This window comes from Macaca nemestrina, chromosome X (genome assembly GCF_043159975.1).
Source record: "Macaca nemestrina isolate mMacNem1 chromosome X, mMacNem.hap1, whole genome shotgun sequence".
Lineage (NCBI taxonomy): Eukaryota > Metazoa > Chordata > Mammalia > Primates > Cercopithecidae > Macaca > Macaca nemestrina.
The window spans coordinates 95,365,463-95,509,641 of NC_092145.1; positions in this window are offsets into that span (position 1 = coordinate 95,365,463).

The following is a 144,179-nucleotide window of genomic DNA, read 5'->3' on the forward strand; positions in this document are numbered from 1 at the left end:
TTCGTGGATCTCTTTACTAGAATTTTTTCTGTGGAATCTGAGAACAGATATTTCGGATCCCTTTGAAGACTATGGGGCCAAAGGAAATATCCTCCGATAACAAAGAGAAAGAAGCTTTCTGCGAAACTTCTTTATGTTCTGTGAAATCATCTCACAGAGTTACAGCTTTCCCCTCCAGAAGCCTTTCGCTAAGACAGTTTTTGTGGAATTGGCAAAGTGATATTTGGAAGCCCATAGAGGGCTATGGTGAAAAAGGAAATATCCTCAGATGAAATCTGAAAAGAAGCTTTCTGAGAAACTGCTTAGTGTTCTGTTAATTCATCTCACAGAGTTACATCTGTATTTCGTGGATCTCTTGCTAGCCTTATTTCTTTGGAATCTGAGAACAGATATTTCGGATCCCTTTGAAGACTATAGGGCCAAAGGAAATATCCTCCGATAACTAAGAGAAAGAAGCTTTCTGACAAACTTCTTTGTGTTCTCTGAAATCATCTCACAGAGTTACAGCTTTCCCCTCAAGAAGCCTTTCGCTAAGACAGTTCTTGTGGAATTGGCAAAGTGATATTTGGAAGCCCATAGAGGGCTATGGTGAAAAAGGAAATATCCTCAGATGAAATCTGGAAAGAAGCTTTCTGAGAAACTGCTTAGTGTTCTGTTAATTCATCTCACAGAGTTACATCTGTATTTCGTGGATCTCTTTGCTAGCCTTATTTCTGTGGAATCTGAGAACAGATATTTCGGATCCCTTTGAAGACTATAGGGCCAAAGGAAATATCCTCCGATAACAAAGAGAAAGAAGCTTTCTGAGATACTTCTTTGTGTTCCGTGAAATGATCTCACGGAGATACAGCTTTCCACTCAAGAAGCCTTTCGCTAAGACAGTTCTTGTGGAATTGGCAAAGTGATATTTGGAAGCCCATAGAGGGCTATGGTGAAAAAGGAAATATCCTCAGATGAAATCTGGAAAGAAGCTTTCTGAGAAACTGCTCTGTGATGTGTGACTTCCACTCACAGAGTTACATCTGTATTTCGTGGATCTCTTTGCTAGACTTATTTCTGTGGAATCTGAGAACAGATATTTCGGATCCCTTTGAAGACTATAGGGCCAAAGGAAATATCCTCCGATAACAAATAGAAAGAAACTTTCTGAGAAACTTCTTTGTGATCTGTGAAATCATCTCACAGAGTTACAGCTTTCCCCTCAAGAAGCCTTTCGCTAAAACAGTTCTTGTGGAATTGGCAAAGTGATAATTGGAAGCCCATAGAGGGCTATGGTGAAAAAGGAAATATCCTCAGATGAAATCTGGAAAGAAGCTTTCTGAGAAACTGCTTAGTGTTCTGTTAATTCATCTCACAGAGTTACATCTGTATTTCGTGCATCTCTTTGCTAGCCTTATTTCTGTGGAATCTGTGAACAGATATTTCGGATCCCTTTGAAGACTATGGGGCCAAAGGAAATATCCTCCGTTAACAAACAGAAAGAAGCTTTCTGAGAAACTTCTTTGTGTTCTGTGAAATCATCTCACAGAGTTACAGCTTTCCCCTACAGAAGCCTTTCGCTAAGACAGTTCTTGTGGAATTGGCAAAGTGATATTTGGAAGCCCATAGAGGGCTATGGTGAAAAAGGAAATATCAGATGAAATCTGAAAAGAAGCTTTCTGAGAAACTGCTTAGTGTTCTGTTAATTCATCTCACAGAGTTACATCTGTATTTCGTGGATCTCTTTGCTAGCCTTATTTCTGTGGAATCTGAGAACAGATATTTCGGATCCCTTTGAAGACTATAGGGCCAAAGGAAATATCCTCCGATAAGAAAGAGAAAGAAGCTTTCTGAGATACTTCTTTGTGTTCCGTGAAATCATCTCACAGAGTTACAGCTTTCCACTCAAGAAGCCTTTCGCTAAGACAGTTCTTGTGGAATTGGCAAAGTGATATTTGGAAGCCCATAGAGGGCTATGGTGAAAAAGGAAATATCCTCAGATGAAATCCGGAAAGAAGCTTTCTGAGAAACTGCTTAGTGTTGTGTTAATTCATCTCACAGAGTTACATCTGTATTTCGTGGACTTCTTTGCAAGCCTTATTTCTGTGGAATCTGAGAACAGATATTTCGGATCCCTTTGAAGACTATAGGGCCAAAGGAAATATCCTCCGATAACAAAGAGAAAGAAGCTTACTGAGAAACTTCTTTGTGTTCTGTGAAATCATCTCACAGAGTTACAGCTTTCCACTCAAGAAACCTTTCGCTAAGACAGTTCTTGTGGAATTGGCAACGTGATATTTGGAAGCCCATAGAGGGCTATGGTGAAAAAGGAAATGTCCTCAGCTGTAATCTGGAAAGAAGATTTCTGAGAAACTGCTCTGTGATGTCTGTCTTCCACTCACAGAGTTACATCTGTATTTCGTGGATCTCTTTGCTAGCCTTATTTCTGTGGAATCTGAGAACAGATATTTCGGATCCCTTTGAAGACTATAGGGCCAAAGGAAATATCCTCCGATAACAAAGAGAAAGAAGCTTTCTGGGAAACTTCTTTGTGTTCTGTGAAATCATCTCACAGAGTTACAGCTTTCCCCTCAAGAAGCCTTTCGCTAAGACAGTTCTTCTGGCATTGGCAAAGTGATATTTGGAAGCCCATAGAGGGCTATGGTGAAAAAGGAAATATCCTCAGATGAAATCTGGAAAGAAGCTTTCTGAGAAACTGCTTAGTGTTCTGTTAATTCATCTCACAGAGTTACATCTGTATTTCGTGGATCTCTTTGCTAGCCTTATTTCTGTGGAATCTGAGAACAGATATTTCGGATCCCTTTGAAGACTTTGGGGCCAAAGGAAATATCCTCCGTTAACAAACAGAAAGAAGCTTTCTGAGAAACTTCTTTGTGTTCTGTGAAATCATCTCACAGAGTTACAGATTTCCCCTACAGAAGCCTTTCGCTAAGACAGTTCTTGTGGAATTGGCACAGTGATATTTGGAAGCCCATAGAGGGCTATGCTGAAAAAGGAAATATCCTCAGATGAAATCTGGAAAGAAGCTTTCTGAGAAAGTGCTCTGTGATGTGTGACTTCCACTCACAGAGTTACATCTGTTTTTCGTGGATCTCTTTGCTAGCCTTATTTCTGTGGAATCTGAGAACAGATATTTCGGTTCCTTTTGAAGACTATAGGGCCGAAGGAAATATCCTCCGATAACAAAGAGAAAGAAGCTTTCTGAGAAACTTCTTTGTGTTCCGTGAAATCATCTCACAGAGTTACACCATTCCACTAAAGAAGCCTTTCGCTAAGACAGTTCTTGTGGAATTGGCAAAGTGATATTTGGGAGCCCATAGAGGGCTATGGTGAAAAAGGAAATATCGTCAGATGAAATCTGGAAAGAAGCTTTCTGAGAAACTGCTTAGTGTTCTGTTAATTCAACTCACGGAGTTACATCTGTATTTCGTGGATCTCTTTGCTAGCCGTATTTCTGTGGAATCTGAGAACAGATATTTCGGATCCCTTTGAAGAATATGGGGCCAAAGGAAATATCCTCCGATAACAAAGAGAAAGAAGCTTTCTGAGAAACTTCTTTGTGTTCTGTGAAATCATCTCACAGAGTTACAGCATTCCCCTCCAGAAGCCTTTCGCTAAGACAGTTCTTGTGGAATTTGCAAAGTGATATTTGGAAGCCCATAGAGAGCTATGGTGAAAAAGGAAATATCCTCAGATGAAATCTGAAAAGAAGCTTTGTGAGAAACTGCTTAGTGTTCTGTTAATTCATCTCACAGAGTTACATCTGTATTTCGTGGATCTCTTTGCTAGCCTTATTTCTTTGGAATCTGAGAACAGATATTTCGGATCCCTTTGAAGACTATAGGGCCAAAGGAAATATCCTCCGATAACAGAGAAAGAAGCTTTCTGAGAAAATTCTTTGTGTTCTCTGAAATCATCTCACAGAGATACAGCTTTCCCCTCAAGAAGCCTTTCGCTAAGACAGTTCTTGTGGAATTGGCAAAGTGATATTTGGAAGCCCATAGAGGGCTATGGTGAAAAAGGAAATATCCTCAGATGAAATCTGGAAAGAAGCTTTCTGAGAAACTGCTTAGTGTTCTGTTAATTCATCTCACAGAGTTACATCTGTATTTCGTGCATCTCTTTGCTAGCCTTATTTCTGTGGAATCTGAGAACAGATATTTCGGATCCCTTTTAAGACTATAGGGCCAAAGGAAGTATCCTCCGATAACAAAGAGAAAGATGCTTATTGAGAAACTTCTTTGTGTTCTGTGAAATCACCTAACAGAGTTACAGCTTTCCCCTCAAGAAGCCTTTCGCTAAGACAGTTTTTCTGGAATTGGCAAAGTGACTTTTGGAAGTCCATAGAGGGCTATGGTGAAAAAGGAAATATCCTCAGATGAAATCTGGAAAGAAGCTTTCTGAGAAACTGCTCTGTGATGTGTGACTTCCACTCACAGAGTTACATCTGTATTTCGTGGATCTCTTTGCTAGCCTTATTTCTGTGGAATCTGAGAACAGATATTTCGGATCCCTTTGAAGACTATAGGGCCAAAGGAAATATCCTCCGATAACAAATAGAAAGAAGCTTTCTGAGAAACTTCTTTGTGATCTGTGAAATCATCTCACAGAGTTACAGCTTTCCCCTCAAGAAGCCTTTCGCTAAAACAGTTCTTGTGGAATCGGCAAAGTGATATATGGAAGCCCATAGAGGACTATGGTGAAAAAGGAAATATCCTGAGATGAAATCTGGAAAGAAGCTTTCTGAGAAACTGCTTCTTGTTCTGTTAATTCATCTCACAGAGTTACATGTGTATTTCGTGGATCTCTTTGCTAGCCTTATTTCTGTGGAATCTGAGAACAGATATTTCGGATCCCTTTGAAGACTATAGGGCCAAAGGAAATATCCTCCGATAACAAAGAGAAAGAAGCTTTCTGAGATACTTCTTTGTGTTCCGTGAAATGATCTCACAGAGTTACAGCTTTCCCCTCAAGAAGCCTTTCGCTAAGACAGTTCTTGTGGAATTGGCAAAGTGATATTTGGAAGCCCATAGAGGGCTATGGTGAAAAAGGAAATATCCTCAGATGAAATCTGGAAAGAAGCTTTCTGAGAAACTGCTCTGTGATGTGTGACTTCCACTCCCAGAGTTACATCTCTTTTTCCTGGATCTCTTTGCTAGCCTTATTTCTGTGGAATCTGAGAACAGATATTTCGGTTCCTTTTGAAGACTATAGGGCCAAAGGAAATATCCTCCGATAACAAAGAGAAAGAAGCTTTCTGAGAAACTTCTTTGTGTTCTGTGAAATCATCTCACAGAGTTACACCATTCCACTAAAAAGGCTTTCGCTAAGACAGTTCTTGTGGAATTGGCAAAGTGATATTTGGGAGCCCATAGAGGGCTATGGTGAAAAAGGAAATATCGTCAGATGAAATCTGGAAAGAAGCTTTCTGAGAAACTGCTTAGTGTTCTGTTAATTCAACTCACGGAGTTACATCTGTATTTCGTGGATCTCTTTGCTAGCCTTATTTCTGTGGAATCTGAGAACAGATATTTCGGATCCCTTTGAAGACTATGGGGCCAAAGGAAATATCCTCCGATAACAAAGAGAAAGAAGCTTTCTGAGAAACTTCTTTATGTTCTGTGAAATCATCTCACAGAGTTACAGCTTTCCCCTCCAGAAGCCTTTCGCTACGACAGTTCTTGTGGAATTGGCAAAGTGATGTTTGGAAGCCCATAGAGGGCTATGGTGAAAAAGGAAATATCCTTAGATGAAATCTGAAAAGAAGCTTTCTGAGAAACTGCTTAGTGTTCTGTTAATTCATCTCACAGAGTTACATCTGTATTTCGTGGATCTCTTGCTAGCCTTATTTCTTTGGAATCTGAGAACAGATATTTCGGATCCCTTTGAAGACTATAGGGCCAAAGGAAATATCCTCCGATAACAGAGAAAGAAGCTTTCTGAGAAACTTCTTTGTGTTCTGTGAAATCATCTCACAGAGTTACAGCTTTCCCCTCAAGAAGCCTTTCGCTAAGACAGTTCTTGTGGAATTGGCAAAGTGATATTTGGAAGCCCATAGAGGGCTATGGTGAAAAAGGAAATATCCTCAGATGAAATCTGGAAAGAAGCTTTCTGAGAAACTGCTTAGTGTTCTGTTAATTCATCTCACAGAGTTACATCTGTATTTCGTGGATCTCTTTGCTAGCCTTATTTCTGTGGAATCTGAGAACAGATATTTCGGATCCCTTTGAAGACTGTAGGGCCAAAGGAAATATCCTCCGATAACAAAGAGAAAGAAGCTTTCTGAGATACTTCTTTGTGTTCCGTGAAATGATCTCACAGAGATGCAGCTTTCCACTCAAGAAGACTTTCGCTAAGACAGTTCTTGTGGAATTGGCAAAGTGATATTTGGAAGCCCATAGAGGGCTATGGTGAAAAAGGAAATATCCTCAGATGAAATCTGGAAAGAAGCTTTCTGAGAAACTGCTCTGTGATGTGTGACTTCCACTCACAGAGTTACATCTGTATTTCGTGGATCTCTTTGCTAGACTTATTTCTGTGGAATCTGAGAACAGATATTTCGGATCCCTTTGAAGACTATAGGGCCAAAGGAAATATCCTCCGATAACAAAGAGAAAGAAGCTTTCTGAGAAACTTCTTTGTGATCTGTGAAATCATCTCACAGAGTTACAGCTTTCCCCTCAAGAAGCCTTTCGCTAAAACAGTTCTTGTGGAATTGGCAAAGTGATAATTGGAAGCCCATAGAGGGCTATGGTGAAAAAGGAAATATCCTCAGATGAAATCTGGAAAGAAGCTTTCTGAGAAACTGCTTAGTGTTCTGTTAATTCATCTCACAGAGTTACATCTGTATTTCGTGCATCTCTTTGCTAGCCTTATTTCTGTGGAATCTGTGAACAGATATTTCGGATCCCTTTGAAGACTATGGGGCCAAAGGAAATATCCTCCGTTAACAAACAGAAAGAAGCTTTCTGAGAAACTTCTTTGTGTTCTGTGAAATCATCTCACAGAGTTACAGCTTTCCCCTCAAGAAGCCTTTCGCTAAGACAGTTCTTGTGGAATTGGCAAAGTGATATTTGGAAGCCCATAGAGGGCTATGGTGAAAAAGGAAATATCAGATGAAATCTGAAAAGAAGCTGTCTGAGAAACTGCTTAGTGTTCTGTTAATTCATCTCACAGAGTTACATCTGTATTTCGTGGATCTCTTTGCTAGCCTTATTTCTGTGGAATCTGAGAACAGATATTTCGGATCCCTTTGAAGACTATGGGGCCAAAGGAAATATCCTCCGATAACAAAGAGAAAGAAGCTTTCTGAGAAACTTCTTTGTGTTCTGTGAAATCATCTCACAGAGTTACAGCTTTCCCCTCCAGAAGCCTTTCGCTAAGACAGTTCTTGTGGAATTGGCAAAGTGATATTTGGAAGCCCATAGAGGGCTATGGTGAAAAAGGAAATATCCTCAGATGAAATCTGAAAAGAAGCTTTCTGAGAAACTGCTTAGTGTTCTGTTAATTCATCTCACAGAGTTACATCTGTATTTCGTGGATCTCTTTGCTAGCCTTATTTCTTTGGAATCTGAGAACAGATATTTCGGATCCCTTTGAAGACTATGGGGCCAAAGGAAATATCCTCCGATAACAAAGAGAAAGAAGCTTTCTGAGAAACTTCTTTGTGTTCTGTGAAATCATCTCACAGAGTTACAGCTTTCCCCTCAAGAAGCCTTTCGCTAAGACAGTTCTTGTGGAATTGGCAAAGTGATATTTGGAAGCCCATAGATGGCTATGGTGAAAAAGGAAATATCCTGAGATGAAATCTGGAAAGAAGCTTTCTGAGAAACTGCTTAGTGTTCTGTTAATTCATCTCACAGAGTTACATCTGTATTTCGTGCATCTCTTCGCTAGCCTTATTTCTGTGGAATCTGAGAACAGATATTTCGGATCCCTTTGAAGACTATAGGGCCAAAGGAAATATCCTCCGATAACAAAGAGAAAGAAGCTTTCAGAGAAACTTCTTTGTGATCTGTGAAATCATCTCACAGAGTTACAACTTTGCCCTCAAGAAGCCTTTCGCTAAGACAGTTCTTGTGGAATTCGCAAAGTGATATTTGGAAGACCATAGAGGGCTATGGTGAAAAAGGAAATATCCTCAGATGAAATCTGGAAAGAAGCTTTCTGAGAAACTGCTTAGTGTTCTGTTAATTCATCTCAGAGAGTTACATCTGTATTTCGTGCATTTCTTTGCTAGCCTTATTTCTGTGGAATCTGAGAAGAGATATTTCGGATCCCTTTGAAGACTATAGGGCCAAAGGAGATATCCTCCGATAACAAAGAGAAAGAAGCTTTCTGAGAAACTTCTTTGTGTTCTGTGAAATCATCTCACAGAGTTACAGCTTTCCCCTCAAGAAGCCTTTCGCTAAGACAGTTCGTGTGGAATTTGCAAAGAGATATTTGGAAGCCAATAGAGGGCTATGGTGAAAAAGGAAATATCCTCAGATGAAATCTGGAAAGAAGCTTTCTGAGAAACTGCTTAGTGTTCTGTTAATTCATCTCACAGAGTTACATCTGTATTTCGTGCATCTCTTTGCTGGCCTTATTTCTGTGGAATCTGAGAACAGATATTTCGGATCCCTTTGAAGACTATAGGGCCAAAGGAAATATCCTCCGATAACAAAGAGAAAGAAGCTTACTGAGAAACTTCTCTGTGTTCTGTGAAATCATCTCACAGAGTTACAGCTTTCCACTCAAGAAACCTTTCGCTAAGACAGTTCTTGTGGAATTGTCAAAGTGATATTGGGAAGCTCATAGAGGGCTATGGTGAAAAAGGAAATATCCTCAGATGAAATCTGGAAAGAAGCTTTCTGAGAAACTGCTCTGTGATGTGTGACTTCCACTAACAGAGTTACATCTGTTTTTCGTGGATCTCTTTGCTAGCCTTATTTCTGTGGAATCTGAGAACAGATATTTCGGTTCCCTTTGAAGACAATAGGGCCAAAGGAAATATCCTCCGATAACAAAGAGAAAGAAGCTTTCTGAGAAACTTCTTTGTGTTCCGTGAAATCATCTCACAGAGTTACACCTTTCCACTAAAGAAGCCTTTCGCTAAGATAGTTCTTGTGGAATTGGCAAAGTGATATTTGGAAGCCCATAGAGGGCTATGGTGAAAAAGGAAATATCCTCAGATGAAATCTGGAAAGAAGCTTTCTGAGAAACTGCTTAGTGTTCTGTTAATTCATCTCACGGAGTTACATCTGTATTTCGTGGATCTCTTTACTAGCCTTATTTCTGTGGAATCTGAGAACAGATATTTCGGATCCCTTTGAAGACTATGGGGCCAAAGGAAATATCTTCCGATAACAAAGAGAAAGAAGCTTTCTGAGAAACTTCTTTGTGTTCTGTGAAATCAGCTCACAGAGGTACAGCTTTCACCTCCAGAAGCCTTTCGCTAAGACAGTTCTTGTGGAATTGGCAAAGTGATATTTGGAAGCCCATAGAGGGCTATGGTGAAAAAGGAAATATCCTCAGATGAAATCTGAAAAGAAGCTTTCTGAGAAACTGCTTAGTGTTCTGTTAATTCATCTCACAGAGTTACATCTGTATTTCGTGGATCTCTTTGCTAGCCTTATTTCTTTGGAATCTGAGAACAGATATTTCGGATCCCTTTGAAGACTATGGGGCCAAAGGAAATATCCTCCGATAACAATGAGAAAGAAGCTTTCTGAGAAACTTCTTTGTGTTCTGTGAAATCATCTCACAGAGTTACAGCTTTCCCCTCAAGAAGCCTTTCTCTAAGACAGTTCTTGTGGAATTGGCAAAGTGATATTTGGAAGCCCATAGAGGGCTATGTTGAAAAAGGAAATGTCCTCAGATGAAATCTGGAAAGAAGCTTTCTGAGAAACTGCTTAGTGTTCTGTTAATTCATCTCACAGAGTTACGTCTGTATTTCGTGCATCTCTTCGCTAGCCTTATTTCTGTGGAATCTGAGAACAGATATTTCGGATCCCTTTGAAGACTATAGGGCCAAAGGAAATATCCTCCGATAACAAAGAGAAAGAAGCTTTCAGAGAAACTTCTTTGTGATCTGTGAAATCATCTCACAGAGTTACAGCTTTTCCCTCAAGAAGCCTTTCGCTAAGACAGTTCTTGTGGAATTCTCAAAGTGATATTTGGAAGACCATAGAGGGCTATGGTGAAAAAGGAAATATCCTCAGATGAAATCTGGAAAGAAGCTTTCTGAGAAACTGCTTAGTGTTCTGTTAATTCATCTCACAGAGTTACATCTGTATTTCGTGCATTTCTTTGCTAGCCTTATTTCTGTGGAATCTGAGAAGAGATATTTCGGATCCCTTTGAAGACTATAGGGCCAAAGGAAATATCCTCCGATAACAAAGAGAAAGAAGCTTTCTGAGAAACTTCTTTGTGTTCTGTGAAATCATCTCACAGAGTTACAGCTTTCCCCTCAAGAAGCCTTTCGCTAAGACAGTTCTTGTGGAATTGGCAATGTGATATTTGGAAGCCCATAGAGGGCTATGGTGAAAAAGGAAATATCATAAGATGAAATCTGGAAAGAAGCTTTCTGAGAAACTGCTCTGTGATGTGTGACTTCCACTCACAGAGTTACATCTGTTTTTCGTGGATCTCATTGCTAGCCTTATTTCTGTGGAATCTGAGAACAGATATTTCGGTTCCCTTTGAAGACTATAAGGCCAAAGGAAATATCCTCCGATAACAAAGAGAAAGAAGCTTTCTGAGAAACTTCTTTGTGTTCCGTGAAATCATCTCACAGAGTTACACCTTTCCACTAAAGAAGCCTTTCGCTAAGACAGTTCTTGTGGAATTGGCAAAGTGATATTTGGAAGCCCATTGAGGGCTATGGTGAAAAAGGAAATATCCTCAGATGAAATCTGGAAAGAAGCTTTCTGAGAAACTGCTTAGTGTTCTGTTAATTCATCTCACGGAGTTACATCTGTATTTCGTGGATCTCTTTACTAGCCTTATTTCTGTGGAATCTGAGAACAGATATTTCGGATCCCTTTGAAGACTATGGGGCCAAAGGAAATATCCTCCGATAACAAAGAGAAAGAAGCTTTCTGAGAAACTTCTTTATGTTCTGTGAAATCATCTCACAGAGTTACAGCTTTCCCCTCCAGAAGCCTTTCGCTATGACAGTTCTTGTGGAATTGGCAAAGTGATATTTGGAAGCCCATAGAGGGCTATGGTGAAAAAGGAAATATCCTCAGATGAAATCTGAAAAGAAGCTTTCTGAGAAACTGCTTAGTGTTCTGTTAATTCATCTCACAGAGTTACATCTGTATTTCGTGGATCTCTTGCTAGCCTTATTTCTTTGGAATCTGAGAACAGATATTTCGGATCCCTTTGAAGACTATAGGGCCAAAGGAAATATCCTCCGATAACAGAGAAAGAAGCTTTCTGAGAAACTTCTTTGTGTTCTCTGAAATCATCTCACAGAGTTACAGCTTTCCCCTCAAGAAGCCTTTCGCTAAGACAGTTCTTGTGGAATTGGCAAAGTGATATTTGGAAGCCCATAGAGGGCTATGGTGAAAAAGGAAATATCCTCAGATGAAATCTGGAAAGAAGCTTTCTGAGAAACTGCTTAGTGTTCTGTTAATTCATCTCACAGAGTTACATCTGTATTTCGTGGATCTCTTTGCTAGCCTTATTTCTGTGGAATCTGAGAACAGATATTTCGGATCCCTTTGAAGATTATAGGGCCAAAGGAAATATCCTCCGATAACAAAGAGAAAGAAGCTTTCTGAGATACTTCTTTGTGTTCCGTGAAATGATCTCACAGAGATACAGCTTTCCACTCAAGAAGACTTTCGCTAAGACAGTTCTTGTGGAATTGGCAAAGTGATATTTGGAAGCCCATAGAGGGCTATGGTGAAAAAGGAAATATCCTCAGATGAAATCTGGAAAGAAGCTTTCTGAGAAACTGCTCTGTGATGTGTGACTTCCACTCACAGAGTTACATCTGTATTTCGTGGATCTCTTTGCTAGACTTATTTCTGTGGAATCTGAGAACAGATATTTCGGATCCCTTTGAAGACTATAGGGCCAAAGGAAATATCCTCCGATAACAAATAGAAAGAAGCTTTCTGAGAAACTTCTTTGTGATCTGTGAAATCATCTCACAGAGTTACAGCTTTCCCCTCAAGAAGCCTTTCGCTAAAAGAGTTCTTGTGGAATTGGCAAAGTGATAATTGGAAGCCCATAGAGGGCTATGGTGAAAAAGGAAATATCCTCAGATGAAATCTGGAAAGAAGCTTTCTGAGAAACTGCTTAGTGTTCTGTTAATTCATCTCACAGAGTTACATCTGTATTTCGTGCATCTCTTTGTAGCCTTATTTCTGTGGAATTTGTGAACAGATATTTCGGATCCCTTTGAAGACTATGGGGCCAAAGGAAATATCCTCAGTTAACAAACAGAAAGAAGCTTTCTGAGAAACTTCTTTGTGTTCTGTTAAATAATCTCACAGAGTTACAGCTTTCCCCTACAGAAGCCTTTCGCTAAGACAGTTCGTGTGGAATTTGCAAAGTGATATTTGGAAGCCCATAGAGGGCTATGGTGAAAAAGGAAATATCCTCAGATGAAATCTGGAAAGAAGCTTTCTGAGAAACTGCTTAGTGTTCTGTTAATTCATCTCACAGAGTTACATCTGTATTTCGTGGATCTCTTTGCTAGCCTTATTTCTTTGGAATCTGAAAACAGATATTTCGAATCCCTTTGAAGACTATAGGGCCAAAGGGAATATCCTCCGATAACAAAGAGAAAGAAGCTTTCTGAGAAACTTCTTTGTGTTCGGTGAAATCATCTCACAGAGTTACAGCTTTCCCCTCAAGAAACCTTTCGCTAAGACAGTTCTTGTGGAATTGGAAAAGTGATATTTGGAAGCCCCTAGAGGGCTATGGTGAAAAAGGAAATATCCTGAGATGAAATCTGGAAAGAAGCTTTCTGAGAAACTGTTTAGTGTTCTTTTAATTCATCTCACAGAGTTACATCTGTATTTCGTGCACCTCTTTGCTAGCCTTATTTCTGTGGAATCTGTTAACAGATATTTCGGATCCCTTTGAAGACTACAGGGCCAAAGGAAATATCCTCTGATAACAAAGAGAAAGAAGCTTACTGAGAAACTTCTTTGTGTTCTGTGAAATCATCTCACAGAGTTACAGCTTTCCGCTCAAGAAGACTTTCTCTAAGACAGTTCTTGTGGAATTGGCAAAGTGATATTTGGAAGCCCATAGAGGGCTATGGTGAAAAAGGAAATATCCTCAGATGAAATCTGGAAAGAAGCTTTCTGAGAAACTGCTTAGTGTTCTGTTAATTCATCTCACAGAGTTACATCTGTATTTCGTGCATCTCTTTGCTAGCCTTATTTCTGTGGAATCTGAGAACAGATATTTCGGATCCCTTTGAAGACTATAGGGCCAAAGGAAATATGCTCCGATAACAAAGAGAAAGAAGCTTACTGAGAAACTTCTTTGTGTTCTGTGAAATCATCTCACAGAGTTACAGCTTTCCCCTCAAGAAGCCTTTCGCTAAGACAGTTCTTGTGGAATTGGCAAAGTGATATTTGGAAGCCCATAGAGGGCTATGGTGAAAAAGGAAATATCATCAGATGAAATCTGGAAAGAAGCTTTCTGAGAAACTGCTCTGTGATGTGTGACTTCCACTCACAGAGTTACATCAGTTTTTCGTGGATCTCATTGCTAGCCTTATTTCTGTGGAATCTGAGAACAGATATTTCGGTTCCCTTTGAAGACTATAAGGCCAAAGGAAATATCCTCCGATAACAAAGAGAAAGAAGCTTTCTGAGAAACTTCTTTGTGTTCGGTGAAATCATCTCACAGAGTTACACCTTTCCACTAAAGAAGACTTTCGCTAAGACAGTTCTTGTGGAATTGGCAAAGTGATATTTGGAAGCCCATTGAGGGCTATGGTGAAAAAGGAAATATCCTCAGATGAAATCTGGAAAGACGCTTTCTGAGAAACTGCTTAGTGTTCTGTTAATTCATCTCACGGAGTTACATCTGTATTTCGTGGATCTCTTTACTAGCCTTATTTCTGTGGAATCTGAGAACAGATATTTCGGATCCCTTTGAAGACTATGGGGCCAAAGGAAATATCCTCCGATAACAAAGAGAAAGAAGCTTTCTGAGAAACTTCTTTATGTTCTGTGAAATCATCTCACAGAGTTACAGCTTTCCCCTCCAGAAGCCTTTCGCTAAGACAGTTCTTGTGGAATTGGCAAAGTGATATTTGGAAGCCCATAGAGGGCTATTGTGAAAAAGGAAATATCCTCAGATGAAATCTGAAAAGAAGCTTTCTGAGAAACTGCTTAGTGTTCTGTTAATTCATCTCACAGAGTTACATCTGTATTTCGTGGATCTCTTGCTAGCCTTATTTCTTTGGAATCTGAGAACAGATATTTCGAATCCCTTTGAAGACTATAGGGCCAAAGGAAATATCCTCCGATAACAGAGAAAGAAGCTTTCTGAGAAACTTCTTTGTGTTCTCTGAAATCATCTCACAGAGTTACAGCTTTCCCCTCAAGAAGCCTTTCGCTAAGACAGTTCTTGTGGAATTGGCAAAGTGATATTTGGAAGCCCATAGACGGCTATGGTGAAAAAGGAAATATCCTCAGATGAAATCTGGAAAGAAGCTTTCTGAGAAACTGCTTAGTGTTCTGTTAATTCATCTCACAGAGTTACATCTGTATTTCGTGGATCTCTTTGCTAGCCTTATTTCTGTGGAATCTGAGAACAGATATTTCGGATCCCTTTGAAGATTACAGGGCCAAAGGAAATATCCTCCGATAACAAAGAGAAAGAAGCTTTCTGAGATACTTCTTTGTGTTCCGTGAAATGATCTCACAGAGATACAGCTTTCCACTCAAGAAGACTTTCGCTAAGACAGTTCTTGTGGAATTGGCAAAGTGATATTTGGAAGCCCATAGAGGGCTATGGTGAAAAAGGAAATATCCTCAGATGAAATCTGGAAAGAAGCTTTCTGAGAAACTGCTCTGTGATGTGTGACTTCCACTCACAGAGTTACATCTGTATTTCGTGGATCTCTTTGCTAGACTTATTTCTGTGGAATCTGAGAACAGATATTTCGGATCCCTTTGAAGACTATAGGGCCAAAGGAAATATCCTCCGATAACAAATAGAAAGAAGCTTTCTGAGAAACTTCTTTGTGATCTGTGAAATCATCTCACAGAGTTACAGCTTTCCCCTCAAGAAGCCTTTCGCTAAAACAGTTCTTGTGGAATTGGCAAAGTGATAATTTGAAGCCCATAGAGGGCTATGGTGAAAAAGGAAATATCCTCAGATGAAATCTGGAAAGAAGCTTTCTGAGAAACTGCTTAGTGTTCTGTTAATTCATCTCACAGAGTTACATCTGTATTTCGTGCATCTCTTTGTAGCCTTATTTCTGTGGAATCTGTGAACAGATATTTCGGATCCCTTTGAAGACTATGGGGCCAAAGGAAATATCCTCAGTTAACAAACAGAAAGAAGCTTTCTGAGAAACTTCTTTGTGTTCTGTTAAATAATCTCACAGAGTTACAGCTTTCCCCTCAAGAAGCCTTTCGCTAAGACAGTTCTTGTGGAATTGGCAAAGTGATATTTGGAAGCCCATAGAGGGCTATGGTGAAAAAGGAAATATCAGATGAAATCTGAAAAGAAGCTTTCTGAGAAACTGCTTAGTGTTCTGTTAATTCATCTCACAGTGTTACATCTGTATTTCGTGGATCTCTTTGCTAGCCTTATTTCTGTGGAATCTGAGAACAGATATTTCGGATCCCTTTGACGACTATAGGGCCAAAGGAAATATCCTCCGATAAGAAAGAGAAAGAAGCTTTCTGAGATACTTCTTTGTGTTCCGTGAAATCATCTCACAGAGTTACAGCTTTCCACTCAAGAAGCCTTTCGCTAAGACAGTTCTTGAGGAATTGGCAAAGTGATATTTGGAAGCCCATAGAGGGCTATGGTGAAAAAGGAAATATCCTCAGATGAAATCTGGAAAGAAGCTTTCTGAGAAACTGCTTAGTGTTCTGTTAATTCATCTCACAGAGTTACATCTGTATTTCGTGGACTTCTTTGCAAGCCTTATTTCTGTGGAATCTGAGAACAGATATTTCGGATCCCTTTGAAAACTATAGGGCCAAAGGAAATATCCTCCGATAACAAAGAGAAAGAAGCTTACTGAGAAACTTCTTTGTGTTCTGTGAAATCATCTCACAGAGTTACAGCTTTCCACTCAAGAAACCTTTCGCTAAGACAGTTCTTGTGGAATTGGCAAAGTGATATTTGGAAGCCCATAGAGGGCTATGGTGAAAAAGGAAATGTCCTCAGCTGTAATCTGGAAAGAAGATTTCTGAGAAACTGCTCTGTGATGTCTGTCTTCCACTCACAGAGTTACATCTGTATTTCGTGGATCTCTTTGCTAGCCTTATTTCTGTGGAATCTGAGAACAGATATTTCGGATCCCTTTGAAGACTATAGGGCCAAAGGAAATATCCTCTGATAACAAAGAGAAAGAAGATTTCTGAGAAACTTCTTTGTGTTCTGTGAAATCATCTCACAGAGTTACAGCTTTCCCCTCAAGAAGCCTTTCGCTAAGACAGTTCTTCTGGCATTGGCAAAGTGATATTTGGAAGCCCAAAGAGGACTATGGTGAAAAAGGAAATATCCTCAGATGAAATCTGGAAAGAAGCTTTCTGAGAAACTGCTTAGTGTTCTGTTAATTCATCTCACAGAGTTACATCTGTATTTCGTGCATCTCTTTGCTAGCCTTATTTCTGTGGAATCTGAGAACAGATATTTCGGATCCCTTTTAAGACTATAGGGCCAAAGGAAGTATGCTCCGATAACAAAGAGAAAGATGCTTACTGAGAAACTTCTTTGTGTTCTGTGAAATCATCTCACAGAGTTACAGCTTTCCCCTCAAGAAGCCTTTCGCTAAGACAGTTCTTCTGGAATTGGCAAAGTGACATTTGGAAGTCCATAGAGGGCTATGGTGAAAAAGGAAATATCCTCAGATGAAATCTGGAAAGAAGCTTTCTCAGAAACTGCTTAGTGTTCTGTTAATTCATCTCACGGAGTTACATCTGTATTTCGTGGATCTCTTTGCTAGCCTTATTTCTGTGGAATCTGAGAACAGATATTTCGGATCCTTTGAAGACTACAGGGCCAAAGGAAATATCCTCCGATAACAAAGAGAAAGAAGCTTTCTGAGAAACTCCTTTGTGTTCTGTGAAATCATCTCACAGAGTTACAGCTTTCCCCTCAAGAAGCCTTTCGCTAAGACAGTTCTTGTGGAATTGGCAAAGTGACATTTGGAAGCCCATAGAGGGCTATGGTGAAAAAGGAAATATCCTCAGATGAAATCTGGAAAGAAGCTTTCTGAGAAACTGCTCTGTGATGTGTGACTTCCACTCACAGAGTTACATCTGTTTTTCCTGGATCTCTTTGCTAGCCTTATTTCTGTGGAATCTGAGAACAGATATTTCGGATCCCTTTGAAGACTATAGGGCCAAAGGAAATATCCTCCGATAACAAAGAGAAAGAAGCTTTCTGAGAAACTTCTTTGCGTTCCGTGAAATCATCTCACAGAGTTACACCATTCCACTTAAGAAGGCTTTCGCTAAGACAGTTCTTGTGGAATTGGCAAAGTGATATTTGGGAGCCCATAGAGGGCTATGGTGAAAAAGGAAATATCCTCAGATGAAATCTGGAAAGACGCTTTCTCAGAAACTGCTTAGTGTTCTGTTAATTCAACTCACGGAGTTACATCTGTATTTCGTGGATCTCTTTGCTAGCCTTATTTCTGTGGAATCTGAGAACAGATATTTCGGATCCCTTTGAAGACTATGGGGCCAAAGGAAATATCCTCCGATAACAAAGAGAAAGAAGCTTTCTGAGAAACTTCTTTGTGTTCTGTGAAATCATCTCACAGAGTTACAGCTTTCCCCTCCAGAAGCCTTTCGCTAAGACAGTTCTTGTGGAATTGGCAAAGTGATATTTGGAAGCCCATAGAGGGCTATGGTGAAAAAGGAAATATCCTCAGATGAAATCTGAAAAGAAGCTTTCTGAGAAACTGCTTAGTGTTCTGTTAATTCATCTCACAGAGTTACATCTGTATTTCGTGGATCTCTTGCTAGCCTGATTTCTGTGGAATCTGAGAACAGATATTTCGGATCCCTTTGAAGACTATAGGGCCAAAGGAAGTATCCTCCGATAACAAAGAGAAAGATGCTTACTGAGAAACTTCTTTGTGTTCTGTGAAATCATCTCACAGAGTTACACCTTTCCCCTCAAGAAGCCTTTCGCTAAGACAGTTCTTCTGGAATTGGTAAAGTGACATTTGGATGTCCATAGAGGGCTATGGTGAAAAAGGAAATATCCTCAGATGAAATCTGGAAAGAAGCTTTCTGAGAAACTGCTTTGTGATGTGTGACTTCCACTCACAGCGTTACATCTGTATTTCGTGGATCTCTTTGCTAGCCTTATTTCTGTGGAATCTGAGAACAGATATTTCGGATCCCTTTGAAGACTATAGGGCCAAAGGAAATATCCTCCGATAACAAATAGAAAGAAGCTTTCTGAGAAACTTCTTTGTGATCTGTGAAATCATCTCACAGAGTTACAGCTTTCCCCTCAAGAAGCCTTTCGCTAAAACAGTTCTTGTGGAATTGGCAAAGTGATATATGGAAGCCCATAGAGGGCTATGGTGAAAAAGGAAATATCCTGAGATGAAATCTGGAAAGAAGCTTTCTGAGAAACTGCTTAGTATTCTGTTAATTCATCTCACAGAGTTACATGTGTATTTCGTGGATCTCTTTGCTAGCCTTATTTCTGAGGAATCTGAGAACAGATATTTCGGATCCCTTTGAAGACTATAGGGCCAAAGGAAATATTCTCCGATAACAAAGAGAAAGAAGCTTTCTGAGATACTTCTTTGTGTTCCGTGAAATGATCTCACAGAGTTACAGCTTTCCACTCAAGAAGACTTTCGCAAAGACAGTTCTTGTGGAATTGGCAAAGTGTTATTTGGAAGCCCCTAGAGGGCTATGGTGAAAAAGGAAATATCCTGAGATGAAATCTGGAAAGAAGCTTTCTGAGAAACTGCTTAGTGTTCTGTTAATTCATCTCACAGAGTTACATCTGTATTTCGTGGATCTCTTTGCTAGCCTTATTTCTGTGGAATCTGAGAACAGATATTTCGGATCCCTTGAAGGCTATAGGGCCAAAGGAAATATCCTCCGATAACAAAGAGAAAGAAGCTTTCTGAGAAACTTCTTTGTGTTCTGTGAAATCATCTCACAGAGTTACAGCTTTCCCCTCAAGAAGCCTTTCGCTAAGACACTTCTTGTGGAATTGGCAAAGTGATATTTGGAAGCCCATAGAGGGCTATGGTGAAAAAGGAAATATCCTCAGATGAAATCTGGAAAGAAGCTTTCTGAGAAACTGCTTAGTGTTCTGTTAATTCATCTCACAGAGTTACATCCGTATTTCGTGGATCTCTTTGCTAGCCTTATTTCTGTGGAATCTGAGAACAGATATTTCGGATCCCTTTGAAGACTATAGGGCCAAAGGAAATATCCTCCGATAAGAAAGAGAAAGAAGCTTTCTGAGATACTTCTTTGTGTTCCGTGAAATCATCTCACAGAGTTACAGCTTTCCACTCAAGAAGCCTTTCGCTAAGACAGTTCTTGTGGAATTGGCAACGTGATATTTGGAAGCCCATAGAGGGCTATGGTGAAAAAGGAAATATCCTCAGATGAAATCTGGAAAGAAGCTTTCTGAGAAACTGCTCTGTGATTTGTGACTTCCACTCACAGAGTTACATCTGTATTTCGTGGATCTCTTTGCTAGCCTTATTTCTTTGGAATCTGAGAACAGATATTTCGGATCCCTTTGAAGACTATAGGGCCAAAGGAAATATCCTCCGATAACAAAGAGAAAGAAGCTTTCTGAGAAACTTCTTTGTGATCTGTGAAATCATCTCACAGAGTTACAGCTTTCCCCTCAAGAAGCCTTTCGCTAAGACAGTTCTTGTGGAATTGGCAAAGTGATATTTGGAAGCCCATAGAGGGCTATGGTGAAAAAGGAAATATCCTCATATGAAATCTGGAAAGAAGCTTTCTGGAAACTGCTTAGTGTTCTGTTAATTCATCTCACAGAGTTACATCTGTATTTCGTGGATCTCTTTGCTAGCCTTATTTCTGTGGAATCTGAGAACAGATATTTCGGATCCCTTTGAAGACTATAGGGCCAAAGGAAATATCCTCTGATAACAAAGAGAAAGAATCTTACTGAGAAACTTCTTTGTGTTCTGTGAAATCATCTCACAGAGTTACAGCTTTCCCCTCAAGAAGCCTTTCTCTAAGACAGTTCTTGTGGAATTGGCAAAGTGATATTTGGAAGACCATAGAGGGCTATGGTGAAAAAGGAAATATCCTCAGATGAAATCTGGAAAGAAGCTTTCTGAGAAACTGCTTAGTGTTCTGTTAATTCATCTCACAGAGTTACATCTGTATTTCGTGGATCTCTTTGCTAGCCTTATTTCTGTGGAATCTGAGAACAGATATTTCGGATCCCTTTGAAGACTATAGGGCAAAGGAAATATTCGCCGATAACAAAGTGAAAGAAGCTTACTGAGAAACTTCTATGTGTTCTGTGAAATCTTCTCAAAGAATTACAGCTTTCCCCTCAAGAAGCCTTTCGCTAAGACAGTTCTTGTGGAATTGGCAAAGTGATATTTGGAAGCCCATAGCGTACTATGGTGAAAAAAGAAATATCCTCCGATGAAATCTGGAAAGAAGCTTTCTGAGAAACTGCTCTGTGATGTGTGACTTCCACTCACAGAGTTACATCTGTATTTCGTGGATCTCTTTGCTAGCCTTATTTCTGTGGAATTTGAGAACAGATATTTCGGATCCCTTTGAAGACTATAGGGCCAAAGGAAATATCCTCCGATAACAAAGAGAAAGAAGCTTTCTGAGATACTTCTTTGTGTTCCGTGAAATCATCTCACAGAGTTACAGCTTTCCACTCAAGAAGCCTTTCGCTAAGACAGTTCTTGTGGAATTGGCAAAGTGATATTGGGAAACCCAGAGAGGGCTATGGTGAAAAAGTAAATATCCTCAGATGAAATCTGGAAAGAAACTTTCTGAGACACTGCTTAGGGTTCTGTTAATTCATCTCACAGAGTTACATCTGTATTTCGTGGATCTCTTTGCAAGCCTTATTTCTGTGAAATCTGAGAACAGATATTTCGGATCCCTTTGAAGACTATAGGGCCAAAGGAAATATCCTCCGATAACAAAGAGAAAGAAGCTTTCTGAGAAACTTCTTAGTGTTCCCTGAAATCATCTCACAGAGTTACAGCTTCCCCTCAAGAAGCCTTTCGCTAAGACAGTTCTTGTGGAATTGGCAAAGTGATAATTGGAAGCCCATAGAGGGCTATGGTGAAAAAGGAAATATCCTCAGATGAAATCTGGAAAGAAGCTTTCTGAGAAACTGCTTAGTGTTCTGTTAATTCATCTCACAGAGTTACATCTGTATTTCGTGCATCTCTTTGTAGCCTTATTTCTGTGGAATCTGTGAACAGATATTTCGGATCCCTTTGAAGACTATGGGGCCAAAGGAAATATCCTCAGTTAACAAACAGAAAGAAGCTTTCTGAGAAACTTCTTTGTGTTCTGTTAAATAATCTCACAGAGTTACAGCTTTCCCCTACAGAAGCCTTTCGCTAAGACAGTTCTTGTGGAATTGGCAAAGTGATATTTGGAAGCCCATAGAGGGCTATGGTGAAAAAGGAAATATCAGATGAAATCTGAAAAGAAGCTTTCTGAGAAACTGCTTAGTGTTCTGTTAATTCATCTCACAGTGTTACATCTGTATTTCGTGGATCTCTTTGCTAGCCTTATTTCTGTGGAATCTGAGAACAGATATTTCGGATCCCTTTGAAGACTATAGGGCCAAAGGAAATATCCTCCGATAAGAAAGAGAAAGAAGCTTTCTGAGATACTTCTTTGTGTTCCGTGAAATCATCTCACAGAGTTACAGCTTTCCACTCAAGAAGCCTTTCGCTAAGACAGTTCTTGAGGAATTGGCAAAGTGATATTTGGAAGCCCATAGAGGGCTATGGTGAAAAAGGAAATATCCTCAGATGAAATCTGGAAAGAAGCTTTCTGAGAAACTGCTTAGTGTTCTGTTAATTCATCTCACAGAGTTACATCTGTATTTCGTGGACTTCTTTGCAAGCCTTATTTCTGTGGAATCTGAGAACAGATATTTCGGATCCCTTTGAAAACTATAGGGCCAAAGGAAATATCCTCCGATAACAAAGAGAAAGAAGCTTACTGAGAAACTTCTTTGTGTTCTGTGAAATCATCTCACAGAGTTACAGCTTTCCACTCAAGAAACCTTTCGCTAAGACAGTTCTTGTGGAATTGGCAAAGTGATATTTGGAAGCCCATAGAGGGCTATGGTGAAAAAGGAAATGTCCTCAGCTGTAATCTGGAAAGAAGATTTCTGAGAAACTGCTCTGTGATGTCTGTCTTCCACTCACAGAGTTACATCTGTATTTCGTGGATCTCTTTGCTAGCCTTATTTCTGTGGAATCTGAGAACAGATATTTCGGATCCCTTTGAAGACTATAGGGCCAAAGGAAATATCCTCTGATAACAAAGAGAAAGAAGATTTCTGAGAAACTTCTTTGTGTTCTGTGAAATCATCTCACAGAGTTACAGCTTTCCCCTCAAGAAGCCTTTCGCTAAGACAGTTCTTCTGGCATTGGCAAAGTGATATTTGGAAGCCCATAGAGGGCTATGGTGAAAAAGGAAATATCCTCAGATGAAATCTGGAAAGAAGCTTTCTGAGAAACTGCTTAGTGTTCTGTTAATTCACCTCACGGAGTTACATCTGTATTTCGTGGATCTCTTTGCTAGCCTTATTTCTGTGGAATCTGAGAACAGATATTTCGGATCCCTTTGAAGACTATGGGGCCAAAGGAAATATCCTCCGATAACAAAGAGAAAGAAGCTTTCTGAGAAACTTCTTTGTGTTCTGTGAAATCATCTCACAGAGTTACAGCATTCCCCACCAGAAGCCTTTCGCTAAGACAGTTCTTGTGGAATTGGCAAAGTGATATTTGGAAGCCCATAGAGGGCTATGGTGAAAAAGGAAATATCCTCAGATGAAATCTGGAAAGAAGCTTTCTGAGAAACTGCTTAGTGTTCTGTTAATTCAACTCACGGAGTTACATCTGTATTTCGTGGATCTCTTTGCTAGCTTTATTTCTTTGGAATCTGAGAACAGATATTTCGAATCCCTTTGAAGACTATAAGGCCAAAGGAAATATCCTCCTATAACAGAGAAAGAAGCTTTCTGAGAAAATTCTTTGTGTTCTCTGAAATCATCTCACAGAGTTACAGCTTTCCCCTCAAGAAGCCTTTCGCTAAGACTGTTCTTGTGGAATTGGCAAAGTGATATTTGGAAGCCCAAAGAGGACTATGGTGAAAAAGGAAATATCCTCAGATGAAATCTGGAAAGAAGCTTTCTGAGAAACTGCTTAGTGTTCTATTAATTCATCTCACAGAGTTACATCTGTATTTCGTGCATCTCTTTGCTAGCCTTATTTCTGTGGAATCTGAGAACAGATATTTCGGATCCCTTTTAAGACTATAGGGCCAAAGGAAGTATCCTCCGATAACAAAGAGAAAGATGCTTACTGAGAAACTTCTTTGTGTTCTGTGAAATCATCTCACAGAGTTACACCTTTCCCCTCAAGAAGCCTTTCGCTAAGACAGTTCTTCTGGAATTGGTAAAGTGACATTTGGAAGTCCATAGAGGGCTATGGTGAAAAAGGAAATATCCTCAGATGAAATCTGGAAAGAAGCTTTCTGAGAAACTGCTTTGTGATGTGTGACTTCCACTCACAGAGTTACATCTGTTTTTCCTGGATCTCTTTGCTAGCCTTATTTCTGTGGAATCTGAGAACAGATATTTCGGATCACTTGAAGACTATAGGGCCAAAGGAAATATCCTCCGATAACAAAGAGAAAGAAGCTTTCTGAGAAACTTCTTTGTGTTCTGTGAAATCATCTCACAGAGTTACAGCTTTCCCCTCAAGAAGCCTTTCGCTAAGACAGTTCTTGTGGAATTGGCAAAGTGATATTTGGAAGCCCATAGAGGGCTATGGTGAAAAAGGAAATATCCTCAGATGAAATCTGGAAAGAAGCTTTCTGAGAAACTGCTTAGTGTTCTGTTAATTCATCTCACAGAGTTACATCCGTATTTCGTGGATCTCTTTGCTAGCCTTATTTCTGTGGAATCTGAGAACAGATATTTCGGATCCCTTTGAAGACTATAGGGCCAAAGGAAATATCCTCCGATAAGAAAGAGAAAGAAGCTTTCTGAGATACTTCTTTGTGTTCCGTGAAATCATCTAACAGAGTTACAGCTTTCCCCTCAAGAAGCCTTTCGCTAAGACAGTTCTTGTGGAATTGGCAAAGTGATATTTGGAAGCCCATAGAGGGCTATGGTGAAAAAGGAAATATCCTCAGATGAAATCTGGAAAGAAGCTTTCTGAGAAACTGCTTAGTGTTCTGTTAATACATCTCACAGAGTTACATCTGTATTTCGTGGACTTCTTTGCAAGCCTTATTTCTGTGGAATCTGAGAACAGATATTTTGGATCCCTTTGAAGACTATAGGGCCAAAGGAAATATCCTCAGATAACAAAGAGAAAGAAGCTTACTGAGAAACTTCTTTGTGTTCTGTGAAATCATCTCCCAGAGTTACAGCTTTCCACTCAAGAAACCTTTCGCTAAGACAGTTCTTGTGGAATTGGCAACGTGATATTTGGAAGCCCATAGAGGGCTATGGTGAAAAAGGAAATATCCTCAGATGAAATCTGGAAAGAAGCTTTCTGAGAAACTGCTCTGTGATTTGTGACTTCCACTCACAGAGTTACATCTGTATTTCGTGGATATCTTTGCTAGCCTTATTTCTTTGGAATCTGAGAACAGATATTTCGGATCCCTTTGAAGACTATAGGGCCAAAGGAAATATCCTCCGATAACAAAGAGAAAGAAGCTTTCTGAGAAACTTCTTTGTGATCTGTGAAATCATCTAACAGAGTTACAGTTTTCCCCTCAAGAAGCCTTTCGCTAAGACAGTTCTTGTGGAATTGGCAAAGTGATATTTGGAAGCCCATAGAGGGCTATGGTGAAAAAGGAAATATCCTCATATGAAATCTGGAAAGAAGCTTTCTGAGAAACTGCTTAGTGTTCTGTTAATTCATCTCACAGAGTTACATCTGTATTTCGTGGATCTCTTTGCTAGCCTTATTTCTGTGGAATCTGAGAACAGATATTTCCGATCCCTTTGAAGACTATAGGGCCAAAGGAAATATCCTCTGATAACAAAGAGAAAGAAGCTTACTGAGAAACTTCTTTGTGTTCTGTGAAATCATCTCACAGAGTTACAGCTTTCCCCTCAAGAAGCCTTTCTCTAAGACAGTTCTTGTGGAATTGGCAAAGTGATATTTGGAAGACCATAGAGGGCTATGGTGAAAAAGGAAATATCCTCAGATGAAATCTGGAAAGAAGCTTTCTGAGAAACTGCTTAGTGTTCTGTTAATTCATCTCACAGAGTTACATCTGTATTTCGTGGATCTCTTTGCTAGCCTTATTTCTGTGGAATCTGAGAACAGATATTTCGGATCCCTTTGAAGACTATAGGGCAAAGGAAATATTCGCCGATAACAAAGTGAAAGAAGCTTACTGAGAAACTTCTATGTGTTCTGTGAAATCTTCTCAAAGAATTACAGCTTTCCCCTCAAGAAGCCTTTCGCTAAGACAGTTCTTGTGGAATTGGCAAAGTGATATTTGGAAGCCCATAGCGTACTATGGTGAAAAAAGAAATATCCTCCGATGAAATCTGGAAAGAAGCTTTCTGAGAAACTCCTCTGTGATGTGTGACTTCCACTCACAGAGTTACATCTGTATTTCGTGGATCTCTTTGCTAGCCTTATTTCTGTGGAATTTGAGAACAGATATTTCGGATCCCTTTGAAGACTATAGGGCCAAAGGAAATATCCTCCGATAACAAAGAGAAAGAAGCTTACTCAGAAACTTCTCTGTGTTCCGTGAAATCATCTCACAGAGTTACAGCTTTCCACTCAAGAAGCCTTTCGCTAAGACAGTTCTTGTGGAATTGTCAAAGTGATATTGGGGAGCTCATAGAAGGCTATGGTGAAAAAGGAAATATCCTCAGATGAAACCTGGAAAGAAGATTTCTGAGAAACTGCTTAGTGTTCTGTTAATTCATCTCACGGAGTTACATCTGTATTTCGTGGATCTCTTTGCAAGCCTTATTTCCGTGGAATCTGAGAACAGATATTTCGGATCCCTTTGAAGACTACAGGGCCAAAGGAAATATCCTCCGATAACAAAGAGAAAGAAGCTTACTGAGAAACTTCTTTGTGTTCTGTGAAATCATCTCAGAGAGTTACAGCTTTCCACTCAAGAAACCTTTCGCTAAGACAGTTCTTGTGGAATTGGCAACGTGATATTTGGAAGCCCATAGATGGCTATGGTGAAAAAGGAAATATCCTCAGATGAAATCTGGAAAGAAGCTTTCTGAGAAACTGCTTAGTGTTCTGTTAATTCATCTCACAGAGTTACATCTGTATTTCGTGCATCTCATTGCTAGCCTTATTTCTGTGGAATCTGAGAACAGATATTTCGGATCCCTTTGAAGACTATAGGGCCAAAGGAAATATCCTCCGATAACAAAGAGAAAGAAGCTTACTGAGAACCTTCTTTGTGTTCTGTGAAATCGTCTCACAGAGTTACAGCTTTCCCCTCAAGAAGCCTTTCGCTAAGATAGTTCTTGTGGAATTGGCAAAGTGATATTTGGAAGCCCATAGAGGGCTATTGTGAAAAAGGAAATATCCTCCGATGAAATCTGCAAAGAAGCTTTCTGAGAAACTGCTCTGTGATGTGTGACTTCCACTCACAGAGCTACATCTGTATTTCGTGGATCTCTTTGCTAGCCTTATTTCTGTGGAATCTGAGAACAGATATTTCGGATCCCTTTGAAGACTATAGGGCCAAAGGAAATATTCTCCGATAACAAAGAGAAAGAAGCTTTCTGAGATACTTCTTTGTGTTCCGTGAAATGATCTCACAGAGTTACAGCTTTCCACTCAAGAAGACTTTCGCAAAGACAGTTCTTGTGGAATTGGCAAAGTGTTATTTGGAAGCCCCTAGAGGGCTATGGTGAAAAAGGAAATATCCTGAGATGAAATCTGGAAAGAAGCTTTCTGAGAAACTGCTTAGTGTTCTGTTAATTCATCTCACAGAGTTACATCTGTATTTCGTGGATCTCTTTGCTAGCCTTATTTCTGTGGAATCTGAGAACAGATATTTCGGATCCCTTGAAGGCTATAGGGCCAAAGGAAATATCCTCCGATAACAAAGAGAAAGAAGCTTTCTGAGAAACTTCTTTGTGTTCTGTGAAATCATCTCACAGAGTTACAGCTTTCCCCTCAAGAAGCCTTTCGCTAAGACACTTCTTGTGGAATTGGCAAAGTGATATTTGGAAGCCCATAGAGGGCTACGGTGAAAAAGGAAATATCCTCAGATGAAATCTGGAAAGAAGCTTTCTGAGAAACTGCTTAGTGTTCTGTTAATTCATCTCACAGAGTTACATCTGTATTTCGTGGATCTCTTTGCTAGCCTTATTTCTGTGGAATCTGAGAACAGATATTTCGGATCACTTGAAGACTATAGGGCCAAAGGAAATATCCTCCGATAACAAAGAGAAAGAAGCTTTCTGAGAAACTTCTTTGTGTTCTGTGAAATCATCTCACAGAGTTACAGCTTTCCCCTCAAGAAGCCTTTCGCTAAGACAGTTCTTGTGGAATTGGCAAAGTGATATTTGGAAGCCCATAGAGGGCTATGGTGAAAAAGGAAATATCCTCAGATGAAATCTGGAAAGAAGCTTTCTGAGAAACTGCTTAGTGTTCTGTTAATTCATCTCACAGAGTTACATCCGTAATTCGTGGATCTCTTTGCTAGCCTTATTTCTGTGGAATCTGAGAACAGATATTTCGGATCCCTTTGAAGACTATAGGGCCAAAGGAAATATCCTCCGATAAGAAAGAGAAAGAAGCTTTCTGAGATACTTCTTTGTGTTCCGTGAAATCATCTCACAGAGTTACAGCTTTCCACTCAAGAAGCCTTTCGCTAAGACAGTTCTTGTGGAATTGGCAAAGTGATATTTGGAAGCCCATAGAGGGCTATGGTGAAAAAGGAAATATCCTCAGATGAAATCTGGAAAGAAGCTTTCTGAGAAACTGCTTAGTGTTCTGTTAATTCATCTCACAGAGTTACATCTGTATTTCGTGGACTTCTTTGCAAGCCTTATTTCTGTGGAATCTGAGAACAGATATTTTGGATCCCTTTGAAGACTATAGGGCCAAAGGAAATATCCTCAGATAACAAAGAGAAAGAAGCTTACTGAGAAACTTCTTTGTGTTCTGTGAAATCATCTCCCAGAGTTACAGCTTTCCACTCAAGAAACCTTTCGCTAAGACAGTTCTTGTGGAATTGGCAACGTGATATTTGGAAGCCCATAGAGGGCTATGGTGAAAAAGGAAATATCCTCAGATGAAATCTGGAAAGAAGCTTTCTGAGAAACTGCTCTGTGATTTGTGACTTCCACTCACAGAGTTACATCTGTATTTCGTGGATCTCTTTGCTAGCCTTATTTCTTTGGAATCTGAGAACAGATATTTCGGATCCCTTTGAAGACTATAGGGCCAAAGGAAATATCCTCCGATAACAAAGAGAAAGAAGCTTTCTGAGAAACTTCTTTGTGATCTGTGAAATCATCTCACAGAGTTACAGCTTTCCCCTCAAGAAGCCTTTCGCTAAGACAGTTCTTGTGGAATTGGCAAAGTGATATTTGGAAGCCCATAGAGGGCTATGGTGAAAAAGGAAATATCCTCATATGAAATCTGGAAAGAAGCTTTCTGAGAAACTGCTTAGTGTTCTGTTAATTCATCTCACAGAGTTACATCTGTATTTCGTGGATCTCTTTGCTAGCCTTATTTCTGTGGAATCTGAGAACAGATATTTCGGATCCCTTTGAAGACTATAGGGCCAAAGGAAATATCCTCTGATAACAAAGAGAAAGAATCTTACTGAGAAACTTCTTTGTGTTCTGTGAAATCATCTCACAGAGTTACAGCTTTCCCCTCAAGAAGCCTTTCTCTAAGACAGTTCTTGTGGAATTGGCAAAGTGATATTTGGAAGACCATAGAGGGCTATGGTGAAAAAGGAAATATCCTCAGATGAAATCTGGAAAGAAGCTTTCTGAGAAACTGCTTAGTGTTCTGTTAATTCATCTCACAGAGTTACATCTGTATTTCGTGGATCTCTTTGCTAGCCTTATTTCTGTGGAATCTGAGAACAGATATTTCGGATCCCTTTGAAGACTATAGGGCAAAGGAAATATTCGCCGATAACAAAGTGAAAGAAGCTTACTGAGAAACTTCTATGTGTTCTGTGAAATCTTCTCAAAGAATTACAGCTTTCCCCTCAAGAAGCCTTTCGCTAAGACAGTTCTTGTGGAATTGGCAAAGTGATATTTGGAAGTCCATAGCGTACTATGGTGAAAAAAGAAATATCCTCCGATGAAATCTGGAAAGAAGCTTTCTGAGAAACTGCTCTGTGATGTGTGACTTCCACTCACAGAGTTACATCTGTATTTCGTGGATCTCTTTGCTAGCCTTATTTCTGTGGAATTTGAGAACAGATATTTCGGATCCCTTTGAAGACTATAGGGCCAAAGGAAATATCCTCCGATAACAAAGAGAAAGAAGCTTTCTGAGATACTTCTTTGTGTTCCGTGAAATCATCTCACAGAGTTACAGCTTTCCACTCAAGAAGCCTTTCGCTAAGACAGTTCTTGTGGAATTGGCAAAGTGATATTGGGAAACCCAGAGAGGGCTATGGTGAAAAAGTAAATATCCTCAGATGAAATCTGGAAAGAAACTTTCTGAGACACTGCTTAGTGTTCTGTTAATTCATCTCACAGAGTTACATCTGTATTTCGTGGATCTCTTTGCAAGCCTTATTTCTGTGAAATCTGAGAACAGATATTTCGGATCCCTTTGAAGACTATAGGGCCAAAGGAAATATCCTCCGATAACAAAGAGAAAGAAGCTTTCTGAGAAACTTCTTAGTGTTCCCTGAAATCATCTCACAGAGTTACAGCTTCCCCTCAAGAAGCCTTTCGCTAAGACAGTTCTTGTGGAATTGGCAAAGTGATAATTGGAAGCCCATAGAGGGCTATGGTGAAAAAGGAAATATCCTCAGATGAAATCTGGAAAGAAGCTTTCTGAGAAACTGCTTAGTGTTCTGTTAATTCATCTCACAGAGTTACATCTGTATTTCGTGCATCTCTTTGTAGCCTTATTTCTGTGGAATCTGTGAACAGATATTTCGGATCCCTTTGAAGACTATGGGGCCAAAGGAAATATCCTCAGTTAACAAACAGAAAGAAGCTTTCTGAGAAACTTCTTTGTGTTCTGTTAAATAATCTCACAGAGTTACAGCTTTCCCCTACAGAAGCCTTTCGCTAAGACAGTTCTTGTGGAATTGGCAAAGTGATATTTGGAAGCCCATAGAGGGCTATGGTGAAAAAGGAAATATCAGATGAAATCTGAAAAGAAGCTTTCTGAGAAACTGCTTAGTGTTCTGTTAATTCATCTCACAGTGTTACATCTGTATTTCGTGGATCTCTTTGCTAGCCTTATTTCTGTGGAATCTGAGAACAGATATTTCGGATCCCTTTGAAGACTATAGGGCCAAAGGAAATATCCTCCGATAAGAAAGAGAAAGAAGCTTTCTGAGATACTTCTTTGTGTTCCGTGAAATCATCTCACAGAGTTACAGCTTTCCACTCAAGAAGCCTTTCGCTAAGACAGTTCTTGAGGAATTGGCAAAGTGATATTTGGAAGCCCATAGAGGGCTATGGTGAAAAAGGAAATATCCTCAGATGAAATCTGGAAAGAAGCTTTCTGAGAAACTGCTTAGTGTTCTGTTAATTCATCTCACAGAGTTACATCTGTATTTCGTGGACTTCTTTGCAAGCCTTATTTCTGTGGAATCTGAGAACAGATATTTCGGATCCCTTTGAAAACTATAGGGCCAAAGGAAATATCCTCCGATAACAAAGAGAAAGAAGCTTACTGAGAAACTTCTTTGTGTTCTGTGAAATCATCTCACAGAGTTACAGCTTTCCACTCAAGAAACCTTTCGCTAAGACAGTTCTTGTGGAATTGGCAAAGTGATATTTGGAAGCCCATAGAGGGCTATGGTGAAAAAGGAAATGTCCTCAGCTGTAATCTGGAAAGAAGATTTCTGAGAAACTGCTCTGTGATGTCTGTCTTCCACTCACAGAGTTACATCTGTATTTCGTGGATCTCTTTGCTAGCCTTATTTCTGTGGAATCTGAGAACAGATATTTCGGATCCCTTTGAAGACTATAGGGCCAAAGGAAATATCCTCTGATAACAAAGAGAAAGAAGATTTCTGAGAAACTTCTTTGTGTTCTGTGAAATCATCTCACAGAGTTACAGCTTTCCCCTCAAGAAGCCTTTCGCTAAGACAGTTCTTCTGACATTGGCAAAGTGATATTTGGAAGCCCATAGAGGGCTATGGTGAAAAAGGAAATATCCTCAGATGAAATCTGGAAAGAAGCTTTCTGAGAAACTGCTTAGTGTTCTGTTAATTCAACTCACGGAGTTACATCTGTATTTCGTGGATCTCTTTGCTAGCCTTATTTCTGTGGAATCTGAGAACAGATATTTCGGATCCCTTTGAAGACTATGGGGCCAAAGGAAATATCCTCCGATAACAAAGAGAAAGAAGCTTTCTGAGAAACTTCTTTGTGTTCTGTGAAATCATCTCACAGAGTTACAGCATTCCCCACCAGAAGCCTTTCACTAAGACAGTTCTTGTGGAATTGGCAAAGTGATATTTGGAAGCCCATAGAGGGCTATGGTGAAAAAGGAAATATCCTCAGATGAAATCTGGAAAGAAGCTTTCTGAGAAACTGCTTAGTGTTCTGTTAATTCAACTCACGGAGTTACATCTGTATTTCGTGGATCTCTTTGCTAGCTTTATTTCTTTGGAATCTGAGAACAGATATTTCGAATCCCTTTGAAGACTATAAGGCCAAAGGAAATATCCTCCGATAACAGAGAAAGAAGCTTTCTGAGAAAATTCTTTGTGTTCTCTGAAATCATCTCACAGAGTTACAGCTTTCCCCTCAAGAAGCCTTTCGCTAAGACTGTTCTTGTGGAATTGGCAAAGTGATATTTGGAAGCCCAAAGAGGACTATGGTGAAAAAGGAAATATCCTCAGATGAAATCTGGAAAGAAGCTTTCTGAGAAACTGCTTAGTGTTCTGTTAATTCATCTCACAGAGTTACATCTGTATTTCGTGCATCTCTTTGCTAGCCTTATTTCTGTGGAATCTGAGAACAGATATTTCGGATCCCTTTTAAGACTATAGGGCCAAAGGAAGTATCCTCCGATAACAAAGAGAAAGATGCTTACTGAGAAACTTCTTTGTGTTCTGTGAAATCATCTCACAGAGTTACACCTTTCCCCTCAAGAAGCCTTTCGCTAAGACAGTTCTTCTGGAACTGGTAAAGTGACATTTGGAAGTCCATAGAGGGCTATGGTGAAAAAGGAAATATCCTCAGATGAAATCTGGAAAGAAGCTTTCTGAGAAACTGCTTTGTGATGTGTGACTTCCACTCACAGAGTTACATCTGTTTTTCCTGGATCTCTTTGCTAGCCTTATTTCTGTGGAATCTGAGAACAGATATTTCGGATCCCTTGAAGGCTATAGGGCCAAAGGAAATATCCTCCGATAACAAAGAGAAAGAAGCTTTCTGAGAAACTTCTTTGTGTTCTGTGAAATCATCTCACAGAGTTACAGCTTTCCCCTCAAGAAGCCTTTCGCTAAGACAGTTCTTGTGGAATTGGCAAAGTGATATTTGGAAGCCCATAGAGGGCTATGGTGAAAAAGGAAATATCCTCAGATGAAATCTGGAAAGAAGCTTTCTGAGAAACTGCTTAGTGTTCTGTTAATTCATCTCACAGAGTTACATCTGTATTTCGTGGATCTCTTTGCTAGCCTTATTTCTGTGGAATCTGAGAACAGATATTTCGGATCACTTGAAGACTATAGGGCCAAAGGAAATATCCTCCGATAACAAAGAGAAAGAAGCTTTCTGAGAAACTTCTTTGTGTTCTGTGAAATCATCTCACAGAGTTACAGCTTTCCCCTCAAGAAGCCTTTCGCTAAGACAGTTCTTGTGGAATTGGCAAAGTGATATTTGGAAGCCCATAGAGGGCTATGGTGAAAAAGGAAATATCCTCAGATGAAATCTGGAAAGAAGCTTTCTGAGAAACTGCTTAGTGTTCTGTTAATTCATCTCACAGAGTTACATCCGTATTTCGTGGATCTCTTTGCTAGCCTTATTTCTGTGGAATCTGAGAACAGATATTTCGGATCCCTTTGAAGACTATAGGGCCAAAGGAAATATCCTCCGATAAGAAAGAGAAAGAAGCTTTCTGAGATACTTCTTTGTGTTCCGTGAAATCATCTCACAGAGTTACAGCTTTCCACTCAAGAAGCCTTTCGCTAAGACAGTTCTTGTGGAATTGGCAAAGTGATATTTGGAAGCCCATAGAGGGCTATGGTGAAAAAGGAAATATCCTCAGATGAAATCTGGAAAGAAGCTTTCTGAGAAACTGCTTAGTGTTCTGTTAATTCATCTTACAGAGTTACATCTGTATTTCGTGGACTTCTTTGCAAGCCTTATTTCTGTGGAATCTGAGAACAGATATTTTGGATCCCTTTGAAGACTATAGGGCCAAAGGAAATATCCTCAGATAACAAAGAGAAAGAAGCTTACTGAGAAACTTCTTTGTGTTCTGTGAAATCATCTCCCAGAGTTACAGCTTTCCACTCAAGAAACCTTTCGCTAAGACAGTTCTTGTGGAATTGGCAACGTGATATTTGGAAGCCCATCGAGGGCTATGGTGAAAAAGGAAATATCCTCAGATGAAATCTGGAAAGAAGCTTTCTGAGAAACTGCTCTGTGATTTGTGACTTCCACTCACAGAGTTACATCTGTATTTCGTGGATATCTTTGCTAGCCTTATTTCTTTGGAATCTGAGAACAGATATTTCGGATCCCTTTGAAGACTATAGGGCCAAAGGAAATATCCTCCGATAACAAAGAGAAAGAAGCTTTCTGAGAAACTTCTTTGTGATCTGTGAAATCATCTCACAGAGTTACAGTTTTCCCCTCAAGAAGCCTTTCGCTAAGACAGTTCTTGTGGAATTGGCAAAGTGATATTTGGAAGCCCATAGAGGGCTATGGTGAAAAAGGAAATATCCTCATATGAAATCTGGAAAGAAGCTTTCTGAGAAACTGCTTAGTGTTCTGTTAATTCATCTCACAGAGTTACATCTGTATTTCGTGGATCTCTTTGCTAGCCTTATTTCTGTGGAATCTGAGAACAGATATTTCGGATCCCTTTGAAGACTATAGGGCCAAAGGAAATATCCTCTGATAACAAAGAGAAAGAAGCTTACTGAGAAACTTCTTTGTGTTCTGTGAAATCATCTCACAGAGTTACAGCTTTCCCCTCAAGAAGCCTTTCTCTAAGACAGTTCTTGTGGAATTGGCAAAGTGATATTAGGAAGACCATAGAGGGCTATGGTGAAAAAGGAAATCTCCTCAGATGAAATCTGGAAAGAAGCTTTCTGAGAAACTGCTTAGTGTTCTGTTAATTCATCTCACAGAGTTACATCTGTATTTCGTGGATCTCTTTGCTAGCCTTATTTCTGTGGAATCTGAGAACAGATATTTCGGATCCCTTTGAAGACTATAGGGCAAAGGAAATATTCGCCGATAACAAAGTGAAAGAAGCTTACTGAGAAACTTCTATGTGTTCTGTGAAATCTTCTCAAAGAATTACAGCTTTCCCCTCAAGAAGCCTTTCGCTAAGACAGTTCTTGTGGAATTGGCAAAGTGATATTTGGAAGCCCATAGCGTACTATGGTGAAAAAAGAAATATCCTCCGATGAAATCTGGAAAGAAGCTTTCTGAGAAACTCCTCTGTGATGTGTGACTTCCACTCACAGAGTTACATCTGTATTTCGTGGATCTCTTTGCTAGCCTTATTTCTGTGGAATTTGAGAACAGATATTTCGGATCCCTTTGAAGACTATAGGGCCAAAGGAAATATCCTCCGATAACAAAGAGAAAGAAGCTTACTCAGAAACTTCTCTGTGTTCCGTGAAATCATCTCACAGAGTTACAGCTTTCCACTCAAGAAGCCTTTCGCTAAGACAGTTCTTGTGGAATTGTCAAAGTGATATTGGGGAGCTCATAGAAGGCTATGGTGAAAAAGGAAATATCCTCAGATGAAATCTGGAAAGAAGATTTCTGAGAAACTGCTTAGTGTTCTGTTAATTCATCTCACGGAGTTACATCTGTATTTCGTGGATCTCTTTGCAAGCCTTATTTCCGTGGAATCTGAGAACAGATATTTCGGATCCCTTTGAAGACTACAGGGCCAAAGGAAATATCCTCCGATAACAAAGAGAAAGAAGCTTACTGAGAAACTTCTTTGTGTTCTGTGAAATCATCTCAGAGAGTTACAGCTTTCCACTCAAGAAACCTTTCGCTAAGACAGTTCTTGTGGAATTGGCAACGTGATATTTGGAAGCCCATAGATGGCTATGGTGAAAAAGGAAATATCCTCAGATGAAATCTGGAAAGAAGCTTTCTGAGAAACTGCTTAGTGTTCTGTTAATTCATCTCACAGAGTTACATCTGTATTTCGTGCATCTCATTGCTAGCCTTATTTCTGTGGAATCTGAGAACAGATATTTCGGATCCCTTTGAAGACTATAGGGCCAAAGGAAATATCCTCCGATAACAAAGAGAAAGAAGCTTACTGAGAACCTTCTTTGTGTTCTGTGAAATCGTCTCACAGAGTTACAGCTTTCCCCTCAAGAAGCCTTTCGCTAAGATAGTTCTTGTGGAATTGGCAAAGTGATATTTGGAAGCCCATAGAGGGCTATTGTGAAAAAGGAAATATCCTCCGATGAAATCTGCAAAGAAGCTTTCTGAGAAACTGCTCTGTGATGTGTGACTTCCACTCACAGAGCTACATCTGTATTTCGTGGATCTCTTTGCTAGCCTTATTTCTGTGGAATCTGAGAACAGATATTTCGGATCCCTTTGAAGACTATAGGGCCAAAGGAAATATCCTCCGATAACAAAGAGAAAGAAGCTTTCTGAGATACTTCTTTGTGTTCCGTGAAATCATCTCACAGAGTAACAGCTTTCCCCTCAAGAAGCCTTTCGCTAAGACAGTTCTTGTGGAATTGGCAAAGTGATATTTGGAAGCCCATAGAGGGCTATGGTGAAAAAGGAAATATCCTCAGATGAAATCTGGAAAGAAGCTTTCTGAGAAACTGCTTAGTGTTCTGTTAATTCATCTCACAGAGTTACATCTGTATTTCGTGGATCTCTTTGCAAGCCTTATTTCTGTGGAAACTGAGAACAGATATTTCTGATCCCTTTGAAGACTATAGGGCCAAAGGAAATATCCTCCGATAACAAACACAAAGAAGCTTTCTGAGAAACTTCTTTGTGTTCTGTGAAATTATCTCACAGATTTACAGCTTTCCCCTAAAGAAGCCTTTCGCTAAGACAGTTCTTGTGGAATTCGCAAAGTGATATTTGGAAGCCCTTAGAGGGCTATGGTGAAAAAGGAAATATCCTCAGATGAAATCTGGAAAGAAGCTTTCTGAGAAACTGCTTAGTGTTCTGTTAATTCATCTCTCAGAGTTACATCTGTATTTCGTGCATCTCTTTGCTAACCTTATTTCTGTGGAATCTGAGAACAGATATTTCGGATCCCTTTGAAGACTATAGGGCCAAAGGAAATATCCTCCGATAACAAAGAGAAAGAAGCTTACTGAGAAACTTCTTTGTGTTCTGTGAAATCATCTCAGAGAGTTACAGCTTTCCATTCAAGAAACCTTTCGCTAAGACAGTTCTTGTGGAATTGGCAACGTGATATTTGGAAGCCCATAGAGGGCTATGGTGAAAAAGGAAATATCCTCAGCTGAAATCTGGAAAGAAGCTTTCTGAGAAACTTCTCTGTGAAGTGTGTCTTCCACTCACAGAGTTACATCTGTATTTCGTGGATCTGTTTGCTAGCCTTATTTCTGTGGAATCTGAGAACAGATATTTCGGATCCCTCTGAAGACTATAGGGCCAAAGGAAATATCCTCTGATAACAAAGAGAAAGAAGATTTCTGAGAAACTTCTTTGTGTTCTGTGAAATCATCTCACAGAGTTACAGCTTTCCCCTCAAGAAGCCTTTCTCGAAGACAGTTCTTGTGGAATTGGCAAAGTGATATTTGGAAGCCCATAGAGGGTTATGGTGAAAAAGGAAATATCCTCAGAAGAAATCTGGAAAGAAGCTTTCTGAGAAACTGCTTGGTGTTCTGTTAATTCATCTCACAGAGTTACATCTGTATTTCGTGGATCTCTTTGCTAACCTTATTTCTGTGGAATCTGAGAACAGATATTTCGGATCCCTTTGAAGACTATAGGGCCAAAGGAAATATCCTCCAATAACAAAGAGAAAGAAGCTTACTGAGAAACTTCTCTGTGTTCCGTGAAATCATCTCACAGAGTTACAGCTTTCCCCTCCAGAAGCCTTTCGCTAAGACAGTTCTTGTGGAATTGGCAAAGTGATATTGGGAAGCCCATAGAGGGCTATGGTGAAAAAGGAAATATCCTCAGATGAAATCTGGAAAGAAGATTTCTGAGAAACTGCTTAGTGTTCTGTTAATTCATCTCACGGAGTTACATCTGTATTTCGTGGATCTCTTTGCAAGCCTTATTTCTGTGGAATCTGAGAACAGATATTTCGGATCCCTTTGAAGACTGTAGGGCCAAAGGAAATATCCTCCGATAACAAAGAGAAAGAAGCTTACTGAGAAACTTCTTTGTGTTCTGTGAAATCATCTCAGAGAGGTACAGCTTTCCACTCAAGAAACCTTTCGCTAAGACAGTTCTTGTGGAATTGGCAGCGTGATATTTGGAAGCCCATAGAGGGCTACGGTGAAAAAGGAAATATCCTCAGCTGAAATCTGGAAAGAAGCTTTCTGAGAAACTGCTCTGTGAAGTGTGTCTTCCACTCACAGAGTTACATCTGTATTTCGTGGATCTGTTTGCTAGCCTTATTTCTGTGGAATCTGAGAACAGATATTTCGGATCCCTCTGAAGACTATAGGGCCAAAGGAAATATCCTCTGATAACAAAGAGAAAGAAGATTTCTGAGAAACTTCTTTGTGTTCTGTGAAATCATCTCACAGAGTTACAGCTTTCCCCTCAAGAAGCCTTTCTCGAAGACAGTTCTTGTGGAATTGGCAAAGTGATATTTGGAAGCCCATAGAGGGCTATGGTGAAAAAGGACATATCCTCAGATGAAATCTGGAAAGAAGCTTTCTGAGAAACTGCTTGGTGTTCTGTTAATTCATCTCACAGAGTTACATTTGTATTTCGTGCATCTCTCTGCTAGCCTTATTTCTGTGGAATCTGAAAACAGGAATTTCGGATCCCTTTGAAGACTATAGGTCCAAAGGAAATATCCTCCGATAACAAAGAGAAAGAAGGTTTCTGAGAAACTTCTTTGTGTTCTGTGAAATAATCTCACAGAGTTACAGCTTTCCCCTCAAGAAGCCTTTCGCTAAGACAGTTCTTGTGGAATTGGCAAAGTGATATTTGGAAGCCCATAGAGGGCTATGGTGAAAAAGGAAATATCCTCATATGAAATCTGGAAAGAAGCTTTCTGAGAAACTGCTCTGTGATGTGTGACTTCCACTCACAGAGTTACATCTGTATTTCGTGGATCTCTTTGCTAGCCTTATTTCTGTGGAATATGAGAACAGATATTTCGGATCCCTTTGAAGACTATAGGGCCAAAGGAAATATCCTCCGATAACAAAGAGAAAGAAGCTTTCTGAGATACTTCTTTGTGTTCCGTGAAATGATCTCACAGGGTTACAGCTTTCCACTCAAGAAGCCTTTCGCTAAGACAGTTCTTGTGGAATTGGCAAAGTGATATTTGGAAGCCCATAGAGGGCTATGGTGAAAAAGGAAATATCCTCCGATGAAATCTGGAAAGAAGCTTTCTGAGAAACTGCTCTGTGATGTGTGACTTCCACTCACAGAGTTACATCTGTATTTCGTGGATCTCTTTGCTAGCCTTATTTCTGTGGAATCTGAGAACAGATATTTCGGATCCCTTTGAAGACTATAGGGCCAATGGAAATATCCTCCTATAACAAAGAGAAAGAAGCTTTCTGAGATACTTCTTGGTGTTCCGTGAAATTATCTCACAGAGTTACAGCTATCCACTCAAGAAGCCTTTCGCTAAGACAGTTCTTGTGGAATTGGCAAAGTGATATTGGGAAGCCCATAGAGGGCTATGGTGAAAAAGTAAATATCCTCAGATGAAATCTGGAAAGAAACTTTCTGAGACACTGCTTAGTGTTCTGTTAATTCATCTCACAGAGTTACATCTGTATTTCGTGGATCTCTTTGCAAGCCTTATTTCTGTGGAATCTGAGAACAGATATTTCGGATCCCTTTGAAGACTATAGGGCCAAAGGAAATATCCTCCGATAACAAAGAGAAAGAAGCTTTCTGAGAAACTTCTTAGTGTTCCATGAAATCATCTCACAGAGTTACAGCTTCCCCTCAAGACGCCTTTCGCTAAGACATTTCTTGTGGAATTGGCAAAGTGATATTTGGAAGCCCATAGAGGGCTACGTTGGAAAAGGAAATATCCTCAGATGAAATCTGGAAAGACGCTTTCTGAGAAACTGCTTAGTGTTCTGTTAATTAATCTCACGGAGTTACATCTGTATTTCGTGGATCTCTTTGCTAGCCTTCTTTCTTTGGAATCTGAGAACAGATATTTCGGATCCCTTTGAAGACTATAGGGCCAAAGGAAATATCCTCCGATAACAAAGAGAAAGAAGCTTTCTGAGAAACTTCTTTGTTTTCTGTGAAATCATCTCACAGTGTTGCAGCTTTCACCTCAAGAAGCCTGTCGCTAAGACAGTTCTTGTGGAATTGGCAATGTGATATTTGGAAGCCCATAAAGGGCTATGGTGAAAAAGGAAATATCCTCAGATGAAATCTGGAAAGAAGCTTTCTGAGAAACTGCTTAGTGTTCTATTAATTCATCTCACAGAGTTACATCTGTATTTCGTGCATCTCTTTGCTAGCCTTATTTCTGTGGAATCTGAGAACAGATATTTCGGATCCCACTGAAGACTATAGGGCCAAAGGAAATATCCTCTGATAACAAAGAGAAAAAAGATTTCTGAGAAACTTCTTTGTGTTCTGTGAAATCATCTCACAGAGTTACAGCTTTCCCCTCAAGAAGACTTTCTCGAAGACAGTTCTTGTGGAATTGGCAAAGTGATATTTGGAAGCCCATAGAGGGCTATGGTGAAAAAGGAAATATCCTCAGATGAAATCTGGAAAGAAGCTTTCTGAGAAACTGCTTAGTGTTCTGTTAATTCATCTCACAGAGTTACATTTGTATTTCGTGCATCTCTCTGCTAGCCTTATTTCTGTGGAATCTGAGAACAGATATTTCGGATCCCTTTGCAGACTATAGGGCCAAAGGAAATATCCTCCGATAACAAAGAGAAAGAAGCTCTCTGAGATACTTCTTTGTGTTCCGTGAAATGATCTCACAGAGTTACAGCTTTCCACTCAAGAAGCCTTTCGCTAAGACAGTTCTTGTGGAATTGGCAAAGTGATATTTGGAAGCCCATAGAGGGCTATGGTGAAAAAGGAAATATCCTCAGATGAAATCTGGAAAGAAGCTTTCTGAGAAACTGCTTAGTGTTCTGTTAATTCATCTCACAGACTTACATCTGTATTTCGTGGATCTCTTTGCTAGCCTTATTTCTGTGGAATCTGAGAACAGATATTTCGGATCCCTTTGAAGACTATAGGGCCAAAGGAAATATCCTCCGATAACAAAGCGAAAGAAGCTTACTGAGATACTTCTTTGTGTTCCGTGAAATGATCTCACAGAGTTACAGCTTTCCACTCAAGAAGCCTTTCGCTAAGACAGTTCTTGTGGAATTGGCAAAGTGATATTTGGAAGCCCATAGAGGGCTATGGTGAAAAAGGAAATATCCTCAGATGAAATCTGGAAAGAAGCTTTCTGAGAAACTGCTTAGTGTTCTGTTAATTCATCTCACAGAGTTACATCTGTATTTCGTGGATCTCCTTGCTAGCCTTATTTCTGTGGAATCTGAGAACAGATATTTCGGATCCCTTTGAAGACTATAGGGCCAAAGGAAATATCCTCCGATAACAAAGAGAAAGAAGCTTACTGAGAAACTTCTTTGTGTTCCGTGAAATCGTCTCACAGAGTTACAGCTTTCCCCTCAAGAAGCCTTTCGCTAAGATAGTTCTTGTGGAATTGGAAAAGTGATATTTGGAAGCCCATAGAGGGCTATTGTGAAAAAGGAAATATCCTCCGATGAAATCTGCAAAGAAGCTTTCTGAGAAACTGCTCTGTGAAGGGTGACTTCCACTCACAGAGCTACATCTGTATTTCGTGGATCTCTTTGCTAGCCTTATTTCTGTGGAATCTGAGAACAGATATTTCGGATCCCTTTGAAGACTATAGGGCCAAAGGAAATATCCTCCGATAACAAAGAGAAAGAAGCTTTCTGAGATACTACTTTGTGTTCCGTGAAATGATCTCACGGAGTTACAGCTTTCCCCTCAAGAAGCCTTTCGCTAAGATAGTTCTTGTGGAATTGGCAAAGTGATATTTGGAAGCCCATAGAGGGCTATGGTGAAAAAGGAAATATCCTCAGATGAAATCTGGAAAGAAGCTTTCTGGGAAACTGCTTAGTGTTCTGTTAATTCATCTCACAGAGTGACATCTGTATTTCGTGCATCTGTTTGCTAACCTTATTTCTGTGGAATCTGAGAACAGATATTTCGGATCCCTTTGAAGACTATAGGGCCAAAGGAAATATCCTCCGATAACAAAGAGAAAGAAGCTTACTGAGAAACTTCTTTGTGTTCTGTGAAATAATCTCACAGAGTTACAGCTTTCCCCTCAAGAAGCCTTTCTCGAAGACAGTTCTTGTGGAATTGGCAAAGTGATATTTGGAAGCCCATAGAGGGCTATGGTGAAAAAGGACATATCCTCAGATGAAATCTGGAAAGAAGCTTTCTGAGAAACTGCTTAGTGTTCTGTTAATTCATCTCACAGAGTTACATCTGTATTTCGTGCATCTCTCTGCTAGCCTTATTTCTGTGGAATCTGAAAACAGAAATTTCGGATCCCTTTGAAGACTATAGGTCCAAAGGAAATATCCTCCGATAACAAAGAGAAAGAAGGTTTCTGAGAAACTTCTTTGTGTTCTGTGAAATAATCTCACAGAGTTACAGTTTTCCCCTCAAGAAGCCTTTCGCTAAGACAGTTCTTGTGGAATTGGCAAAGTGATATTTGGAAGCCCATAGAGGGCTATGGTGAAAAAGGAAATATCCTCATATGAAATCTGGAAAGAAGCTTTCTGAGAAACTGCTCTGTGATGTGTGACTTCCACTCACAGAGTTACATCTGTATTTCGTGGATCTCTTTGCTAGCCTTATTTCTGTGGAATATGAGAACAGATATTTCGGATCCCTTTGAAGACTATAGGGCCAAAGGAAATATCCTCCGATAACAAAGAGAAAGAAGCTTTCTGAGATACTTCTTTGTGTTCCGTGAAATGATCTCACAGGGTTACAGCTTTCCACTCAAGAAGCCTTTCGCTAAGACAGTTCTTGTGGAATTGGCAAAGTGATATTTGGAAGCCCATAGAGGGCTATGGTGAAAAAGGAAATATCCTCCGATGAAATCTGGAAAGAAGCTTTCTGAGAAACTGCTCTGTGATGTGTGACTTCCACTCACAGAGTTATATCTGTATTTCGTGGATCTCTTTGCTAGCCTTATTTCTGTGGAATCTGAGAACAGATATTTCGGATCCCTTTGAAGACTATAGGGCCAAAGGAAATATCCTCCGATAACAAAGAGAAAGAAGCTTTCTGAGAAACTTCTTTGTTTTCTGTGAAATCATCTCACAGTGTTGCAGCTTTCACCTCAAGAAGCCTGTCGCTAAGACAGTTCTTGTGGAATTGGCAATGTGATATTTGGAAGCCCATAAAGGGCTATGGTGAAAAAGGAAATATCCTCAGATGAAATCTGGAAAGAAGCTTTCTGAGAAACTGCTTAGTGTTCTATTAATTCATCTCACAGAGTTACATCTGTATTTCGTGCATCTCTTTGCTAGCCTTATTTCTGTGGAATCTGAGAACAGATATTTCGGATCCCACTGAAGACTATAGGGCCAAAGGAAATATCCTCTGATAACAAAGAGAAAAAAGATTTCTGAGAAACTTCTTTGTGTTCTGTGAAATCATCTCACAGAGTTACAGCTTTCCCCTCAAGAAGACTTTCTCGAAGACAGTTCTTGTGGAATTGGCAAAGTGATATTTGGAAGCCCATAGAGGGCTATGGTGAAAAAGGAAATATCATCAGATGAAATCTGGAAAGAAGCTTTCTGAGAAACTGCTTAGTGTTCTGTTAATTCATCTCACAGAGTTACATTTGTATTTCGTGCTTCTCTCTGCTAGCCTTATTTCTGTGGAATCTGAGAACAGATATTTCGGATCCCTTTGCAGACTATAGGGCCAAAGGAAATATCCTCCGATAACAAAGAGAAAGAAGCTTTCTGAGATACTTCTTTGTGTTCCGTGAAATGATCTCACAGAGTTACAGCTTTCCACTCAAGAAGCCTTTCGCTAAGACAGTTCTTGTGGAATTGGCAAAGTGATATTTGGAAGCCCATAGAGGGCTATGGTGAAAAAGGAAATATCCTCAGATGAAATCTGGAAAGAAGCTTTCTGAGAAACTGCTTAGTGTTCTGTTAATTCACCTCACAGACTTACATCTGTATTTCGTGGATCTCTTTGCTAGCCTTATTTCTGTGGAATCTGAGAACAGATATTTCGGATCCCTTTGAAGACTATAGGGCCAAAGGAAATATCCTCCGATAACAAAGTGAAAGAAGCTTACTGAGAAACTTCTTTGTGTTCTGTGAAATCATCTCACAGAGTTACAGCTTTCCCCTCAAGAAGTCTTTCGCTAAGACAGTTCTTGTGGAATTGGCAAAGTGATATTTGGAAGCCCATAGAGGGCTATGGTGAAAAAGGAAATATCCTCAGATGAAATCTGGAAAGAAGCTTTCTGAGAAACTGCTTAGTGTTCTGTTAATTCATCTCACAGAGTTACATCTGTATTTCGTGGATCTCTTTGCTAGCCTTATTTCTGTGGAATCTGAGAACAGATATTTCGGATCCCTTTGAAGACTATAGGGCCAAAGGAAATATCCTCCGATAACAAAGAGAAAGAAGCTTACTGAGAAACTTCTTTGTGTTCCGTGAAATCGTCTCACAGAGTTACAGCTTTCCCCTCAAGAAGCCTTTCGCTAAGATAGTTCTTGTGGAATTGGAAAAGTGATATTTGGAAGCCCATAGAGGGCTATTGTGAAAAAGGAAATATTCTCCGATGAAATCTGCAAAGAAGCTTTCTGAGAAACTGCTCTGTGAAGGGTGACTTCCACTCACAGAGCTACATCTGTATTTCGTGGATCTCTTTGCTAGCCTTATTTCTGTGGAATCTGAGAACAGATATTTCGGATCCCTTTGAAGACTATAGGGCCAAAGGAAATATCCTCCGTTAACAAAGAGAAAGAAGCTTTCTGAGATACTACTTTGTGTTCCGTGAAATGATCTCACAGAGTTACAGCTTTCCCCTCAAGAAGCCTTTCGCTAAGATAGTTCTTGGGGAATTGGCAAAGTGATATTTGGAAGCCCTTAGAGGGCTATGGTGAAAAAGGAAATATCCTCAGATGAAATCTGGAAAGAAGATTTCTGAGAAACTGCTTAGTGTTCTGTTAATTCATCTCACAGAGTTAAATTTGTATTTCGTGCATCTCTCTGCTAGCCTTGTTTCTGTGGAATCTGAGAACAGATATTTCGGATCCCTTTGAAGACTATAGGGCCAAAGGAAATATCCTCCGATAACAAAGAGAAAGAAGCTTTCTGAGAAACTTCTTTGTGTTCTGTGAAATCATCTCACAGAGTTACAGCTTTCCCCTCAAGAAGCCTTTCGCTAAGACAGTTCTTGTGGAATTGGCAAAGTGATATTTGGAAGACCATAGAGGGCTATGGTGAAAAAGAAAATATCCTCAGATGAAATCTGGAAAGAAGCTTTCTCAAAAACTGCTCTGTGATGTGTGACTTCCACTCTCAGAGTTACATCTGTTTTTCGTGGATCTCTTTGCTAGCCTTATTTCTGTGGAATCTGAGAACAGATATTTCGGATCCCTTTGAAGACTATAGGGCCAAAGGAAATATCCTCCGATAACAAAGAGAAAGAAGCTTTCTGAGAAACTTCTTTGTGTTCCGTGAAATCATCTCACAGAGTTACACCTTTCCACTAAAGAAGCCTTTCTCTAAGACAGTTCTTGTGGAATTGGCAAAGTGATATTTGGAAGCCCATAGAGGGCTATGGTGAAAAAGGAAATATCGTCAGATGAAATCTGCAAAGAAGCTTTCTGAGAAACTGCTTAGTGTTCTGTTAATTCATCTCACGGAGTTACATCTGTATTTCGTGGATCTCTTTGCTAGCCTTATTTCTGTGGAATCTGAGAACAGATATTTCGGATCCCTTTGAAGACTATAGTGCCAAAGGAAATATCCTCCGATAACAAAGAGAAAGAAGGTTTCTGAGAAACTTCTTTGTGTTCTGTGAAATCATCTCACAGAGTTACAGCTTTCCCCTCAAGAAGCCTTTCTCTAAGACACTTCTTGTGGAATTGGCAAAGTGATATTTGGAAGCCCATAGAGGGCTATGGTGAAAAAGGAAATATCCTCAGATGAAATCTGGAAAGAAGCTTTCTGAGAAACTGCTTAGTGTTCTGTTAATTCATCTCACAGAGTTACATCTGTATTTCGTGGATCTCCTTGCTAGCCTTATTTCTGTGGAATCTGAGAACAGATACTTCGGATCCCTTTGAAGACTATGGGGCCAAAGAAAATATCCTCCGATAACAAACAGAAAGAAGCTTTCTGAGAAACTTCTTTGTGTTCTGTGAAATCATCTCACAGAGTTACAGCTTTCCCCTCCAGAAACCTTTCGCTAAGACAGTTCTTGTGGAATTGGCAAAGTGATATTTGGAAGCCCATAGAGGGCTATGGTGAAAAAGGAAATATCCTCAGATGAAATCTGGAAAGAAGCTTTCTGAGAAACTGCTTAGTGTTCTGTTAATTCATCTCACAGAGTTACATCTGTATTTCGTGGATCTCTTTGCTAGCCTTATTTCTTTGGAATCTGAGAACAGATATTTCGGATCCCTTTGAAGACTATAGGGCCAAAGGAAATATCCTCCGATAACAGAGAAAGAAGCTTTCTGAGAAACTTCTTTGTGTTCTCTGAAATCATCTCACAGAGTTACAGCTTTCCCCTCAAGAAGCCTTTCGCTAAGACAGTTCTTGTGGAATTGGCAAAGTGATATTTGGAATCCCATAGACGGCTATGGTGAAAATGGAAATATCCTCAGATGAAATCTGGAAAGAAGCTTTCTGAGAAACTGCTTAGTGTTCTGTTAATTCATCTCACAGAATTACATCTGTATTTCGTGCATCTCTTTGCTAGCCTTATTTCTGTGGAATCTGAGAACAGATATTTCGGATCCCTTTGAAGACTATAGGGCCAAAGGAAATATCCTCCGATAACAAAGAGAAAGAAGCTTACTGAGAAACTTCTTTGTGTTCTGTGAAATCATCTCACAGAGTTACAGCTTTCCCCTCAAGAAGCCTTTCGCTAAGACAGTTCTTGTGGAATTGGCAAAGTGATATTTGGAAGCCCCTAGAGGGCTATGGTGAGAAAGGAAATATCCTCAGATGAAATCTGGAAAGAAGCTTTCTGAGAAACTGCTCTGTGATGTGTGACTTCCACTCACAGAGTTACATCTGTATTTCGTGGATCTCTTTGCTAGCCTTATTTCTTTGGAATCTGAGAACAGATAATTCTGATCCTTTGAAGACTATAGGGCCAAAGGAAATATCCTCCGATAACAAAGAGAAAGAAGCTTTCAGAGAAACTTCTTTGTGATCTGTGAAATCATCTCACGGAGTTACAGCTTTCCCCTCAAGAAGCCTTTCGTTAAGACAGTTCTTGTGGAATTGGCAAAGTGATATTTGGAAGACCCTAAAGGGCTATGGTGAAAAAGGAAATATCCTCAGATGAAATCTGGAAAGAAGCTTTCTGAGAAACTGCTTAGTGTTCTGTTAATTCATCTCACAGAGTTACATCTGTATTTCGTGCATCTCTTTGCTAGCCTTATTTCTGTGGAATCTGAGAACAGATATTTCGGATCCCTTTGAAGACTATTGGTCCAAAGGAAATATCCTCCGATAACAAAGAGAAAGAAGCTTACTGAGAAACTTCTTTGTGTTCTGTGAAATCATCTCACAGAGTTACAGCTTTCCCCTCAAGAAGCCTTTCGCTAAGACAGTTCTTGTGGAATTGGCAAAGTGATATTTGGAAGCCCATAGAGGGCTATGGTGAAAAAGGAAATATCCTCAGATGAAATCTGGAAAGAAGCTTTCTGAGAAACTGCTCTGTGATGTGTGACTTCCACTCACAGAGTTACATCTGCATTTAGTGTATCTCTTTGCTAGTCTTATTTCTGTGGAATCTGAGAACAGATATTTCGGATCCCTTTGAAGACTATAGGGCCAAAGGAAATATCCTCCGATAACAAAGAGAAAGAAGCTTTCTGAGAAACTTCTTTGTGTTCTGTGAAATCATCTCACAGAGTTACAGCTTTCCCCTCAAGAAGCCTTTCGCTAAGACAGTTCTTGTGGAATTGGCAAAGTGATATTTGGAAGCCCATAGAGGGCTATGGTGAAAAAGGAAATATCCTCAGATGAAATCTGGAAAGAAGCTTTCTGAGAAACTGCTTAGTGTTCTGTTAATTCATCTCACAGAGTTACATCTGTATTTCGTGCATCTCTTTGCTAGCCTTATTTCTGTGGAATCTGAGAACAGATATTTCGGATACCTTTGAAGACTATAGGGCCAAAGGAAATATCCTCCGATAACAAAGAGAAAGAAGCTTACTGAGAAACTTCTTTGTGTTCTGTGAAATCATCTCACAGAGTTACAGCTTTCCCCTCAAGAAGCCATTCGCTAAGACAGTTCTTTTGGATTGGCAAAGTGATATTTGGAAGACCATAGAGGGCTATGGTGAAAAAGGAAATATCCTCAGATGAAATCTGGAAAGAAGCTTTCTGAAAAACTGCTCTGTGATGTGGACTTCCACTCACAGAGTTACATCTGTTTTTCGTGGATCTCTTTGCTAGCCTTATTTCTGTGGAATCTGAGAACAGATATTTCGGATCCCTTTGAAGACTATAGGGCCAAAGGAAATATCCTCCGATAACAAAGAGAAAGAAGCTTTCTGAGAAACTTCTTTGTGTTCCGTGAAATCATCTCACAGAGTTACACCTTTCCACTAAAGAAGCCTTTCGCTAAGACAGTTCTTGTGGAATTGGCAAAGTGATATTTGGAAGCCCATAGAGGGCTATGGTGAAAAAGGAAATACCGTCAGATGAAATCTGCAAAGAAGCTTTCTGAGAAACTGCTTGCTGTTCTGTTAATTCATCTCACGGAGTTACATCTGTATTTCGTGGATCTCTTTGCTAGCCTTATTTCTGTGGAATCTGAGAACAGATATTTCGGATCTCTTTGAAGACTATAGGGCCAAAGGAAATATCCTCCGATAACAAACAGAAAGAAGGTTTCTGAGAAACTTCTTTGTGTTCTGTGAAATCATCTCACAGAGTTACAGCTTTCCCCTCAAGAAGCCTTTCTCTAAGACACTTCTTGTGGAATTGGCAAAGTGATATTTGGAAGCCCTTAGAGGGCTACGGTGAAAAAGGAAATATCCTCAGATGGAATCTGAAAAGAAGCTTTCTGAGAAACTGCTTAGTGTTCTGTTAATTCATCTCACAGAGTTACATCTGTATTTCGTGGATCTCTTTGCTAGCCTTATTTCTTTGGAATCTGAGAACAGATATTTCGGATCCCTTTGAAGACTATAGGGCCAAAGGAAATATCCTCCGATAACAGAGAAAGAAGCTTTCTGAGAAACTTCTTTGTGTTCTCTGAAATCATCTCACAGAGTTACAGCTTTCCCCTCAAGAAGCCTTTCGCTAAGACAGTTCTTGTGGAATTGGCAAAGTGATATTTGGAAGCCCATAGAGGGCTATGGTGAAAATGGAAATATCCTCAGATGAAATCTGGAAAGAAGCTTTCTGAGAAACTGCTTAGTGTTCTGTTAATTCATCTCACAGAGTTACATCTGTATTTCGTGCATCTCTTTGCTAGCCTTATTTCTGTGGAATCTGAGAACAGATATTTCGGATCCCTTTGAAGACTATAGGGCCAAAGGAAATATCCTCCGATAACAAAGAGAAAGAAGCTTTCTGAGAAACTTCTTTGTGTTCTGTGAAATCATCTCACAGAATTACAGCATTCCCCTCAAGAAGCCTTTCGCTAAGACAGTTCTTGTGGAATTGGCAAAGTGATATTTGGAAGACCCTAGAGGGCTATGGTGAAAAAGGAAATATCCTGAGATGAAATCTGGAAAGAAGCTTTCTGAGAAACTGCTTAGTGTTCTGTTAATTCATCTCACAGAGTTACATCTGTATTTCGTGCATCTCTTTGCTAGCCTTATTTCTGTGGAATCTGAGAACAGATATTTCGGATCCCTTTGAAGACTATAGGTGCAAAGGAAATATCCTCCGATAACAAAGAGAAAGAAGCTTACTGAGAAACTTCTTTGTGTTCTGTGAAATCATCTCACAGAGTTACAGCTTTCCCCTCAAGAAGCCTTTCGCTAAGACAGTTCTTGTGGAATTGGCAAAGTGATATTTGGAAGCCCATAGAGGGCTATGGTGAAAAAGGAAATATCCTCAGATGAAATCTGGAAAGAAGCTTTCTGAAAAACTGCTCTGTGATGTGTGACTTCCACTCACAGAGTTACATCTGTTTTTCGTGGATCTCTTTGCTAGCCTTATTTCTGTGGAATCTGAGAACAGATATTTCGGATCCCTTTGAAGACTATAGTGCCAAAGGAGATATCCTCCGATAACAAAGAGAAAGAAGCTTTCTGAGAAACTTCTTTGTGTTCCGTGAAATCATCTCACAGAGTTACACCTTTCCACTAAAGAAGCCTTTCGCTAAGACAGTTCTTGTGGAATTGGCAAAGTGATATTTGGAAGCCCATAGAGGGCTATGGTGAAAAAGGAAATATCGTCAGATGAAATCTGGAAAAAAGCTTTCTGAGAAACTGCTTAGTGTTCTGTTAATTCATCTCACGGAGTTACATCTGTATTTCGTGGATCTCTTGGCTAGCCTTATTTCTGTGGAGTCTGAGAACAGATATTTCGGATCCCTTTTAAGACTATAGGGCCAAAGGAAATATCCTCCGATAACAAAGAGAAAAAAGGTTTCTGAGAAACTTCTTTGTGTTCTGTGAAATCATCTCACAGAGTTACAGCTTTCCCCTCAAGAAGCCTTTCTCTAAGACACTTCTTGTGGAATTGGCAAAGTGATATTTGGAAGCCCATAGAGGGCTATGGTGAAAAAGGAAATATCCTCAGATGAAATCTGGAAAGAAGCTTTCTGAGAAACTGCTTAGTGTTCTGTTAATTCATCTCACAGTGTTACATCTGTATTTCGTGGATCTCCTTGCTAGCCTTATTTCTGTGGAATCTGAGAACAGATACTTCGGATCCCTTTGAAGACTATGGGGCCAAAGGAAATATCCTCCGATAACAAACAGAAAGAAGCTTTCTGAGAAACTTCTTTGTGTTCTGTGAAATCATCTCACAGAGTTACAGCTTTCCCCTCCAGAAGCCTTTCGCTAAGACAGTTCTTGTGGAATTGGCAAAGTGATATTTGGAAGCCCATAGAGGGCTATGGTGAAAAAGGAAATATCCTCAGATGAAATCTGGAAAGAAGCTTTCTGAGAAACTGCTTAGTGTTCTGTTAATTCATCTCACAGAGTTACATCTGTATTTCGTGGATCTCTTTGCTAGCCTTATTTCTTTGGAATCTGAGAACAGATATTTCGGATCCCTTTGAAGACTATAGGGCCAAAGGAAATATCCTCCGATAACAGAGAAAGAAGCTTTCTGAGAAACTTCTTTGTGTTCTCTGAAATCATCTCACAGAGTTACAGCTTTCCCCTCAAGAAGCCTTTCGCTAAGACAGTTCTTGTGGAATTGGCAAAGTGATATTTGGAAGCCCATAGAGGGCTATGGTGAAAATGGAAATATCCTCAGATGAAATCTGGAAAGAAGCTTTCTGAGAAACTGCTTAGTGTTCTGTTAATTCATCTCACAGAGTTACATCTGTATTTCGTGCATCTCTTTCCTAGCCTTATTTCTGTGGAATCTGAGAACAGATATTTCGGATCCCTTTGAAGACTATAGGGCCAAAGGAAATATCCTCCGATAACAAAGAGAAAGAAGCTTAATGAGAAACTTCTTTGTGTTCTGTGAAATCATCTCACAGAGTTACAGCTTTCCCCTCAAGAAGCCTTTCGCTAAGACAGTTCTTGTGGAATTGGCAAAGTGATATTTGGAAGCCCCTAGAGGGCTATGGTGAGAAAGGAAATATCCTCAGATGAAATCTGGAAAGAAGCTTTCTGAGAAACTGCTCTGTGATGTGTGACTTCCACTCACAGAGTTACATCTGTATTTCGTGGATCTCTTTGCTAGCCTTATTTCTTTGGAATCTGAGAACAGATAATTCTGATCCTTTGAAGACTATAGGGCCAAAGGAAATATCCTCCGATAACAAAGAGAAAGAAGCTTTCAGAGAAACTTCTTTGTGATCTGTGAAATCATCTCACGGAGTTACAGCTTTCCCCTCAAGAAGCCTTTCGCTAAGACAGTTCTTGTGGAATTCGCAAAGTGATATTTGGAAGCCCATAGAGGGCTATGGTGAAAAAGGAAATATCCTCAGATGAAATCTGGAAAGAAGCTTTCTGAGAAACTGCTTAGTGTTCTGTTGATTCATCTCACAGAGTTACATCTGTATTTCGTGGATCTCTTTGCTAGCCTTATTTCTGTGGTATCTGAGAAGAGATATTTCGGATCCCTTTGAAGACTATAGGGCCAAAGGAGATATCCTCCGATAACAAAGAGAAAGAAGCTTTCTGAGAAACTTCTTTGTGTTCTGTGAAATCATCTCACAGAGTTACAGCTTTCCCCTCAAGAAGCCTTTCACTAAGACAGTTCTTGTGGAATTGGCAAAGTGATATTTGGAAGCCCATAGAGGGCTATGCTGAAAAAGGAAATATCCTCAGATGAAATCTGGAAAGAAGCTTTCTGAGAAACTGCTTAGTGTTCTGTTAATTCATCTCACGGAGTTACATCTGTATTTCGTGGATCTCTTTGCTAGCCTTATTTCTGTGGAATCTGAGAACAGATATTTCGGATCCCTTTGAAGATTATAGGGCCAAAGGAAATATCCTCCGATAACAAAGAGAAAGAAGCTTTCTGAGAAACTTCTTTGTGTTCTGTGAAATCATCTCACAGAATTACAGCTTTCCCCTCAAGAAGCCTTTCGCTAAGACAGTTCTTGTGGAATTGGCAAAGTGATATTTGGAAGACCCTAGAGGGCTATGGTGAAAAAGGAAATATCCTCAGATGAAATCTGGAAAGAAGCTTTCTGAGAAACTGCTTAGTGTTCTGTTAATTCATCTCACAGAGTTACATCTGTATTTCGTGCATCTCTTTGCTAGCCTTATTTCTGTGGAATCTGAGAACAGATATTTCGGATCCCTTTGAAGACTATAGGGCCAAAGGAAATATCCTCCGATAACAAAGAGAAAGAAGCTTACTGAGAAACTTCTTTGTGTTCTGTGAAATCATCTCACAGAGTTACAGCTTTCCCCTCAAGAAGCCTTTCGCTAAGACAGTTCTTGTGGAATTGGCAAAGTGATATTTGGAAGCCCATAGAGGGCTATGGTGAAAAAGGAAATATCCTCAGATGAAATCTGGAAAGAAGCTTTCTGAGAAACTGCTCTGTGATGTGTGACTTCCACTCACAGAGTTACATCTGTATTTAGTGTATCTCTTTGCTAGTCTTATTTCTGTGGAATCTGAGAACAGATATTTCGGATCCCTTTGAAGACTATAGGGCCAAAGGAAATATCCTCCGATAACAAAGAGAAAGAAGCTTTCTGAGAAACTTCTTTGTGTTCTGTGAAATCACCTAACAGAGTTACAGCTTTCCCCTCAAGAAGCCTTTCGCTAAGACAGTTCTTGTGGAATTGGCAAAGTGATATTTGGAAGCCCATAGAGGGCTATGGTGAAAAAGGAAATATCCTCAGATGAAATCTGGAAAGAAGCTTTCTGAGAAACTGCTTAGTGTTCTGTTAATTCATCTCACAGAGTTACATCTGTATTTCGTGCATCTCTTTGCTAGCCTTATTTCTGTGGAATCTGAGAACAGATATTTCGGATCCCTTTGAAGACTATAGGGCCAAAGGAAATATCCTCCGATAACAAAGAGAAAGAAGCTTACTGAGAAACTTCTTTGTGTTCTGTGAAATCATCTCACAGAGTTACAGCTTTCCCCTCAAGAAGCCTTTCGCTAAGACAGTTCTTGTGGAATTGGCAAAGTGATATTTGGAAGACCATAGAGGGCTATGGTGAAAAAGGAAATATCCTCAGATGAAATCTGGAAAGAAGCTTTCTCAAAAACTGCTCTGTGATGTGTGACTTCCACTCACAGAGTTACATCTGTTTTTCGTGGATCTCTTTGCTAGCCTTATTTCTGTGGAATCTGAGAACAGATATTTCGGATCCCTTTGAAGACTATAGGGCCAAAGGAAATATCCTACGATAACAAAGAGAAAGAAGCTTTCTGAGAAACTTCTTTGTGTTCCGTGAAATCATCTCACAGAGTTACACCTTTCCACTAAAGAAGCCTTTCGCTAAGACAGTTCTTGTGGAATTGGCAAAGTGATATTTGGAAGCCCATAGAGGGCTATGGTGAAAAAGGAAATATCGTCAGATGAAATCTGCAAAGAAGCTTTCTGAGAAACTGCTTACTGTTCTGTTAATTCATCTCACGGAGTTACATCTGTATTTCGTGGATCTCTTTGCTAGCCTTATTTCTGTGGAATCTGAGAACAGATATTTCGGATCTCTTTGAAGACTATAGGGCCAAAGGAAATATCCTCCGATAACAAACAGAAAGAAGGTTTCTGAGAAACTTCTTTGTGTTCTGTGAAATCATCTCACAGAGTTACAGCTTTCCCATCAAGAAGCCTTTCTCTAAGACACTTCTTGTGGAATTGGCAAAGTGATATTTGGAAGCCCATGGAGGGCTATGGTGAAAAAGGAAATATCCTCAGATGAAATCTGGAAAGAAGCTTTCTGAGAAACTGCTTAGTGTTCTGTTAATTCATCTCACAGAGTTACATCTGTATTTCGTGGATCTCCTTGCTAGCCTTATTTCTGTGGAACCTGAGAACAGATACTTCGGATCCCTTTGAAGACTATGGGGCCAAAGGAAATATCCTCCGATAACAAACAGAAAGAAGCTTTCTGAGAAACTTCTTTGTGTTCTGTGAAATCATCTCACAGAGTTACAGCTTTCCCCTCCAGAAGCCTTTCGCTAAGACAGTTCTTGTGGAATTGGCAAAGTGATATTTGGAAGCCCATAGAGGGCTATGGTGAAAAAGGAAATATCCTCAGATGGAATCTGAAAAGAAGCTTTCTGAGAAACTGCTTAGTGTTCTGTTAATTCATCTCACAGCGTTACATCTGTATTTCGTGGATCTCTTTGCTAGCCTTATTTCTTTGGAATCTGAGAACAGATATTTCGGATCCCTTTGAAGACTATAGGGCCAAAGGAAATATCCTCCGATAACAGAGAAAGAAGCTTTCTGAGAAACTTCTTTGTGTTCTCTGAAATCATCTCACAGAGTTACAGCTTTCCCCTCAAGAAGCCTTTCGCTAAGACAGTTCTTGTGGAATTGGCAAAGTGATATTTGGAAGCCCATAGAGGGCTATGGTGAAAATGGAAATATCCTCAGATGAAATCTGGAAAGAAGCTTTCTGAGAAACTGCTTAGTGTTCTGTTAATTCATCTCACAGAGTTACATCTGTATTTCGTGCATCTCTTTGCTAGCCTTCTTTCTGTGGAATCTGAGAACAGATATTTCGGATCCCTTTGAAGACTATAGGTCCAAAGGAAATATCCTCCGATAACAAAGAGAAAGAAGCTTACTGAGAAACTTCTTTGTGTTCTGTGAAATCATCTCACAGAGTTACAGCTTTCCCCTCAAGAAGCCTTTCGCTAAGACAGTTCTTGTGGAATTGGCAAAGTGATATTTGGAAGCCCATAGAGGGCTATGGTGAAAAAGGAAATATCCTCAGATGAAATCTGGAAAGAAGCTTTCTGAAAAACTGCTCTGTGATGTGTGACTTCCACTCACAGAGTTACATCTGTTTTTCGTGGATCTCTTTGCTAGCCTTATTTCTGTGGAATCTGAGAACAGATATTTCGGATCCCTTTGAAGACTATAGGGCCAAAGGAGATATCCTCCGATAACAAAGAGAAAGAAGCTTTCTGAGAAACTTCTTTGTGTTCCGTGAAATCATCTCACAGAGTTACACCTTTCCACTAAAGAAGCCTTTCGCTAAGACAGTTCTTGTGGAATTGGCAAAGTGATATTTGGAAGCCCATAGAGGGCTATGGTGAAAAAGGAAATATCCTCAGATGAAATCTGGAAAGAAGCTTTCTGAGAAACTGCTTAGTGTTCTGTTAATTCATCTCACGGAGTTACATCTGTATTTCGTGGATCGGTTTGCTAGCCTTATTTCTGTGGAGTCTGAGAACAGATATTTCGGATCCCTTTGAAGACTATAGGGCCAAAGGAAATATCCTCCGATAACAAACAGAAAGAAGGTTTCTGAGAAACTTCTTTGTGTTCTGTGAAATCATCTCACAGAGTTACAGCTTTCCCCTCAAGAAGCCTTTCTCTAAGACACTTCTTGTGGAATTGGCAAAGTGATATTTGGAAGCCCATAGAGGGCTATGGTGAAAAAGGAAATATCCTCAGATGAAATCTGGAAAGAAGCTTTCTGAGAAACTGCTTAGTGTTCTGTTAATTCATCTCACAGTGTTACATCTGTATTTCGTGGATCTCCTTGCTAGCCTTATTTCTGTGGAATCTGAGAACAGATACTTCGGATCCCTTTGAAGACCATGGGGCCAAAGGAAATATCCTCCGATAACAAACAGAAAGAAGCTTTCTGAGAAACTTCTTTGTGTTCTGTGAAATCATCTCACAGAGTTACAGCTTTCCCCTCCAGAAGCCTTTCGCTAAGACAGTTCTTGTGGAATTGGCAAAGTGATATTTGGAAGCCCATAGAGGGCTATGGTGAAAAAGGAAATATCCTCAGATGAAATCTGGAAAGAAGCTTTCTGAGAAACTGCTTAGTGTTCTGTTAATTCATCTCACAGAGTTACATCTGTATTTCGTGGATGTCTTTGCTAGCCTTATTTCTTTGGAATCTGAGAACAGATATTTCGGATCCCTTTGAAGACTATACGGCCAAAGGAAATATCCTCCGATAACAGAGAAAGAAGCTTTCTGAGAAACTTCTTTGTGTTCTCTGAAATCATCTCACAGAGTTACAGTTTTCCCCTCAAGAAGCCTTTCGCTAAGACAGTTCTTGTGGAATTGGCAAAGTGATATTTGGAATCCCATAGAGGGCTATGGTGAAAATGGAAATATCCTCAGATGAAATCTGGAAAGAAGCTTTCTGAGAAACTGCTTAGTGTTCTGTTAATTCATCTCACAGAGTTACATCTGTATTTCGTGCATCTCTTTGCTAGCCTTATTTCTGTGAAATCTGAGAACAGATATTTCGGATCCCTTTGAAGACTATAGGGCCAAAGGAAATATCCTCCGATAACAAAGAGAAAGAAGCTTACTGAGAAACTTCTTTGTGTTCTGTGAAATCATCTCACAGAGTTACAGCTTTCCCCTCAAGAAGCCTTTCGCTAAGACAGTTCTTGTGGAATTGGCAAAGTGATATTTGGAAGCCCATAGAGGGCTATGGTGAGAAAGGAAATATCCTCAGATGAAATCTGGAAAGAAGCTTTCTGAGAAACTGCTCTGTGATGTGTGACTTCCACTCACAGAGTTACATCTGTATTTCGTGGATCTCTTTGCTAGCCTTATTTCTTTGGAATCTGAGAACAGATAATTCTGATCCTTTGAAGACTATAGGGCCAAAGGAAATATCCTCCGATAACAAAGAGAAAGAAGCTTTCAGAGAAACTTCTTTGTGATCTGTGAAATCATCTCACGGAGGTACAGCTCTCCCCTCAAGACGCCTTTCGCTAAGACAGTTCTTGTGGAATTCGCAAAGTGATATTTGGAAGCCCATAGAGGGCTATGGTGAAAAAGGAAATATCCTCAGATGAAATCTGGAAAGAAGCTTTCTGAGAAACTGCTTAGTGTTCTGTTAATTCGTCTCACAGAGTTACATCTGTATTTCGTGGATCTCTTTGTTAGCCTTATTTCTGTGGAATCTGAGAACAGATATTTCGGATCCCTTTGAAGACTATAGGTCCAAAGGAAATATCCTCCGATAACAAAGAGAAAGAAGCTTACTGAGAAACTTCTTTGTGTTCTGTGAAATCATCTCACAGAGTTACAGCTTTCCCCTCAAGAAGCCTTTCGCTAAGACAGTTCTTGTGGAATTGGCAAAGTGATATTTGGAAGCCCATAGAGGGCTATGGTGAAAAAGGAAATATCCTCAGATGAAATCTGGAAAGAAGCTTTCTGAGAAACTGCTTAGTGTTCTGTTAATTCATCTCACGGAGTTACATCTGTATTTCGGGGATCTCTTTGCTAGCCTTATTTCTGTGGAATCTGAGAACAGATATTTCGGATCCCTTTGAAGACTATAGGGCCAAAGGAAATATCCTCCGATAACAAAGAGAAAGAAGCTTTCTGAGAAACTTCTTTGTGTTCTGTGAAATCATCTCACAGAATTACAGCATTCCCCTCAAGAAGCCTTTCACTAAGACAGTTCTTGTGGAATTGGCAAAGTGATATTTGGAAGACCCTAGAGGGCTATGGTGAAAAAGGAAATATCCTCAGATGAAATCTGGAAAGAAGCTTTCTGAGAAACTGCTTAGTGTTCTGTTAATTCATCTCACAGAGTTACATCTGTATTTCGTGCATCTCTTTGCTAGCCTTATTTCTGTGGAATCTGAGAACAGATATTTCGGATCCCTTTGAAGACTATAGGTCCAAAGGAAATATCCTCCGATAACAAAGAGAAAGAAGCTTACTGAGAAGCTTCTTTGTGTTCTGTGAAATCATCTCACAGAGTTACAGCTTTCCCCTCAAGAAGCCTTTCGCTAAGACAGTTCTTGTGGAATTGGCAAAGTGATATTTGGAAGCCCATAGAGGGCTATGGTGAAAAAGGAAATATCCTCAGATGAAATCTGGAAAGAAGCTTTCTGAAAAACTGCTCTGTGATGTGTGACTTCCACTCACAGAGTTACATCTGTTTTTCGTGGATCTCTTTGCTAGCCTTATTTCTGTGGAATCTGAGAACAGATATTTCGGATCCCTTTGAAGACTATAGGGCCAAAGGAAATATCCTCCGATAACAAAGAGAAAGAAGCTTTCTGAGAAACTTCTTTGTGTTCCGTGAAATCATCTCACAGAGTTACACCTTTCCACTAAAGAAGCGTTTCGCTAAGACAGTTCTTGTGGAATTGGCAAAGTGATATTTGGAAGCCCATAGAGGGCTATGGCGAAAAAGGAAATACCGTCAGATGAAATCTGGAAAGAAGCTTTCTGAGAAACTGCTTAGTGTTCTGTTAATTCATCTCACGGAGTTACATCTGTATTTCGTGGATCTGTTTGCTAGCCTTATTTCTGTGGAGTCTGAGAACAGATATTTCGGATCCCTTTGAAGACTATAGGGCCAAGGGAAATATCCTCCGATAACAAAGAGAAAGAAGGTTTCTGAGAAACTTCTTTGTGTTCTGTGAAATCATCTCACAGAGTTACAGCTTTCCCCTCAAGAAGCCTTTCTCTAAGACACTTCTTGTGGAATTGGCAAAGTGATATTTGGAAGCCCATAGAGGGCTATGGTGAAAAAGGAAATATCCTCAGATGAAATCTGGAAAGAAGCTTTCTGAGAAACTGCTTAGTGTTCTGTTAATTCATCTCACGGAGTTACATCTGTATTTCGTGGATCTCTTTGCTAGCCTTATTTCTGTGGAATCTGAGAACAGATATTTCGGATCCCTTTGAGGACTATAGGGCCAAAGGAAATATCCTCCGAAAACAAACAGAAAGAAGGTTTCTGAGAAACTTCTTTGTGTTCTGTAAAATCATCTCACAGAGTTACAGCTTTCCCCTCAAGAAGCCTTTCTCTAAGACACTTCTTGTGGAATTGGCAAAGTGATATTTGGAAGCCCATAGAGGGCTATGGTGAAAAAGGAAATATCCTCAGATGAAATCTGGAAAGAAGCTTTCTGAGAAACTGCTTAGTGTTCTGTTAATTCATCTCACAGAGTTACATCTGTATTTCGTGGATCTCTTTGCTAGCCTTATTTCTTTGGAATCTGAGAACAGATATTTCGGATCCCTTTGAAGACTATAGGGCCAAAGGAAATATCCTCCGATAACAGAGAAAGAAGCTTTCTGAGAAACTTCTTTGTGTTCTCTGAAATCATCTCACAGAGTTACAGCTTTCCCCTCAAGAAGCCTTTCGCTAAGACAGTTCTTGTGGAATTGTCAAAGTGATATTTGGAAGCCCATAGAGGGCTATGGTGAAAGAGGAAATATCCTCAGATGAAATCTGGAAAGAAGCTTTCTGAGAAACTGCTTATTGTTCTGTTAATTCATCTCACAGAGTTACATCTGTATTTCGTGGATCTCTTTGCTAGCCTTATTTCTGTGGAATCTGTGAACAGATTTTTCGGATCCCTTTGAAGACTGTAGAGCCAAAGGAAATATCCTCCGATAACAAACAGAAAGAAGCTTTCTGAGAAACTTCTTTGTGTTCTGTGAAATCATCACACAGTGTTACAGCTTTCCCCTCAAGAAGCCTTTCGCTAAGACAGTTTTTGTGGAATTGGCAAAGTGATATTTGGAAGACCCTAGAGGGCTATGGTGAAAAAGGAAATATCCTCAGATGAAATCTGGAAAGAAGCATTCTGAGAAACTGCTTAGTGTTCTGTTAATTCATCTCACAGAGTTACATCTGTATTTCGTGCATCTCTTTGCTAGCCTTATTTCTGTGGAATGTGAGAACAGATATTTCGGATCCCTTTGAAGACTATAGGTCCAAAGGAAATATCCTCCGATAACAAAGAGAAAGAAGCTTACTGAGAAACTTCTTTGTGTTCTGTGAAATCATCTCACAGAGTTACAGCTTTCCCCTCAAGAAGCCTTTCGCTAAGACAGTTCTTGTGGAATTGGCAAAGTGATATTTGGAAGCCCATAGAGGGCTATGGTGAAAAAGGAAATATCCTCAGATGAAATCTGGAAAGAAGCTTTCTGAAAAACTGCTCTGTGATGTGTGACTTCCACTCACAGAGTTACATCTGTTTTTCGTGGATCTCTTTGCTAGCCTTATTTCTGTGGAATCTGAGAACAGATATTTCGGATCCCTTTGAAGACTATAGGGCCAAAGGAGATATCCTCCGATAACAAAGAGAAAGAAGCTTTCTGAGAAACTTCTTTGTGTTCCGTGAAATCATCTCACAGAGTTACACCTTTCCACTAAAGAAGCCTTTCGCTAAGACAGTTCTTGTGGAATTGGCAAAGTGATATTTGGAAGCCCTTAGAGGGCTATGGTGAAAAAGGAAATATCCTCAGATGAAATCTGGAAAGAAGCTTTCTGAGAAACTGCTTAGTGTTCTGTTAATTCATCTCACGGAGTTACATCTGTATTTCGTGGATCGGTTTGCTAGCCTTATTTCTGTGGAGTCTGAGAACAGATATTTCGGATCCCTTTGAAGACTATAGGGCCAAAGGAAATATCCTCCGATAACAAACAGAAAGAAGGTTTCTGAGAAACTTCTTTGAGTTCTGTGAAATCATCTCACAGAGTTACAGCTTTCCCTCAAGAAGCCTTTCTCTAAGACACTTCTTGTGGAATTGGCAAAGTGATATTTGGAAGCCCATAGAGGGCTATGGTGAAAAAGGAAATATCCTCAGATGAAATCTGGAAAGAAGCTTTCTTAGAAACTGCTTAGTGTTCTGTTAATTCATCTCACAGTGTTACATCTGTATTTCGTGGATCTCCTTGCTAGCCTTATTTCTGTGGAATCTGAGAACAGATACTTCGGATCCCTTTGAAGACTATGGGGCCAAAGGAAATATCCTCCGATAACAAACAGAAAGAAGCTTTCTGAGAAACTTCTTTGTGTTCTGTGAAATCATCTCACAGAGTTACAGCTTTCCCCTCCAGAAGCCTTTCGCTAAGACAGTTCTTGTGGAATTGGCAAAATGATATTTGGAAGCCCATAGAGGGCTATGGTGAAAAAGGAAATATCCTCAGATGAAATCTGGAAAGAAGCTTTCTGAGAAACTGCTTAGTGTTCTGTTAATTCATCTCACAGAGTTACATCTGTATTTCGTGGATGTCTTTGCTAGCCTTATTTCTTTGGAATCTGAGAACAGATATTTCGGATCCCTTTGAAGACTATAGGGCCAAAGGAAATATCCTCCGATAACAGAGAAAGAAGCTTTCTGAGAAACTTCTTTGTGTTCTGTGAAATCATCTCACAGAGTTACAGCTTTCCCCTCAAGAAGCCTTTCGCTAAGACAGTTCTTGTGGAATTGGCAAAGTGATATTTGGAAGCCCATAGAGGGCTATGGTGAAAATGGAAATATCCTCAGATGAAATCTGGAAAGAAGCTTTCTGAGAAACTGCTTAGTGTTCTGTTAATTCATCTCACAGAGTTACATCTGTATTTCGTGCATCTCTTTGCTAGCCTTATTTCTGTGGAATCTGAGAACAGATATTTCGGATCCCTTTGAAGACTATAGGGCCAAAGGAAATATCCTCCGATAACAAAGAGAAAGAAGCTTACTGAGAAACTTCTTTGTGTTCTGTGAAATCATCTCACAGAGTTACAGCTTTCCCCTCAAGAAGCCTTTCGCTAAGACAGTTCTTGTGGAATTGGCAAAGTGATATTTGGAATCCCATAGAGGGCTATGGTGAGAAAGGAAATATCCTCAGATGAAATCTGGAAAGAAGCTTTCTGAGAAACTGCTCTGTGATGTGTGACTTCCACTCACAGAGGTACATCTGTATTTCGTGGATCTCTTTGCTAGCCTTATTTCTTTGGAATCTGAGAACAGATAATTCTGATCCTTTGAAGACTATAGGGCCAAAGGAAATATCCTGCGATAACAAAGAGAAAGAAGCTTTCAGAGAAACTTCTTTGTGATCTGTGAAATCATCTCACGGAGTTACAGCTCTCCCCTCAAGACGCCTTTCGCTAAGACAGTTCTTGTGGAATTGGCAAAGTGATCTTTGGAAGCCCATAGAGGGCTATGGTGAAAAAGGAAATATCCTCAGATGAAATCTGGAAAGAAGCTTTCTGAGAAACTGCTTAGTGTTCTGTTAATTCGTCTCACAGAGTTACATCTGTATTTCGTGGATCTCTTTGCTAGCCTTATTTCTGTGGAATCTGAGAAGAGATATTTCGGATCCCTTTGAAGACTATAGGGCCAAAGGAGATATCCTCCGATAACAAAGAGAAAGAAGCTTTCTGAGAAACTTCTTTGTGTTCTGTGAAATCATCTCACAGAATTACAGCTTTCCCCTCAAGAAGCCTTTCGCTAAGACAGTTCTTGTGGAATTGGCAAAGTGACATTTGGAAGACCCTAGAGGGCTATGGTGAAAAAGGAAATATCCTCAGATGAAATCTGGAAAGAAGCTTTCTGAGAAACTGCTTAGTGTTCTGTTAATTCATCTCACAGAGTTACATCTGTATTTCGTGCATCTCTTTGCTAGCCTTATTTCTGTGGAATCTGAGAACAGATATTTCGGATCCCTTTGAAGACTATTGGTCCAAAGGAAATATCCTCCGATAACAAAGAGAAAGAAGCTTACTGAGAAACTTCTTTGTGTTCTGTGAAATCATCTCACAGAGTTACAGCTTTCCCCTCAAGAAGCCTTTCGCTAAGACAGTTCTTGTGGAATTGGCAAAGTGATATTTGGAAGCCCATAGAGGGCTATGGTGAAAAAGGAAATATCCTCAGATGAAATCTGGAAAGAAGCTTTCTGAGAAACTGCTTAGTGTTCTGTTAATTCATCTCACGGAGTTACATCTGTATTTCGTGGATCTCTTTGCTAGCCTTATTTCTGTGGAATCTGAGAACAGATATTTCGGATCCCTTTGAAGACTATAGGGCCAAAGGAAATATCCTCCGATAACAAAGAGAAAGAAGCTTTCTGAGAAACTTCTTTGTGTTCTGTGAAATCATCTCACAGAATTACAGCATTCCCCTCAAGAAGCCTTTCGCTAAGACAGTTCTTGTGGAATTGGCAAAGTGATATTTGGAAGACCCTAGAGGGCTATGGTGAAAAAGGAAATATCCTCAGATGAAATCTGGAAAGAAGCTTTCTGAGAAACTGCTTAGTGTTCTGTTAATTCATCTCACAGAGTTACATCTGTATTTCGTGCATCTCTTTGCTAGCCTTATTTCTGTGGAATCTGAGAACAGATATTTCGGATCCCTTTGAAGACTATAGGTCCAAAGGAGATATCCTCCGATAACAAAGAGAAAGAAGCTTACTGAGAAACTTCTTTGTGTTCTGTGAAATCATCTCACAGAGTTACAGCTTTCCCCTCAAGAAGCCTTTCGCTAAGACAGTTCTTGTGGAATTGGCAAAGTGATATTTGGAAGCCCATAGAGGGCTATGGTGAAAAAGGAAATATCCTCAGATGAAATCTGGAAAGAAGCTTTCTGAAAAACTGCTCTGTGATGTGTGACTTCCACTCACAGAGTTACATCTGTTTTTCGTGGATCTCTTTGCTAGCCTTATTTCTGTGGAATCTGAGAACAGATATTTCGGATCCCTTTGAAGACTATAGGGCCAAAGGAAATATCCTCCGATAACAAAGAGAAAGAAGCTTTCTGAGAAACTTCTTTGTGTTCCGTGAAATCATCTCACAGAGTTACACCTTTCGACTAAAGAAGCGTTTCGCTAAGACAGTTCTTGTGGAATTGGCAAAGTGATATTTGGAAGCCCATAGAGGGCTATGGTGAAAAAGGAAATATCGTCAGATGAAATCTGGAAAGAAGCTTTCTGAGAAACTGCTTAGTGTTCTGTTAATTCATCTCACGGAGTTACATCTGTATTTCGTGGATCTGTTTGCTAGCCTTATTTCTGTGGAGTCTGAGAACAGATATTTCGGATCCCTTTGAAGACTATAGGGCCAAGGGAAATATCCTCCGATAACAAACAGAAAGAAGGTTTCTGAGAAACTTCTTTGTGTTCTGTGAAATCATCTCACAGAGTTACAGCTTTCCCCTCAAGAAGCCTTTCTCTAAGACACTTCTTGTGGAATTGGCAAAGTGATATTTGGAAGCCCATAGAGGGCTATGGTGAAAAAGGAAATATCCTCAGATGAAATCTGGAAAGAAGCTTTCTGAGAAACTGCTTAGTGTTCTGTTAATTCATCTCACGTAGTTACATCTGTATTTCGTGGATCTCTTTGCTAGCCTTATTTCTGTGGAATCTGAGAACAGATATTTCGGATCCCTTTGAGGACTATAGGGCCAAAGGAAATATCCTCCGATAACAAACAGAAAGAAGGTTTCTGAGAAACTTCTTTGTGTTCTGTGAAATCATCTCACAGAGTTACAGCTTTCCCCTCAAGAAGCCTTTCTCTAAGACACTTCTTGTGGAATTGGCAAAGTGATATTTGGAAGCCCATAGAGGGCTATGGTGAAAAAGGAAATATCCTCAGATGAAATCTGGAAAGAAGCTTTCTGAGAAACTGCTTAGTGTTCTGTTAATTCATCTCACAGTGTTACATCTGTATTTCGTGGATCTCCTTGCTAGCCTTATTTCTGTGGAATCTGAGAACAGATACTTCGGATCCCTTTGAAGACTATGGGGCCAAAGGAAATATCCTCCGATAACAAACAGAAAGAAGCTTTCTGAGAAACTTCTTTGTGTTCTGTGAAATCATCTCACAGAGTTACAGCTTTCCCCTCAAGAAGCCTTTCGCTAAGACAGTTCTTGTGGAATTGGCAAAGTGATATTTGGAAGCCCATAGAGGGCTATGGTGAAAAAGGAAATATCCTCAGATGAAATCTGAAAAGAAGCTTTCTGAGAAACTGCTTAGTGTTCTGTTAATTCATCTCACAGAGTTACATCTGTATTTCGTGGATCTCTTTGCTAGCCTTATTTCTTTGGAATCTGAGAACAGATATTTCGGATCTCTTTGAAGACTATAGGGCCAAAGGAAATATCCTCCGATAACAGAGAAAGAAGCTTTCTGAGCAACTTCTTTGTGTTCTCTGAAATCATCTCACAGAGTTACAGCTTTCCCCTCAAGAAGCCTTTCGCTAAGACAGTTCTTGTGGAATTGGCAAAGTGATATTTGGAAGCCCATAGAGGGCTATGGTGAAAATGGAAATATCCTCAGATGAAATCTGGAAAGAAGCTTTCTGAGAAACTGCTTAGTGTTCTGTTAATTCATCTCACAGAGTTACATCTGTATTTCGTGCATCTCTTTGCTAGCCTTATTTCTGTGGAATCTGAGAACAGATATTTCGGATCCCTTTGAAGACTATAGGGCCAAAGGAAATATCCTCCGATAACAAAGAGAAAGAAGCTTACTGAGAAACTTCTTTGTGTTCTGTGAAATCATCTCACAGAGTTACAGCTTTCCCCTCAAGAAGCCTTTCGCTAAGACAGTTCTTGTGGAATTGGCAAAGTGATATTTGGAAGCCCATAGAGGGCTATGGTGAGAAAGGAAATATCCTCAGATGAAATCTGGAAAGAAGCTTTCTGAGAAACTGCTCTGTGATGTGTGACTTCCACTCACAGAGTTACATCTGTATTTCGTGGATCTCTTTGCTAGCCTTATTTCTTTGGAATCTGAGAACAGATAATTCTGATCCTTTGAAGACTATAGGGCCAAAGGAAATATCCTCCGATAACAAAGAGAAAGAAGCTTTCTGAGAAACTTCTTTGTGATCTGTGAAATCATCTCACGGAGTTACAGCTCTCCCCTCAAGACGCCTTTCGCTAAGACAGTTCTTGTGGAATTCGCAAAGTGATATTTGGAAGACCATAGAGGGCTATGGTGAAAAAGGAAATATCCTCAGATGAAATCTGGAAAGAAGCTTTCTGAGAAACTGCTTAGTGTTCTGTTAATTCATCTCACAGAGTTACATCTGTATTTCGTGGATCTCTTTGCTAGCCTTATTTCTGTGGAATCTGAGAAGAGATATTTCGGATCCCTTTGAAGACTATAGGGCCAAAGGAGATATCCTCCGATAACAAAGAGAAAGAAGCTTTCTGAGAAACTTCTTTGTGTTCTGTGAAATCATCTCACAGAATTACAGCTTTCCCCTCAAGAAGCCTTTCGCTAAGACAGTTCTTGTGGAATTGGCAAAGTGATATTTGGAAGACCCTAGAGGGCTATGGTGAAAAAGGAAATATCCTCAGATGAAATCTGGAAAGAAGCTTTCTGAGAAACTGCTTAGTGTTCTGTTAATTCATCTCACAGAGTTACATCTGTATTTCGTGCATCTCTTTGCTAGCCTTATTTCTGAGGAATCTGAGAACAGATATTTCGGATCCCTTTGAAGACTATAGGGCCAAAGGAAATATCCTCCGATAACAAAGAGAAAGAAGCTTACTGAGAAACTTCTTTGTGTTCTGTGAAATCATCTCACACAGTTACAGCTTTCCCATCAAGAAGCCTTTCGCTATGACAGTTCTTGTGGAATTGGCAAAGTGATATTTGGAAGCCCATTGAGGGCTATGGTGAAAAAGGAAATATCCTCAGATGAAATCTGGAAAGAAGCTTTCTGAGAAACTGCTCTGTGATGTGTGAATTCCACTCACAGAGTTACATCTGTATTTCGTGGATCTCTTTGCTAGCCTTATTTCTGTGGAATCTGAGAACAGATATTTCGGATCCCTTTGAAGACTATAGGGCCAAAGGAAATATCCTCCGATAACAAAGAGAAAGAAGCTTTTTGAGAAACTTCTTTGTGTTCCGTGAAATCATCTCACAGAGATACACCTTTCCACTAAAGAAGCCTTTCGCTAAGACAGTTCTTGTGGAATTGGCAAAGTGATATTTGGAAGCCCATAGAGGGCTATGGTGAAAAAGGAAATATCCTCAGATGAAATCTGGAAAGAAGCTTTCTGAGAAACTGCTTAGTGTTCTGTTAATTCATCTCACAGAGTTACATCTGTATTTCGTTGATCCCTTTGCTAGCCATATTTCTGTGGAATCTGAGAACAGATATTTCGGATCCCTTTGAAGACCATAGGGCCAAAGGAAATATCCTCCGATAACAAACAGAAAGAAGGTTTCTGAGAAACTTCTTTGTGTTCTGTGAAATCATCTCACAGAGTTACAGCTTTCCCCTCAAGAAGCCTTTCGCTAAGACAGTTCTTGTGGAATTGGCAAAGTGATATTTGGAAGCCCATAGAGGGCTATGGTGAAAAAGGAAATATCCTCAGATGAAATCTGGAAGGAAGCTTTCTGAGAAACTGCTCTGTGATGTGTGACTTCCACTCACAGAGTTACATCTGTATTTCGTGGATCTCTTTGCTAGCCTTATTTCTGTGGAATCTGAGAACAGATATTTCGGATCCCTTTGAAGAGTATAGGGCCAAAGGAAATATCCTCCGATAACAAAGAGAAAGAAGCTTTTTGAGAAACTTCTGTGTGTTCCGTGAAATCATCTCACAGAGATACACCTTTCCACTAAAGAAGCCTTTCGCTAAGACAGTTCTTGTGGAATTGGCAAAGTGATATTTGGAAGCCCCTAGAGGGCTATGGTGAAAAAGGAAATATCCTGAGACGAAATCTGGAAAGAAGCTTTCTGAGAAACTGCTTAGTGTTCTGTTAATTCATCTCACAGAGTTACATCTGTATTTCGTGGATCTCTTTGCTAGCCTTATTTCTGTGGAATCTGAGAACAGATATTTCGGATCCCTTTGAAGACTATAGGGCCAAAGGAAATATCCTCCAATAACAAAGAGAAAGAAGCTTTCTGAGAAACTTCTTTGTGTTCCGTGAAATCATCTCACAGAGTTACACCTTTCCACTAAAGAAGCCTTTCGCTTAGACAGTTCTTGTGGAATTGGCAAAGTGATATTTGGAAGCCCCTAGAGGGCTATGGTGAAAAAGGAAATATCCTGAGATGAAATCTGGAAAGAAGCTTTCTGAGAAACTGCTTAGTGTTCTGTTAATTCATCTCACAGAGTTACATCAGTATTTCGTGCATCTCTTTGCTAGCCTTATTTCTGTGGAATCTGAGAACAGATATTTCGGATCCCTTTGAAGTCTATAGGGCCAAAGGAAATATCCTCCGATAACAAAGAGAAAGAAGCTTACTGAGAAAATTCTTTGTGTTCTGTGAAATCATCTCACAGAGTTACAGCTTTCCCCTCAAGAAGCCTTTCTCTAAGACAGTTCTTGTGGAATTGGCAAAGTGATATTTGGAAGCCCATAGAGGGCTATGGTGAAAAGGGAAATATCCTCAGATGAAATCTGGAAAGAAGCTTTCTGAGAAACTGCTTAGTGTTCTGTTAATTCATCTCACAGAGTTACATCTGTATTTCTTTGTTCTCTTTGCTAGCCTTATTTCTGTGGAATCTGAGAACAGATATTTCGGATCCCTTTGAAGACTATAGGGCCAAAGGAAATATCCTCCGAAAACAAAGAGAAAGAAGCTTTCTGAGAAACTTCTTTGTGTTCCGAGAAATCATCTCACAGAGTTACACCTTTCCACTAAAGAAGCCTTTCGCTAAGACCGTTCTTGTGGAATTGGCAAAGTGATATTTGGAAGCCCCTAGAGGGCTATGGTGAAAAAGGAAATATCCTCAGATGAAATCTGGAAAGAAGCTTTCTGAGAAACTGCTTAGTGTTCTGTTAATTCATCTCACAGAGTTACATCTGTATTTCGTGCATCTCTTTGCTAGCCTTATTTCTGTGGAATCTGAGAACAGATATTTCGGATCCCTTTGAAGACTATAGGGCCAAAGGAAATATCCTCCGATAACAAAGAGAAAGAAGTTTACTGAGAAACTTCTTTGTGTTCTGTGAAATCATCTCACAGAGTTACAGCTTTCCCCTCAAGAAGCCTTTCGCTAAGACAGTTCTTGTGGAATTGGCAAAGTGATATTTGGAAGCCCATAGAGGGCTATGGTGAAAAAGGAAATATCCTCAGATGAAATCTGGAAAGAAGCTTTCTGAGAAACTGCTTAGTGTTCTGTTAATTCATCTCACAGAGTTACATCTGTATTTCGTGGATCTCTTTGCTAGCCTTATTTCTGTGGAATCTGAGAACAGATATTTCGGATCCCTTTGAAGACTATAGGGGCAAAGGAAATATCCTCCGACAACAAAGAGAAAGAAGCTTTCTGAGATATTTCTTTGTGTTCCGTGAAATGATCTCACAGAGTTACAGCTTTCCACTCAAGAAGCCTTTCGCTAAGACAGTTCTTGTGGAATTGGCAAAGTGATATTTGGAAGCCCATAGAGGGCTATGGTGAAAAAGGAAATATCCTCAGATGAAATCTGGAAAGAAGCTTTCTGCGAAACTGCTTAGTGTTCTGTTAATTCATCTCACAGAGTTACATCTGTATTTCGTTGATCTCTTTGCTATCCTTATTTCTGTGGATTCTGAGAACAGATATTTCGGATCCCTTTGAAGACTATAGGGCCAAAGGAAATATCCTCCGATAACAAAGAGAAAGAAAATTTCTGAGAAACTTCTTTGGGTTCCGTGAAATCATCTCACAGAGTTACACCTTTCCACTAAAGAAGCCTTTCGCTAAGACAGTTCTTGTGGAATTGGCAAAGTGATATTTGGAAGCCGATAGAGGGCTATGATGAAAAAGGAAATATCCTCAGATGAAATCTGGAAAGAAGCTTTCTGAGAAACTGCTTAGTGTTCTGTTAATTCATCTCACAGAGTTACATCTGTATTTCGTGGATCTCTTTGCTAGCCTTATTTCTGTGGAATCTGAGAAGAGATATTTCGGATCCCTTTGAAGACTATAGGGCCAAAGGAGATATCCTCCGATAACAAAGAGAAAGAAGCTTTCTGAGAAACTTCTTTGTGTTCTGTGAAATCATCTCACAGAGTTACAGCTTTCCCTTCAGGAAGCCTTTCGCTAAGACAGTTCTTGTGGAATTTGCAAAGTGATATTTGGAAGCCCATAGAGGGCTATGGTGAAAAAGGAAATATCCTCAGATGAAATCTGGAAAGAAGCTTTCTGAGAAACTGCTTAGTGTTCTGTTAATTCATCTCACAGAGTTACATCTGTATTTCGTGGATCTCTTTGCTAGCCTTATTTCTGTGGAATCTGAGAACAGATATTTCGGATCCCTTTGAAGACTATAGGGCCAAAGGAAATATCCTCCGATAACAAACAGAAAGAAGGTTTCTGAGAAACTTCTTTGTGTTCTGTGAAATCATCTCACAGAGTTACAGCTTTCCCCTCAAGAAGCCTTTCTCTAAGACACTTCTTGTGGAATTGGCCAAGTGATATTTGGAAGCCCATAGAGGGCTATGGTGAAAAAGGAAATATCCTCAGATGAAATCTGGAAAGAAGCTTTCTGAGAAACTGCTTAGTGTTCTGTTAACTCATCTCACAGAGTTACATCTGTATTTCGTGGATCTGCTTGCTAGCCTTATTTCTGTGGAATCTGAGAACAGATATTTCGGATCCCTTTGAAGACTATGGGGCCAAAGGAAATATCCTCCGATAACAAAGAGAAAGAAGCTTAATGAGAAACTTCTTTGTGTTCTGTGAAATCATCTCACAGAGTTACAGCTTTCCCCTCAAGAAGCCTTTCGCTAAGACAGTTCTTGTGGAATTGGCAAAGTGATATTTGGAACACCCTAGAGGGCTATGGTGAAAAAGGAAATATCCTGAGATGAAATCTGGATAGAAGCTTTCTGAGAAACTGCTTAGTGTTCTGTTAATTCATCTCACAGAGTTACATCTGTATTTCGTTCATCTCTTTGCTAGCCTTATTTCTGTGGAATCTGAGAACAGATATTTCGGATCCCTTTGAAGACTATAGGGCCAAAGGAAATATCCTCCGACAACAAAGAGAAAGAAGCATTCTGAGATATTTCTTTGTGTTCCGTGAAATGATCTCACAGAGTTACAGCTATCCCCTCAAGAAGCCTTTCGCTAAGACAGTTATTGTGGAATTGGCAAAGTGATATTTGGAAGCCCATAGAGGGCTATGGTGAAAAAGGAAATATCCTCAGATGAAATCTGGAAGGAAGCTTTCTGAGAAACTGCTTAGTGTTCTGTTAATTCATCTCACAGAGTTACATCTGTATTTCGTTAATCTCTTTGCTAGCCTTATTTCTGTGGAATCTGAGAACAGATATTTCGGATCCCTTTGAAGACTATAGGGCCAAAGGAAATATCCTCCGATAACAAAGAGAAAGAAGCTTTCTGAGAAACTTCTTTGTGTTCCGTGAAATCATCTCACAGAGTTACACCTTTCCACTAAAGAAGCCTTTCGCTAAGACAGTTCTTGTGGAATTGGCAAAGTGATATTTGGAAGCCCCTAGAGGGCTATGGTGAAAAAGGAAATATCCTCAGATGAAATCTGGAAAGAAGCTTTCGGAGAAACTGCTTAGTGTTCTGTTAATTCATCTCACAGAGTTACATCTGTATTTCGTGGATCTCTTTGCTAGCCTTATTTCTGTGGAATCTGAGAAGAGATATTTCGGATCCCTTTGAAGACTATAGGGCCAAAGGCGATATCGTCCGATAACAAAGAGAAAGAAGCTTTCTGAGAAACTTCTTTGTGTTCTGTGAAATCATCTCACAGAGTTACAGCTTTCCCCTCAAGAAGCCTTTCGCTAAGACAGTTCTTGTGGAATTGGCAAACTGATCTTTGGAAGCCCATAGAGGGCTATGGTGAAAAAGGAAATATCCTCAGATGAAATCTGGAAAGAAGCTTTCTGAGAAACTGCTTAGTGTTCTGTTAATTCATCTCACGGAGTTACATCTGTATTTCGTGGATCTCTTTGCTAGCCTTATTTCTCTGGGATCTGAGAACAGATATTTCGGATCCCTTTGAAGACTATAGGGCCAAAGGAAATATCCTCCGATAACAAACAGAAAGAAGGTTTCTGAGAAACTTCTTTGTGTTCTGTGAAATCATCTCACAGAGTTACAGCTTTCCCCTCAAGAAGCCTTTCTCTAAGACACTTCTTGTGGAATTGGCAAAGTGATATTTGGAAGCCCATAGAGGGCTATGGTGAAAAAGGAAATATCCTCAGATGAAATCTGGAAAGAAGCCTTCTGAGAAACTGCTTAGTGTTCTGTTAATTCATCTCACAGAGTTACATCTGTATTTCGTGGATCTCCTTGCTAGCCTTATTTCTGTGGAATCTGAGAACAGATATTTCGGATCCCTTTGAAGACTATGGGGCCAAAGGAAATATCCTCCGATAACAAACAGAAAGAAGCTTTCTGAGAAACTTCTTTGTGTTCTGTGAAATCATCTCACAGAGTTACAGCTTTCTCCTCAAGAAGCCTTTCGCTAAGACAGTTCTTGTGGAATTGGCAAAGTGATATTTGGTAGCCCATAGAGGGCTATGTTGAGAAAGGAAATATCCTCAGATGAAATCTGGAAAGAAGCTTTCTGAGAAACTGCTCTGTGATGTGTGACTTCCACTCACAGAGTTACATCTGTATTTCGTGGATCTCTTTGCTAGCCTTATTTCTGTGGAATCTGAGAACAGATATTTCGGATCCCTTTGGAGACTATAGGGCCAAAGGAAATATCCTCCGATAACAAATAGAAAGAAGCTTTCTGAGAAACTTCTTTGTGATCTGTGAAAGCATCTCTCAGAGTTACAGCTTTCCCCTAAAGAAGCCTTTCGCTAAAACAGTTCTTGTGGAATTGGCAAAGTGATATTTGGAAGCCCATAGAGGGCTATGATGAAAAAGGAAATATCCTCAGATGAAATCTGGAAAGAAACTTTCTGAGAAACTACTTAGTGTTCTGTTAATTCATCTCACAGAGTTACATATGTATTTCGTGCATCTCTTTGCTAGCCTTATTTCTGTGGAATCTGAGAACAGATATTTCGGATCCCTTTGAAGACTATAGGGCCAAAGGAAATATCCTCCGATAACAAAGAGAAAGATGTTTACAGAGAAACTTCTTTGTATTCTGTTAAATGATCTCACAGAGTTACAGCTTTCCCCTCAAGAAGCCTTTCGCTAAGACAGTTCTTGTGGAATTGGCAAAGTGATATTTGGAAGCCCATAGAGGGCTATGGTGAAAAAGGAAATATCCTCAGATGAAATCTGGAAAGAAGCTTTCTGAGAAACTGCTATGTGATGTTTGACTTCCACTCACAGAGTTACATCTGTATTTCGTGGATCTCTTTCCTAGCCTTATTTCTGTGGAATCTGAGAACAGATATTTCGGATCCCTTTGAAGACTATAGGGCCAAAGGAAATATCCTCCGATAACAAATAGAAAGAAGCTTTCTGAGAAACTTCTTTGTGATCTGTGAAATCATCTCACAGAGTTACAGCTTTCCCCTCAAGAAGCCTTTCGCTAAAACAGTTCTTGTGGAATCGGCAAAGTGATATTTGGAAGCCCATAGAGGGCTATGGTGAAAAAGGAAATATCCTCAGATGAAATCTGGAAAGAAACTTTCTGAGAAACTGCTTAGTGTTCTGTTAATTCATCTCACAGAGTTACATCTGTATTTCGTGGTTCTCTTTGCTAGCCTTATTTCTGTGGAATCTGAGAACAGATATTTCGGATCCCTTTTAAGACTATAGGGCCAAAGGAAATATCCTCCGATAACAAAGAGAAAGAAGCTTTCTGAGATACTTCTTTGTGTTCCGTGAAATGATCTCACAGAGTTACAGCTTTCCACTCAAGAAGCCTTTCGCTAAGACAGTTCTTGTGGAATTGGCAAAGTGATATTTGGAAGCCCATAGAGGGCTATGGTGAAAAAGGAAATATCCTCAGATGAAATCTGGAAAGAAGCTTTCTGAGAAACTGCTTAGTGTTCTGTTAATTCGTCTCACAGAGTTACATCTGTATTTCTTTGATCTCTTTGCTAGCCTATTTCTGTGGTATCTGAGAACAGATATTTCGGATCCCTTTGAAGACTATAGGGCCAAAGGAAATATCCTCCGATAACAAAGAGAAAGAAGCTTTCTGAGAAACTTCTTTGTGTTCCGTGAAATCATCTCACAGAGTTACACCTTTCCACTAAAGAAGTCTTTCGCTAAGACAGTTCTTGTGTGAAATGGCAAAGTGATATTTGGAAGCCCATAGAGGGCTATGGTGAAAAAGGAAATATCCTCAGATGAAATCTGGAAAGAAGCTTTCTGAGAAACTGCTTAGTGTTCTGTTAATTCATCTCACAGAGTTACATCTGTATTTCGTGGATCTCTTTGCTAGCCTTATTTCTGTGGAATCTGAGAACAGATATTTCGGATCCCTTTGAAGACTATAGGGCCAAAGGAAATATCCTCCGACAACAAAGAGAAAGAAGCTTTCTGAGATATTTCTTTGTGTTCCTTGAAATGATCTCACAGAGTTACAGCTTTCCACTCAAGAAGCCTTTCGCTAAGACAGTTCTTGTGGAATTGACAAAGTGATATTTGGAAGCCCATAGAGGGCTATGGTGAAAAAGGAAATATCCTCAGATGAAATCTGGAAAGAAGCTTTCTGAGAAACTGCTTAGTGTTCTGTTAATTCATCTCACAGAGTTACATCTGTATTTCGTTGATCTCTTTGCTAGCCTTATTTCTGTGGAATCTGAGAACTGATATTTCGGATCCCTTTGAAGACTATAGGGCCAAACGAAATATCCTCCGATAACAAAGAGAAAGAAGCTTTCTGAGAAACTTCTTTGTGTTCCGTGAAATCATCTCACAGAGTTACAGCTTTCCACTAAAGAAGCCTTTTGCTAAGACAGTTCTTGTGGAATTGGCAAAGTGATATTTGGAAGCCCCTAGAGGGCTATGGTGAAAAAGGAAATATCCTCAGATGAAAACTGGAAAGAAGCTTTCTGAGAAACTGCTTAGTGTTCTGTTAATACATCTCACAGAGTTACATCTGTATTTCGTGCATCTCTTTGCTAGCCTTATTTCTGTGGAATCTGAGAACAGGTATTTCGGATCCCTTTGAAGACTATAGGGCCAAAGGAAATATCCTCCGATAACAAAGAGAAAGAAGCTTGCTGAGAAACTTCTTTGTGTTCTGAAATCATCTCACAGAGTTACAGCTTTCCCCTCAAGAAGCCTTTCGCTGAGACAGTTCTTGTGGAATTGGCAAAGTGATATTTGGAAGCCCATAGAGGGCTATGGTGAAAAAGGAAATATCCTCAGATGAAATCTGGAAAGAAGCTTTCTGAGAAACTGCTCTGTGATGTGTGAATTCCACTCACAGAGTTACATCTGTATTTCGTGGATCTCTTTACTAGCCTCATTTCTGTGGAATCTGAGAACAGATATTTCGGATCCCTTTGAAGACTATAGGGCCAAAGGAAATATCCTCCGATAACAAACAGAAAGAAGGTTTCTGAGAAACTTCTTTGTGTTCTGTGAAATCATCTCACAGAGTTACAGCTTTCCCCTCAAGAAGCCTTTCTCTAAGACACTTCTTGTGGAATTGGCAAAGTGATATTTGGAAGCCCATAGAGGGCTATGGTGAAAAAGGAAATATCCTCAGATGAAATCTGGAAAGAAGCTTTCTGAGAAACTGCTTAGTGTTCTGTTAATTCATCTCACAGAGTTACATCTGTATTTCGTGGATCTCCTTGCTAGCCTTATTTCTATGGAATCTGAGAACAGATATTTCGGATCCCTTTGAAGACTATAGGGCCAAAGGAAATATCCTCCGACAACAAAGAGAAAGAAGCTTTCTGAGATATTTCTTTGTGTTCCTTGAAATGATCTCACAGAGTTACAGCTTTCCACTCAAGAAGCCTTTCGCTAAGACAGTTCTTGTGGAATTGATAAAGTGATATTTGGAAGCCCATAGAGGGCTATGGTGAAAAAGGAAATATCCTCAGATGAAATCTGGAAAGAAGCTTTCTGAGAAACTGCTTAGTGTTCTGTTAATTCATCTCACAGAGTTACATCTGTATTTCGTTGATCTCTTTGCTAGCCTTATTTCTGTGGAATCTGAGAACTGATATTTCGGATCCCTTTGAAGACTATAGGGCCAAACGAAATATCCTCCGATAACAAAGAGAAAGAAGCTTTCTGAGAAACTTCTTTGTGTTCCGTGAAATCATCTCACAGAGTTACAGCTTTCCACTAAAGAAGCCTTTTGCTAAGACAGTTCTTGTGGAATTGGCAAAGTGATATTTGGAAGCCCCTAGAGGGCTATGGTGAAAAAGGAAATATCCTCAGATGAAAACTGGAAAGAAGCTTTCTGAGAAACTGCTTAGTGTTCTGTTAATACATCTCACAGAGTTACATCTGTATTTCGTGCATCTCTTTGCTAGCCTTATTTCTGTGGAATCTGAGAACAGGTATTTCGGATCCCTTTGAAGACTATAGGGCCAAAGGAAATATCCTCCGATAACAAAGAGAAAGAAGCTTGCTGAGAAACTTCTTTGTGTTCTGAAATCATCTCACAGAGTTACAGCTTTCCCCTCAAGAAGCCTTTCGCTGAGACAGTTCTTGTGGAATTGGCAAAGTGATATTTGGAAGCCCATAGAGGGCTATGGTGAAAAAGGAAATATCCTCAGATGAAATCTGGAAAGAAGCTTTCTGAGAAACTGCTCTGTGATGTGTGAATTCCACTCACAGAGTTACATCTGTATTTCGTGGATCTCTTTACTAGCCTCATTTCTGTGGAATCTGAGAACAGATATTTCGGATCCCTTTGAAGACTATAGGGCCAAAGGAAATATCCTCCGATAACAAACAGAAAGAAGGTTTCTGAGAAACTTCTTTGTGTTCTGTGAAATCATCTCACAGAGTTACAGCTTTCCCCTCAAGAAGCCTTTCTCTAAGACACTTCTTGTGGAATTGGCAAAGTGATATTTGGAAGCCCATAGAGGGCTATGGTGAAAAAGGAAATATCCTCAGATGAAATCTGGAAAGAAGCTTTCTGAGAAACTGCTTAGTGTTCTGTTAATTCATCTCACAGAGTTACATCTGTATTTCGTGGATCTCCTTGCTAGCCTTATTTCTATGGAATCTGAGAACAGATATTTCGGATCCCTTTGAAGACTATGGGGCCTACGGAAATATCCTCCGATAACAAACAGAAAGAAGCTTTCTGAGAAACTTCTTTGTGTTCTGTGAAATCATCTCACAGAGTTACAGCTTTCCCCTCAAGAAGCCTTTCGCTAAGACAGTTCTTGTGGAATTGACAAAGTGATATTTGGAAGCCCATAGAGGGCTATGGTGAAAAAGGAAATACCCTCAGATGAAATCTGGAAAGAAGCTTTCTGAGAAACTGCTTAGTGTTCTGTTAATTCATCTCACAGAGTTACATCTGTGTTTCGTGGATCTCTTTGCTAGCCTTATTTCTGTGGAATCTGAGAACAGATATTTCGGATCCCTTTGAAGACTATAGGGCCAAAGGAAATATCCTCCGATAACAAACAGAAAGAAGGTTTCTGAGAAACTTCTTTGTGTTCTGTGAAATCATCTCACAGAGTTACAGCTTTCCCCTCAAGAAGCCTTTCTCTAAGACACTTCTTGTGGATTTGGCCAAGTGATATTTGGAAGCCCATAGAGGGCTATGGTGAAAAAGGAAATATCCTCAGATGAAATCTGGAAAGAAGCTTTCTGAGAAACTGCTTAGTGTTCTGTTAACTCATCTCACAGAGTTACATCTGTATTTCGTGGATCTGCTTGCTAGCCTTATTTCTGTGGAATCTGAGAACAGATATTTCGGATCCCTTTGAAGACTATGGGGCCAAAGGAAATATCCTCCGATAACAAAGAGAAAGAAGCTTTCTGAGAAACTTCTTTGTGTTCTGTGAAATCATCTCACAGAGTTACAGCTTTCCCCTCAAGAAGCCTTTCGCTAAGACAGTTCTTGTGGAATTGGCAAAGTGATATTTGGAACACCCTAGAGGGCTATGGTGAAAAAGGAAATATCCTGAGATGAAATCTGGATAGAAGCTTTCTGAGAAACTGCTTAGTGTTCTGTTAATTCATCTCACAGAGTTACATCTGTATTTCGTGCATCTCTTTGCTAGCCTTATTTCTGTGGAATCTGAGAACAGATATTTCGGATCCCTTTGAAGACTACAGGGCCAAAGGAAATATCCTCTGATAACAAAGAGAAAGAAGCTGACTGAGAAACTTCTTTGTGTTCTGTGAAATCAGCTGACAGAGTTACAGCTTTCCCCTCAAGAAGCCTTTCTCTAAGACAGTTCTTGTGGAATTGGCAAAGTGATATTTGGAAGCCCATAGAGGGCTATGGTGAAAAAGGAAATATCCCCAGATGAAATCTGGAAAGAAGCTTTCTGAGAAACTGCTTAGTGTTCTGTTAGTTCATCTCACAGAGTTACATCTGTATTTCGTGCATCTCTTTGCTAGCCTTATTTCTGTGGAATCTGAGAACAGATGTTTCGGATCCCTTTGAAGACTATAGGGCCAAAGGAAATATCCTCCGATAACAAAGAGAAAGAAGCTTACTGAGAAACTTCTTTGTGTTCTGTGAAATCATCTCAGAGAGTTACAGCTTTCCCCTCAAGAAGCCTTTCGCTAAGACAGTTCTTGTGGAATTGGCAAAGTGATATTTGGAAGCCCATAGAGGGCTATGGTGAAAAAGGAAATATCCTCAGATGAAATCTGGAAAGAAGCTTTCTGAAAAACTGCTCTGTGATGTGTGACTTCCACTCACAGAGTTACATCTGTTTTTCGTGCATCTCTTTGCTAGCCTTATTTCTGTGGAATCTGAGAACAGATATTTCGGATCCCTTTGAAGACTATAGGGGCAAAGGAAATATCCTCCGATAACAAACAGAAAGAAGGTTTCTGAGAAACTTCTTTGTGTTCCGTGAAATCATCTCACAGAGTTACAGCTTTCCCCTCAAGAAGCCTTTCTCTAAGACACTTCTTGTGGAATTGGCAAAGTGATATTTGGAACCCCATAGAGGGCTATGGTGAAAAAGGAAATATCCTCAGATGAAATCTGGAAAGAAGCTTTCTGAGAAACTGCTTAGTGTTCTGTTAATTCATCTCCCCGAGTTACATCTGTATTTCGTGGATCTCCTTGCTAGCCTTATTTCTGTGGAATCTGAGAACAGATATTTCGGATCCCTTTGAAGACTATGGGGCCAAAGGAAATATCCTCCGATAACAAACAGAAAGAAGCTTTCTGAGAAACTTCTTTGTGATCTGTGAAATCATCTCACAGAGTTACAGCTGTCCCCTCAAGAAGCCTTTCGCTAAGACAGTTCTTGTGGAATTGGCAAAGTGATATTTGGAAGCCCATAGAGGGCTATGGTGAAAAAGGAAATATCCTCAGATGAAATCTGAAAAGAAGCTTTCTGAGAAACTGCTTAGTGTTCTGTTAATTCATCTCACAGAGTTACATCTGTATTTCGTGGATCTCTTTGCTAGCCTTATTTCTGTGGAATCTGAGAACAGATATTTCGGATCCCTTTGAAGACTATAGGGCCAAAGGAAATATCCTCCGATAACAAAGAGAAAGAAGCTTTCTGAGATACTTCTTTGTGTTCCCTGAAATGATCTCACAGAGTTACAGCTTTCCACTCAAGAAGCCTTTCGCTAAGACAGTTCTTGTGGAAGTGGCAAAGTGATATTTGGAAGCCCATAGAGGGCTATGGTGAAAAAGGAAATATCCTCAGATGAAATCTGGAAAGAAGCTTTCTGAGAAACTGCTTAGTGTTCTGTTAATTCATCTCACAGAGTTACATCTGTATTTCGTGCATCTCTTTGCTAGCCTTATTTCTGTGGAATCTGAGAACAGATATTTCGGATCCCTTTGGAGACTATAGGGCCAAAGGAAATATCCTCCGATAACAAATAGAAAGAAGCTTTCTGAGAAACTTCTTTGTGATCTGTGAAAGCATCTCTCAGAGTTACAGCTTTCCCCTAAAGAAGCCTTTCGCTAAAACAGTTCTTGTGGAATTGGCAAAGTGATATTTGGAAGCCCATAGAGGGCTATGATGAAAAAGGAAATATCCTCAGATGAAATCTGGAAAGAAACTTTCTGAGAAACTACTTAGTGTTCTGTTAATTCATCTCACAGAGTTACATCTGTATTTCGTGCATATCTTTGCTAGCCTTATTTCTGTGGAATCTGAGAACAGATATTTCGGATCCCTTTGAAGACTATAGGGCCAAAGGAAATATCCTCCGATAACAAAGAGAAAGATGTTTACAGAGAAACTTCTTTGTATTCTGTGAAATCATCTCACAGAGTTACAGCTTTCCCCTCAAGAAGCCTTTCGCTAAGACAGTTCTTGTGGAATTGGCAAAGTGATATTTGGAAGCCCATAGAGGGCTATGGTGAAAAAGGAAATATCCTCAGATGAAATCTGGAAAGAAGCTTTCTGAGAAACTGCTATGTGATGTTTGACTTCCACTCACAGAGTTACATCTGTATTTCGTGGATCTCTTTTCTAGCCTTATTTCTGTGGAATCTGAGAACAGATATTTCGGATCCCTTTGAAGACTATAGGGCCAAAGGAAATATCCTCCGATAACAAATAGAAAGAAGCTTTCTGAGAAACTTCTTTGTGATCTGTGAAATCATCTCACAAAGTTACAGCTTTCCCCTCAAGAAGCCTTTCGCTAAAACAGTTCTTGTGGAATCGGCAAAGTGATATTTGGAAGCCCATAGAGGGCTATGGTGAAAAAGGAAATATCCTCAGATGAAATCTGGAAAGAAACTTTCTGAGAAACTGCTTAGTGTTCTGTTAATTCATCTCACAGAGTTACATCTGTATTTCGTGGTTCTCTTTGCTAGCCTTATTTCTGTGGAATCTGAGAACAGATATTTCGGATCCCTTTGAAGACTATAGGGCCAAAGGAAATATCCTCCGATAACAAAGAGAAAGAAGCTTTCTGAGATACTTCTTTGTGTTCCGTGAAATGATCTCACAGAGTTACAGCTTTCCACTCAAGAAGCCTTTCGCTAAGACAGTTCTTGTGGAATTGGCAAAGTGATATTTGGAAGCCCATAGAGGGCTATGGTGAAAAAGGAAATATCCTCAGATGAAATCTGGAAAGAAGCTTTCTGAGAAACTGCTTAGTGTTCTGTTAATTCATCTCACAGAGTTACATCTGTATTTCTTTGATCTCTTTGCTAGCCTATTTCTGTGGTATCTGAGAACAGATATTTCGGATCCCTTTGAAGACTATAGGGCCAAAGGAAATATCCTCCGATAACAAAGAGAAAGAAGCTTTCTGAGAAACTTCTTTGTGTTCCGTGAAATCATCTCACAGAGTTACACCTTTCCACTAAAGAAGCCTTTCGCTAAGACAGTTCTTGTGGAAATGGCAAAGTGATATTTGGAAGCCCATAGAGGGCTATGGTGAAAAAGGAAATATCCTCAGATGAAATCTGGAAAGAAGCTTTCTGAGAAACTGCTTAGTGTTCTGTTAATTCATCTCACAGAGTTACATCTGTATTTCGTGGATCTCTTTGCTAGCCTTATTTCTGTGGAAACTGAGAACAGATATTTCGGATCCCTTTGAAGACTATAGGGCCAAAGGAAATATCCTCCGACAACAAAGAGAAAGAAGCTTTCTGAGATATTTCTTTGTGTTCCTTGAAGTGATCTCACAGAGTTACAGCTTTCCACTCAAGAAGCCTTTCGCTAAGACAGTTCTTGTGGAATTGACAAAGTGATATTTGGAAGCCCATAGAGGGCTATGGTGAAAAAGGAAATATCCTCAGATGAAATCTGGAAAGAAGCTTTCTGAGAAACTGCTTAGTGTTCTGTTAATTCATCTCACAGAGTTACATCTGTATTTCGTTGATCTCTTTGCTAGCCTTATTTCTGTGGAATCTGAGAACTGATATTTCGGATCCCTTTGAAGACTATAGGGCCAAAGGAAATATCCTCCGATAACAAACAGAAAGAAGCTTTCTGAGAAACTTCTTTGTGTTCCGTGAAATGATCTCACAGAGTTACAGCTTTCCACTAAAGAAGCCTTTCGCTAAGACAGTTCATGTGGAATTGGCAAAGTGATATTTGGAAGCCCCTAGAGGGCTATGGTGAAAAAGGAAATATCCTCAGATGAAATCTGGAAAGAAGCTTTCTGAGAAACTGCTTAGTGTTCTGTTAATACATCTCACAGAGTTACATCTGTATTTCGTGCATCTCTTTGCTAGCCTTATTTCTGTGGAATCTGAGAACAGGTATTTCGGATCCCTTTGAAGACTATAGGGCCAAAGGAAATATCCTCCGATAACAAAGAGAAAGAAGCTTGCTGAGAAACTTCTTTGTGTTCTGAAATCATCTCACAGAGTTACAGCTTTCCCCTCAAGAATCCTTTCGCTGAGACAGTTCTTGTGGAATTGGCAAAGTGATATTTGGAAGCCCATAGAGGGCTATGGTGAAAAAGGAAATATCCTCAGATGAAATCTGGAAAGAAGCTTTCTGAGAAACTGCTCTGTGATGTGTGAATTCCACTCACAGAGTTACATCTGTATTTCGTGGATCTCTTTACTAGCCTCATTTCTGTGGAATCTGAGAACAGATATTTCGGATCCCTTTGAAGACTATAGGGCCAAAGGAAATATCCTCCGATAACAAACAGAAAGAAGGTTTCTGAGAAACTTCTTTGTGTTCTGTGAAATCATCTCACAGAGTTACAGGTTTTCCCTCAAGAAGCCTTTCTCTAAGACACTTCTTGTGGAATTGGCAAAGTGATATTTGGAAGCCCATAGAGGGCTATGGTGAAAAAGGAAATATCCTCAGATGAAATCTGGAAAGAAGCTTTCTGAGAAACTGCTTAGTGTTCTGTTAATTCATCTCACAGAGTTACATCTGTATTTCGTGGATCTCCTTGCTAGCCTTATTTCTATGGAATCTGAGAACAGATATTTCGGATCCCTTTGAAGACTATGGGGCCTACGGAAATATCCTCCGATAACAAACAGAAAGAAGCTTTCTGAGAAACTTCTTTGTGTTCTGTGAAATCATCTCACAGAGTTACAGCTTTCCCCTCAAGAAGCCTTTCGCTAAGACAGTTCTTGTGGAATTGACAAAGTGATATTTGGAAGCCCATAGAGGGCTATGGTGAAAAAGGAAATATCCTCAGATGAAATCTGGAAAGAAGCTTTGTGAGAAACTGCTTAGTGTTCTGTTAATTCATCTCACAGAGTTACATCTGTATTTCGTGGATCTCTTTGCTAGCCTTATTTCTGTGGAATCTGAGAACAGATATTTCGGATCCCTTTGAAGACTATAGGGCCAAAGGAAATATCCTCCGATAACAAACAGAAAGAAGGTTTCTGAGAAACTTCTTTGTGTTCTGTGAAATCATCTCACAGAGTTACAGCTTTCCCCTCAAGAAGCCTTTCTCTAAGACACTTCTTGTGGAATTGGCCAAGTGATATTTGGAAGCCCATAGAGGGCTATGGTGAAAAAGGAAATATCCTCAGATGAAATCTGGAAAGAAGCTTTCTGAGAAACTGCTTAGTGTTCTGTTAACTCATCTCACAGAGTTACATCTGTATTTCGTGGATCTGCTTGCTAGCCTTATTTCTGTGGAATCTGAGAACAGATATTTCGGATCCCTTTGAAGACTATGGGGCCAAAGGAAATATCCTCCGATAACAAAGAGAAAGAAGCTTTCTGAGAAACTTCTTTGTGTTCTGTGAAATCATCTCACAGAGTTACAGCTTTCCCCTCAAGAAGCCTTTCGCTAAGACAGTTCTTGTGGAATTGGCAAAGTGATATTTGGAACACCCTAGAGGGCTATGGTGAAAAAGGAAATATCCTGAGATGAAATCTGGATAGAAGCTTTCTGAGAAACTGCTTAGTGTTCTGTTAATTCATCTCACAGAGTTACATCTGTATTTCGTGCATCTCTTTGCTAGCCTTATTTCTGTGGAATCTGAGAACAGATATTTCGGATCCCTTTGAAGACTACAGGGCCAAAGGAAATATCCTCTGATAACAAAGAGAAAGAAGCTGACTGAGAAACTTCTTTGTGTTCTGTGAAATCATCTGACAGAGTTACAGCTTTCCCCTCAAGAAGCCTTTCTCTAAGACAGTTCTTGTGGAATTGGCAAAGTGATATTTGGAAGCCCATAGAGGGCTATGGTGAAAAAGGAAATATCCCCAGATGAAATCTGGAAAGAAGCTTTCTGAGAAACTGCTTAGTGTTCTGTTAATTCATCTCACAGAGTTACATCTGTATTTCGTGCATCTCTTTGCTAGCCTTATTTCTGTGGAATCTGAGAACAGATGTTTCGGATCCCTTTGAAGACTATAGGGCCAAAGGAAATATCCTCCGATAACAAAGAGAAAGAAGCTTACTGAGAAACTTCTTTGTGTTCTGTGAAATCATCTCAGAGAGTTACAGCTTTCCCCTCAAGAAGCCTTTCGCTAAGACAGTTCTTGTGGAATTGGCAAAGTGATATTTGGAAGCCCATAGAGGGCTATGGTGAAAAAGGAAATATCCTCAGATGAAATCTGGAAAGAAGCTTTCTGAAAAACTGCTCTGTGATGTGTGACTTCCACTCACAGAGTTACATCTGTTTTTCGTGGATCTCTTTGCTAGCCTTATTTCTGTGGAATCTGAGAACAGATATTTCGGATCCCTTTGAAGACTATAGGGGCAAAGGAAATATCCTCCGATAACAAACAGAAAGAAGGTTTCTGAGAAACTTCTTTGTGTTCCGTGAAATCATCTCACAGAGTTACAGCTTTCCCCTCAAGAAGCCTTTCTCTAAGACACTTCTTGTGGAATTGGCAAAGTGATATTTGGAAGCCCATAGAGGGCTATGGTGAAAAAGGAAATATCCTCAGATGAAATCTGGAAAGAAGCTTTCTGAGAAACTGCTTAGTGTTCTGTTAATTCATCTCACAGAGTTACATCTGTATTTCGTGCATCTCTTTGCTAGCCTTATTTCTGTGGAATGTGAGAACAGATATTTCGGATCCCTTAGAAGACTATAGGGCCAAAGGAAATATCCTCCGATAACAAAGAGAAAGAAGCTTACTGAGAAACTTCTTTGTGTTCTGTGAAATCATCTCACAGAGTTACAGCTTTCCCCTCAAGAAGCCTTTCGCTAAGACAGTTCTTGTGGAATTGGCAAAGTGATATTTGGAAGCCCATAGAGGGCTATGGTGAAAAAGGAAATATCCTCAGATGAAATCTGGAAAGAAGCTTTCTGAGAAACTGCTTAGTGTTCTGTTAATTCATCTCACAGAGTTACATCTGTATTTCTTTGTTCTCTTTGCTAGCCTTATTTCTGTGGAATCTGAGAACAGATATTTCGGATCCCTTTGAAGACAATAGGGCCAAAGGAAATATCCTCCGACAACAAAGAGAAAGAAGCTTTCTGAGATATTTCTTTGTGTTCCGTGAAATGATCTCACAGAGTTACAGCTTTCCCCTCAAGAAGCCTTTCGCTAAGAGAGTTCTTGTGGAATTGGCAAAGTGATATTTGGAAGCCCATAGAGGGCTATGGTGAAAAAGGAAATATCCTCAGATGAAATCTGGAAGGAAGCTTTCTGAGAAACTGCTTAGTGTTCTGTTAATTCATCTCACAGAGTTACATCTGTATTTCGTTGATCTCTTTGCTAGCCTTATTTCTGTGGATTCTGAGAACAGATATTTCGGATCCCTTTGAAGACTATAGGGCCAAAGGAAATATCCTCCGATAACAAAGAGAAAGAAGCTTTCTGAGAAACTTCTTTGTGTTCCGTGAAATCATCTCACAGAGTTACACCTTTCCACTAAAGAAGCCTTTCGCTAAGACAGTTCTTGTGGAATTGGCAAAGTGATATTTGGAAGCCCCTAGAGGGCTATGGTGAAAAAGGAAATATCCTGAGACGAAATCTGGAAAGAAGCTTTCTGAAAAACTGCTTAGTGTTCTGTTAATTCATCTCACAGAGTTACATCTGCATTTCGTGGATCTCTTTGCTAGCCTTACTTCTGTGGAATCTGAGAACAGATATTTCGGATCCCTTTGAAGACTATAGGGCCAAAGGAAATATCCTCCAATAACAAAGAGAAAGAAGCTTTCTGAGAAACTTCTTTGTGTTCCGTGAAATCATCTCACAGAGTTACACCTTTCCACTAAAGAAGCCTTTCGCTAAGACAGTTCTTGTGGAATTGGCAAAGTGATATTTGGAAGCCCCTAGAGGGCTATGGTGAAAAAGGAAATATCCTGAGATGAAATCTGAAAAGAAGCTTTCTGAGAAACTGCTTAGTGTTCTGTTAATTCATCTCACAGAGTTACATCAGTATTTCGTGCATCTCTTTGCTATCCTTATTTCTGTGGAATCTGAGAACAGATAATTCGGATCCCTTTGAAGTCTATAGGGCCAAAGGAAATATCCTCCGATAACAAATAGAAAGAAGCTTACTGAGAAAATTCTTTGTGTTCTGTGAAATCATCTCACAGAGTTACAGCTTTCCCCTCAAGAAGCCTTTCTCTAAGACAGTTCTTGTGGAATTGGCAAAGTGATATTTGGAAGCCCATAGAGGGCTATGGTGAAAAAGGAAATATCCTCAGATGAAATCTGGAAAGAAGCTTTCTGAGAAACTGCTTAGTGTTCTGTTAATTCATCTCACAGAGTTACATCTGTATTTCTTTGTTCTCTTTGCTAGCCTTATTTCTGTGGAATCTCAGAACAGATATTTCGGATCCTTTTGAAGACAATAGGGCCAAAGGAAATATCCTCCGACAACAAAGAGAAAGAAGCTTTCTGAGATATTTCTTTGTGTTCCGTGAAATGATCTCACAGAGTTACAGCTTTCCCCTCAAGAAGCCTTTCGCTAAGAGAGTTCTTGTGGAATTGGCAAAGTGATATTTGGAAGCCCATAGAGGGCTATGGTGAAAAAGGAAATATCCTCAGATGAAATCTGGAAGGAAGCTTTCTGAGAAACTGCTTTTTGTTCTGTTAATTCATCTCACAGAGTTACATCTGTATTTCGTTGATCTCTTTGCTAGCCTTATTTCTGTGGATTCTGAGAACAGATATTTCGGATCCCTTTGAAGACTATAGGGCCAAAGGAAATATCCTCCGATAACAAAGAGAAAGAAGCTTTCTGAGAAACTTCTTTGTGTTCCGTGAAATCATCTCACAGAGTTACACCTTTCCACTAAAGAAGCCTTTCGCTAAGACAGTTCTTGTGGAATTGGCAAAGTGATATTTGAAAGCCCCTAGTGGGCTATGGTGAAAAAGGAAATATCCTCAGATGAAATCTGGAAAGAAGCTTTCGGAGAAACTGCTTAGTGTTCTCTTAATTCATCTCACAGAGTTACATCTGTATTTCGTGGATCTCTTTGCTAGCCTTATTTCTGTGGAATCTGAGAAGAGATATTTCGGATCACTTTGAAGAATATAGGGCCAAAGGAGATATCCTCCGATAACAAAGAGAAAGAAGCTTTCTGAGAAACTTCTTTGTGTTCTGTGAAATCATCTCACAGAGTTACAGCTTTCCCCTCAAGAAGCCTTTCGCTAAGACAGTTCTTGTGTAATTGGCAAAGTGATATTTGGAAGCCCATAGAGGGCTATGGTGAAAAAGGAAATATCCTCAGATGAAATCTGGAAAGAAGCTTTCTGAGAAACTGCTTAGTGTTCTGTTAATTCATCTCACAGAGTTACATCTGTATTTCGTGGATCTCCTTGCTAGCCTTATTTCTGTGGAATCTGAGAACAGATACTTCGGATCCCTTTGAAGACAATGGGGCCAAAGGAAATATCCTCCGATAACAAACAGAAAGAAGCTTTCTGAGAAACGTCTTTGTGTTCTGTGAAATCATCTCACAGAGTTACAGCTTTCCCCTCCAGAAGCCTTTCGCTAAGACAGTTCTTGTGGAATTGGCAAAGTGATATTTGGAAGCCCATAGAGGGCTATGGTGAAAAAGGAAATATCCTCAGATGAAATCTGGAAAGAAGCTTTCTGAGAAACTGCTTAGTGTTCTGTTAATTCATCTCACAGAGTTACATCAGTATTTCGTGCATCTCTTTGCTAGCCTTATTTCTGTGGAATCTGAGAACAGATATTTCGGATCCCTTTGAAGACTATAGGGCCAAAGGAAATATCCTCCGATAACAAAGAGAAAGAAGCTTTTTGAGAAACTTCTTTGTGTTCCGTGAAATCATCTCACAGAGATACACCTTTCCACTAAAGAAGCCTTTCGCTAAGACAGTTCTTGTGGAATTGGCAAAGTGATATTTGGAAGCCCATAGAGGGCTATGGTGAAAAAGGAAATATCCTCAGATGAAATCTGAAAAGAAGCTTTCTGAGAAACTGCTTAGTGTTCTGTTAATTCATCTCACAGAGTTACATCTGTATTTCGTTGATCCCTTTGCTAGCCATATTTCTGTGGAATCTGAGAACAGATATTTCGGATCCCTTTGAAGACTATAGGGCCAAAGGAAATATCCTCCGATAACAAAGAGAAAGAAGCTTACTGAGAAACTTCTTTGTGTTCTGTGAAATCATCTCACAGAGTTACAGCTTTCCCCTCAAGAAGCCTTTCGCTAAGACAGTTCTTGTGGAATTGGCAAAGTGATATTTGGAAGCCCATAGAGGGCTATGGTGAAAAAGGAAATATCCTCAGATGAAATCTGGAAAGAAGCTTTCTGAGAAACTGCTTAGTGTTCTGTTAATTCATCTCACAGAGTTACATCTGTATTTCTTTGTTCTCTTTGCTAGCCTTATTTCTGTGGAATCTGAGAACAGATATTTCGGATCCCTTTGAAGACTATAGGGCCAAAGGAAATATCCTCCGAAAACAAAGAGAAAGAAGCTTTCTGAGAAACTTCTTTGTGTTCCGTGAAATCATCTCACAGAGTTACACCTTTCCACTAAAGAAGCCTTTCGCTAAGACCGTTCTTGTGGAATTGGCAAAGTGATATTTGGAAGCCCCTAGAGGGCTATGGTGAAAAAGGAAATATCCTCAGATGAAATCTGGAAAGAAGCTTTCTGAGAAACTGCTTAGTGTTCTGTTAATTCATCTCACAGAGTTACATCTGTATTTCGTGCATCTCTTTGCTAGCCTTATATCTGTGGAATCTGAGAACAGATATTTCGGATCCCTTTGAAGACTATAGGGCCAAAGGAAATATCCTCCGATAACAAAGAGAAAGAAGTTTACTGAGAAACTTCTTTGTGTTCTGTGAAATCATCTCACAGCGTTACAGCTTTCCCCTCAAGAAGCCTTTCGCTAAGACAGTTCTTGTGGAATTGGCAAAGTGATATTTGGAAGCCCATAGAGGGCTATGGTGAAAAAGGAAATATCCTCAGATGAAATCTGGAAAGAAGCTTTCTGAGAAACTGCTTAGTGTTCTGTTAATTCATCTCACAGAGTTACATCTGTATTTCGTGGATCTCTTTGCTAGCCTTATTTCTGTGGAATCTGAGAACAGATATTTCGGATCCCTTTGAAGACTATAGGGGCAAAGGAAATATCCTCCGACAACAAAGAGAAAGAAGCTTTCTGAGATATTTCTTTGTGTTCCGTGAAATGATCTCACAGAGTTACAGCTTTCCACTCAAGAAGCCTTTCGCTAAGACAGTTCTTGTGGAATTGGCAAAGTGATATTTGGAAGCCCATAGAGGGCTATGGTGAAAAAGGAAATATCCTCAGATGAAATCTGGAAAGAAGCTTTCTGAGAAACTGCTTAGTGTTCTGTTAATTCATCTCACAGAGTTACATCTGTATTTCGTTGATCTCTTTGCTATCCTTATTTCTGTGGATTCTGAGAACAGATATTTCGGATCCCTTTGAAGACTATAGGGCCAAAGGAAATATCCTCCGATAACAAAGAGAAAGAAGCTTTCTGAGAAACTTCTTTGTGTTCCGTGAAATCATCTCACAGAGTTACACCTTTCCACTAAAGAAGCCTTTCGCTAAGACAGTTCTTGTGGAATTGGCAAAGTGATATTTGGAAGCCCATAGAGGGCTATGGTGAAAAAGGAAATATCCTCAGATGAAATCTGAAAAGAAGCTTTCTGAGAAACTGCTTAGTGTTCTGTTAATTCATCTCACAGAGTTACATCTGTATTTCGTGGATCTCTTTGCTAGCCTTATTTCTGTGGAATCTGAGAAGAAATATTTCGGATCCCTTTGAAGACTATAGGGCCAAAGGAGATATCCTCCGATAACAAAGAGAAAGAAGCTTTCTGAGAAACTTCTTTGTGTTCTGTGAAATCATCTCCCAGAGTTACAGCTTTCCCCTCAGGAAGCCTTTCGCTAAGACAGTTCTTGTGGAATTTGCAAAGTGATATTTGGAAGCCCATAGAGGGCTATGGTGAAAAAGGAAATATCCTCAGATGAAATCTGGAAAGAAGCTTTCTGAGAAACTGCTTAGTGTTCTGTTAATTCATCTCACAGAGTTACATCTGTATTTCGTGGATCTCTTTGCTAGCCTTATTTCTGTGGAATCTGAGAACAGATATTTCGGATCCCTTTGAAGACTATAGGGCCAAAGGAAATATCCTCCGATAACAAACAGAAAGAAGGTTTCTGAGAAACTTCTTTGTGTTCTGTGAAATCATCTCACAGAGTTACATCTTTCCCCTCAAGAAGCCTTTCTCTAAGACACTTCTTGTGGAATTGGCCAAGTGATATTTGGAAGCCCATAGAGGGCTATGGTGAAAAAGGAAATATCCTCAGATGAAATCTGGAAAGAAGCTTTCTGAGAAACTGCTTAGTGTTCTGTTAACTCATCTCACAGAGTTACATCTGTATTTCGTGGATCTGCTTGCTAGCCTTATTTCTGTGGAATCTGAGAACAGATATTTCGGATCCCTTTGAAGACTATGGGGCCAAAGGAAATATCCTCCGATAACAAAGAGAAAGAAGCTTTCTGAGAAACTTCTTTGTGTTCTCTGAAATCATCTCACAGAGTTACAGCTTTCCCCTCAAGAAGCCTTTCGCTAAGACAGTTCTTGTGGAATTGGCAAAGTGATATTTGGAACACCCTAGAGGGCTATGGTGAAAAAGGAAATATCCTGAGATGAAATCTGGATAGAAGCTTTCTGAGAAACTGCTTAGTGTTCTCTTAATTCATCTCACAGAGTTACATCTGTATTTCGTGCATCTCTTTGCTAGCCTTATTTCTGTGGAATCTGAGAACAGATATTTCGGATCCCTTTGAAGACTATAGGGCCAAAGGAAATATCCTCCGACAACAAAGAGAAAGAAGCTTTCTGAGATATTTCTTTGTGTTCCGTGAAATGATCTCACAGAGTTACAGCTTTCCCCTCAAGAAGCCTTTCGCTAAGACAGTTCTTGTGGAATTGGCAAAGTGATATTTGGAAGCCCATAGAGGGCTATGGTGAAAAAGGAAATATCCTCAGATGAAATCTGGTAGGAAGCTTTCTGAGAAACTGCTTAGTGTTCTGTTAATTCATCTCACAGAGTTACATCTGTATTTCGTTAATCTCTTTGCTAGCCTTATTTCTGTGGATTCTGAGAACAGATATTTCGGATCCCTTTGAAGACTATAGGGCCAAAGGAAATATCCTCCGATAACAAAGAGAAAGAAGGTTTCTGAGAAACTTCTTTGTGTTCCGTGAAATCATCTCACAGAGTTACACCTTTCCACTAAAGAAGCCTTTCGCTAAGACAGTTCTTGTGGAATTGGCAAAGTGATATTTGGAAGCCCCTAGAGGGCTATGGTGAAAAAGGAAATATCCTCAGATGAAATCTGGAAAGAAGCTTTCGGAGAAACTGCTTAGTGTTCTGTTAATTCATCTCACAGAGTTACATCTGTATTTCGTGGATCTCTTTGCTAGCCTTATTTCTGTGGAATCTGAGAAGAGATATTTCGGATCCCTTTGAAGACTATAGGGCCAAAGGCGATATCCTCCGATAACAAAAAGAAAGAAGCTTTCTGAGAAACTTCTTTGTGTTCTGTGAAATCATCTCACAGAGTTACAGCTTTCCCCTCAAGAAGCCTTTCGCTAAGACAGTTCTTGTGGAATTGGCAAAGTGATATTTGGAAGCCCATAGAGGGCTATGGTGAAAAAGGAAATATCCTCAGATGAAATCTGGAAAGAAGCTTTCTGAGAAACTGCTTAGTGATCTGTTAATTCATCTCACGGAGTTACATCTGTATTTCGTGGATCTCTTTGCTAGCCTTATTTCTGTGGAATCTGAGAACAGATATTTCGGATCCCTTTGAAGACTATAGGGCCAAAGGAAATATCCTCCGATAACAAACAGAAAGAAGGTTTCTGAGAAACTTCTTTGTGTTCTGTGAAATCATCTCACAGAGTTACAGCTTTCCCCTCAAGAAGCCTTTCGCTAAAACAGTTCTTGTGGAATCGGCAAAGTGATATTTGGAAGCCCATAGAGGGCTATGGTGAAAAAGCAAATATCCTCAGATGAAATCTGGAAAGAAACTTTCTGAGAAACTGCTTAGTGTTCTGTTAATTCATCTCACTGAGTTACATCTGTATTTCGTGGTTCTCTTTGCTAGCCTTATTTCTGTGAAATCTGAGAACAGATATTTCGGATCCCTTTGAAGACTATAGGGCCAAAGGAAATATCCTCCGATAACAAAGAGAAAGAAGCTTTCTGAGATACTTCTTTGTGTTCCGTGAAATGATCTCACAGAGTTACAGCTTTCCACTCAAGAAGCCTTTCGCTAAGACAGTTCTTGTGGAATTGGCAAAGTGATCTTTGGAAGCCCATAGAGGGCTATGGTGAAAAAGGAAATATCCTCAGATGAAATCTGGAAAGAAGCTTTCTGAGAAACTGCTTAGTGTTCTGTTAATTCATCTCACAGAGTTACATCTGTATTTCTTTGATCTCTTTGCTAGCCTATTTCTGTGGAATCTGAGAACAGATATTTCGGATCCCTTTGAAGACTATAGGGCCAAAGGAAATATCCTCCGATAACAAAGAGAAAGAAGCTTTCTGAGAAACTTCTTTGTGTTCCGTGAAATCATCTCACAGAGTTACACCTTTCCACTAAAGAAGCCTTTCGCTAAGACAGTTCTTGTGGAAATGGCAAAGTGATATTTGGAAGCCCATAGAGGGCTATGGTGAAAAAGGAAATATCCTCAGATGAAATCTGGAAAGAAGCTTTCTGAGAAACTGCTTAGTGTTCTGTTAATTCATCTCACAGAGTTACATCTGTATTTCGTGGATCTCTTTGCTAGCCTTATTTCTGTGGAATCTGAGAACAGATATTTCGGATCCCTTTGAAGACTATAGGGCCAAAGGAAATATCCTCCGACAACAAAGAGAAAGAAGCTTTCTGAGATATTTCTTTGTGTTCCTTGAAATGATCTCACAGAGTTACAGCTTTCCACTCAAGAAGCCTTTCGCTAAGACAGTTCTTGTGGAATTGACAAAGTGATATTTGGAAGCCCATAGAGGGCTATGGTGAAAAAGGAAATATCCTCAGATGAAATCTGGACAGAAGCTTTCTGAGAAACTGCTTAGTGTTCTGTTAACTCATCTCACAGAGTTACATCTGTATTTCGTTGATCTCTTTGCTAGCCTTATTTCTGTGGAATCTGAGAACTGATATTTCGGATCCCTTTGAAGACTATAGGGCCAAAGGAAATATCCTCCGATAACAAAGAGAAAGAAGCTTTCTGAGAAACTTCTTTGTGTTCCGTGAAATCATCTCACAGAGTTACAGCTTTCCACTAAAGAAGCCTTTCGCTAAGACAGTTCTTGTGGAATTGGCAAAGTGATATTTGGAAGCCCCTAGAGGGCTATGGTGAAAAAGGAAATATCCTCAGATGAAATCTGGAAAGAAGCTTTCTGAGAAACTGCTTAGTGTTCTGTTAATACATCTCACAGAGTTACATCTGTATTTCGTGCATCTCTTTGCTAGCCTTATTTCTGTGGAATCTGAGAACAGGTATTTCGGATCCCTTTGAAGACTATAGGGCCAAAGGAAATATCCTCCGATAACAAAGAGAAAGAAGCTTGCTGAGAAACTTCTTTGTGTTCTGTGAAATCATCTCACAGAGTTACAGCTTTCCCCTCAAGAAGCCTTTCGCTGAGACAGTTCTTGTGGAATTGGCAAAGTGATATTTGGAAGCCCATAGAGGGCTATGGTGAAAAAGGAAATATCCTCAGATGAAATCTGGAAAGAAGCTTTCTGAGAAACTGCTCTGTGATGTGTGAATTCCACTCACAGAGTTACATCTGTATTTCGTGGATCTCTTTGCTAGCCTTATTTCTGTGGAATCTGAGAACAGATATTTCGGATCCCTTTGAAGACTATAGGGCCAAAGGAAATATCCTCCGATAACAAAGAGAAAGAAGCTTTCTGAGAAACTTCTTTGTGTTCCGTGAAATCATCTCACAGAGTTACAGCTTTCCACTCAAGAAGCCTTTCGCTAAGACAGTTCTTGTGGAATTGGCAAAGTGATATTTGGAAGCCCATAGAGGGCTATGGTGAAAAAGGAAATATCCTCAGATGAAATCTGGAAAGAAGCTTTCTGAGAAACTGCTTAGTGTTCTGTTAATTCATCTCACAGAGTTACATCTGTATTTCGTGGATCTCTTTGCTAGCCTTATTTCTGTGGAATCTGAGAACAGATATTTCGGATCCCTTTGAAGACTATAGGGCCAAAGGAGATATCCTCCGATAACAAAGAGAAAGAAGCTTTCTGAGAAACTTCTTTGTGTTCTGTGAAATCATCTCACAGAGTTACAGCTTTCCCCTCAGGAAGCCTTTCGCTAAGACAGTTCTTGTGGAATTTGCAAAGTGATATTTGGAAGCCCTAGAGGGCTATGGTGAAAAAGGAAATATCCTCAGATGAAATCTGGAAAGAAGCTTTCTGAGAAACTGCTTAGTGTTCTGTTAATTCATCTCACAGAGTTACATCTGTATTTCGTGGATCTCTTTGCTAGCCTTATTTCTGTGGAATCTGAGAACAGATATTTCGGATCCCTTTGAAGACTATAGGGCCAAAGGAAATATCCTCCGATAACAAACAGAAAGAAGGTTTCTGAGAAACTTCTTTGTGTTCTGTGAAATCATCTCACAGAGTTACAGCTTTCCCCTCAAGAAGCCTTTCTCTAAGACACTTCTTGTGGAATTGGCCAAGTGATATTTGGAAGCCCATAGAGGGCTATGGTGAAAATGGAAATATCCTCAGATGAAATCTGGAAAGAAGCTTTCTGAGAAACTGCTTAGTGTTCTGTTAACTCATCTCACAGAGTTACATCTGTATTTCGTGGATCTGCTTGCTAGCCTTATTTCTGTGGAATCTGAGAACAGATATTTCGGATCCCTTTGAAGACTATGGGGCCAAAGGAAATATCCTCCGATAACAAAGAGAAAGAAGCTTTCTGAGAAACTTCTTTGTGTTCTGTGAAATCATCTCACAGAGTTACAGCTTTCCCCTCAAGAAGCCTTTCGCTAAGACAGTTCTTGTGGATTTGGCAAAGTGATATTTGGAACACCCTAGAGGGCTATGGTGAAAAAGGAAATATCCTGAGATGAAATCTGGATAGAAGCTTTCTGAGAAACTGCTTAGTGTTCTGTTAATTCATCTCACAGAGTTACATCTGTATTTCGTGCATCTCTTTGCTAGCCTTATTTCTGTGGAATCTGAGAACAGATATTTCGGATCCCTTTGAAGACTACAGGGCCAAAGGAAATATCCTCTGATAACAAAGAGAAAGAAGCTGACTGAGAAACTTCTTTGTGTTCTGTGAAATCATCTGACAGAGTTACAGCTTTCCCCTCAAGAAGCCTTTCTCTAAGACAGTTCTTGTGGAATTGGCAAAGTGATATTTGGAAGCCCATAGAGGGCTATGGTGAAAAAGGAAATATCCCCAGATGAAATCTGGAAAGAAGCTTTCTGAGAAACTGCTTAGTGTTCTGTTAATTCATCTCACAGAGTTACATCTGTATTTCGTGCATCTCTTTGCTAGCCTTATTTCTGTGGAATCTGAGAACAGATGTTTCGGATCCCTTTGAAGACTATAGGGCCAAAGGAAATATCCTCCGATAACAAAGAGAAAGAAGCTTACTGAGAAACTTCTTTGTGTTCTGTGAAATCATCTCACAGAGTTACAGCTTTCCCCTCAAGAAGCCTTTCGCTAAGACAGTTCTTGTGGAATTGGCAAAGTGATATTTGGAAGCCCATAGAGGGCTATGGTGAAAAAGGAAATATCCTCAGATGAAATCTGGAAAGAAGCTTTCTGAAAAACTGCTCTGTGATGTGTGACTTCCACTAACAGAGTTACATCTGTTTTTCGTGGATCTCTTTGCTAGCCTTATTTCTGTGGAATCTGAGAACAGATATTTCGGATCCCTTTGAAGACTATAGGGGCAAAGGAAATATCCTCCGATAACAAACAGAAAGAAGGTTTCTGAGAAACTACTTTGTGTTCCGTGAAATCATCTCACAGAGTTACAGCTTTCCCCTCAAGAAGCCTTTCTCTAAGACACTTCTTGTGGAATTGGCAAAGTGATATTTGGAACCCCATAGAGGGCTATGGTGAAAAAGGAAATATCCTCAGATGAAATCTGGAAAGAAGCTTTCTGAGAAACTGCTTAGTGTTCTGTTAATTCATCTCCCCGAGTTACATCTGTATTTCGTGGATCTCCTTGCTAGCCTTATTTCTGTGGAATCTGAGAACAGATATTTCGGATCCCTTTGAAGACTATGGGGCCAAAGGAAATATCCTCCGATAACAAACAGAAAGAAGCTTTCTGAGAAACTTCTTTGTGATCTGTGAAATCATCTCACAGAGTTACAGCTGTCCCCTCAAGAAGCCTTTCGCTAAGACAGTTCTTGTGGAATTGGCAAAGTGATATTTGGAAGCCCATAGAGGGCTATGGTGAAAAAGGAAATATCCTCAGATGAAATCTGAAAAGAAGCTTTCTGAGAAACTGCTTAGTGTTCTGTTAATTCATCTCACAGAGTTACATCTGTATTTCGTGGATCTCTTTGCTAGCCTTATTTCTGTGGAATCTGAGAACAGATATTTCGGATCCCTTTGAAGACTATAGGGCCAAAGGAAATATCCTCCGATAACAAAGAGAAAGAAGCTTTCTGAGATACTTCTTTGTGTTCCCTGAAATGATCTCACAGAGTTACAGCTTTCCACTCAAGAAGCCTTTCGCTAAGACAGTTCTTGTGGAAGTGGCAAAGTGATATTTGGAAGCCCATAGAGGGCTATGGTGAAAAAGGAAATATCCTCAGATGAAATCTGGAAAGAAGCTTTCTGAGAAACTGCTTAGTGTTCTGTTAATTCATCTCACAGAGTTACATCTGTATTTCGTGCATCTCTTTGCTAGCCTTATTTCTGTGGAATCTGAGAACAGATATTTCGGATCCCTTAGAAGACTATAGGGCCAAAGGAAATATCCTCCGATAACAAAGAGAAAGAAGCTTACTGAGAAACTTCTTTGTGTTCTGTGAAATCATCTCACAGAGTTACAGCTTTCCCCTCAAGAAGCCTTTCGCTAAGGGAGTTCTTGTGGAATTGGCAAAGTGATATTTGGAAGCCCATAGAGGGCTATGGTGAAAAAGAAAATATCCTCAGATGGAATCTGGAAGGAAGCTTTCTGAGAAACTGCTTAGTGTTCTGTTAATTCATCTCACAGAGTTACATCTGTATTTCGTTGATCTCTTTGCTAGCCTTATTTCTGTGGATTCTGAGAACAGATATTTCGGATCCCTTTGAAGACTATAGGGCCAAAGGAAATATCCTCCGATAACAAAGAGAAAGAAGCTTTCTGAGGAACTTCTTTGTGTTCCGTGAAATCATCTCACAGAGTTACACCTTTCCACTAAAGAAGCCTTTCGCTAAGACAGTTCTTGTGGAATTGGCAAAGTGATATTTGGAAGCCCCTAGAGGGCTATGGTGAAAAAGGAAATATCCTGAGACGAAATCTGGAAAGAAGCTTTCTGAGAAACTGCTTAGTGTTCTGTTAATTCATCTCACAGAGTTACATCTGCATTTCGTGGATCTCTTTGCTAGCCTTACTTCTGTGGAATCTGAGAACAGATATTTCGGATCCCTTTGAAGACTATAGGGCCAAAGGAAATATCCTCCAATAACAAAGAGAAAGAAGCTTTCTGAGAAACTTCTTTGTGTTCCGTGAAATCATCTCACAGAGTTACACCTTTCCACTAAAGAAGCCTTTCGCTAAGACAGTTCTTGTGGAATTGGCAAAGTGATATTTGGAAGCCCCTAGAGGGCTATGGTGAAAAAGGAAATATCCTGAGATGAAATCTGGAAAGAAGCTTTCTGAGAAACTGCTTAGTGTTCTGTTAATTCATCTCACAGAGTTACATCTGTATTTCTTTGTTCTCTTTGCTAGCCTTATTTCTGTGGAATCTGAGAACAGATATTTCGGATCCCTTTGAAGACAATAGGGCCAAAGGAAATATCCTCCGACAACAAAGAGAAAGAAGCTTTCTGAGATATTTCTTTGTGTTCCGTGAAATGATCTCACAGAGTTACAGCTTTCCCCTCAAGAAGCCTTTCGCTAAGAGAGTTCTTGTGGAATTGGCAAAGTGATATTTGGAAGCCCATAGAGGGCTATGGTGAAAAAGGAAATATCCTCAGATGAAATCTGGAAGGAAGCTTTCTGAGAGACTGCTTAGTGTTCTGTTAATTCATCTCACAGAGTTACATCTGTATTTCGTTGATCTCTTTGCTAGCCTTATTTCTGTGGATTCTGAGAACAGATATTTCGGATCCCTTTGAAGACTATAGGGCCAAAGGAAATATCCTCCGATAACAAAGAGAAAGAAGCTTTCTGAGAAACTTCTTTGTGTTCCGTGAAATCATCTCACAGAGTTACACCTTTCCACTAAAGAAGCCTTTCGCTAAGACAGTTCTTGTGGAATTGGCAAAGTGATATTTGGAAGCCCCTAGAGGGCTATGGTGAAAAAGGAAATATCCTCAGATGAAATCTGGAAAGAAGCTTTCGGAGAAACTGCTTAGTGTTCTGTTAATTCATCTCACAGAGTTACATCTGTATTTCGTGGATCTCTTTGCTAGCCTTATTTCTGTGGAATCTGAGAAGAGATATTTCGGATCCCTTTGAAGACTATAGGGCCAAAGGAGATATCCTCCGATAACAAAGAGAAAGAAGCTTTCTGAGAAACTTCTTTGTGTTCTGTGAAATCATCTCACAGAGTTACAGCTTTCCCCTCAAGAAGCCTTTCGCTAAGACAGTTCTTGTGGAATTGGCAAAGTGATATTTGGAAGCCCATAGAGGGCTATGGTGAAAAAGGAAATATCCTCAGATGAAATCTGGAAAGAAGCTTTCTGAGAAACTGCTTAGTGTTCTGTTAATTCATCTCACAGAGTTACATCTGTATTTCGTGGATCTCCTTGCTAGCCTTATTTCTGTGGAATCTGAGAACAGATACTTCGGATCCCTTTGAAGACTATGGGGCCAAAGGAAATATCCTCCGATAACAAACAGAAAGAAGCTTTCTGAGAAACTTCTTTGTGTTCTGTGAAATCATCTCACAGAGTTACAGCTTTCCCCTCCAGAAGCCTTTCGCTAAGACAGTTCTTGTGGAATTGGCAAAGTGATATTTGGAAGCCCATAGAGGGCTATGGTGAAAAAGGAAATATCCTCAGATAAAATCTGGAAAGAAGCTTTCTGAGAAACTGCTTAGAGTTCTGTTAATTCATCTCACAGAGTTACATCAGTATTTCGTGCATCTCTTTGCTAGCCTTATTTCTGTGGAATCTGAGAACAGATATTTCGGATCCCTTTGAAGTCTATAGGGCCAAAGGAAATATCCTCCGATAACAAAGAGAAAGAAGCTTACTGAGAAAATTCTTTGTGTTCTGTGAAATCATCTCACAGAGTTACAGCTTTCCCCTCCAGAAGCCTTTCTCTAAGACAGTTCTTGTGGAATTGGCAAAGTGATATTTGGAAGCCCATAGAGGGCTATGGTGAAAAAGGAAATATCCTCACATGAAATCTGGAAAGAAGCTTTCCGAGAAACTGCTTAGTGTTCTGTTAATTCATCTCACAGAGTTACATCTGTATTTCTTTGTTCTCTTTGCTAGCCTTATTTCTATGGAATCTGAGAACAGATATTTCGGATCCCTTTGAAGACTATAGGGCCAAAGGAAATATGCTCCGATAACAAAGAGAAAGAAGCTTTCTGAGAAACTTCTTTGTGTTCCGTGAAATCATCTCACAGAGTTACACCTTTCCACTAAAGAAGCCTTTCGCTAAGACCGTTCTTGTGGAATTGGCAAAGTGATATTTGGAAGCCCCTAGAGGGCTATGGTGAAAAAGGAAATATCCTCAGATGAAATCTGGAAAGAAGCTTTCCGAGAAACTGTTTAGTGTTCTGTTAATTCATCTCACAGAGTTACATCTGTATTTCGTGGATCTCTTTGCTAGCCTTATTTCTGTGGAATCTGAGAACAGATATTTCGGATCCCTTTGAAGACTATAGGGCCAAAGGAAATATCCTCCGACAACAAAGAGAAAGAAGCTTTCTGAGATATTTCTTTGTGTTCCTTGAAATGATCTCACAGAGTTACAGCTTTCCACTCAAGAAGCCTTTCGCTAAGACAGTTCTTGTGGAATTGACAAAATGATATTTGGAAGCCCATAGAGGGCTATGGTGAAAAAGGAAATATCCTCAGATGAAATCTGGAAAGAAGCTTTCTGAGAAACTGCTTAGTGTTCTGTTAATTCATCTCACAGAGTTACATCTGTATTTCTTTGTTCTCTTTGCTAGCCTTATTTCTGTGGAATCTGAGAACAGATATTTCGGATCCCTTTGAAGACAATAGGGCCAAAGGAAATATCCTCCGACAACAAAGAGAAAGAAGCTTTCTGAGATATTTCTTTGTGTTCCGTGAAATGATCTCACAGAGTTACAGCTTTCCCCTCAAGAAGCCTTTCGCTAAGGGAGTTCTTGTGGAATTGGCAAAGTGATATTTGGAAGACCATAGAGGGCTATGGTGAAAAAGGAAATATCCTCAGATGAAATCTGGAAGGAAGCTTTCTGAGAAACTGCTTAGTGTTCTGTTAATTCATCTCACAGAGTTACATCTGTATTTCGTTGATCTCTTTGCTAGCCTTATTTCTGTGGATTCTGAGAACAGATATTTCGGATCCCTTTGAAGACTATAGGGCCAAAGGAAATATCCTCCGATAACAAAGAGAAAGAAGCTTTCTGAGGAACTTCTTTGTGTTCCGTGAAATCATCTCACAGAGTTACACCTTTCCACTAAAGAAGCCTTTCGCTAAGACAGTTCTTGTGGAATTGGCAAAGTGATATTTGGAAGCCCCTAGAGGGCTATGGTGAAAAAGGAAATATCCTGAGACGAAATCTGGAAAGAAGCTTTCTGAGAAACTGCTTAGTGTTCTGTTAATTCATCTCACAGAGTTACATCTGCATTTCGTGGATCTCTTTGCTAGCCTTACTTCTGTGGAATCTGAGAACAGATATTTCGGATCCCTTTGAAGACTATAGGGCCAAAGGAAATATCCTCCAATAACAAAGAGAAAGAAGCTTTCTGAGAAACTTCTTTGTGTTCCGTGAAATCATCTCACAGAGTTACACCTTTCCACTAAAGAAGCCTTTCGCTAAGACAGTTCTTGTGGAATTGGCAAAGTGATATTTGGAAGCCCCTAGAGGGCTATGGTGAAAAAGGAAATATCCTGAGATGAAATCTGGAAAGAAGCTTTCTGAGAAACTGCTTAGTGTTCTGTTAATTCATCTCACAGAGTTACATCTGTATTTCTTTGTTCTCTTTGCTAGCCTTATTTCTGTGGAATCTGAGAACAGATATTTCGGATCCCTTTGAAGACAATAGGGCCAAAGGAAATATCCTCCGACAACAAAGAGAAAGAAGCTTTCTGAGATATTTCTTTGTGTTCCGTGAAATGATCTCACAGAGTTACAGCTTTCCCCTCAAGAAGCCTTTCGCTAAGAGAGTTCTTGTGGAATTGGCAAAGTGATATTTGGAAGCCCATAGAGGGCTATGGTGAAAAAGGAAATATCCTCAGATGAAATCTGGAAGGAAGCTTTCTGAGAGACTGCTTAGTGTTCTGTTAATTCATCTCACAGAGTTACATCTGTATTTCGTTGATCTCTTTGCTAGCCTTATTTCTGTGGATTCTGAGAACAGATATTTCGGATCCCTTTGAAGACTATAGGGCCAAAGGAAATATCCTCCGATAACAAAGAGAAAGAAGCTTTCTGAGAAACTTCTTTGTGTTCCGTGAAATCATCTCACAGAGTTACACCTTTCCACTAAAGAAGCCTTTCGCTAAGACAGTTCTTGTGGAATTGGCAAAGTGATATTTGGAAGCCCCTAGAGGGCTATGGTGAAAAAGGAAATATCCTCAGATGAAATCTGGAAAGAAGCTTTCGGAGAAACTGCTTAGTGTTCTGTTAATTCATCTCACAGAGTTACATCTGTATTTCGTGGATCTCTTTGCTAGCCTTATTTCTGTGGAATCTGAGAAGAGATATTTCGGATCCCTTTGAAGACTATAGGGCCAAAGGAGATATCCTCCGATAACAAAGAGAAAGAAGCTTTCTGAGAAACTTCTTTGTGTTCTGTGAAATCATCTCACAGAGTTACAGCTTTCCCCTCAAGAAGCCTTTCGCTAAGACAGTTCTTGTGGAATTGGCAAAGTGATATTTGGAAGCCCATAGAGGGCTATGGTGAAAAAGGAAATATCCTCAGATGAAATCTGGAAAGAAGCTTTCTGAGAAACTGCTTAGTGTTCTGTTAATTCATCTCACAGAGTTACATCTGTATTTCGTGGATCTCCTTGCTAGCCTTATTTCTGTGGAATCTGAGAACAGATACTTCGGATCCCTTTGAAGACTATGGGGCCAAAGGAAATATCCTCCGATAACAAACAGAAAGAAGCTTTCTGAGAAACTTCTTTGTGTTCTGTGAAATCATCTCACAGAGTTACAGCTTTCCCCTCCAGAAGCCTTTCGCTAAGACAGTTCTTGTGGAATTGGCAAAGTGATATTTGGAAGCCCATAGAGGGCTATGGTGAAAAAGGAAATATCCTCAGATAAAATCTGGAAAGAAGCTTTCTGAGAAACTGCTTAGAGTTCTGTTAATTCATCTCACAGAGTTACATCAGTATTTCGTGCATCTCTTTGCTAGCCTTATTTCTGTGGAATCTGAGAACAGATATTTCGGATCCCTTTGAAGTCTATAGGGCCAAAGGAAATATCCTCCGATAACAAAGAGAAAGAAGCTTACTGAGAAAATTCTTTGTGTTCTGTGAAATCATCTCACAGAGTTACAGCTTTCCCCTCCAGAAGCCTTTCTCTAAGACAGTTCTTGTGGAATTGGCAAAGTGATATTTGGAAGCCCATAGAGGGCTATGGTGAAAAAGGAAATATCCTCAGATGAAATCTGGAAAGAAGCTTTCCGAGAAACTGCTTAGTGTTCTGTTAATTCATCTCACAGAGTTACATCTGTATTTCTTTGTTCTCTTTGCTAGCCTTATTTCTGTGGAATCTGAGAACAGATATTTCGGATCCCTTTGAAGACTATAGGGCCAAAGGAAATATGCTCCGATAACAAAGAGAAAGAAGCTTTCTGAGAAACTTCTTTGTGTTCCGTGAAATCATCTCACAGAGTTACACCTTTCCACTAAAGAAGCCTTTCGCTAAGACCGTTCTTGTGGAATTGGCAAAGTGATATTTGGAAGCCCCTAGAGGGCTATGGTGAAAAAGGAAATATCCTCAGATGAAATCTGGAAAGAAGCTTTCCGAGAAACTGTTTAGTGTTCTGTTAATTCATCTCACAGAGTTACATCTGTATTTCGTGGATCTCTTTGCTAGCCTTATTTCTGTGGAATCTGAGAACAGATATTTCGGATCCCTTTGAAGACTATAGGGCCAAAGGAAATATCCTCCGACAACAAAGAGAAAGAAGCTTTCTGAGATATTTCTTTGTGTTCCTTGAAATGATCTCACAGAGTTACAGCTTTCCACTCAAGAAGCCTTTCGCTAAGACAGTTCTTGTGGAATTGACAAAATGATATTTGGAAGCCCATAGAGGGCTATGGTGAAAAAGGAAATATCCTCAGATGAAATCTGGAAAGAAGCTTTCTGAGAAACTGCTTAGTGTTCTGTTAATTCATCTCACAGAGTTACATCTGTATTTCGTGCATCTCTTTGCTAGCCTTATTTCTGAGGAATCTGAGAACAGATATTTCGGATCCCTTTGAAGACTATAGGGCCAAAGGAAATATCCTCCGATAACAAAGAGAAAGAAGCTTACTGAGAAACTTCTTTGTGTTCTGTGAAATCATCTCACAGAGTTACAGCTTTCCCCTCAAGAAGCCTTTCGCTATGACAGTTCTTGTGGAATTGGCAAAGTGATATTTGGAAGCCCATTGAGGGCTATGGTGAAAAAGGAAATATCCTCAGATGAAATCTGGAAAGAAGCTTTCTGAGAAACTGCTTAGTGTTCTGTTAATTCATCTCACAGAGTTACATCTGTATTTCTTTGTTCTCTTTGCTAGCCTTATTTCTGTGGAATCTGAGAACAGATATTTCGGATCCCTTTGAAGACTATAGGGCCAAAGGAAATATCCTCCGATAACAAAGAGAAAGAAGCTTTCTGAGAAACTTCTTTGTGTTCCGTGAAATCATCTCACAGAGTTACACCTTTCCACTAAAGAAGCCTTTCGCTCAGACCGTTCTTGTGGAATTGGCAAAGTGATATTTGGAAGCCCCTAGAGGGCTATGGTGAAAAAGGAAATATCCTCAGATGAAATCTGGAAAGAAGCTTTCTGAGAAACTGCTTAGTGTTCTGTTAATTCATCTCACAGAGTTACATCTGTATTTCGTGCATCTCTTTGCTAGCCTTATTTCTGTGGAATCTGAGAACAGATATTTCGGATCCCTTTGAAGACTATAGGGCCAAAGGAAATATCCTCCGATAACAAAGAGAAAGAAGTTTACTGAGAAACTTCTTTGTGTTCTGTGAAATCATCTCACAGAGTTACAGCTTTCCCCTCAAGAAGCCTTTCGCTAAGACAGTTCTTGTGGAATTGGCAAAGTGATATTTGGAAGCCCATAGAGGGCTATGGTGAAAAAGGAAATATCCTCAGATGAAATCTGGAAAGAAGCTTTCTGAGAAACTGCTTAGTGTTCTGTTAATTCATCTCACAGAGTTACATCTGTATTTCGTGGATCTCTTTGCTAGCCTTATTTCTGTGGAATCTGAGAACAGATATTTCGGATCCCTTTGAAGACTATAGGGCCAAAGGAAATATCCTCCGACAACAAAGAGAAAGAAGCTTTCTGAGATATTTCTTTGTGTTCCTTGAAATGATCTCACAGAGTTACAGCTTTCCACTCAAGAAGCCTTTCGCTAAGACAGTTCTTGTGGAATTGACAAAATGATATTTGGAAGCCCATAGAGGGCTATGGTGAAAAAGGAAATATCCTCAGATGAAATCTGGAAAGAAGCTTTCTGAGAAACTGCTTAGTGTTCTGTTAATTCATCTCACAGAGTTACATCTGTATTTCTTTGTTCTCTTTGCTAGCCTTATTTCTGTGGAATCTGAGAACAGATATTTCGGATCCCTTTGAAGACAATAGGGCCAAAGGAAATATCCTCCGACAACAAAGAGAAAGAAGCTTTCTGAGATATTTCTTTGTGTTCCGTGAAATGATCTCACAGAGTTACAGCTTTCCCCTCAAGAAGCCTTTCGCTAAGGGAGTTCTTGTGGAATTGGCAAAGTGATATTTGGAAGACCATAGAGGGCTATGGTGAAAAAGGAAATATCCTCAGATGAAATCTGGAAGGAAGCTTTCTGAGAAACTGCTTAGTGTTCTGTTAATTCATCTCACAGAGTTACATCTGTATTTCGTTGATCTCTTTGCTAGCCTTATTTCTGTGGATTCTGAGAACAGATATTTCGGATCCCTTTGAAGACTATAGGGCCAAAGGAAATATCCTCCGATAACAAAGAGAAAGAAGCTTTCTGAGGAACTTCTTTGTGTTCCGTGAAATCATCTCACAGAGTTACACCTTTCCACTAAAGAAGCCTTTCGCTAAGACAGTTCTTGTGGAATTGGCAAAGTGATATTTGGAAGCCCCTAGAGGGCTATGGTGAAAAAGGAAATATCCTGAGACGAAATCTGGAAAGAAGCTTTCTGAGAAACTGCTTAGTGTTCTGTTAATTCATCTCACAGAGTTACATCTGCATTTCGTGGATCTCTTTGCTAGCCTTACTTCTGTGGAATCTGAGAACAGATATTTCGGATCCCTTTGAAGACTATAGGGCCAAAGGAAATATCCTCCAATAACAAAGAGAAAGAAGCTTTCTGAGAAACTTCTTTGTGTTCCGTGAAATCATCTCACAGAGTTACACCTTTCCACTAAAGAAGCCTTTCGCTAAGACAGTTCTTGTGGAATTGGCAAAGTGATATTTGGAAGCCCCTAGAGGGCTATGGTGAAAAAGGAAATATCCTGAGATGAAATCTGGAAAGAAGCTTTCTGAGAAACTGCTTAGTGTTCTGTTAATTCATCTCACAGAGTTACATCTGTATTTCTTTGTTCTCTTTGCTAGCCTTATTTCTGTGGAATCTGAGAACAGATATTTCGGATCCCTTTGAAGACAATAGGGCCAAAGGAAATATCCTCCGACAACAAAGAGAAAGAAGCTTTCTGAGATATTTCTTTGTGTTCCGTGAAATGATCTCACAGAGTTACAGCTTTCCCCTCAAGAAGCCTTTCGCTAAGAGAGTTCTTGTGGAATTGGCAAAGTGATATTTGGAAGCCCATAGAGGGCTATGGTGAAAAAGGAAATATCCTCAGATGAAATCTGGAAGGAAGCTTTCTGAGAGACTGCTTAGTGTTCTGTTAATTCATCTCACAGAGTTACATCTGTATTTCGTTGATCTCTTTGCTAGCCTTATTTCTGTGGATTCTGAGAACAGATATTTCGGATCCCTTTGAAGACTATAGGGCCAAAGGAAATATCCTCCGATAACAAAGAGAAAGAAGCTTTCTGAGAAACTTCTTTGTGTTCCGTGAAATCATCTCACAGAGTTACACCTTTCCACTAAAGAAGCCTTTCGCTAAGACAGTTCTTGTGGAATTGGCAAAGTGATATTTGGAAGCCCCTAGAGGGCTATGGTGAAAAAGGAAATATCCTCAGATGAAATCTGGAAAGAAGCTTTCGGAGAAACTGCTTAGTGTTCTGTTAATTCATCTCACAGAGTTACATCTGTATTTCGTGGATCTCTTTGCTAGCCTTATTTCTGTGGAATCTGAGAAGAGATATTTCGGATCCCTTTGAAGACTATAGGGCCAAAGGAGATATCCTCCGATAACAAAGAGAAAGAAGCTTTCTGAGAAACTTCTTTGTGTTCTGTGAAATCATCTCACAGAGTTACAGCTTTCCCCTCAAGAAGCCTTTCGCTAAGACAGTTCTTGTGGAATTGGCAAAGTGATATTTGGAAGCCCATAGAGGGCTATGGTGAAAAAGGAAATATCCTCAGATGAAATCTGGAAAGAAGCTTTCTGAGAAACTGCTTAGTGTTCTGTTAATTCATCTCACAGAGTTACATCTGTATTTCGTGGATCTCCTTGCTAGCCTTATTTCTGTGGAATCTGAGAACAGATACTTCGGATCCCTTTGAAGACTATGGGGCCAAAGGAAATATCCTCCGATAACAAACAGAAAGAAGCTTTCTGAGAAACTTCTTTGTGTTCTGTGAAATCATCTCACAGAGTTACAGCTTTCCCCTCCAGAAGCCTTTCGCTAAGACAGTTCTTGTGGAATTGGCAAAGTGATATTTGGAAGCCCATAGAGGGCTATGGTGAAAAAGGAAATATCCTCAGATAAAATCTGGAAAGAAGCTTTCTGAGAAACTGCTTAGAGTTCTGTTAATTCATCTCACAGAGTTACATCAGTATTTCGTGCATCTCTTTGCTAGCCTTATTTCTGTGGAATCTGAGAACAGATATTTCGGATCCCTTTGAAGTCTATAGGGCCAAAGGAAATATCCTCCGATAACAAAGAGAAAGAAGCTTACTGAGAAAATTCTTTGTGTTCTGTGAAATCATCTCACAGAGTTACAGCTTTCCCCTCCAGAAGCCTTTCTCTAAGACAGTTCTTGTGGAATTGGCAAAGTGATATTTGGAAGCCCATAGAGGGCTATGGTGAAAAAGGAAATATCCTCAGATGAAATCTGGAAAGAAGCTTTCCGAGAAACTGCTTAGTGTTCTGTTAATTCATCTCACAGAGTTACATCTGTATTTCTTTGTTCTCTTTGCTAGCCTTATTTCTGTGGAATCTGAGAACAGATATTTCGGATCCCTTTGAAGACTATAGGGCCAAAGGAAATATGCTCCGATAACAAAGAGAAAGAAGCTTTCTGAGAAACTTCTTTGTGTTCCGTGAAATCATCTCACAGAGTTACACCTTTCCACTAAAGAAGCCTTTCGCTAAGACCGTTCTTGTGGAATTGGCAAAGTGATATTTGGAAGCCCCTAGAGGGCTATGGTGAAAAAGGAAATATCCTCAGATGAAATCTGGAAAGAAGCTTTCCGAGAAACTGTTTAGTGTTCTGTTAATTCATCTCACAGAGTTACATCTGTATTTCGTGGATCTCTTTGCTAGCCTTATTTCTGTGGAATCTGAGAACAGATATTTCGGATCCCTTTGAAGACTATAGGGCCAAAGGAAATATCCTCCGACAACAAAGAGAAAGAAGCTTTCTGAGATATTTCTTTGTGTTCCTTGAAATGATCTCACAGAGTTACAGCTTTCCACTCAAGAAGCCTTTCGCTAAGACAGTTCTTGTGGAATTGACAAAATGATATTTGGAAGCCCATAGAGGGCTATGGTGAAAAAGGAAATATCCTCAGATGAAATCTGGAAAGAAGCTTTCTGAGAAACTGCTTAGTGTTCTGTTAATTCATCTCACAGAGTTACATCTGTATTTCGTGCATCTCTTTGCTAGCCTTATTTCTGAGGAATCTGAGAACAGATATTTCGGATCCCTTTGAAGACTATAGGGCCAAAGGAAATATCCTCCGATAACAAAGAGAAAGAAGCTTACTGAGAAACTTCTTTGTGTTCTGTGAAATCATCTCACAGAGTTACAGCTTTCCCCTCAAGAAGCCTTTCGCTATGACAGTTCTTGTGGAATTGGCAAAGTGATATTTGGAAGCCCATTGAGGGCTATGGTGAAAAAGGAAATATCCTCAGATGAAATCTGGAAAGAAGCTTTCTGAGAAACTGCTTAGTGTTCTGTTAATTCATCTCACAGAGTTACATCTGTATTTCTTTGTTCTCTTTGCTAGCCTTATTTCTGTGGAATCTGAGAACAGATATTTCGGATCCCTTTGAAGACTATAGGGCCAAAGGAAATATCCTCCGATAACAAAGAGAAAGAAGCTTTCTGAGAAACTTCTTTGTGTTCCGTGAAATCATCTCACAGAGTTACACCTTTCCACTAAAGAAGCCTTTCGCTCAGACCGTTCTTGTGGAATTGGCAAAGTGATATTTGGAAGCCCCTAGAGGGCTATGGTGAAAAAGGAAATATCCTCAGATGAAATCTGGAAAGAAGCTTTCTGAGAAACTGCTTAGTGTTCTGTTAATTCATCTCACAGAGTTACATCTGTATTTCGTGCATCTCTTTGCTAGCCTTATTTCTGTGGAATCTGAGAACAGATATTTCGGATCCCTTTGAAGACTATAGGGCCAAAGGAAATATCCTCCGATAACAAAGAGAAAGAAGTTTACTGAGAAACTTCTTTGTGTTCTGTGAAATCATCTCACAGAGTTACAGCTTTCCCCTCAAGAAGCCTTTCGCTAAGACAGTTCTTGTGGAATTGGCAAAGTGATATTTGGAAGCCCATAGAGGGCTATGGTGAAAAAGGAAATATCCTCAGATGAAATCTGGAAAGAAGCTTTCTGAGAAACTGCTTAGTGTTCTGTTAATTCATCTCACAGAGTTACATCTGTATTTCGTGGATCTCTTTGCTAGCCTTATTTCTGTGGAATCTGAGAACAGATATTTCGGATCCCTTTGAAGACTATAGGGGCAAAGGAACTATCCTCCGACAACAAAGAGAAAGAAGCTTTCTGAGATATTTCTTTGTGTTCCGTGAAATGATCTCACAGAGTTACAGCTTTCCACTCAAGAAGCCTTTCGCTAAGACAGTTCTTGTGGAATTGGCAAAGTGATATTTGGAAGCCCATAAAGGGCTATGGTGAAAAAGGAAATATCCTCAGATGAAATCTGGAAAGAAGCTTTCTGAGAAACTGCTTAGTGTTCTGTTAATTCATCTCACAGAGTTACATCTGTATTTCGTTGATCTCTTTGCTATCCTTATTTCTGTGGATTCTGAGAACAGATATTTCGGATCCCTTTGAAGACTATAGGGCCAAAGGAAATATCCTCCGATAACAAAGAGAAAGAAGCTTTCTGAGAAACTTCTTTGTGTTCCGTGAAATCATCTCACAGAGTTACACCTTTCCACTAAAGAAGCCTTTCGCTAAGACAGTTCTTGTGGAATTGGCAAAGTGATATTTGGAAGCCCATAGAGGGCTATGGTGAAAAAGGAAATATCCTCAGATGAAATCTGGAAAGAAGCTTTCTGAGAAACTGCTTAGTGTTCTGTTAATTCATCTCACAGAGTTACATCTGTATTTCGTGGATCTCTTTGCTAGCCTTATTTCTGTGGAATCTGAGAAGAGATATTTCGGATCCCTTTGAAGACTATAGGGCCAAAGGAGATATCCTCCGATAAAAAAGAGAAAGAAGCTTTCTGAGAAACTTCTTTGTGTTCTGTGAAATCATCTCACAGAGTTACAGCTTTCCCCTTAGGAAGCCTTTCGCTAAGACAGTTCTTGTGGAATTTGCAAAGTGATATTTGGAAGCCCATAGAGGGCTATGATGAAAAAGGAAATATCCTCAGATGAAATCTGGAAAGAAGCTTTCTGAGAAACTGCTTAGTGTTCTGTTAATTCATCTCACAGAGTTACATCTGTATTTCGTGGATCTCTTTGCTAGCCTTATTTCTGTGGAATCTGAGAACAGATATTTCGGATCCCTTTGAAGACTATAGGGCCAAAGGAAATATCCTCCGATAACAAACAGAAAGAAGGTTTCTGAGAAACTTCTTTGTGTTCTGTGAAATCATCTCACAGAGTTACAGCTTTCCCCTCAAGAAGCCTTTCTCTAAGACACTTCTTGTGGAATTGGCCAAGTGATATTTGGAAGCCCATAGAGGGCTATGGTGAAAAAGGAAATATCCTCAGATGAAATCTGGAAAGAAGCTTTCTGAGAAACTGCTTAGTGTTCTGTTAACTCATCTCACAGAGTTACATCTGTATTTCGTGGATCTGCTTGCTAGCCTTATTTCTGTGGAATCTGAGAACAGATATTTCGGATCCCTTTGAAGACTATGGGGCCAAAGGAAATATCCTCCGATAACAAAGAGAAAGAAGCTTTCTGAGAAACTTCTTTGTGTTCTGTGAAATCATCTCACAGAGTTACAGCTTTCCCCTCAAGAAGCCTTTCGCTAAGACAGTTCTTGTGGAATTGGCAAAGTGATATTTCGAACACCCTAGAGTGCTATGGTGAAAAAGGAAATATCCTGAGATGAAATCTGGATAGAAGCTTTCTGAGAAACTGCTTAGTGTTCTGTTAATTCATCTCACAGAGTTACATCTGTATTTCGTGCATCTCTTTGCTAGCCTTTTTTCTGTGGAATCTGAGAACAGATATTTCGGATCCCTTTGAAGACTATAGGGCCAAAGGAAATATCCTCCGATAACAAACAGAAAGAAGGTTTCTGAGAAACTTCTTTGTGTTCTGTGAAATCATCTCACAGAGTTACAGCTTTCCCCTCAAGAAGCCTTTCTCTAAGACACTTCTTGTGGAATTGGCAAAGTGATATTTGGAAGCCCATAGAGGGCTATGGTGAAAAAGGAAATATCCTCAGATGAAATCTGGAAAGAAGCTTTCTGAGAAACTGCTATGTGATGTTTGACTTCCACTCACAGAGTTACATCTGTATTTCGTGGATCTCTTTCCTAGCCTTATTTCTGTGGAATCTGAGAACAGATATTTCGGATCCCTTTGAAGACTATAGGGCCAAAGGAAATATTCTCCGATAACAAATAGAAAGAAGCTTTCTGAGAAACTTCTTTGTGATCTGTGAAATCATCTCACAGAGTTACAGCTTTCCCCTCAAGAAGCCTTTCGCTAAAACAGTTCTTGTGGAATCGGCAAAGTGATATTTGGAAGCCCATAGAGGGCTATGGTGAAAAAGCAAATATCCTCAGATGAAATCTGGAAAGAAACTTTCTGAGAAACTGCTTAGTGTTCTGTTAATTCATCTCACAGAGTTACATCTGTATTTCGTGGTTCTCTTTGCTAGCCTTATTTCTGTGGAATCTGAGAACAGATATTTCGGATCCCTTTGAAGACTATAGGGCCAAAGGAAATATCCTCCGATAACAAAGAGAAAGAAGCTTTCTGAGATACTTCTTTGTGTTCCGTAAAATGATCTCACAGAGTTACAGCTTTCCACTCAAGAAGCCTTTCGCTAAGACAGTTCTTGTGGAATTGGCAAAGTGATCTTTGGAAGCCCATAGAGGGCTATGGTGAAAAAGGAAATATCCTCAGATGAAATCTGGAAAGAAGCTTTCTGAGAAACTGCTTAGTGTTCTGTTAATTCATCTCACAGAGTTACATCTGTATTTCTTTGATCTCTTTGCTAGCCTATTTCTGTGGAATCTGAGAACAGATATTTCGGATCCCTTTGAAGACTATAGGGCCAAAGGAAATATCCTCCGATAACAAAGAGAAAGAAGCTTTCTGAGAAACTTTTTTGTGTTCCGTGAAATCATCTCACAGAGTTACACCTTTCCACTAAAGAAGCCTTTCGCTAAGACAGTTCTTGTGGAAATGGCAAAGTGATATTTGGAAGCCCATAGAGGGCTATGGTGAAAAAGGAAATATCCTCAGATGAAATCTGGAAAGAAGCTTTCTGAGAAACTGCTTAGTGTTCTGTTAATTCATCTCACAGAGTTACATCTGTATTTCGTGGATCTCTTTGCTAGCCTTATTTCTGTGGAATCTGAGAACAGATATTTCGGATCCCTTTGAAGACTATAGGGCCAAAGGAAATATCCTACGACAACAAAGAGAAAGAAGCTTTCTGAGATATTTCTTTGTGTTCCTTGAAATGATCTCACAGAGTTACAGCTTTCCACTCAAGAAGCCTTTCGCTAAGACAGTTCTTGTGGAATTGACAAAGTGATAATTGGAAGCCCATAGAGGGCTATGGTGAAAAAGGAAATATCCTCAGATGAAATCTGGAAAGAAGCTTTCTGAGAAACTGCTTAGTGTTCTGTTAATTCATCTCACAGAGTTACATCTGTATTTCGTTGATCTCTTTGCTAGCCTTATTTCTGTGGAATCTGAGAACTGATATTTCGGATCCCTTTGAAGACTATAGGGCCAAAGGAAATATCCTCCGATAACAAAGAGAAAGAAGCTTTCTGAGAAACTTCTTTGTGTTCCGTGAAATCATCTCACAGAGTTACAGCTTTCCAATAAAGAAGCCTTTCGCTAAGACAGTTCTTGTGGAATTGGCAAAGTGATATTTGGAAGCCCCTAGAGGGCTATGGTGAAAAAGGAAATATCCTCAGATGAAATCTGGAAAGAAGCTTTCTGAGAAACTGCTTAGTGTTCTGTTAATACATCTCACAGAGTTACATCTGTATTTCGTGCATCTCTTTGCTAGCCTTATTTCTGTGGAATCTGAGAACAGGTATTTCGGATCCCTTTGAAGACTATAGGGCCAAAGGAAATATCCTCCGATAACAAAGAGAAAGAAGCTTGCTGAGAAACTTCTTTGTGTTCTGTGAAATCATCTCACAGAGTTACAGCTTTCCCCTCAAGAAGCCTTTCGCTGAGACAGTTCTTGTGGAATTGGCAAAGTGATATTTGGAAGCCCATAGAGGGCTATGGTGAAAAAGGAAATATGCTCAGATGAAATCTGGAAAGAAGCTTTCTAAGAAACTGCTCTGTGATGTGTGAATTCCACTCACAGAGTTACATCTGTATTTCGTGGATCTCTTTGCTAGCCTTATTTCTGTGGAATCTGAGAACAGATATTTCGGATCCCTTTGAAGACTATAGGGCCAAAGGAAATATCCTCCGATAACAAACAGAAAGAAGGTTTCTGAGAAACTTCTTTGTGTTCTGTGAAATCATCTCACAGAGTTACAGCTTTCCCCTCAAGAAGCCTTTCTCTAAGACACTTCTTGTGGAATTGGCAAAGTGATATTTGGAAGCCCATAGAGGGCTATGGTGAAAAAGGAAATATCCTCAGATGAAATCTGGAAAGAAGCTTTCTGAGAAACTGCTTAGTGTTCTGTTAATTCATCTCACAGAGTTACATCTGTATTTCGTGGATCTCCTTGCTAGCCTTATTTCTATGGAATCTGAGAACAGATATTTCGGATCCCTTTGAAGACTATGGGGCCTACGGAAATATCCTCCGATAACAAACAGAAAGAAGCTTTCTGAGAAACTTCTTTGTGTTCTGTGAAATCATCTCACAGAGTTACAGCTTTCCCCTCCAGAAGCCTTTCGCTAAGACAGTTCTTGTGGAATTGGCAAAGTGATCTTTGGAAGCCCATAGAGGGCTATGGTGAAAAAGGAAATATCCTCAGATGAAATCTGGAAAGAAGCTTTCTGAGAAACTGCTTAGTGTTCTGTTAATTCATCTCACAGAGTTACATCTGTATTTCGTGGATCTCTTTGCTAGCCTTATTTCTGTGGAATCTGAGAACAGATATTTCGGATCCCTTTGAAGACTATAGGGGCAAAGGAAATATCCTCCGACAACAAAGAGAAAGAAGCTTTCTGAGATATTTCTTTGTGTTCCGTGAAATGATCTCACAGAGTTACAGCTTTCCACTCAAGAACCTTTCGCTAAGACAGTTCTTGTGGAATTGGCAAAGTGATATTTTGAAGCCCATAGAGGGCTATGGTGAAAAAGGAAATATCCTCAGATGAAATCTGGAAAGAAGCTTTCTGAGAAACTGCTTAGTGTTCTGTTAATTCATCTCACAGAGTTACATCTGTATTTCGTCGATCTCTTTGCTATCCTTATTTCTGTGGATTCTGAGAACAGATATTTCGGATCCCTTTGAAGACTATAGGGCCAAAGGAAATATCCTCCGATAACAAAGAGAAAGAAGCTTTCTGAGAAACTTCTTTGTGTTCCGTGAAATCATCTCACAGAGTTACACCTTTCCACTAAAGAAGCCTTTCGCTAAGACAGTTCTTGTGGAATTGGCAAAGTGATATTTGGAAGCCCATAGAGGGCTATGGTGAAAAAGGAAATATCCTCAGATGAAATCTGGAAAGAAGCTTTCTGAGAAACTGCTTAGTGTTCTGTTAATTCATCTCACAGAGTTACATCTGTATTTCGTGGATCTCTTTGCTAGCCTTATTTCTGTGGAATCTGAGAACAGATATTTCGGATCCCTTTGAAGACTATAGGGCCAAAGGAGATATCCTCCGATAACAAAGAGAAAGAAGCTTTCTGAGAAACTTCTTTGTGTTCTGTGAAATCATCTCACAGAGTTACAGCTTTCCCCTCAGGAAGCCTTTCGCTAAGACAGTTCTTGTGGAATTTGCAAAGTGATATTTGGAAGCCCTAGACGGCTATGGTGAAAAAGGAAATATCCTCAGATGAAATCTGGAAAGAAGCTTTCTGAGAAACTGCTATGTGATGTGTGACTTCCACTCACAGAGTTACATCTGTATTTCGTGGATCTCTTTCCTAGCCTTATTTCTGTGGAATCTGAGATCAGATATTTCGGATCCCTTTGAAGACTATAGGGCCAAAGGAAATATCCTCCGATAACAAAGAGAAAGAAGCTTTCTGAGAAACTTCTTTGTGATCTGTGAAATCATCTCACAGAGTTACAGCTTTCCCCTCAAGAAGCCTTTCGCTAAAACAGTTCTTGTGGAATCGGCAAAGTGATATTTGGAAGCCCATAGAGGGCTATGGTGAAAAAGGAAATATCCTCAGATGAAATCTGGAAAGAAACTTTCTGAGAAACTGCTTAGTGTTCTGTTAATTCATCTCACAGAGTTACATCTGTATTTCGTGGTTCTCTTTGCTAGCCTTATTTCTGTGGAATCTGAGAATAGATATTTCGGATCCCTTTGAAGACTATAGGGCCAAAGGAAATATCCTCCGATAACAAAGAGAAAGAAGCTTTCTGAGATACTTCTTTGTGTTCCGTGAAATGATCTCACAGAGTTACAGCTTTCCACTCAAGAAGCCTTTCGCTAAGACAGTTCTTGTGGAATTGGCAAAGTGATATTTGGAAGCCCATAGAGGGCTATGGTGAAAAAGGAAATATCCTCAGATGAAATCTGGAAAGAAGCTTTCTGAGAAACTGCTTAGTGTTCTGTTAATTCATCTCACAGAGTTACATCTGTATTTCTTTGATCTCTTTCTAGCCTATTTCTGTGGAATCTGAGAACAGATATTTCGGATCCCTTTGAAGACTATAGGGCCAAAGGAAATATCCTCCGATAACAAAGAGAAAGAAGCTTTCTGAGAAACTTCTTTGTGTTCCGTGAAATCATCTCACAGAGTTACACCTTTCCACTAAAGAAGCCTTTCGCTAAGACAGTTCTTGTGGAAATGGCAAAGTGATATTTGGAAGCCCATAGAGGGCTATGGTGAAAAAGGAAATATCCTCAGATGAAATCTGGAAAGAAGCTTTCTGAGAAACTGCTTAGTGTTCTGTTAATTCATCTCACAGAGTTACATCTGTATTTCGTGGATCTCTTTGCTAGCCTTATTTCTGTGGAATCTGAGAACAGATATTTCGGATCCCTTTGAAGACTATAGGGCCAAAGGAAATATCCTCCGACAACAAAGAGAAAGAAGCTTTCTGAGATATTTCTTTGTGTTCCTTGAAATGATCTCACAGAGTTACAGCTTTCAACTCAAGAAGCCTTTCGCTAAGACAGTTCTTGTGGAATTGACAAAGTGATATTTGGAAGCCCATAGAGGGCTATGGTGAAAAAGGAAATATCCTCAGATGAAATCTGGAAAGAAGCTTTCTGAGAATCTGCTTAGTGTTCTGTTAATTCATCTCACAGAGTTACATGTGTATTTCGTTGATCTCTTTGCTAGCCTTATTTCTGTGGAATCTGAGAACTGATATTTCGGATCCCTTTGAAGACTATAGGGCCAAAGGAAATATCCTCCGATAACAAAGAGAAAGAAGCTTTCTGAGAAACTTCTTTGTGTTCCGTGAAATCATCTCTCAGAGTTACAGCTTTCCACTAAAGAAGCCTTTCGCTAAGACAGTTCTTGTGGAATTGGCAAAGTGATATTTGGAAGCCCCTAGAGGGCTATGGTGAAAAAGTAAATATCCTCAGATGAAATCTGGAAAGAAGCTTTCTGAGAAACTGCTTAGTGTTCTGTTAATACATCTCACAGAGTTACATCTGTATTTCGTGCATCTCTTTGCTAGCCTTATTTCTGTGGAATCTGAGAACAGATATTTCGGATCCCTTTGAAGACTATAGGGCCAAAGGAAATATCCTCCGATAACAAAGAGAAAGAAGCTTGCTGAGAAACTTCTTTGTGTACTGTGAAATCATCTCACAGAGTTACAGCTTTCCCCTCAAGAAGCCTTTCGCTGAGACAGTTCTTGTGGAATTGGCAAAGTGATATTTCGAAGCCCATAGAGGGCTATGGTGAAAAAGGAAATATCGTCAGATGAAATCTGAAAAGAAGCTTTCTGAGAAACTGCTTAGTGTTCTGTTAATTCATCTCACAGAGTTACATCTGTATTTCGTGGATCTCTTTGCTAGCCTTATTTCTGTGGAATCTGAGAACAGATATTTCGGATCCCTTTGAAGACTATAGGGCCAAAGGAAATATCCTCCGATAACAAAGAGAAAGAAGCTTTCTGAGATACTTCTTTGTGTTCCCTGAAATGATCTCACAGAGTTACAGCTTCCAATCAAGAAGCGTTTCGCTAAGACAGTTCTTGTGGAAGTGGCAAAGTGATATTTGGAAGCCCATAGAGGGCTATGGTGAAAAAGGAAATATCCTCAGATGAAATCTGGAAAGAAGCTTTCTGAGAAACTGCTTAGTGTTCTGTTAATTCATCTCACAGAGTTACAACTGTATTTCGTGCATCTCTTTGCTAGCCTTATTTCTGTGGAATCTGAGAACAGATATTTCGGATCCCTTAGAAGACTATAGGGCCAAAGGAAATATCCTCCGATAACAAAGAGAAAGAAGCTTACTGAGAAACTTCTTTGTGTTCTGTGAAATCATCTCACAGAGTTACAGCTTTCCCCTCAAGAAGCCTTTCGCTAAGACAGTTCTTGTGGAATTGGCAAAGTGATATTTGGAAGCCCATAGAGGGCTATGGTGAAAAAGGAAATATCCTCAGATGAAATCTGGAAAGAAGCTTTCTGAGAAACTGCTCTGTGATGTGTGAATTCCACTCACAGAGTTACATCTATATTTCGTGGATCTCTTTGCTAGCCTTATTTCTGTGGAATCTGAGAACAGATATTTCGGATCCCTTTGAAGACTATAGGGCCAAAGGAAATATCCTCCGATAACAAAGAGAAAGAAGCTTTTTGAGAAACTTCTTTGTGTTCCGTGAAATCATCTCACAGAGATACACCTTTCCACTAAAGAAGCCTTTCGCTAAGACAGTTCTTGTGGAATTGGCAAAGTGATATTTGGAAGCCCCTAGAGGGCTATGGTGAAAAAGGAAATATCCTGAGACGAAATCTGGAAAGAAGCTTTCTGAGAAACTGCTTAGTGTTCTGTTAATTCATCTCACAGAGTTACATCTGCATTTCGTGGATCTCTTTGCTAGCCTTACCTCTGTGGAATCTGAGAACAGATATTTCGGATCCCTTTGAAGACTATAGGGCCAAAGGAAATATCCTCCAATAACAAAGAGAAAGAAGCTTTCTGAGAAACTTCTTTGTGTTCCGTGAAATCATCTCACAGAGTTACACCTTTCCACTAAAGAAGCCTTTCGCTAAGACAGTTCTTGTGGAATTCGCAAAGTGATATTTGGAAGCCCCTAGAGGGCTATGGTGAAAAAGGAAATACCTGAGATGAAATCTGGAAAGAAGCTTTCTGAGAAACTGCTTAGTGTTCTGTTAATTCATCTCACAGAGTTACATCTGTATTTCGTGCATCTCTTTGCTAGCCATATTTCTTTGGAATCTGAGAACAGATATTTCGGATCCCTTAGAAGACTATAGGGCCAAAGGAAATAACCTCCGATAACAAAGAGAAAGAAGCTTACTGAGAAACTTCTTTGTGTTCTGTGAAATCATCTCACAGAGTTACAGCTTTCCCCTCAAGAAGCCTTTCGCTAAGACAGTTCTTGTGGAATTGGCAAAGTGATATTTGGAAGCCCATAGAGGGCTATGGTGAAAAAGGAAATATCCTCAGATGAAATCTGGAAAGAAGCTTTCTGAGAAACTGCTCTGTGATGTGTGAATTCCACTCACAGAGTTACATCTGTATTTCGTGGATCTCTTTGCTAGCCTTATTTCTGTGGAATCTGAGAACAGATATTTCGGATCCCTTTGAAGACTATAGGGCCAAAGGAAATATCCTCCGATAACAAAGAGAAAGAAGCTTTTTGAGAAACTTCTTTGTGTTCCGTGAAATCATCTCACAGAGATACACCTTTCCACTGAAGAAGCCTTTCGGTAAGACAGTTCTTGTGGAATTGGCAAAGTGATATTTGGAAGCACCTAGAGGGCTATGGTGAAAAAGGAAATATCCTGAGACGAAATCTGGAAAGAAGCTTTCTGAGAAACTGCTTAGTGTTCTGTTAATTCATCTCACAGAGTTACATCTGCATTTCGTGGATCTCTTTGCTAGCCTTACTTCTGTGGAATCTGAGAACAGATATTTCGGATCCCTTTGAAGACTATAGGGCCAAAGGAAATATCCTCCAATAACAAAGAGAAAGAAGCTTTCTGAGAAACTTCTTTGTGTTCCGTGAAATCATCTCACAGAGTTACACCTTTCCACTAAAGAAGCCTTTCGCTAAGACAGTTCTTGTGGAATTGGCAAAGTGATATTTGGAAGCCCCTAGAGGGCTATGGTGAAAAAGGAAATATCCTGAGATGAAATCTGGAAAGAAGCTTTCTGAGAAACTGCTTAGTGTTCTGTTAATTCATCTCACAAAGTTACATCAGTATTTCGTGCATCTCTTTGCTATCCTTATTTCTGTGGAATCTGAGAACAGATATTTCGGATCCCTTTGAAGTCTATAGGGCCAAAGGAAATATCCTCCGATAACAAATAGAAAGAAGCTTACTGAGAAAATTCTTTGTGTTCTGTGAAATCATCTCACAGAGTTACAGCTTTCCCCTCAAGAAGCCTTTCTCTAAGACAGTTCTTGTGGAATTGGCAAAGTGATATTTGGAAGCCCATAGAGGGCTATGGTGAAAAAGGAAATATCCTCAGATGAAATCTGGAAAGAAGCTTTCTGAAAAACTGCTCTGTGATGTGTGACTTCCACTCACAGAGTTACATCTGTTTTTCGTGGATCTCTTTGCTAGTCTTATTTCTGTGGAATCTGAAAACAGATATTTCGGATCCCTTTGAAGACTATAGGGCCAAAGGAAATATCCTCCGATAACAAAGAGAAAGAAGCTTTCTGAGAAACTTCTTTGTGTTTTGTGAAATCATCTCACAGAGTTACAGCTTTCCCCTCAAGAAGCCTTTCTCTAAGACAGTTCTTGTGGAATTGGCAAAGTGATATTTGGAAGCCCATAGAGGTCTATGGTGAAAAAGGAAATATCCTCAGATGAAATCTGGAAGGAAGCTTTCTGAGAAACTGCTTAGTGTTCTGTTAATTCATCTCACAGAGTTACATCTGTATTTCGTTGATCTCTTTGCTAGCCTTATTTCTGTGGATTCTGAGAACAGATATTTCGGATCCCTTTGAAGACTATAGGGCCAAAGGAAATATCCTCCGATAACAAACAGAAAGAAGCTTTCTGAGAAACTTCTTTGTGTTCCGTGAAATCATCTCACAGAGTTACACCTTTCCACTAAAGAAGCCTTTCGCTAAGACAGTTCTTGTGGAATTGGCAAAGTGATATTTGGAAGCCCCTAGAGGGCTATGGTGAAAAAGGAAATATCCTCAGATGAAATCTGGAAAGAAGCTTTCTGAGAAACTGCTTAGTGTTCTGTTAATTCATCTCACAGAGTTACATCTGTATTTCGTGGATCTCTTTGCTAGCCTTATTTCTGTGGAATCTGAGAAGAGATATTTCGGATCCCTTTGAAGACTATAGGGCCAAAGGAGATATCCTCCGATAACAAAGAGAAAGAATCTTTCTGAGAAACTTCTTTGTGTTCTGTGAAATGATCTCACAGAGTTACAGCTTTCCACTCAAGACGCCTTTCGCTAAGACAGTTCTTGTGGAATTGGCAAAGTGATATTTGGAAGCCCATAGAGGGCTATGGTGAAAAAGGAAATATCCTCAGATGAAATCTGGAAAGAAGCTTTCTGAGAAACTGCTCTGTGATGTGTGAATTCCACTCACAGAGTTACATCTGTATTTCGTGGATCTCTTTGCTAGCCTTATTTCTGTGGAATCTGAGATCAGATATTTCGGATCCCTTTGAAGACTATAGGGCCAAAGGAAATATCCTCCGATAACAAAGAGAAAGAAGCTTTCTGAGAAACTTCTTTGTGATCTGTGAAATCATCTCACAGAGTTACAGCTTTCCCCTCAAGAAGCCTTTCGCTAAAACAGTTCTTGTGGAATCGGCAAAGTGATATTTGGAAGCCCATAGAGGGCTATGGTGAAAAAGGAAATATCCTCAGATGAAATCTGGAAAGAAACTTTCTGAGAAACTGCTTAGTGTTCTGTTAATTCATCTCACAGAGTTACATCTGTATTTCGTGGTTCTCTTTGCTAGCCTTATTTCTGTGGAATCTGAGAATAGATATTTCGGATCCCTTTGAAGACTATAGGGCCAAAGGAAATATCCTCCGATAACAAAGAGAAAGAAGCTTTCTGAGATACTTCTTTGTGTTCCGTGAAATGATCTCACAGAGTTACTGCTTTCCACTCAAGAAGCCTTTCGCTAAGACAGTTCTTGTGGAATTGGCAAAGTGATATTTGGAAGCCCATAGAGGGCTATGGTGAAAAAGGAAATATCCTCAGATGAAATCTGGAAAGAAGCTTTCTGAGAAACTGCTTAGTGTTCTGTTAATTCATCTCACAGAGTTACATCTGTATTTCTTTGATCTCTTTCTAGCCTATTTCTGTGGAATCTGAGAACAGATATTTCGGATCCCTTTGAAGACTATAGGGCCAAAGGAAATATCCTCCGATAACAAAGAGAAAGAAGCTTTCTGAGAAACTTCTTTGTGTTCCGTGAAATCATCTCACAGAGTTACACCTTTCCACTAAAGAAGCCTTTCGCTAAGACAGTTCTTGTGGAAATGGCAAAGTGATATTTGGAAGCCCATAGAGGGCTATGGTGAAAAAGGAAATATCCTCAGATGAAATCTGGAAAGAAGCTTTCTGAGAAACTGCTTAGTGTTCTGTTAATTCATCTCACAGAGTTACATCTGTATTTCGTGGATCTCTTTGCTAGCCTTATTTCTGTGGAATCTGAGAACAGATATTTCGGATCCCTTTGAAGACTATAGGGCCAAAGGAAATATCCTCCGACAACAAAGAGAAAGAAGCTTTCTGAGATATTTCTTTGTGTTCCTTGAAATGATCTCACAGAGTTACAGCTTTCAACTCAAGAAGCCTTTCGCTAAGACAGTTCTTGTGGAATTGACAAAGTGATATTTGGAAGCCCATAGAGGGCTATGGTGAAAAAGGAAATATCCTCAGATGAAATCTGGAAAGAAGCTTTCTGAGAATCTGCTTAGTGTTCTGTTAATTCATCTCACAGAGTTACATGTGTATTTCGTTGATCTCTTTGCTAGCCTTATTTCTGTGGAATCTGAGAACTGATATTTCGGATCCCTTTGAAGACTATAGGGCCAAAGGAAATATCCTCCGATAACAAAGAGAAAGAAGCTTTCTGAGAAACTTCTTTGTGTTCCGTGAAATCATCTCTCAGAGTTACAGCTTTCCACTAAAGAAGCCTTTCGCTAAGACAGTTCTTGTGGAATTGGCAAAGTGATATTTGGAAGCCCCTAGAGGGCTATGGTGAAAAAGTAAATATCCTCAGATGAAATCTGGAAAGAAGCTTTCTGAGAAACTGCTTAGTGTTCTGTTAATACATCTCACAGAGTTACATCTGTATTTCGTGCATCTCTTTGCTAGCCTTATTTCTGTGGAATCTGAGAACAGATATTTCGGATCCCTTTGAAGACTATAGGGCCAAAGGAAATATCCTCCGATAACAAAGAGAAAGAAGCTTGCTGAGAAACTTCTTTGTGTACTGTGAAATCATCTCACAGAGTTACAGCTTTCCCCTCAAGAAGCCTTTCGCTGAGACAGTTCTTGTGGAATTGGCAAAGTGATATTTCGAAGCCCATAGAGGGCTATGGTGAAAAAGGAAATATCCTCAGAAGAAATCTGGAAAGAAGCTTTCTGAGAAACTGCTCTGTGATGTGTGAATTCCACTCACAGAGTTACATCTGTATTTCGTGGATCTCTTTGCTAGCCTTATTTCTGTGGAATCTGAGAACAGATATTTCGGATCCCTTTGAAGACTATAGGGCCAAAGGAAATATCCTCCGATAACAAACAGAAAGAAGGTTTCTGAGAAACTTCTTTGTGTTCTGTGAAATCATCTCACAGAGTTACAGCTTTCCCCTCAAGAAGCCTTTCTCTAAGACACTTCTTGTGGAATTGGCAAAGTGATATTTGGAAGCCCATAGAGGGCTATGGTGAAAAAGGAAATATCCTCAGATGAAATCTGGAAAGAAGCTTTCTGACAAACTGCTTAGTGTTCTGTTAATTCATCTCACACAGTTACATCTGTATTTCGTGGATCTCCTTGCTAGCCTTATTTCTATGGAATCTGAGAACAGATATTTCGGATCCCTTTGAAGACTATGGGGCCTACGGAAATATCCTCCGATAACAAACAGAAAGAAGCTTTCTGAGAAACTTCTTTGTGTTCTGTGAAATCATCTCACAGAGTTACAGCTTTCCCCTCCAGAAGCCTTTCGCTAAGACAGTTCTTGTGGAATTGACAAAGTGATATTTGGAAGCCCATAGAGGGCTATGGTGAAAAAGGAAATATCCTCAGATGAAATCTGGAAAGAAGCTTTCTGAGAAACTGCTTAGTGTTCTGTTAATTCATCTCACAGAGTTACATCTGCATTTCGTTGATCTCTTTGCTAGCCTTATTTCTGTGGAATCTGAGAACAGATATTTCGGATCCCTTTGAAGACTATAGGGCCAAAGGAAATATCCTCCGATAACAAAAAAAAGAAGCTTTCTGAGAAACTTCTTTGTGTTCCGTGAAATCATCTCACAGAGTTACAGCTTTCCACTAAAGAAGCCTTTCGCTAAGACAGTTCTTGTGGAATTGGCAAAGTGATATTTGGAAGCCCCTAGAGGGCTATGGTGAAAAAGGAAATATCCTCAGATGAAATCTGGAAAGAAGCTTTCTGAGAAACTGCTTAGTGTTCTGTTAATACATCTCACAGAGTTACATCAGTATTTCGTGCATGTCTTTGCTAGCCTTATTTCTGTGGAATCTGAGAACAGATATTTCGGATCCCTTTGAAGACTATAGGGCCAAAGGAAATATCCTCCGATAACAAAGAGAAAGAAGCTTACTGAGAAACTTCTTTGTGTTCTGTGAAATCATCTCACAGAGTTACAGCTTTCCCCTCAAGAAGCCTTTCGCTGAGACAGTTCTTGTGGAATTGGCAAAGTCATATTTGGAAGCCCATAGAGGGCTACGGTGAAAAAGGAAATATCCTCAGATGAAATCTGGAAAGAAGCTTTCTGAGAAACTGCTCTGTGATGTGTGAATTCCACTCACAGAGTTACATCTGTATTTCGTGGATCTCTTTGCTAGCCTTATTTCTGTGGAATCTGAGAACAGATATTTCGGATCCCTTTGAAGACTATAGGGCCAAAGGAAATATCCTCCGATAACAAACAGAAAGAAGGTTTCTGAGAAACTTCTTTGTGTTCTGTGAAATCATCTCACAGAGTTACAGCTTTCGCCTCAAGAAGCCTTTCTCTAAGACACTTCTTGTGGAATTGGCAAAGTGATATTTGGAAGCCCATAGAGGGCTATGGTGAAAAAGGAAATATCCTCAGATGAAATCTGAAAAGAAGCTTTCTGAGAAACTGCTTAGTGTTCTGTTAATTCATCTCACAGAGTTACATCTGTATTTCGTGGATCTCTTTGCAAGCCTTATTTCTGTGGAATCTGAGAACAGATATTTCGGATCCCTTTGAAGACTCTAGGGCCAAAGAAAATATCCTCCGATAACAAAGAGAAAGAAGCTTACTGAGAAACTTCTTTGTGTTCTGTGAAATCATCTCACAGAGTTACATCTTTCCCCTCAAGAAGCCTATCGCTAAGACAGTTCTTGTGGAATTGGCAAAGTGATATTTGGAAGCCCATAGAGGGCTATGGTGAGAAAGGAAATATCCTCAGATGAAATCTGGAAAGAAGCTTTCTGAGAAACTGCTCTGTGATGTGTGACTTCCACTCACAGAGTTACATCTGTATTTCGTGGATCTCTTTGCTAGCCTTATTTCTGTGGAATCTGAGAACAGATATTTCGGATCCCTTTGGAGACTATAGGGCCAAAAGAAATATCCTCCGTTAACAAATAGAAAGAAGCTTTCTGAGAAACTTCTTTGTGATCTGTGAAAGCATCTCACAGAGTTACAGCTTTCCCCTCAAGAAGCCTTTCGCTAAAACAGTTCTTGTGGAATTGGCAAAGTGATATTTGGAAACCCATAGAGTGCTATGGTGAAAAAGGAAATATCCTCAGATGAAATCTGGAAAGAAGCTTTCTGAGAAACTGCTCTGTGATGTGTGACTTCCACTCACAGAGTTACATCTGTATTTCGTGGATCTCTTTGCTAGCCTTATTTCTGTGGAATCTGAGAACAGATATTTCGGATCCCTTTGAAGACTATAGGTCCAAAGGAAATATCCTCCGATAACAAATAGAAAGAAGCTTTCTGAGAAACTTCTTTGTGATCTGTGAAATCATCTCACAGAGTTACAGATTTCCCCTCAAGAAGCCTTTCGCTAAAACAGTTCTTGTGGAATCGGCAAAGTGATATTTGGAAGCCCATAGAGGGCTATGGTGAAAAAGGAAATATCCTCAGATGAAATCTGGAAAGAAGCTTTCTGAGAAACTGCTTAGTGTTCTGTTAATTCATCTCACAGAGTTACATCTGTATTTCGTGGTTCTCTTTGCTAGCCTTATTTCTGTGGAATCTGAGAACAGATATTTCGGATCCCTTTGAAGACTATAGGGCCAAAGGAAATATCCTCCGATAACAAAGAGAAAGAAGCTTTTTGAGAAACTTCTTTGTGTTCCGTGAAATCATCTCACAGAGATACACCTTTCCACTTAAGAAGCCTTTCGCTAAGACAGTTCTTGTGGAATTGGCAAAGTGATATTTTGAAGCCCCTAGAGGGCTATGGTGAAAAAGGAAATATCCTGAGACGAAATCTGGAAAGAAGCTTTCTGAGAATCTGCTTAGTGTTCTGTTAATTCATCTCACAGAGTTACATCTGTATTTCGTGGATCTCTTTTCTAGCCTTATTTCTGTGGAATCTGAGAACAGATATTTCGGATCCCTTTGAAGACTATAGGGCCAAAGTAAATATCCTCCAATAACAAAGAGAAAGAAGCTTTCTGAGAAACTTATTTGTGTTCCGTGAAATCATCTCACAGAGTTACACCTTTCCACTAAAGAAGCCTTTCGCTTAGACAGTTCTTGTGGAATTGGCAAAGTGATATTTGGAAGCCCCTAGAGGGCTATGGTGAAAAAGGAAATATCCTGAGATGAAATCTGGAAAGAAGCTTTCTGAGAAACTGCTTAGTGTTCTGTTAATTCATCTCACAGAGTTACATCAGTATTTCGTGCATCTCTTTGCTAGCCTTATTTCTGTGGAATCTGAGAACAGATATTTCGAATCCCTTTGAAGTCTATAGGGCCAAAGAAAATATCCTCCGATAACAAAGAGAAAGAAGCTTACTGAGAAAATTCTTTGTGTTCTGTGAAATCATCTCACAGAGTTACAGCTTTCCCCTCAAGAAGCCTTTCGCTAAGACAGTTCTTGTGGAATTGGCAAAGTGATATTTGGAAGCCCATAGAGGGCTATGGTGAAAAAGGAAATATCCTCAGATGAAATCTGGAAAGAAGCTTTCTGAGAAACTGCTTAGTGTTCTGTTAATTCATCTCACAGAGTTACATCTGTATTTCTTTGTTCTCTTTGCTAGCCTTATTTCTGTGGAATCTGAGAACAGATATTTCGGATCCCTTTGAAGACTATAGGGCCAAAGGAAATATCCTCCGATAACAAAGAGAAAGAAGCTTTTTGAGAAACTTCTTTGTGTTCCGTGAAATCATCTCACAGAGATACACCTTTCCACTAAAGAAGCCTTTCGCTAAGACAGTTTTTGTGGAATTGGCAAAGTGATATTTGGAAGCCCATAGAGGGCTATGGTGAAAAAGGAAATATCGTCAGATGAATTCTGGAAAGAAGCTTTCTGAGAAACTGCTTAGTGTTCTGTTAATTCATCTCACAGAGTTACATCTGTATTTCGTTGATCTCTTTGCTAGCCATATTTCTGTGGAATCTGAGAACAGATATTTCGGATCCCTTTGAAGACTATAGGGCCAAAGGAAATATCCTCCGATAACAAAGAGAAAGAAGCTTTCTGAGAAACTTCTTTTGTTCCGTGAAATCATCTCACAGAGTTACAGCTTTCCCCTCAAGAAGCCTTTCGCTAAGACAGTTCTTGTGGAATTGGCAAAGTGATATTTGGAAGCCCCTAGAGGGCTATGGTGAAAAAGGAAATATCCTGAGATGAAATCTGGAAAGAAGCTTTCTGAGAAACTGCTTAGTGTTCTGTTAATTCATCTCACAGAGTTACATATGGATTTCGTGGATCTCTTTGCTAGCCTTATTTCTTTGGAATCTGAGAACAGATATTTGGGATCCCTTTGAAGACTATAGGGCCAAAGGAAATATCCTCCGATAACAAAGAGAAAGAAGCTTACTGAGAAACTTCTTTGTGTTCTGTGAAATCATCTCACAGAGTTACAGCTTTCCCCTCAAGAAGCCTTTCGCTAAGACAGTTCTTGTGGAATTGGAAAAGTGATATTTGGAAGCCCATAGAGGGCTATGGTGAAAAAGGAAATATCCTCAGATGAAATCTGGAAAGAAGCTTTCTGAGAAACTGCTCTGTGATGTGTGAATTCCACTCACAGAGTTACATCTGTATTTCGTGGATCTCTTTGCTAGCCTTATTTCTGTGGAATCTGAGAACAGATATTTCGGATCCCTTTGAAGACTATAGGGCCAAAGGAAATATCCTCCGATAACAAAGAGAAAGAAGCTTTTTGAGAAACTTCTTTGTGTTCCGTGAAATCATCTCACAGAGATACACTTTTCCACTAAAGAAGCCTTTCGCTAAGACAGTTCTTGTGGAATTGGCAAAGTGATATTTGGAAGCCCCTAGAGGGCTATGGTGAAAAAGGAAATATCCTGAGACGAAATCTGGAAAGAAGCTTTCTGAGAAACTTTTTAGTGTTCTGTTAATTCATCTCACAGAGTTACATCTGTATTTCGTTGATCTCTTTGCTAGCCTTATTTCTGTGGAATCTGAGAACAGATATTTCGGATCCCTTTGAAGACTATAGGGCCAAAGGAAATATCCTCCAATAACAAAGAGAAAGAAGCTTTCTGAGAAACTTCTTTGTGTTCCGTGAAATCATCTCACAGAGTTACACCGTTCCACTAAAGAAAACTTTCGCTAAGACAGTTCTTGTGGAATTGGCAAAGTGATATTTGGAAGCCCCTAGAGGGCTATGGTGAAAAAGGAAATATCCTGAGATGAAATCTGGAAAGAAGCTTTCTGAAAAACTGCTTAGTGTTCTGTTAATTCATCTCACAGAGTTACATCAGTATTTCGTGCATCTCTTTGCTAGCCTTATTTCTGTGGAATCTGAGAACAGATATTTCGGATCCCTTTGAAGTCTATAGGGCCAAAGGAAATATCCTCCGATAACAAATAGAAAGAAGCTTACTGAGAAAATTCTTTGTGTTCTGTGAAATCATCTCACAGAGTTACAGCTTTCCCCTCAAGAAGCCTTTCTCTAAGACACTTCTTGTGGAATTGGCAAAGTGATATTTGGAAGCCCATAGAGGGCTATGGTGAAAAAGGAAATATCCTCAGATGAAATCTGGAAAGAAGCTTTCTGAGAAACTGCTTAGTGTTCTGTTAATTCATCTGACAGAGTTACATCTGTATTTCTTTGTTCTCTTTGCTAGCCTTCTTTCTGTGGAATCTGAGAACAGATATTTCGGATCCCTTTGAAGACTATAGGGCCAAAGGAAATATCCTCCGATAACAAAGAGAAAGAAGCTTACTGAGAAACTTCTTTGTGTTCTGTGAAATCATCTCACAGAGTTACAGCTTTCCCCTCAAGAAGCCTTTCGCTAAGACAGTTCTTGTGGAATTGGCAAAGTGATATTTGGAAGCCCATAGAGGGCTATGGTGAAAAAGGAAATATCCTCAGATGAAATCTGGAAAGAAGCTTTCTGAGAAACTGCTTAGTGTTCTGTTAATTCATCTCACAGAGTTACATCTGTATTTCGTGGATCTCTTTGCTAGCCTTATTTCTGTGGAATCTGAGAACAGATATTTCGGATCCCTTTGAAGACTATAGGGCCAAAGGAAATATCCTCCGAAAACAAAGAGAAAGAAGCTTTCTGAGGTATTTCTTTGTGTTCCGTGAAATGATCTCACAGAGTTACAGCTTTCCACTCAAGAAGCCTTTCGCTAAGACAGTTCTTGTGGAATTGGCAAAGTGATATTTGGAAGCCCATAGAGGGCTATGGTGAAAAAGGAAATATCCTCAGATGAAATCTGGAAAGAAGCTTTCTGAGAAACTGCTTAGTGTTCTGTTAATTCATCTCACAGAGTTACATCTGTATTTCGTTGATCTCTTTGCTAGCCTTATTTCTGTGGATTCTGAGAACAGATATTTCGGATCCCTTTGAAGACTATAGGGCCAAAGGAAATATCCTCCGATAACAAAGAGAAAGAAGCTTTCTGAGAAACTTCTTTGTGTTCCGTGAAATCATCTCACAGAGTTACACCTTTCCACTAAAGAAGCCTTTCGCTAAGACAGTTCTTGTGGAATTGGCAAAGTGATATTTGGAAGCCCCTAGAGGGCTATGATGAAAAAGGAAATATCCTCAGATGAAATCTGGAAAGAAGCTTTCTGAGAAACTGCTTAGTGTTCTGTTAATTCATCTCACAGAGTTACATCTGTATTTCGTGGATCTCTTTGCTAGCCTTATTTCTGTGGAATCTGAGAAGAGATATTTCGGATCCCTTTGAAGACTATAGGGCCAAAGGAGATATCCTCCGATAACAAACAGAAAGAAGCTTTCTGAGAAACTTCTTTGTGTTCTGTGAAATCATCTCACAGAGTTACAGCTTTCCCCTCAAGAAGCCTTTCGCTAAAACAGTTCTTGTGGAATTGGCAAAGTGATATTTGGAATCCCTTAGAGGGCTATGGTGAAAAAGGAAATATCCTCAGATGAAATCTGGAAAGAAACTTTCTGAGAAACTGCTTAGTGTTCTGTTAATTCATCTCACAGAGTTACATCTATATTTCGTGGATCTCTTTGCTAGCCTTATTTCTGTGGAATCTGAGAACAGATATTTCGGATCCCTTTGAAGACTATAGGGCCAAAGGAAATATCCTCCGATAACAAAGAGAAAGAAGCTTTCTGAGAAACTTCTTTGTGTTCCGTGAAATGATCTCACAGAGTTACAGGTTTCCACTCAAGAAGCCTTTCGCTAAGACAGTTCTTGTGGAAGTGGCAAAGTGATATTTGGAAGCCCATAGAGGGCTATAGTGAAAAAGGAAATATCCTCAGATGAAATCTGGAAAGAAGCTTTCTGAGAAACTGCTTAGTGTTCTGTTAATTCATCACACAGAGTTACATCTGGATTTCGTGCATCTCTTTGCTAGCCTTATTTCTGTGGAATCTGAGAAGAGATATTTCGGATCCCTTTGAAGACTATAGGGCCAAAGGAAGTATCCTCCGATAACAAAGAGAAAGATGTTTACAGACAAACTTCTTTGTATTCTGTGAAATCATCTCACAGAGTTACAGCTTTCCCCTCAAGAAGCCTTTCGCTAAGACAGTTCTTGTGGAATTGGCAAAGTGATATTTGGAAGCCCATAGAGGGCTATGGTGAAAAAGGAAATATCCTCAGATGAAATCTGGGAAGAAGCTTTCTGAGAAACTGCTCTGTGATGTGTGACTTCCACTCACAGAGTTACATCTGTATTTCGTGGATCTCTTTGCTAGCCTTATTTCTGTGGAATCTGAGAACAGATATTTCGGATCCCTTTGAAGACTATAGGGCCAAAGGAAATATCCTCCGATAACAAATAGAAAGAAGCTTTCTGAGAAACTTCTTTGTGATCTGTGAAATCATCTCACAGAGTTGCAGCTTTCCCCTCAAGAAGCCTTTCGCTAAAACAGTTCTTGTGGAATCGGCAAAGTGATATTTGGAAGCCCATAGAGGGCTATGGTGAAAAAGGAAATATCCCCAGATGAAATTTGGAAAGAAGCTTTCTGAGAAACTGCTTAGTGTTCTGTTAATTCATCTCACAGAGTTACATCTGTATTTCGTTGATCTCTTTGCTAGCCTTATTTCTGTGGAATCTGAGAACAGATATTTCGGATCCCTTTGAAGACTATAGGGCCAAAGGAAATATCCTCCGATAACAAAGAGAAAGAAGCTTTCTGAGAAACTTCTTTGTGTTCCGTGAAATCATCTCACAGAGTTACACCTATCCACTAAAGAAGCCTTTCGCTAAGACAGTTCTTGTGGAATTGGCAAAGTGATATTTGGAAGCCCATAGAGGGCTATGGTGAAAAAGGAAATATCCTCAGATGAAATCTGGAAAGAAGCTTTCTGAGAAACTGCTTAGTGTTCTGTTAATTCATCTCACAGAGTTACATCTGTATTTCGTTGATCTCTTTGCTAGCCTTATTTCTGTGGATTCTGAGAACAGATATTTCGGATCCCTTTGAAGACTATAGGGCCAAAGGAAATATCCTCCGATAACAAAGAGAAAGAAGCTTTCTGAGAAACTTCTTTGTGTTCCGTGAAATCATCTCACAGAGTTACACCTTTCCACTAAAGAAGCCTTTCGCTAAGACAGTTCTTGTGTAATTGGCAAAGTGATATTTGGAAGCCCCTAGAGGGCTATGATGAAAAAGGAAATATTCTCAGATGAAATCTGGAAAGAAGCTTTCTGAGAAACTGCTTAGTGTTCTGTTAATTCATCTCACAGAGTTACATCTGTATTTCGTGGATCTCTTTGCTAGCCTTATTTCTGTGGAATCTGAGAAGAGATATTTCGGATCCCTTTGAAGACTATAGGGCCAAAGGAGATATCCTCCGATAACAAACAGAAAGAAGCTTTCTGAGAAACTTCTTTGTGTTCTGTGAAATCATCTCACAGAGTTACAGCTTTCCCCTCAAGAAGCCTTTCGCTAAGACAGTTCTTGTGGAATTGGCAAAGTGATCTTTGGAAGCCCATAGAGGGCTATGGTGAAAAAGGAAATATCCTCAGATGAAATCTGGAAAGAAGCTTTCTGAAAAACTGCTCTGTGATGTGTGACTTCCACTCACAGAGTTACATCTGTTTTTCGTGGATCTCTTTGCTAGCCTTATTTCTGTGGAATCTGAGAACAGATATTTCGGATCCCTTTGAAGACTATAGGGCCAAAGGAAATATCCTCCGATAACAAAGAGAAAGAAGCTTTCTGAGAAACTTCTTTGTGTTCCGTGAAATCATCTCACAGAGTTACACCTATCCACTAAAGAAGCCTTTCGCTAAGACAGTTCTTGTGGAATTGGCAAAGTGATATTTGGAAGCCCATAGAGGGCTATGGTGAAAAAGGAAACATCCTCAGATGAAATCTGGAAAGAAGCTTTCTGAGAAACTGCTTAGTGTTCTGTTAATTCATCTCACAGAGTTACATCTGTATTTCTTTGATCTCTTTGCTAGCCTTATTTCTGTGGAATCTCAGAACAGATATTTCGGATCCCTTTGAAGACTATAGGGCCAAAGGAAATATCCTCCGATAACAAAGAGAAAGAAGCTTTCTGAGAAACTTCTTTGTGTTCCGTGAAATCATCTCACAGAGTTACACCTTTCCACTCAGGAAGCCTTTCGCTAAGACAGTTCTTGTGGAATTGGCAAAGTGATATTTGGAAGCCCATAGAGGGCTATGGTGAAAAAGGAAATATCCTCAGATGAAATCTGGAAAGAAGCTTTCTGAGAAACTGCTTAGTGTTCTGTTAATTCATCTCACAGAGTTACATCTGTATTTCGTGGATCTCCTTGCTAGCCTTATTTCTATGGAATCTGAGAACAGATATTTCGGATCCCTTTGAAGACTATAGGGCCAAAGGAAATATCCTCCGATAAAAAAGAGAAAGAAGCTTACTGAGAAACTTCTTTGTGTTCTGTGAAATCATCTCACAGAGTTACAGCTTTCCCCTCAAGAAGCCTTTCCCTAAGACAGTTCTTGTGGAATTGGCAAAGTGATATTTGGAAGCCCATAGAGGGCTATGGTGAAAAACGAAATATCCTCAGATGAAATCTGGAAAGAAGCTTTCTGAGAAACTGCTCTGTGATGTTTGAATTCCACTCACCGAGTTACATCTGTATTTCGTGGATCTCTTTGCTAGCCTTATTTCTGTGGAATCTGAGAACAGATATTTCGGATCCCTTTGAAGACTATAGGGCCAAAGGAAATATCCTCCGATAACAAAGAGAAAGAAGCTTTTTGAGAAACTTCTTTGTGTTCCGTGAAATCATCTCACAGAGATACACCTTTCCACTAAAGAAGCCTTTCGCTAAGACAGTTCTTGTGGAATTGGCAAAGTGATATTTGGAAGCCCATAGAGGGCTATGGTGAAAAAGGAAATATCCTCGATGAAATCTGGAAAGAAGCTTTCTGAGAAACTGCTTAGTGTTCTGTTAATTCATCTCACAGAGATACATCTGTATTTCGTTGATCTCTTTGCTAGCTATATTTCTGTGGAATCTGAGAACAGATATTTCGGATCCCTTTGAAGACTTTAGGGCCAAAGGAAATATCCACCGATAACAAAGAGAAAGAAGCTTTCTGAGAAACTTCTTTGTGTTCCGTGAAATCATCTCACAGAGTTACACCTTTCCCCTAAAGAAGCCTTTCGCTAAGACAGTTCTTGTGGAATTGGCAAAGTGATATTTGGAAGCCCCTAGAGGGCTATGGTGAAAAAGGAAATATCCTGAGATGAAATCTGGAAAGAAGCTTTCTGAGAAACTGATTAGTGTTCTGTTAATTCATCTCACAGAGTTACATCATTATTTCGTGCATCTCTTTGCTAGCCTTATTTCTTTGGAATCTGAGAACAGATATTTCGGATCCCTTTGAAGACTATAGGGCCAAAGGAAATATCCTCCGATAACAAAGAGAAAGAAGCTTACTGAGAAACTTCTTTGTGTTCTCTGAAATCATCTCACAGAGTTACAGCTTTACCCTCAAGAAGCCTTTCGCTAAGACAGTTCTTGTGGAATTGGCAAAGTGATATTTGGAAGCCCTTAGAGGGCTATGGTGAAAAAGGAAATATCCTCAGATGAAATCAGGAAAGAAGCTTTCTGAGAAACTGCTTAGTGTTCTGTTAATTCATCTCACAGAGTTACATCTGTATTTCGTGGATCTCTTTGCTAGCCTTATTTCTGTGGAATCTGAGAACAGATATTTCGGATCCCTTTGAAGACTATAGGGCCAAAGGATATATCCTCCGACAACAAAGAGAAAGAAGCTTTCTGAGATATTTCTTTGTGTTCCTTGAAATGATCTCACAGAGTTACAGCTTTCCACTCAAGAAGCCTTTCGCTAAGACAGTTCTTGTGGAATTGACAAAGTGATATTTGGAAGCCCATAGAGGGCTATGGTGAAAAAGGAAATATCCTCAGATGAAATCTGGAAAGAAGCTTTCTGAGAAACTGCTCTGTGATGTGTGAATTCCACTCACCGAGTTACATCTGTATTTCGTGGATCTCTTTGCTAGCCTTATTTCTGTGGAATCTGAGAACAGATATTTCGGATCCCTTTGAAGACTATAGGGCCAAAGGAAATATCCTCCGATAACAATGAGAAAGAAGCTTTCTGAGAAACTTCTTTGTGTTCTGTGAAATCATCTCACAGAGTTACAGCTTTCCCCTCAAGAAGCCTTTCGCTAACAGTTCTTGTGGAATTGGCAAAGTGATATTTGGAAGCCCATAGAGGGCTACGGTGAAAAAGGAAATATCCTCAGATGAAATCTGGAAAGAAGCTTTCTGAGAAACTGCTCTGTGATGTGTGAATTCCACTCACAGAGTTACATCTGTATTTCCTGGATCTCTTTGCTAGCCTTATTTCTGTGGAATCTGAGAACAGATATTTCGGATCCCTTTGAAGACTATAGGGCCAAAGGAAATATCCTCCGATAACAAAGAGAAAGAAGCTTTTTGAGACACTTCTTTGTGTTCCGTGAAATCATCTCACAGAGATACACCTTTCCACTAAAGAAGCCTTTCGCTAAGACAGTTCTTTTGGAATTGGCAAAGTGATATTTGGAAGCCCATAGAGGGCTATGGTGAAAAAGGAAATATCGTCAGATGAAATCTGGAAAGAAGCTTTCTGAGAAACTGCTTAGTGTTCTGTTAATTCATCTCACAGAGTTACATCTGTATTTCGTGGATCTCCTTGCTAGCCTTATTTCTATGGAATCTGAGAACAGATATTTCGGATCCCTTTGAAGACTATGGGGCCAAAGGAAATATCCTCCGATAACAAAGAGAAAGAAGCTTACTGAGAAACTTCTTTGTGTTCTGTGAAATCATCTCACAGAGTTACAGCTTTCCCCTCAAGAAGCCTTTCTCTAAGACACTTCTTGTGGAATTGGCAAAGTGATATTTGGAAGCCCATAGAGGGCTATGGTGAAAATGGAAATATCCTCAGATGAAATCTGGAAAGAAGCTTTCTGAGAAACTGCTTAGTGTTCTTTTAATTCATCTCACAGAGTTACATCTGTATTTCGTGGATCTCTTTGCTAGCCTTATTTCTGTGGAATCTGAGAACAGATATTTCGGATCCCTTTGAAGACTATAGGGCCAAAGGAAATATCCTCCGATAACAAAGAGAAAGAAGCTTACTGAGAAACTTCTTTGTGTTCTGTGAAATCATCTCACAGAGTTACAGCTTTCCCCTCAAGAAGCCTTTCGCTAAGACAGTTCTTGTGGAATTGGCAAAGTGATATTTGGAAGCCCATAGAGGGCTAAGGTGAGAAAGGAAATATCCGCAGATGAAATGTGGAAAGAAGATTTCTGAGAAACTGCTCTGTGATGTGTGACTTCCACTCACAGAGTTACATCTGTATTTCGTGGATCTCTCTGCTAGCCTTATTTCTGTGGAATCTGAGAACAGATATTTCGGATCCCTTTGGAGACTATAGGGCCAAAGGAAATATCCTCCGATAACAAATAGAAAGAAGCTTTCTGAGAAACTTCTTTGTGATCTGTGAAAGCATCTTACAGAGTTACAGCTTTCCCCTCAAGAAGCCTTTCGCTAAAACAGTTCTTGTGGAATTGGCAAAGTGATATTTGGAAGCCCATAGAGGGCTATGGTGAAAAAGGAAATATCCTCAGATGAAATCTGGAAAGAAGCTTTCTGAGAAACTGCTTAGTGTTCTGTTAATTCTTCCCACAGTGTTACATCTGTATTTCGTGCATCTCTTTGCTAGCCTTATTTCTGTGGAATCTGAGAACAGATATTTCGCATCCCTTTGAAGACTATAGGGCCAAAGGAAATATCCTCCGATAACAAAGAGAAAGAAGCTTATTGAGAAACTTCTTTGTGTTCTGTGAAATCATCTCACAGAGTTACAGCTTTCCCCTCAAGAAGCCTTTCGCTAAGACAGTTCTTGTGGAATTGGCAAAGTGATATTTGGAAGCCCATAGAGGGCTATGGTGAAAAAGGAAATATCCTCAGATGAAATCTGGAAAGAAGCTTTCTGAGAAACTGCTTAGTGTTCTGTTAATTCATCTCACAGAGTTACATCTGTATTTCGTGGATCTCTTTGCTAGCCTTATTTGGGTGGAATCTGAGAACAGATATTTCGGATCCCTTTGAAGACTATAGGGCCAAAGGAAATATCCTCCGACAACAAAGAGAAAGAAGCTTTCTGAGATATTTCTTTGTGTTCCTTGAAATGATCTCACAGAGTTACAGCTTTCTACTCAAGAAGCCTTTCGCTAAGACAGTTCTTGTGGAATTGACAAAGTGATATTTGGAAGCCCATAGAGGGCTATGGTGAAAAAGGAAATATCCTCAGATGAAATCTGGAAAGAAGCTTTCTGAGAAACTGCTCTGTGATGTGTGAATTCCACTCACAGATTTACATCTGTATTTCGTGGATCTCTTTGCTAGCCTTATTTCTGTGGAATCTGAGAACAGATATTTCGGATCCCTTTGAAGACTATAGGGCCAAAGGAAATATCCTCCGATAACAAAGAGAAAGAAGCTTTTTGAGAAACTTCTTTGTGTTCCGTGAAATCATCTCACAGAGATACACCTTTCCACTAAAGAAGCCTTTCGCTAAGACAGTTCTTGTGGAATTCCAAAGTGATATTTGGAAGCCCCTAGAGGGCTATGGTGAAAAAGGAAATATCCTGAGACGAAATCTGGAAAGAAGCTTTCTGAGAAACTGCTTAGTGTTCTGTTAATACATCTCACAGAGTTACATCTGTATTTCGTGGATCTCTTTGCTAGCCTTATTTCTGTGGAATCTGAGAACAGATATTTCAGATCCCTTTGAAGACTATAGGGCCAAAGGAAATATCCTCCAACAACAAAGAGAAAGAAGCTTTCTCAGAAACTTCTTTCTGTTCCGTGAAATCATCTCACAGATTTACACCTTTCCACTAAAGAAGCCTTTCGCTAAGACAGTTCTTGTGGAATTGGCAAAGTGATATTTGGAAGCCCATAGAGGGCTATGGTGAAAAAGGAAATATCCTGAGATGAAATCTGGAAAGAAGCTTTCTGAGAAACTGCTTAGTGTTCTGTTAATTCATCTCACAGAGTTACATCAGTATTTCGTGGATCTCTTTGCTAGCCTTATTTCTGTGGAATCTGAGAAGAGATATTTCGGATCCCTTTGAAGACTATAGGGCCAAAGGAGATATCCTCCGATAACAAACAGAAAGAAGCTTTCTGAGAAACTTCTTTGTGTTCTGTGAAATCATCTCACAGAGTTACAGCTTTCCCCTCAAGAAGCCTTTCGCTAAGACAGTTCTTGTGGAATTGGCAAAGTGATATTTGGAAGCCCATAGAGGGCTATGGTGAAAAAGGAAATATCCTCAGATGAAATCTGGAAAGAAGCTTTCTGAAAAACTGCTCTGTGATGTGTGACTTCCACTCACAGAGTTACATCTGTATTTCGTGGATCTCTTTGCTAGCCTTATTTCTGTGGAATCTGAGAACAGATATTTCGGATCCCTTTGAAGACTATAGGGCCAAAGGAAATATCCTCCGATAACAAAGAGAAAGAAGCTTTTTGAGAAACTTCTTTGTGTTCCGTGAAATCATCTCACAGAGATACACCTTTCCAATAAAAAAGCCTTTCGCTAAAACAGTTCTTGTGGAATTGGCAAAGTGATATTTGGAAGCCCCTAGAGGGCTATGGTGAAAAAGGAAATATCCTGAGACGAAATCTGGAAAGAAGCTTTCTGAGAAACTGCTTAGTGTTCTGTTAATTCATCTCAGAGAGTTACATCAGTATTTCGTGCATCTCTTTGCTAGCCTTATTTCTGTGGAATCTGAGAACAGATATTTCGGATCCCTTTGAAGTCTATAGGGCCAAAGGAAATATCCTCCGATAACAAAGAGAAAGAAGCTTACTGAGAAACTTCTTTGTGTTCTGTGAAATCTTCTCACAGAGTTACAGCTTTCCCCTCAAGAAGCCTTTCTCTAAGAGAGTTCTTGTGGAATTGGCAAAGTGATATTTGGAAGCCCGTAGAGGGCTATGGTGAAAAAGGAAATATCCTCAGATGAAATCTGGAAAGAAGCTTTCTGAGAAACTGCTCTGTGATGTGTTACTTCCACTCACAGAGTTACATCTGTATTTCTTTGATCTCTTTGCTAGCCTTATTTCTGTGGAATCTGAGAACAGATATTTCGGATCCCTTTGAAGACTATAGGGCCAAAGGAAATATCCTCCGATAACAAAGAGAAAGAAGCTTTCTGAGATACTTCTTTGTGTTCCGTGAAATGATCTCACAGAGTTACAGCTTTCCACTCAAGAAGCCTATCGCTAAGACAGTTCTTGTGGAATTGGCAAAGTGATATTTGGAAGCCCATAGAAGGCTATGGTGAAAAAGGAAACATCCTCAGATGAAATCTGGAAAGAAGCTTTCTGAGAAACTGCTTAGTGTTCTGTTAATTCATCTCACAGAGTTACATCTGTATTTCGTGGATCCCTTTGCTAGCCTTATTTCTGTGGAATCTGAGAACAGATATTTCGGATCCCTTTGAAGACTATAGGGCCAAAGGAAATATCCTCCGATTACAAAGAGAAAGAAGTTTACTGAGAAACTTCTTTGTGTTCTGTGAAATCATCTCACAGAGTTACAGCTTTCCCCTCAAGAAGCCTTTCTCTAAGACAGTTCTTGTGGAATTGGCAAAGTGATATTTGGAAGCCCATAGAGGGGTATGGTGAAAAAGGAAATATCCTCAGATGAAATCTGGAAAGAAGCTTTCTGGGAAACTGCTCTGTGATGTGTGACTTCCACTCACAGAGTTACATCTGTATTTCGTGGATCTCTTTGCTAGCCTTATTTCTGTGGAATCTGAGAACAGATATTTCGGATCCCTTTGAAGACTATAGGGCCAAAGGAAATATCCTCCGATAACAAAGAGAAAGAAGCTTTCTGAGATACTTCTTTGTGTTCCGTGAAATGATCTCACAGAGTTACAGCTTTCCACTCAAGAAGCCTTTCGCTAAGACAGTTCTTGTGGAATTGGCAAAGTGATATTTGGAGGCCCATAGAGGGCTATGGTGAAAAAGGAAATATCCTCAGATGAAATCTGGAAAGAAGCTTTCTGAGAAACTGCTTAGTGTTCTGTTAATTCATCTCACAGCGTTACATCTGTATTTCGTGCATCTCTTTGCTAGCCTTATTTCTGTGGAATCTGAGAACAGATATTTCGGATTCCTTTGAAGACTATAGGGCCAAAGGAAATATCCTCCGATAACAAAGAGAAAGAAGCTTTCTGAGAAACTTCTTTGTGTTCCGTGAAATCATCTCACAGAGTTAGACCTTTCCCCTAAAGAAGCCTTTCGCTAAGACAGTTCTTGTGGAATTGGCAAAGTGATATTTGGAAGCCCTTAGAGGGCTACGGTGAAAAAGAAAATATATTCAGATGAAATCTGGAAAGAAGTTTCTGAGAAACTGCTCTGTGATGTGTGAATTCCACTCACAGAGTTACATCTGTATTTCGTGGATCTCTTTGCTAGCCTTATTTCTGTGGAATCTGAGAACAGATATTTCGGATCCCTTTGAAGACTATAGGGCCAAAGGAAATATCCTCCGATAACAAAGAGAAAGAAGCTTTCTGAGATACTTCTTTGTGTTCCGTGAAATGATCTCACAGAGTTACAGCTTTCCACTCAAGAAGCCTATCGCTAAGACAGTTCTTGTGGAATTGGCAAAGTGATATTTGGAAGCCCATAGAAGGCTATGGTGAAAAAGGAAACATCCTCAGATGAAATCTGGAAAGAAGCTTTCTGAGAAACTGCTTAGTGTTCTGTTAATTCATCTCACAGAGTTACATCTGTATTTCGTGGATCCCTTTGCTAGCCTTATTTTTGTGGAATCTGAGAACAGATATTTCGGATCCCTTTGAAGACTATAGGGCCAAAGGAAATATCCTCCGATTACAAAGAGAAAGAAGTTTACTGAGAAACTTCTTTGTGTTCTGTGAAATCATCTCACAGAGTTACAGCTTTCCCCTCAAGAAGCCTTTCTCTAAGACAGTTCTTGTGGAATTGGCAAAGTGATATTTGGAAGCCCATAGAGGGGTATGGTGAAAAAGGAAATATCCTCAGATGAAATCTGGAAAGAAGCTTTCTGGGAAACTGCTCTGTGATGTGTGACTTCCACTCACAGAGTTACATCTGTATTTCGTGGATCTCTTTGCTAGCCTTATTTCTGTGGAATCTGAGAACAGATATTTCGGATCCCTTTGAAGACTATAGGGCCAAAGGAAATATCCTCCGATAACAAAGAGAAAGAAGCTTTCTGAGATACTTCTTTGTGTTCCGTGAAATCATCTCACAGAGTTACAGCTTTCCACTCAAGAAGCCTTTCGCTAAGACAGTTCTTGTGGAATTGGCAAAGTGATATTTGGAGGCCCATAGAGGGCTATGGTGAAAAAGGAAATATCCTCAGATGAAATCTGGAAAGAAGCTTTCTGAGAAACTGCTTAGTGTTCTGTTAATTCATCTCCCGGAGTTACATCTGTATTTCGTGGATCTCTTTGCTAGCCTTATTTCTGTGGAATCTGAGAACAGATATTTCGGATCCCTTTGAAGACTATAGGGCCAAAGGAAATATCCTCCGATAACAAACAGAAAGAAGGTTTCTGAGAAACTTCTTTGTGTTCTGTGAAATCATCTCACAGAGTTACAGCTTTTCCCTCAAGAAGCCTTTCTCTAAGACACTTCTTGTGGAATTGGCAAAGTGATATTTGGAAGCCCCTAGAGGGCTATGGTGAAAAAGGAAATATCCTCAGATGAAATCTGGAAAGAAGCTTTCTGAGAAACTGCTTAGTGTTCTGTTAATTCATCTCACAGAGTTACATCTGTATTTCGTGGATCTCCTTGCTAGCCTTATTTCTATGGAATCTGAGAACAGATATTTCGGATCCCTTTGAAGACTATGGGGCCAAAGGAAATATCCTCCGATAACAAAGAGAAAGAAGCTTACTGAGAAACTTCTTTGTGTTCTGTGAAATCATCTCACAGAGTTACAGCTTTCCCCTCAAGAAGCCTTTCTCTAAGACACTTCTTGTGGAATTGGCAAAGTGATATTTGGAAGCCCATAGAGGGCTATGGTGAAAATGGAAATATCCTCAGATGAAATCTGGAAAGAAGCTTTCTGAGAAACTGCTTAGTGTTCTTTTAATTCATCTCACAGAGTTACATCTGTATTTCGTGGATCTCTTTGCTAGCCTTATTTCTGTGGAATCTGAGAACAGATATTTCGGATCCCTTTGAAGACTATAGGGCCAAAGGAAATATCCTCCGATAACAAAGAGAAAGAAGCTTACTGAGAAACTTCTTTGTGTTCTGTGAAATCATCTCACAGAGTTACAGCTTTCCCCTCAAGAAGCCTTTCGCTAAGACAGTTCTTGTGGAATTGGCAAAGTGATATTTGGAAGCCCATAGAGGGCTAAGGTGAGAAAGGAAATATCCGCAGATGAAATGTGGAAAGAAGATTTCTGAGAAACTGCTCTGTGATGTGTGACTTCCACTCACAGAGTTACATCTGTATTTCGTGGATCTCTCTGCTAGCCTTATTTCTGTGGAATCTGAGAACAGATATTTCGGATCCCTTTGGAGACTATAGGGCCAAAGGAAATATCCTCCGATAACAAATAGAAAGAAGCTTTCTGAGAAACTTCTTTGTGATCTGTGAAAGCATCTTACAGAGTTACAGCTTTCCCCTCAAGAAGCCTTTCGCTAAAACAGTTCTTGTGGAATTGGCAAAGTGATATTTGGAAGCCCATAGAGGGCTATGGTGAAAAAGGAAATATCCTCAGATGAAATCTGGAAAGAAGCTTTCTGAGAAACTGCTTAGTGTTCTGTTAATTCATCTCACAGAGTTACATCTGTATTTCGTGGATCTCTTTGCAAGCTTTATTTCTGTGGAATCTGAGAACAGATATTTCGGATCCTTTTGAAGACTATAGGGCCAAAGGAAATATCCTCCGACAACAAAGAGAAAGAAGCTTTCTGAGATATTTCTTTGTGTTCCGTGAAATGATCTCACAGAGTTACAGCTTTCCACTCAAGAAGCCTTTCGCTAAGACAGTTCTTGTGGAATTGGCAAAGTGA